This window comes from Mya arenaria, chromosome 5, assembly GCF_026914265.1.
Source record: "Mya arenaria isolate MELC-2E11 chromosome 5, ASM2691426v1".
NCBI lineage: Eukaryota > Metazoa > Mollusca > Bivalvia > Myida > Myidae > Mya > Mya arenaria.
The window spans coordinates 70,455,559-70,595,655 of NC_069126.1; the positions used below are offsets into that span (position 1 = coordinate 70,455,559).

At 33.8% G+C, this 140,097-nt stretch overlaps 1 protein-coding gene across 1 annotated transcript; it reads right to left on the bottom strand.

Moving 5' to 3' along the window:
* Nucleotides 1-17,023: 17,023 nt before the first annotated feature.
* Nucleotides 17,024-106,071, bottom strand: LOC128236189 (hemicentin-1-like). The gene is made up of 17 exons (XM_052951079.1): nt 105,673-106,071; nt 104,118-104,468; nt 82,196-82,525; nt 81,237-81,530; nt 75,095-75,394; nt 68,454-68,747; nt 54,950-55,249; nt 54,450-54,728; nt 52,661-52,951; nt 52,116-52,433; nt 48,994-49,305; nt 48,032-48,145; nt 39,553-39,589; nt 34,960-34,994; nt 21,650-21,820; nt 20,398-20,486; nt 17,024-19,031 (listed from the first exon to the last, which is right to left on the bottom strand). The coding sequence occupies exons 1-17, from the start codon at nt 105,713-105,715 to the stop codon at nt 18,846-18,848; spliced, it is 3,744 nt and encodes a 1,247-aa protein (XP_052807039.1). The 5' UTR covers nt 105,716-106,071; the 3' UTR covers nt 17,024-18,845.
* Nucleotides 106,072-140,097: the final 34,026 nt, after the last annotated feature.

Below are 140,097 nucleotides of genomic sequence, written 5' to 3' on the forward strand. Positions count from 1 at the left end.
GTGATGATTGCGGCAGCGCGCAAAAGGGGGAACAAGCACGTGTTGTACCAAAAACAAACAGGCCTTAGAAAAACTTCGTAATTATCAAAGGCAAAAGTAAGATGAGGACGAAAATAAGAACTCTGATAATTAAGCTAAACAACTCCGCTGAACTTGACTTCAAGCTATTTTGGAAAAAGTTAAAGCTCAAAAAAACGTTCTGATATTTGCATTGGTTTAATTACACATAGGGTTACTGGACTATTTTTCATTTATTTTTTGAGTTTTGTATAGACTACTGTAAGAAGGGGATAAACTACTACTTTTTAAACGTATTTTCATGATTTTTGTGGTAAAATAGTATTAGACTGATAATGTTTTCATCTTATTTTTCGTATTGTGAGATGTTCGTGTTACATCAATAGCTCCTGCATTGGTATAAAGAGAAATAATTAAATGAGCACATACTTGAAATGATAGAAAAGTATACATATATACAGTATAAATGGTGGGTAATTTTGCATAACATATACGCGGGACGTTCTTATTGGGTAACAACTCGCCTTTTGTTATAAATATTAACATGTCTTACAGTTCGTGTCTTAATTACAGTTGAATTAACGCACTCTAATTCTGGTTCTTCACCGAACAAAAACTACATGAAACTTCCACGCCAGACCAGAAAGGTGTTTAAAACATACAAAATTGGCCATATAGTGCCCATGTTAAGTGCACAAACCGTCGGCAAGAAAAATGTTACAAAAACGCAAAATAAATAGCTAAAATAGGTACATGAATGGTACACTTTGACTAAAAACACAGTTTCAAGTCACGCAATTTTCTACTTTCACTTTGTAACAACAATCGTTCCGCTTATACTTTCAATAAAATAATTGTTAAGGCCCCTAAAACATGGGAAAAACACCGATAGAACCTTACACGTCTGGCATCCGGATAGGCGTATTTATATGCGACTAAGGTAAAATAAACTTACTTACCAGGTCAAAATATCCTCCTTAAAACACCAAAGTGCTTTCACAAGCGGCCATTTTGTCCCGTATCTAACATATCACTTAAATTCCCGCAAACATAAATTACGATGGATCCTGTAGCGTAATAATACGGGGAACTCTCTACTTGTCCAACTCAACTCTTAAGTTAATTTTGAACATAAAGACAATGATTCCGAGTCCAAACTTTTATTTACGTTTACAATTTTAACAAAATGTGAGCTACTTAAGGGCAGATTATCATCGTCTGTTCCCTAAAAGTAATCTGAATTTACACTGGAACCATACTGTTTATATACTAGAATATGCTGCAAATGTTGACTACGCCTGTCAGTTTTTATATTCCATTTGTGTATCTTTTAGACAGGTAGCTCGCTTACGCTTCGTTTTCGGGGTGTTTTTACAACTTAAATTGTACATTCCTTATATAAACAGCAATCAACCAAACATGCATTTACAATTACCTGTCAACAACTGTTTTATTGTTGTAAACATAATTTTGATTTCGAAACACGATTTGCACTTGCTGAGCGGTATATTTACTTTTAAAATATTTGTTAATATGACCGTCTTTGCCGTCTGGCAAATAATGCCTAAGTTGTATCAACCATTATATTTTACGATAAAATCTTTGTTCTATTGGTGATCACGATCCTTTTTCTTATTTTAATAATTTCAAATAATGACTTTATGTTCTACCCATTAATATAAGTGTCTATAACTTGTTAAGTGACAAATTCGTCCCTAAATTTCAAAAAGATTTCAATTGTGTTTTTAATACATAAATGCTACGTAGTTTTATTCACAATACCTTATATCTTACAAACTTCCTTTACAACCTATCGTATATTGTGCTTAAATACCACACTTCTATATAATGACTAAATACGCCAGAAATAAAATAAAACAGAATTTCGTATTTATAATAAATGGTTTAACACGCATAGTAAAAGAAAACAAAACAAGATAATATCGTAGTTATTCTTAAAAGTTATGTTTTTATATTTCAGTATAATATTTTCGCGTAGTAATGATATTATACTTTAATATTTTTCCTCTTTCACCCTTTGCAAGATTTTGTAAATCTTTGTCGGTAAGTACGGTCATTGTCCGATAATGCAATTTATTGTCGGTATTCATAACAGGAATAATATATCATGAAGGAATGATGTGATAATTTGAAGTAATGAGGCAGTTATTTGAAGTAATGGGGAGGGTAGAATGTGGTTATTGTATGCATATGTATTGTTGAATACATGTTAGGCGACAAAACAACAGATTAATAACATTCTCTCTCTCTCTTTCTCTCTCACTCACTCTCTCTCTCTGTCTCTCTCTCTCTCTCTGTCTACTAGCTAGTTGATAAACTGCTGGCGCAAGATTGAGAACATTGACAGTCTCGAATGAAGTCCATTGCTATATAAAGTTGGTGATTTGACGTAAAAAAAAATAGTATTCTCGAACAGAAAGAGGGATTGTGGGATATGTTCACAAAAGTATATCCCCAACCAGGATTGTCAAATGTCAACATGACCACGGCTGAACTCGGTAAATAAATATGTACAAAAGGCTGATTTGCCTTTTTAACCCCTCAGGATCGTGCAGACGACTTTCAAGTATAGCGGCATCGTTTTTCGAAGCATTTTAACAGTCGCCGCTGTAAGTTTTTGATGACATTATCGTCTATATTCAATTTTGGATATAGTTTCTCGCTAGCATTTGACACGTCCATTGATTCTTTGATCGTGACAGGCTTAGTTGAGGTCATACCTAAAACATCCGAGTGTGTTTTACGTATCTACCTGTCGATATCCGACGCCTTCGTGACAAGAACGGCCTCCGGGTCTTGACTTCAATATAGCAGATAGATGTTAACAGTGAATCAAAAAATTACAGACTTGCTACCAAAATAAGAGAAGTGGATACAATTAGCAGAATTTGCCATGCTGACAATAGAAAATGTGCAGTTTCGTCGAAAGAAGCTATCATTTGTAATTTTGTAATTAATAATTGTAAAGGATTTTTTTTATTCGCTTCAATGGGTTTGGTATTTTAAGGTGAGTCACGTTATTTAGTATTTTATTTAATGGAGCCCAAAGAGAATGCGATAATATATTGGGCAATTCAGCCATATTTGTAGTATACTATTGAAGCGTGAAATGTTCATTATATACCTTATAATTAATTTGCAATTTGATGAAGCTAAGAGGCGATTTAGCGATTTCTTGTTTATGAGAGTTTTTCGATGATTGACACACAATAATGAATTTTAAGTCACTTTTTGTAGCGATTATCCAAATACCGTCATATAAATATTCAGCGGAAGGTCATCTGTTATTTAATTTGGTTATGATATAGCAATGTGCATTAAAATTTTCTTCTTGCTTAATGAATAATGCAGAATTTAGAGAAACTCATTTGATACAGAGGAGATTGAACTTGACAAAATTTACTTATACCATTTACACACGAGTGCATTTCATAATCAGTTAAGATCGAAAAGTGTGTTCTTTTTTTATTTGATATTAAGCCATTCGCTTTGATTGGATATTTAGCCGTCATTTGATATTTTTTAGTACATTAAACTCTTGACAAACAACTGGTACGTCTAGGTTATATATTCTGTAAACATCGTATTTGCTGTTTAGTTCAGAAGGTGTGATATGAATCGTAACTATGATGTTATTATTGTACATAATCTTAGAACACGATAAGATTTGATTGAATTTCGATAGTTGTGTTTTAGGATCCGATGGGAGTGTACATCGTTGTGAAGTTTACGAAACTATTTCTATGAAAAGTAGTTTTAGATGTTTTGGTGAGATCAGAAACAATTTCTGTTTACTAAGCATATCTAACTTAGATCAAAATTCATCAAGATATAATGATGCATAGGATACTAATTGTTTTAATTCATCAACGATAAGTTCAAATTGTTGTAGTTTATGGTATATCACTGAACTTGCTCTAATTGTTTTTCTATACGACCTTGATAACTATTATATCAGTCGGTGGAAGTACGTAGTGTGCTTTACGAAACGACCGTTCAGCGTTTGGCTTCGGTATCGGCCAAAATAATATATGAATGTTCAATGAAATAGATATGGGTAAAGACCCCTGTACATCCACAGCCACTACAGAAAATGGATATGGTGCCAGGTTGCACATTTTTTTAACATACGCATGTAAGTCTTTAAACAGTCCAGGCCAAAATAACTATTGTTTAATTATTGAACAAATTTTCGACTACCAGGGTGTCCGTTTTTGTCATAGTATTGCGTAATCACTTAATGTCTTAAATGGTTAGGAACAATTATTCTTAGATTTGACTTATCATCGGCATTTGATACATAATAGAGAATTTGATCGATTTCTAAGTATTTATTTTGTTCTTTTTTGCTTGTAAAAAAACCCTAAAACCAGTCGTAAAAGCTGTCATTTGATTATCCTGTTTTGCGAGTTTAAATTGAAAATACCCGGAATTAAGATCAAGTGAACAGAACCATGAACATTTACCAAAATATCGTCTATCCAAGGTATGACGTTGGCGTTGTAGTTTTATTTATTTGACAATGTCTAAAGTCCGCGCAAAATCGTTATGTGTAATCCTTGTTTACCTACTATTACAAAGAGGAAGCTCCATGGACTCTGTGATTTCCCAACTATATTTGCATCAAGCATTGTCAATAATTCCTTTTTTTTTCAGTGGTGTGCGATATGGTCGTAATTTAATTTGTGGGTAATCTCCAGTCGGTGTTGTCATCGTAACGGTATCAGTTTGAGTAAGAACTGAGTCATTTATAGAAAAGGGGCGTCCAATTTTCTGTAATAATGGGGAAATTCATGTCAAAATGATCTGTAGATACTCGTCATTCTGTCAAAATTTCTTTATCACTAATAGGGTTACTTTTAACCGAAGTTTTTTGAACAGTAGCAATTCCATGAACATCCAATTGATCAATTTTGCAAAAGCGCAATGTGCCGCATCTAGGAACATGTTTTTTTTTTAATTCTTAAGCTTTGTAGGTCGCTAACGTGTACGATTCAGTGTAATGATAGCAGAAATAAATCAGACCCATTGTTTAGATCATTTGCCCGGGATATGCAAGATACGTATACAAAATATATTAAGCTTGGCTACTTTGAGCTTGTTTTGGAGTTTGATTGGCTGGCAGCTGCGAGGGCTCCGGGCGAAGGTAAATTTGGTCAGTAATGGAGGTTCGACTGAAAAGCATGAATGAATAGTTGTTTTTTGTTAAATAAATCGGAAAATGTTTTGTAAGTTATATTTTGTAACATTTTTGTTATTTTTATAAATGAAGTTAATCCATAATATAAAGGAAAGGTTTGTTATTGCAATTGTTGATGGTTAGACAACTTCAGAGCATTTTTGTAACTTTAAGGTTTTTTTTAACATCATGAAAATACTTTGTGAACATCTATTTGCTATGTTAATTGCATGATTTTGATTGCTTTTGTGTGTATGATGTATGTGTCTTGATTATTGTGTTTGGGTTATTTCAGATAACCGTTCTTATGTTCCTACGTTCCTTAACGTTCGTTTACGTTCCTATACGTACAATAGCGATGTGTTCCATTACGTTCTGTTATGTTAACTGATTGACTGTTTGATTGTATGGAATAAATGTGAGCGAGTATATTAAAACGAGTTCCGGTTTATTATGTGAAAAGATGATTCCGCGGTTTAGTGACTTGAAACCGCGATATGCAACCTTTTCTTTATCTGATTGTTTTATGTGTGTTAATTACAATAGCTATCGGAAATGTTTGTTAGCTTTAAAACTTAACAACTAAGTTAACAATTACAAGACCTGGTTCAGAATCCAAAAACGATTTTTTTTATATTTTTAAACTCATAGCATTTTTTTCGTGTCAATTTTTGGGTTTGATTTTATTTTGCCATTTAATAAATAACTTGTTTGTGGTTTCAAGACAGTAGATTTTTGTAGTCTCACAATTGATATAATATGTAAATCTTCTTCTAAAAGTACATACTTATAATCTATGTGTATACATTTTGAATCGAAATAGAGTCGGACACCATTTTTTGATAAAAAGAAATCTCACCCAAAATGACTTCTTATTGATATTTGCTACCACATAAAAAATGAACTTTGTGTATTTGACCAATTCGAAATTTTAATTTTACTGAACCATCGAGTCGAAATGAATATCCGTAAACTGATCGTAAATGTGCTAGTTTATTAGAGAGTATAGGCCTATTTTTAATTGATTGAAACGCTCTTCGACTAATTAACCTACTTCTGCACCTCAGTCGACTAATATCTATTTGTTGCTATATTGAATGTTGACATATTTCTTTCCTACATCGACTTCTTTACGATAAGAGACTCCTATTTTCCTGGTTTCGTGAGATCTGATACGGTTTCCTGCCATTTCGACATTCACTTTGAAACTTACCAGTTACAATTCCAACATTCAATTTTTGATTTCCAATCATGATTTGTGCTATTTCAAATCAGATCTTGAAATTCGTTGCCTATAGCATTTATTTCGCGTTTTGTTGACCTACAATCTCTTATGTTATGTCCTGGCTAATAAGCACAGACAAAATTTGGCCTGAGGCGATCAACTTCCATATGTTCATACCTACTAGTTTTAAATTGTTGTTTATGCCTGCTAATGTGAAAATACTGTTCCTGTTTACTAGTGTGATTACCTATGCGGAGATTAAATCTAAGAATTTGCTAAATCATAGCGCTTTGTACTGTGGCTTGAAGGGTATCAGGGTTTTCCCTCATTACTTTCGTCATAAGGTATCATGTGCCAATCCATCAATAAGAATCCTACTCTTTGTCTTTCGATAAACCCCAATCGCAAAATGCCCTGCAAAAACCTCCTCTGTCATTGTTCATAATCGCTCAGCGTATATTTGAACATTTTCATCTGGTCCTTGTTTCAATGCTCTTAATGAACAAAAAGCATGTTGTGGATCTTGTGTCTCCCAGTTCTAATCAGGGTGATTTTTTATGTTTCTCTGTACAAAATCTGCTTACTGAGTCATTACTAGACTGGTATGCCACTCTTTTTAACTTTTCGCTGTATAGGCCCATGAGAGTTCCATATTTTTCTTAGTTTTTATCCAATATAACTGTGTTCTATCTCCATCAAAATATGGTACGCTTTGTGAAATTTCCTGTGTCCCAACTACAGCCTAAACATTTTGTATTTTCCCCCCAAATTTTGAAATTTTTTAGCAATATCTAGATCTGCCATTTTGAATAATTGACCCTAAAGAAACCCAACTGTCACTTACTTTTGTCTCTTTGCAGGTCTTATAAGACAGCGTCAGTACTTCGCGTTTCCAAAGTTATTCCGCATTGGCATTTATTCTGGTCATGGCACCAAAACGACACGCGTTGCGTAACTCTCTAATTGTCCAACTAAACTTTTATGTTAATTTTGAACGTAAATACAATAATTCCAAATCCATACTTTTATTTACGTTTACAATTTCAACATATCTATTTACAAAATTTGATCTACGAGCTACTAAAAGGCAGACTAACTACGTATGCTCCCAAAAAGTATCTGAATTTACACTGGAATCATACTGTTTATATACTAGAATATGTCGCAAATGTTGAATACGCCTGTCGGTTTTTACACTCCTTTCGTGTATCTTTTAGACAAGTAGCTCGTTTAAACTACGTTTTAGGGGTGTTTTTACAACTTAAATAGTGTATTCAGTATACAAACAACAATAAACCATACATGCATTTACAATAACTTGACAACAACTGTTTCATTGTAAACATAATTATGATTTCAAAACACGAATTGCCCTTACTTGTATCATGTTTGTTAATATGACAGTATTTTCCCTCTGGCAAATAATGCTTCAGTTGTATCTACAATAATACATTACAATAAAATCTTTGTTCGATGGGTGACTACTTGTACAATTAATAATCAGTAAATTTTGAAAGTCCTTTCCTTATTTTACTAAAAATGAACTTAATGTTCTCCCCATTAATACAAGTGTCCATAACTTGTTATGTGACAATCCCCTTTAAAGGGGCTGCACTCTGTATGATGAAATAGCGAATAAAAACTGTCGAAAACTGACATTAACTTTTTATCGATGTGTACATTGCATTGAAACTTACTGACTTAAGTACCACATAGTTTACAATTAATTTATTTTTCGTATTTTCCATAAAAAAAGATAACAAGGTATGTCTACCTAGTAGAATTCGTCATGCGTGATTGGCTAGTCGATGTTATCACGTGATAATAATAAATTAGGTATATAGCTTAAATATTCCAACCGTTTAAGGTAAGCCGTCGTAGCACAGTGGATACAACACAGGACTGCAATTTTGGCGGTATCGGTTCGAACCCGGTGTCCGACCCGTTTTTTTTTTATTTTGATATATTTTTTTCAATTATGATATCAAAGAGTAAAACATCTTATTAAATGATTGTCATGAGATTCGTTGCAGAAAATAAACTATTTTGGTGCCAATATGGTGTATAGTCCCTTTAATATGTATGGCATTTCTATGTTTACAATGTTTAACAGCCATCAGAGCCATTCACTGTTCATTATATTCGAAACTGTCCCTTCTTGGAATAATGTTGATGTGGAACCGTATCTTTTTTAAGGTTTCTGCCAAAATTTCCAATTCAGTTGTGTCCATCTGAATATTTTGGGAGCCTTATATTAATGTAAAAATAAGAAGGTTAAAAGGTTTGCACCAAAGAAATCAAAGATTTTAAGTTCATGATAAAGTATGCTGGAAATGTTTGGGTTTCAGCAATGAAATAAATGCCTCGGTATGTTAAACTGAAGACGGACATAAGGGAAGGTTTTACACAATGCGCTAATTTCTTAAAAGCTTGGAATCTTTATGCAATCACTTCAAGGGACTCTAGATGTTGCAAATGTGAATCATTTAACAAGACACAGTTTAAAGCATGAGTGCAGAGTCGTGGTAAGCAGAGACTTACAACTATGCTTGCATAGCGGAAATGCTAAAAATTCAGCAACACGTCAACAAGCTTTGAAAACGCGAGGCAAACTTTACACAAAAGAGCGTAATAACGATTCAACAGTGCAAAGAATAGTATGCGCTCGTTTTATAGACAATAAACGGTCATGGTTTTTTTTTGTAAAGAAATACATGTTTGTTATGAGACTTCTTAAAAATACATACCTGAAAAAGCGAAATTTACTATGTACAACTAAATATGAACGCAATGAGTAAGTGGTTGTGAAAGTCAGGCGCGTTACATCTTAATATATTTTATATCTTATATTACAACATATTGTTTGTACTGTATTCAAGATGTCGGACTTAACTTGAAGTTATTGCTGCGCGATCTGCAGTCGCTGCTGTTCAATATCAGGTCGTTTTTCTTCAGTTTCTAGTCTTGCAGTTTCTATTTGAATTTTTCCCCTTCCTATTTAGATAATATCAGTTTTATTGAAACTCGCAACTGGTTAAGAAGCTGCAAGTTCTCTGGTTACTGTTCCCATAGGTTTAGAAGGACAACCATTTTTCTTTTAACAGTAGGTGCTCTGCAAACTAGGTCCATGCCGCTGGACGACAGATCGAATTTTGTAACTGTCGGAAATACATGTTCCGGCTTAGCCTGTTCGTATGGGAATGAATCACACTCACCATCGCTGCCGGAAAAGTCTTATTCTTCAGCAATAAGAGTGTTATCTATTTCCGCTTTGAATCCGCTTTTGGTATACTTTTCTTAAATAGAACCTACTAGTTCCTTTTTTCGGTCAACCTGCCATTTTGAGTGAGTGCTTACGTTTCACTGCCATTCCTTCAGTTACACTAGGCCAGTAATTCTTTGTTTGACTTCCATCATCCGTCTATGGGTCGGCATTAATACGTTTGGTTATTTCGGACCATGTCCTTTGCTTTTTTTGATTATAAATGTATTTCGACTGTTGTTTATCGTGGCCAGCGGTTTCTGAAAAGATAAGATTTTCATATCAGTTACCATGGCAGCCTGAGTTCTGCATTTAATCCTTTTTATCAAAGGAATCTGGAGGAAAACCTACGAAGGGACATTCCTGTGTTTGTTTGAACTTTTCCCGTTGGTTAAGGAGACTAAGGACCGACGACGAATGACGACAGGCAATCACACTATCACAATAGCACACGCTATTATTAACGATATTGTAGAGATCAGAGATCATTCTCGTTCCTTACGTGTAAAACATTTGAAAGGATACTACTTAGTATGATTTACAACTGTGACCACTTACACTTTACCATTCCCGGCGCCATAGCAGCAATGATCCCAGATAAGACTTAACTGCATAACAACACATTTAAAATTCAGGAAATAGTATATACACATATTGGGGGCGGAAGTAAGCTTACACCGCTAGTATCGAATGGAAAGCTGCGTACAATTTGGTAAGACACGGTGGCCTATTTTACAAACTTGGACAGTTGGGGATCTTTGGAAAACTCTTGCGCATAATTATAATTTCAAAAAAGTGTAGTATGCACAATCGTACGAAATATATTGTTATCTAATATTTAAGGTACATACATACTTATTTTTAATTCCAATAAATCCTTAATTGAAATATATTCTTGCGCTATTTTTATTTCAACAATCATTTCCTAGAATGAAGAAATATACATATCATCTCAATAGTGAGTTCGACATTTCCCTTTAAATTTAATGATTAACAACTAACAGACTCCAATCGGGATGATATAGTTATAACATTAATTTTGGCTTGTTGAATCGTCTTGGATAAAATATTTACCTTAACAATGATGCATTGCTACCTGAATTAGTGTTGTCTTAAATATGAAGGAACCCTGAAGCTTATGTGCTAAACATTTCGTTAGTTTTTAATTACTTTTAATGAAAAACTTATTCCATGTGTTTATCCGATTTTCAAATGCCTTTGTGTTTCATTGAAGTACCTTAATATGGGAGCCAACCATTGGTGATTTTGCATTATGATCCTTACCTTCACCCCCTATATCTATTTCCCATTTTTTTCGGTTATGACTTCCGCGCATTCCACTACGTTTCTATCATTAAATTTATTATGTTGCGCATGCTTCAAGACGCAAACATTAAGAGCTTGTATTTTGTGTTGAAACTCCTTTGTCATTGTAAATTGCTTACTAACAAATATGCTTATTAACAAAACACTGAAGATATTCTAATAAAGTAAATTATTTTTAAGGAAATAGAATAAAGACTGTATCTGCACTTGACGTTGTGTATCCGATCATTGGCTATTATCAACCAATTTAAAACCAATTTACTCTCGCACCGATTCAAGTCCTGGCCGCTTAGACGTACAAACATATTTTATAACGTCAAAAACAATCACATACAAGTTGTATTTTTGGTACATATGTTGTTTTCAATGTTTTTGTTTCTTAAGCGAGAGCAAATCAGATCTAAACCAGAAGCAGACTAGCTTAAGCTCGGTTAGCGAACCCTGCGATTTCTTAACATATTCTTAGAAACACTTTCTTAGAATTTTAGAATCTCTATAATATCTATCCTAATGATCAAGGTTCAAGTCAGCCTTTTAAACTTCCAAGATTGACCGTAAATTGCAATTAACCATTGTTATTTTTTAATTCAAATGACAGTTAAGGTATTAGCCGCGTAATACACACTTTTTTAAAAGCTTTAACCGACAACATAGTTATAATCACGGTACACTATGGGACTTTTATCCAAATTTTGAAGATTTTTTACCGTGAATTAAAAAAGTTATTTATGTTTCATTACACCCACCCCAAAACTCCAAGGGCTACAAAGAGCGACAAGTAAATATTTTGCCTATATTTGATTTTTTTTCGCATTATCAGAGATTATGAAATAAACACAACAGTTTCTAGTAAAATAAATTTCAGTTAACAGAAAACTAAAGTTCAAACGAACACATTATTGATACACATGGAAAAAAATCATTTTGATTGATCTTATGATTCTTCGGAAAAGAGCAGTTTTTCGATGTTTGAAAATATATAGCAGTTTTATAAAATTCATAAAAAATAGTTAACTATAAGGCAAGCTGCTGAAATCATTTTAGATATTATCTATGATGTCTATTGAACAATTTAAAAGACAATTTATGATAGTTTACCGTCCAGTTTTGAAGAAAATATACATAATGTCATGTTACCATACATTTTTATAGCTAATAAAATGCTTAAAAATCAACCTTTTTCTTGTAAAAATTTATAAAGCTTATTTGGACTTATTCATAAAATGTACTCTTTCAAATAAATGAATTTTACTTATGATACTAACTCAGAATACAGAGTTTAAAACAAATGAGTGTACTTTTAAACTAAAATATGTGAAGAAACAAGAACACTAAGTGGGCTCGCCCCTCCAAAAATATCAGAGTGAAAGTTCTCAACTAATGTTGTTTTTAATATTATAACATGTAAACAATCTCTGTGGGTAATTTGATTTCTATCTGTTTTATTTTGTCATTGGTATTCTAACAATTAGTTTTTTTCACAATAATTCTTCACTCTTCAACAGTTGAAGTTTGCTCTGTTCCAATGCTTTGTACTTGTAGTGTGTGCACAGATGATAACTTCTCAATGCTGAGTCAATGCTGATTTGGTTTTCATGCACCTTCAGGTACTTTACCCATCAAGAATGTTTAGTGCTGTAAAGGAAAAAAAATGTACTTTAAAGCCTTTCTAACTAATTAGTATAGATAATTATACTGCCATACATATACAAAATAAAATATAAACAGTTTAATATTTCTCGACATTATACATACATGTATATATATAAAGAAAATTATTAAATTAATCAATAAAATTCATCATCATCATCATCATCATCATCATCATCATCATCATCACCACCACCACCACCACCACCACCACCACCACCACCACCACATGACCACCATCACCACCACCTCTTGACCACCATCACCACCACCACCACCACCACCACCACCACCACCACCACCACTTGATTATTGGATACAGTGTGTTTATAAAAACAAAAACCAAGTCAAATATGTTTATATGAAATACTCACATTATCTCAATCAGATGCGACTGCCTTGTGGATGGACATGGCTGTCAAATCCACTCTCAAGGATCCAACATAGTATTTAATGCAGGCTGGAATTCTTCATAACCCAGTGTTGTTGACTAAGTAATAGTCAGTCATTTTCCAGCCTGAAAGAAATTAGACTTCTGATTATCAACTAGCAGAAACTACCACCATAAAATACAAATGCACAAGTATTATACATTCTGCACTAATATCTGTTTTAGCCAAGAGTAAGGGTTGGTAGGCACAAATGTGTAGTTGTTGTGCATATGGTTGATAATGATTCACAACAGTATGGGGTTTTAACGAGACCTACACCAAGCCAATGAATGTCAATAGTTTCCTAGCAGATGTGGCTTCAACCCCCAAACCATATACAACTTTTTTTCCCAGGTTAATTTTGAAAATATGCCTTTTGTAAACAAATAACGGGCATGTACATGTATTATGGTATGTTAGAAATAGGTCACGTACCAAAACACATCGTTTTTAAACAAAATTTTAAGTCTAATATTTTTCTAAGATAAAACAATCAATTTAAAGATTACATACTCATATCATATCTTAAACATAAGTTATGCACATAAGTACATATAAAAATATGTAACATGTACATAAGTACATGTAAAATATGAACATGCTGTCTAAATATTTAGGTAATAAAAATGATTAAAGAATTCCAAAGATAAATTAAAAAACAAACGTTTTTGAACACATCAACGTACAAAACTGCTCAAGGATACTTACATTCAGAGCCCTTTGATACGAATATCTGAATATCCCAGTTCCATGCCGATTGTTGAGTTCGTTTTTTCGAGAGAAAATCTTCTCTTACGCGTATATTTCACTTATAATCCATGTTTTACTGTAATGACTCAAATTGTTAGATGTATCGTAATCAACTGTCAGCGTGTACTTTTAATGTTTATTTATTTTAAACGTATATTCATGAGAAAAACATCACAATGTTTCCAAATCCTGCGATATAGAAATTCCATTATTGACCTATGAATAGCCGGGAAATACCTTCTGTTTCTAAAAATAGCAACATCCAGTACAGGCCGAATACGCCCGATGTTCGTCGCGATCTGTTACGGCGAGTGGCGATATATGTCGATGTTACCCGATGTTTCCCGAGTTGTATTACATGGCTAATACCTTAATGTCGACATGCATTACGTTCAACATCACTTGAAAGGATTTTACTGGCTATCGCCGTTTAAAGGGTCTGTAAATTGAGCACCATATTAAATACAACCAATGAATGAGTGAACTGCATAGTTTTAATTTCATAATATATTGTTTCCAAATATTTTTTAGAATCAAGAAAAAACTTGAAATTAGTCGTCTTCCTTTACAATTGACATCAGACCTAACCAACCTCATACCAATAACATAATTCACAAGTGTTAGATATACTTAAATCGATATATATGATATTTCTCGCCAATATATTATCGATTCAATCATGGTTCTATAACCTGGTCCCGAAATTGTTAACAGCTGTGTTCTGCGGAAAGTGGCGGATTAAATTTCATTTCCACAACGCTATGTTTGCAATTACTCACACCGTGCCAGTAGAGTTTCAATCCAATGGTAATTGGTTCTCATGCGTTCTTTAAAGAAAGATTCTGACTCACAAGATGCCGGAAATTATCGTCTAATCTCCCAACTAATTCTTGTCACTAAAGTGATGGAAAAAAATCAGCACCAATACATGTTTAACTTATTGTATGGAATTGATTTTCTAACCCCTTTTCTTTCAAGTTTCACACCTGTCCGAAGAAAACCATTGTTAATCAACCCATTTCGAACTATCTTGCTCTTGATGAAGGGAAGGAAGTAAGAGCCGTTTTTGCGATTTTTCAAAAGCTATGATCGTTTTCTCGTGAAAGATGTATTTCCGGCTCTCTTCTGACTTGGCTGAGCGATTTCCTTAGTGACAGAAATCATTGTGAGGTCCTTGGCTCCGATATTGTAACACTATCAGCTTGAATTTCTCAATGTTCACTTTGAGGTGAACTAAAATCGCCAATTCGCATTTTTCAAATAATACCAACGTGTATGTTATCAGTATTCAACTAAGCTTTCCAGAAACAGTTTGTTTGTCTGTGTTTATGCCCGATTTTTATGACGCTAAAGAGTCATTGTTAGATTCAATTACGTTTCTAAAATTCATCCGCTAGATCTTTTACGAGCTCCATTTTCATACCAACAAGTTTGTCAATTATTTTTGTCAAAAGAACAGCGCTCTTCACCATCTACACTTGGGTATCCTACAATATTTTGTCACTTGATTTTCCAACGGCATCCCACACCAATGTTTTTGTTTTTACCATCACAAGTCATACACAGGTGTTTGGTCGTGCAATACCTTAATCTTATGTAAGATTTGCATGTTTCCCGTCACCAACAATGCCACTCAAAAACAGGTCGCTTACATTTCCGGCCAATGCTTTTTTCAATACCGGAATCTGTATGTTTGACTACCTTGTAGTGATTTATCATTGTTGCAAACCGACTGTTATTTTCTGACACAGTCTCGTTAGCTTTTGAATAATCAATCAATCATAACCGTTGCTAAATGAAGCATCATCCAAGCCAGAGTAACCCGCTTGTTCCTGATCATCATTCTCTCCGTCATCATATTGATATTGATCATATTCCTCATTTTGCTTATCAATTTTGTCAAGCTGACTAGCTACCGCACTCAACTTTTTGCCTTGCTTAATAGTAGCATCATGTATGCTTTCTAAAATTGTTCTACACAGACTGAACCGACAGTTCGGAGTTTCCACTCGTTTCTTTACTGCGTGGTTACTCTTATCCTTTTAAAGTTGTTGACTTTCACTAGCTTTGCAAGACACTTTTTTAGCCGTGGCCCTTTAGTACCTTTCGACACTGAAATGTCGAGATATCAGAATTTTGTATCCGAATGTTCGGCCAGTTAAAATATATTTTTACTTTTCAACTACGTTGCAGCTTAGTAAAGTCAGTTTAACTACTGATTACGTTACAATGAAGTCGATACATCTTATGAATTTGCAAACTACGTTTTTCTTGTATAAAAATACGCTCATATGATCGAAGCACTGCAGTTTTCAGTTTCACAACACGTGAAGCGCATCGCACAAACCGGACTTGTTTGATTAGTCCGCAGGCGCAACGAATCTTATTTAATACGGACAGAATAGTTAAAACGAAAATAGAATTCACTTACGGTCAAGTTCCTTTCTTCCATATCGAATGCTTTTTCTGAAGGAGTTCGATAATGCACAGCCGTGCCGTCTTTCAAGTATTTTAAGTAACTTAACAAGAACATCAAATCAGTTGCTGATTTTTACTACGATGGAGACCGTCAGCTTACTGTTTATTATGCGAGTCTGCGCAGGCACTGCAGTGACCTAAATGAACACCTATTCTCAAATGAAATAGTCAAAAGCCCTAATTGCCAGTGTAGGGATATTGAGAACACCTACTATTTCTTTTTCACTTGTCATCTCTATCACATTCAGAGAAGGTATTTTTTCAACAAATTTCCAATATCTGTAAATTCGTCTCTACAACAGCTACTCTTATGTATGAAGAGTACGACAAATGCATATAACAAAGCATTACATTGACATATCCTGCTCTGCAATCGGCAAACCAAACGTTTAATTTATGCATACCCCGATTAGGCCTTTTCGATTTTTCTCTTTGAAATATTGAAAACAAAAACGTTCCGCTAACGCCAACACTGCATTGAGTTTAGGCGTATTTTATACATTTACCATTATGTATAGTTTATGTACAACATTCCGACAAATCCTTGCCGTTGTGTAAAAATTGACTAATATTACACACAATTATCTTAAAAGTCTTTCCGTCTGATTTCAGACAGAAATATTTCTAGGACTTTTCCTATATACATCCTAAGTCTAATAAATATAATTCGCCTTCCTGATAGTTGCTGAATACCGAGTACTACGCTTTATATTTATAAAATTGAACAAAGAGCATTTCTCTCTTAAATCCACATAACACATCAGTGGGATGGGGCCAAATCAATTTCCAAAAGGTTATTGGTTTTGATTTGCTAATGTCGAAAATCATTAATCAAAATTAATCGTGAGAGTCGTTAGAGGAGAGAACAGTTGCTTGCATAGCCCCGTTCGATCATAAACGCAGAAAAAAACTTATCCGAAATTACAGTTATTTATTAAAGGTCGTAGTAATAAACGTTTTCACTTATTCAAACCATATTACCTTTCATAACTAAACTTAAGACTATATTCAAAGTGTACAACAGAGCGTTAATTTAATTTAAACAACAACATAGAAACCAGCAGTAACAATTTTACTGAAGGCCCAAAGTTTAAATTATCCATAAACACATACAACCAGACACCACAAGAGGAAATCACAGACATAATACATACTAAACAAATCGATATCAAATTAGTTTTGAATAAAAGTTTACAAATTATTATAATTATGATTATGACAGTATGATTTTGTTAGCAAAGTATATTTCCGTTATGTTTGTATTTAGAAATTTCAGCACAACAGTAACAGGCAGCGTTATATGTTTTAAAACAGTTTGCCTTAAATAAGTAAATCAACAAAGTAATAAAATAATAATAGGTCATAGAATAAAACGATTCATAACAATTGTAAGAGACACATAATATTTAGTATAACTACTTAGAATGGATATAAAATATAACTAAATAATCAGTGTGAAATGTAATATATTAAGACTCGTACCAAGGTTAGTAGCCGTTTTTAGCTGGGGACACATTCAACGAAAGATGTCACAGGAATGACGAATACCCCCAAAAGGCCGCATGGACTTAGGAATTGTATACAGCTTCTTTGAAAAGGGGTCATAACTACGTCAGACATTAGTGGGTTTTAACTAAGGTCTAACATGACCTGTTTTTAAAACGTTACACCAATGCACCAAACAATATTTAAATCCATTGCAAAGGTTATGTCAAATTGCATCATTTTTTGTCAGTTTAAGTTGAAAAGGGGACGTTACTCTGTAAAACGTAAGATTCGACACCTTGTCAAAGTTGACCATTATTTATGGTACTTATGTGTTCAAAAGATATATATTTTAATGCGTTTGCATATTCTTTAGTTATTGTCAAGACACCGTATTTTGCAAATTCTAAAAAGAAAACGAGCGAAAGCGCCCGTTATAATTGTTAGATGTAACTCACGCGTAAATATGTATTCAACTATTGAATGACTCCAATAAATGTATTGTAACATCTTTTTTACATAAATATCTGATTATTAATACAACAAGATTTTATTCTACTCAATATTATCTCATATAAACATTTAAGCAGAAATATTTGTTTATGGATACATTTAGTGACATATAAATATATGAAAGTTAAGAGTAAAGCGTGTCCCACCCTTGTATTCATACAGACTAATGTATGTGAAGTAAAACTACTTATTACTTTCCATTTTAAATAACAATTAATAATTAAAAGGCATAATTTAAATCTCAGTTCTAGAATTGTTTTCAATTCATTGACAAGTCAACTTCAAACAATTCCGGATAGTAGAATAAGTCCTAGTATGTTAAAAATACTGGCTTTTTATATGGATTGCAATGCATACTGAGAAATTTCTTATTGTTTTGGAGACGAGTTGTATTTATTAAATGCTTTTTATCCGTTTCTTTTAAGAATAAATATTAAAAAATATACAGTCCGTTATAGCAAACAACAAGAGTCTATTTTAACAAGACTGTAGTCCAATCACTTGCGTTCATTTCTTGTTCTTTTCGCCAGATCCCTCGTCGTCACTGTCTGGCAATGGTTCAGCCTTTCGTGATAAATCAACGTCTGCATACACTGTCATGTCATCAAGGCCGTGTATGAAAGGTTTTCGTCCTTTTGGTTGCTTAGGAAAAGCTAAGTCTGCGTAGATGAGTCCATCTTTGTTAACCTGTTTCTAAATATAAAAAAAACATATTTTGAGTACAACTTTCCCTAGGCCTAAATTCATTGACCGCTTCAGTCTGGCGAATTTTTATTCATTGTGAAATTACTATATGAATTTCAAATAATTTGTTTTACAAACGTGTATACATATTTTTTATCAAAAACATAGTTGTACTTAACACATGTCGGTATAATATATATTCTGACTCTTAAACGCAGCCACAAGAAAAAGGATTGTGCATATTGGCCTTGTAACCATAAATTTAACAGTTATGGTGTTTTTATTCAAAATTTCAATTATTAGAAAGAATGTGCTAAAAAGAGACTGCTTCATACTGTTTTATGTGTAGAAAACCTATTACGTTGGAAACAATTGATCCCGATTATAAATTTCATTCCAATCCTTTATAGAAAATTTGACAAAACAAAAAAAACCCAAAGAACTAGGAATAGTGTTACCGAGGTGCTGCATTCGATACTTGATGTCTCCCCCAATATTAGCATGTTTAAGACATGTTGTCTAAATCTTAAAGCATAAGAATTGTGCTATTTACGAATCATTTACGTTTAATTGAGTTTCATTCCGTAGTAACCATGTAAAGTATTGTTTGAATGTTGTATAAAGAAAGTCAACGGAAAATTCAAAGGCAAATAATTTTGCCTGAAAGTGCACATTGACTTTAAAAGTCAGCGCTGTGAGCTACTGCTCATTTTGTCTATCATCTATATTTTTATCATGTGATATGCTACAAAAAAACTTATTTTTTGATGAATTATCAAAGTACAAGGGGAGACACCTTTGCATGTATTGACGTGGACAAAGTGTCTCATAAGCATCATACAAGTGCCGAGTTATGTCTACCTACTTTCCAAACTACAACAAATCCTTCCATTAACAACTTATGAAGGTTAAAGCTTACTTAATATCAGTAAATATAAAATTTTGGAACTTGATAGTAATTTATCCCTGGATAAATTGTACTAAGTGTCTATACATTATGTGTAAGTGACCATGATCTTTATCACAAGTAAAAGGATGGTATACTTGCACAAACTTACTGAAAAGTCGATTACCATTTTAAGTTTCTATTTAAAATGAGTGCTCCAAACGAACCATCAGATAGGTTTCGAAAGGATTGAGAGCTAGCCTTAATATTATACTTGGAACACTGTAGGATTTATATTTCCAATAGAAATTATTGTACAAACGTAACGAAATGTACTGCTCCTCTGGGCCTTATTGGACTTGGCATTACGTTACACTGTATGTTTTGCGACTTAGACTTATTTTAAAAAGATATTCCAAAAGCCTTAGTAAGGACAATATGTAAATTCAAACATTTCTAGGGTAATGACTGCACATAAAGTACATGAACCTTCGTTTCTTGAAGCTCGTGGTTTTCGTATGTTGAACTTTCATAGGCTTTGTTTTCATACGTCGTCTTCTTACGTTTTTTCCCCGCAGCTAAAATAACATGATGCAAAAAAGTATTAATTATCAAACAATGGCAGTATGATCACAGCCTCTATTCGGCAGAACTTACGCAAGTTAAAGAAGGTACATGTTTATATTAGGGATGGCAACGAGTAGTAAAATTAATACTCGAGTACTCGGACGATCGTTCGATCGAGTACTCGGGTACTCGATTACTCGGAAAAATTGAATATGTGTTCGCAAAGACAAGATTGTGTATACATGTATCGTTAATGACGTATATTGTGCGTTGGTCGTATTATTGGTCATTTTCACCTTTAAAGTAAACTTTCATTATGTATTTTAACAAAAAATGATATAAAAAGAAAACAAATGTTGTTTCAGGCTTTTAATTTGTCTTATTCGTTTCATTTTATACAAGTATGCACTGCAGAAATGAACAACAATCAGAATTGCAATGAACAAAAATTAAAAGCATACATAAAAATAGTGAACGAAATTCAATACGAAGTTAAGTTGTTCACTCTATAATTTAATTTTCAAATGATAGTTTTTCGTACTGTGTAATTGTTGTTGACCTCATTAATATTCATAATTCTTGATTTAAAATATCAACCAATCATTTGTGATAATCATTGCAAAAATAGTTAAAATACGCCCGTTAAGAAATCAATAAATTTTCGTAACGGTCGTTACTTGCTCGTTAGCGTCCATTGTTTGATGAAAGGTCTCTAATTGGTATACAATAGAATTGTGTAGGTGAAAGTACCGCTATCAAAACTTCGCTAATTGACATCAGTGCTAATTTGAAATAGGGGTCCTTTGTTGACAGTTTGCAACTATCACAACAACTCTCAACTAATTGATTGAGGTCAATTGTGTACACAGCGGGGATTAGAGGGACCATTAATTGTCCTCTTGGCAACTAACCAGATCTGATATTTTGTCTGTAAATCGTGTATTTGGTGATTTTTATAGATTTTTTAATTTATTTTTCCGAGTACTCGAGTAGTGATTTGGTACTCGAGTACTCGGACGTTCGATCGAGTACTCGAGTACTCGGGTACTCGTTGCCATCCCTAGTTTATATACATCATAACAATATTTCACATCTTCAAACTCTTAGTATATGGTTCTGTACAAACATTGTCATACTTTAGGGTGTTAAAATATCGTAAATTATATCGACATACCTTTCTTCTTGGCAACTTTATTCACTTCTGCGTACAATTCCGCACCTTTTGAACCGGACGCCTTACATTTATTTGGTTGTGCATACAAGGCATCTGCGTCTGAGTTATTGACCTTTCGAGATATGTGTCCAGCAGGCACATACATTGAATTCTCCACAATGTCCGGAAGCTCTGAAAGAATACAGTCGTAACCAAACTCAAATACGAACTGTGCATATCCGTGAATAAATTGAGATTTTCTTATCTGACATGGACATTTCACCTTGGTAAGACAGCGTATGTGCCACAACGTACAACCCGACATTACTTTAGTTTGGATGGTGCGTGATTTAGAAGTTGTTGGTTTTTACGGAGGGCATAGTTAAACACGATACCGTTTAAAGGGGTATTACACAAGTATATTAAAACTTTAGAATTGGGTTGTACATCTGGAATCATTATAATTATGTCGATTTCAATTTTGTGCTCGACACGTCTCCAATATAAAAAGAACTGCAATCACAAGGTCCAGTCTAACTTTCTAGACAAACCTTGAAGTCAAACAGATATATTAGTGGTATGCATTACAATAACTCAACTATTTAATATCAAGGCAATACTTCGTTATTTTAACCGAAGAATGGTCAAAAATTGTTTATAGCTACACTCTATCGTTACGGGGTTTTCAAGTGACCTTGGGCATATGCAATTGTCTTTTTCTTTTTCATTGCTTCATAAGGCATACCTGAAGTGTACCACGGAAGATGCAAAATAGCTTACAAATGTCTAAGCGCAATCGAACACATAATTGCCGAAAATTTAATTTTACATTTGAATCCGATGTTCATGATAGTGTGAGCTGTGATCGGTGACTCTTTAATGTTAAAGTAAGTAAGAGCGGGATATGATCACACCCAAAGTTGTAATAGTTACTTTTGGAGCAAAAAGGGTATTATTGGAAGAGACACAGAAAAATATGACTAAATAAAAAAAATCAAAATAATATATTCGTTGATTTATGTGGCTATAAAATGCATTTCATGTAGGACTGAAAACACAATTTCTTGTAATACCTTGGTTAAGCCTAAACACGGCAGATATACAAAATACGTGCTACAAAACCGGCGAAAACTTGTGCCAGTCCTGTTGGTGGCACGCCAAGACAATACAAACACCTTCATCAAATAAAAGAAACTGTTAGCAGACAGAAAGTTTTACTGACAGGAAATACTGAGAAACGCAGTTGAACAGAAATTAATCTTCAAAAAAGTATGTCAGTGATTCCTATTCAGGTCATCTTTGGCTTGTTTTATAATTAAGTCAATAGTCTTCATCATATTAACAAAAACACATTAAGTCACCACATTTAAGCATAACTTGCGTATACATATATGGTTTGCACCATTTATTGTGCCTTTAATACATTAAAGATGTTAACATTCTTTTAATGGCAACTTAATTTAAATGATATTTCTCTAAAGGTATTAACATTTTTGTCTTCACCTATTTTTCATGGGGACGATTAAACCTTCTGTAACTTGCTGCCATGATCCTATGCATGAATGATTAAATTGTTTAGCATTATTACCTTTAACTTCCCAATGTAACATGAATTACCATGATCACCAGGTGATTAGTTTGTTACCTTCCTTACATGCATGTAGATGATATTTCAAGTACAGAAATAGAGTGCATCAGATTATGTCTTTATTGGTGATATAATATAAAAGCTTGTTTCGTATTAACGTATTTTGGTATTAACATTTTTGTCTTCACCTATTTTTCATGGGGACGATTAAACCTTCTGAAACTTGCTGCCATGATCCTATTCATGAATGATTAAAATGTTTAGCATTATTACCTTTAACTTCCCAATGTAACATGAATTACCATGATCATCAGGTGATTAATTTGTTACCTTCCTTACATGCATGTAGATGATATTTCAAGTACAGAAATAGAGTGCATCAGATTATGTCTTTATTGGTGATATAATATAAAAGCTTGTTTCGATGGTTTATCGCTAAAGAATGTAATGCCTGCCATCCATAATGAAAATGATTACATGCGACAAGACGCGGTTATGGCTATCAGTATGCATGATGGCGAAGATCAGACAGAACATACGGAAAGTGATTATATGCAAACAAACGCGGTTATTGAAACAAATGACCAGAATGGCGAAGATCAGATTGAACATATATAGGAATTCGGCCGAAGCCAAGACACAACATCTCTACACATTATCACCTGGTACATTGATGGATTATTAAATAAGATACTTGATGAGGAATTTATAAAGTTCTTGTCAAGCTTTGATGTAATATGTCTATAAGAAACGTGGGTCGAACATGAGAGCGACATTCCTTTATTTTCAAACGATTTTAGCGTTTTTTTCTGTCCAGCTATTAGAAAGCATGATCATGGTAGAGCAATGGCAGGAATAGTAATATTTTACAAAACGATACATAAAGTAAACGTAACAAGAATACACGGGGATTGTCTTTTCGCAGTATTTTTAAAAATAGACAAGTCCATGACGGATACGAATGACGACATCACATTATGTTTTACATACTTACCACCAGAACAATCACCGTTTTACGCGGGATTGGACTATAAAGGTATTGAATTACTAGAAAATACATTACTTAACTACAATATTATGACAAATACACACTTCTTAGTTTTGGGTGACCTAAATGCAAGAACTGGGCTCCGTAAAGACTATTTGACTTTAGACAACTATGTCGATGAATCCGAACCGTATGCTGACTTTATTGATGATTCACATATCATTCCTAGAACTTCGAACGATAAAAGTACAAACACTTTTGGCCTTAATCTTATAAACTTTTGTAAAAACAATGCCATCAGAATTGCAAACGGGCGTCTACATAACGATAAGGATATCGGCGAGTTTACATTCATTAACCAAAACGGCAGTAGTGTTGTGGACTACTGCCTTTATACGGATGACATTGTTAATATAATCGACGATTTCATTATAGGTGACCGAACGGAATCGCATCACTTTCCATTGCAATTGAAAATACGTATCCGTGACAGAAAAATATATAATGATAGTCAGCCATCACAAGAAAAAAAGTCCACAAAATATGTGTTTGATCCTGATCATCAACTTTTATTTGATACAGAATTGAAAATTGTATTCAATGACGAGTTCACCGTGACCTTTGAATCGCAAGTAAATGATTACGAGTTGGACATAGATATCGTTGTTAACTTATTTACAAACGCACTGAAACAATGTAGTGAAGTTTGTGAACGTACTTTTGTATTTACTAACACTCGAAAGACAAAGTGGTTTGATAAAACATGCAAATCGCTTAAGTATCATAAACAGAAAATGTTACGTAAATTTAGGAGAGATAGGTCAGATATAAATTTGCAAGCTTACGTAATAGCAAGAAAGGATTATAAAGATCATTGTGACAAAAGAAAAAGAGATTTTAATGAATCTGTATTAAACGACTTGATAGATATTTGCAATAACACTAAATCTTTCTGGTTTAAATTTAAGCGTCTATTCAGCACTCGACGAACTGAAAATAATATATCTATTGCAGAGTGGAAAACGCACTTTGAAAATTTATTTAAAGACACTGATACGACGGAAAAGACATTTCCAGAAGTAACAGACATTGAAACTAATGAAATAACAGACACAATCTTAAATGCAAGCATTGGAGATGACGAAATTATTCGAGCCATAAAAGGGCTTAAAACTGGTAAAAGTGGAGGTAATGATGGTTTGGTGCCAGAATGCTTCATACACAGTATACATCATATTCTTCCATTGTTGAGTAATCTCTTTAACAGGATATTTATTACTGGAGTATACCCGAATCAATGGTGCGAAGCTGTTATAATCCCTATATTTAAAAAAGGTGATACAAACTCTACTGATAACTACAGGGGCATTTCGTTGTTAAACGTACTAAGTAAAATATATACTAGTATTTTATGTAAACGTATTACTTTTTATGTAAATATTTACAACCAGATTTCCGAATCTCAGGCCGGATTTAGAGAGGGATATCGCACTACGGACAATGCTTTTATTCTATATGCATTGGCACAACGTCAGTTATCTATGAAGGGCAGAAAGCTTTATGTGGCATTTGTTGATTTTCAAAAAGCTTTCGATATTGTTGATAGAATACGCCTATTTAATATATTGTTAAGAAATGGCATTGCCGGACGACTATATTATGCAATTACTTCAATGTACAAATGTGTGAAAGCCCGAGTTCGCTCTCCAACAGGTGAATATCAGACAGTTTGATTGTCCCCAAGGTTTAAAACAAGGATGCATGGCCTCTCCTATACTCTTTATATTGTTTATAAATGACTTTATAAGCCTTATACAACCACCAACATACAACGGAATACAATTTTTTCCAGACAGAACACTTATAAATTCTTTATTCTTTGCGGACGATCTTGCTATCCTAGCAGATACCCCATGTGGTCTCCAGCGTTTATTAAATGCACTCTGTGACTTTTGTGTCGAATATAAACTATTCGTTAACACCAAAAAGAGTAAAATTATGGTTTTTAAAAATGGGGGCATACTATCAAAAGCCGAAAAATGGTATTATCGCGGTGAATCAATAGAGGTTGTAAATAGTTTTACATATGTCGGCGTCACCTTAACGAGGCAGTTATCTCTACCAAAAATGGCAGGGGAACAAGCAAACAAATCAAAACGAATTCTAATATCTATTTTGTCAAAACTATATGAGTATGGCCAATTATCTAAATCTTCATTTTTTAAGATATATGATAGCAAAGTTGCACCAGTATTGTTATATGGCTCAGAGATTTGGGGTGTAGAACGATTATGTGTGGTAGAACAAGTCCACATTAATGCCTGTAAGCGCTATATGAGTTTACCACTAAAAACTACAAATGTTGCTGTATTAGGCGAGTGTTGTCGTTTTCCTATGTATATTGAATCTGTAAAGCGGGTTATTAATTACTGGATTAGAATTTTGAAGGTAGGAGATGACAGATATATTAAAAAGGCTTATAGTATGCTTATGATGGCAGACCAACATGGTCATAGGAATTGGGTGACATATGTAAAGAATATATTGCTTAGTTGTGGATTTGGATACGTTTGGTATAACCAAGAAGTATTGAATGAATCTCATTTTATTGCTTTGTTGAAACAATCACTTAATGACCAGTATCGCCAGGAATGGCATTCTTCTATTATAGATTCTGAAAAACTTAAATTTTACTCTTGTTTTAAATCAAGTTTGTGCCATGAAATTTACTTAGACTGCGTCAATATACGCAAATATAGAAATGCTCTTGCGTGTTTCCGATGCTCATCACATAACCTTGAGATTGAATATGGTCGATACTCTAATATTCATCGTGATCAAAGGTTTTGTAAATTATGTAAAAATGTTGTTGAAACAGAATACCATTTTTTTGCTCAAATGTCCTTTTTACTCTAATATTAGAAAAACATATTTACCAAGGAAATATTATGAAAATGCCACTTTAACAATTGTATCATCTTGATGCGTACAAAAAATGAAAATTTGTTAAGGGATATTGCTATGTATATATACTTTGCTTTGCAACATAGAAATACTTTACTACAAGCGTTGTAAAAATGTTATAAGTAAAATTAATACTTACTTCAGTAACTTGTGTACTTTTGTTCGGTAATGATATTAATTGTGTAACATCTGTAATTACTTGTGATCTCGGGGGCCTTTGAGATGTGTGCCTGACGTATCGGTGGGTACCACTAGATCAACCACACCTACGTGGGTGACGTCTCGATGACTTAGACGGGATGCAAGTTATTGCATGGGTGTTTTCTGTGCTAGAGTATTGTGCATAGTATTTTATTACAATGTGTACTCTTTAGATCCCTTCTATTTCGTTTCGAAAAGGTATTTAATGCATGCTACACATTCGAATCTGTATTCCGACTTGCACTTCTTTATTTCTTAACTCTTTAGCTTTCGTGTTGTTGTTGTTTTTGTTTTTTTTTGTTTTTTTTTCTTTTGTTCTTTTGTTCCATTCTCTTGTTGGTTTCTTGTGGGATTTTTCTCTCATTTGTTTGTTTTGTAATTGTGTTTGTACAATATTGTACATTGTTCAACCGATGTTACCATTGTTGCTTTTGCACATTTGTAATATACATATTTGTTGTCTTGGGCCGGTGGCCTTTAGCAAATAAATATTGAACTTGAACTTGAACTTAAGCGCCAATTACAAATGTTGATTTAATTCAGTTCAATTTGTTAGGCAAAGCTTTTTCACCTCTGAAAAAAACACTTAATTCGTAGGTCTAAATTTGATAATTATGTTTACATCTATAGCGAAGACAAATAGATAACAGAATACAGCCTCAGTGACACTTAAATAATCAAAGAACAAAATAAAAGTAAGTATATAACTATGATATAGGCTCATAACATGTCTTATAAATTCCCGAGGTTAACACGTGGCTATAGTAAAAGGAAATGTTAGGGAAACACTGAATCACTGACTCAATATATGATTATGAGGTAGATGGGCGGAGCATATCGCTTTGGAAACAGTACCTGAGCAGTTGTCAGTATAGACTGTAAAAATAAGAAGGGAAATACTAAACATTTTCAAATTAAAATATGCTCCTGTTTCTAAAATCAATGTGTTGCAAGTATTTTCGAATAAAAAATATCAATATTATATAGTGAAAAATCGTCGATTGGTACTCGCTAATGTTTTTTGTAAAATGTACTACTTGTGTATGACAAAATAAAGTGTGGAAAATCATTAGCTGTGTAAACTCAAGATAGCAGAAGTTTGAACACTTCAGAAAATGTTGATTTTTGCTCAAATAGAGTTTTAGAAATGTTGATATTTGCTCAGATATCATTTTTGAAGTTAACAATTTTCATATAAACGAAATAGCTTTGTTGTTGCATAATTGGTTGATTGATAATATATCGTGATGTTATCAATTGATGGCTATCATGTCAAAATATATAGTCCTCTTTTTAAGTCGTATTGGTCTAGTGGTTTAACTGTTTATTAGCCTGGGTAATTGTTTTCTGACGGCGTGGGTTCGCACCCACACTAAACCAACATTTTTCAACTATTACTGAATTTCTGCAACTTCGATATCATATAGTCAAATACGGATAAAAAAGGTGTTTATTTGACGCATCAAACCCGAAATAAGTGTTTGTATTGATATGCATAAACGGGGTTTCTATACAAACACGAATGGTCGTGAACATCATTAGTATAAAATAAGTGGTTTTTACAACGGGATAACTATTCAAACCCAAAAGGTCGTTGAAATCATTAGTATATAAGGCAACATAGACTTAAGTTATTCAGAAAGTAACGTGACATACAAATTTCGTAATGACGTTGTGTGCGCTGACTTTAGATTATTCTTAAAGTAACTTCCATATTTTAATTGCGATAAACGCATTTTTTTAGTGTTAAACTTTTAAAAAAAGATTAGAGAAGTCATTATGGTAAACATACAAAAAAATAATTTTAAATGACTTAAACAAAATGGGGCTTTAACCAAAAGGAAATTATTATTGAATTGTCAGTATATACTTCCGCAGAGAACTTCGTTAAATAGCGTTATTATTATACAATTATCAGTATTGACTATGGTTGGACTTGACTTTATCATAAATAATGGCGACATATTTATCAGGTCGTGCTAAAATCAGACAGATAAATTCAGAAATCGATTAGATTAATTATTATTAAAGACAAGAAAATGAGATTGGGTTATCTTCTTCTTGCAACTGTGTTCATTTTTAGGGAATGTACCTAAACATGTTTTTTTAGAAGTAATTGACAACCATATATATATATAGCATATAACCGAATACAACTGTCTGCCCATTTCTTGTCATTTCAAGATACAATTTAAATATCAAAGAGTCAACCGCTTTCATAACCTAATTGGATTCACAGCATGTGTCGCTAAAAATGTGAAGTTTGGCAGCATTACTGATTAATTACAGAGTTTTCATACCTAAACAGTTTATTTCTTCTAATTTTCAAGTTCTGGTCAAGTTTTTGATTCTAATTCAGTCAATGCATTAATCGGTTTAGTTTTAAAAGAAAATACCTTAGGATTCTATGTATTTTGAAGTGAATATATTTCATGAAAGCTATTATTGTCGTTTGACGTTCCTATCCATAGTCCTTGAGTATTTTAGTTTGTTAAGCATATGACTAAACTAATTTTCAAAATGTATCTTTAATTGTTTCTCTCATTTAAAAGAAGAATTTTGGAAATCGAACGTTGCGAGATTAGCAAACATAACGCATCATTCAATTGTATTGAATGTCTGTTAAAGGCCCAGTTTCTTTATTTATATATTTAGTTATATATTAAGAGAAAGTGCGTAAATAACTATAATAGAGTCTCAGATATTGTTTGATAAAACCCCGAGGCTCACACGAGTATTTATTGAAAAGAAATGTTTGGGAAATACCATCGGTATCATTAAATCGACCACACACTCACTATTTGCTTATAAGATAGATACTTTGACGGATAATAGCTTTATATACTGGACAGTTGAATTATTTCGGACTCTTTTCAAGGTTTTAGACTGGAGAAATAACTGGAAAAATATTGAACATTTTCAAAAGAAATTTCGCATGAAGAAAATTAACCTCCTGGCCCCAACTTGAAACTTCTTAAGTCCCTTATTACAGGATTAAGCTAAACCCACTATTTTTGTGTTTCAATATATTGCGTTTTTTATATACTCCTTTAAAAGTTTTAATACTTTAGATAGGAATTATCGTTACTATTATCACAATAAGCCATTTTTCATTATAAAAAATCACTAGTAGTATGTATTTGGCTTATTGAAATAAGCAGCTTAAGACTGTTAAACTTAAAAAGTTTTGAGAAATTGGGGCCAGTTTCTTAAAGGAATGTGATGCAAGCATTTGGGAATGAAAAATTATCAAACATGTCGATTTATTCGTTCAATACAATGGTCATATTACCTCCCTTAGCTTGAAATTGATATAAGTTTGCTTTCAGTTGAAATGTTTTATAAAACTAACACTGTAAGTATACTTATTTTGTTTATACACATATGTAAACTAATTATGGCTTAGTTTAAGTATAGATAGATTTATTTCGGCACTGGGTGCATATATCATGAGCGATCAAAACAACGTGTATCTGTACAGTTACCCCTCCCTCATGTTTTTTAAATGAATGAACTCTAAAAAGAAAATAAACATGCAAATCTGACTGACCCATGCCTACCAGTTCCTAGGAAACTCTAAAAAGCGTCATGGAAACCCTTATTTCCATTGAGGTCCTTAATGTCGGTGGCATGACATTGAAAGGCATTTTTAGACTTAAAAAATGTAATTAAGACCACACATGTATACAATAATATCGCTTTAAATTAGTATCATAGTAAGTGGATTGTTTGTATTTTATCACAATTATAACATAATTTACACTCAAAGCATATAACAGAGTTTAGAAAAATATCACAATTTAAATTATGCACATTTAAAAAAAAATACAAAAATATGATAAGAGTAACATAATAAGATTAAATACCATTATGCGGAAATGGTCTTAAAACAAAACCGCAATTTTTAATCCTCCATCGATTTATTTGTAAAATATTATTTAAAAAATAAACTGCACACAATATTTAAAAATGACCAGATTACAATACTAAATATTCAAGCATGTGACGCTTAAAAGCAACCTTAAAATTTGCTAAATGAACAGTTCGAGTGATACTTGCAAGCAATTTGTTCCAAAGACTACAGAGTAACGGAATAACTTTAATCTTAGACTATTACCTTTAACCTTTGGGGCAACATTGGCACCTTTTTCTCTAAGGCTTGTACTGTAGGAGTGAATTTTATCTTGGGATGTAAAATGTTCTCCTATTTAACCTGGAGCCAAACCATATTTTACCTTTAAACATGGTACACAATAATTTGATCAACTCTCTTATCCACTGGTAACAAGTTAAGAGACTGAAATTGACGTGTCACAATGTGTGATCTACAGTCAAGATTGAGTTCAAACCTAATTATCTTATTTTGTGTAGTTTGCAGTTTCTGTTTTAAGACCTGCGTGAGACCATGATACCATATGAAGCAAGCATAGTATTGGCATTGAATAAGGGACATAACAAAAAGTTTCTTTGTATGTTGAGTCAAATAATCCTGTTTACGAAACAATAATTTTAACCTGGAATTGGCCTTCTTAATAATTGTATGTGCCATTTGATTAAAAGACAAATTCTGATCGAAGGTAGCCCCAAAGTATTTGAGAGAAGAGGTGGATTCTATAACACTACCATTACATGTAACATTGAGGTTAGAGTTAGATTTTAGCTTACACTAGGATCCAAACAAAATTGACTCGGTCTTTCATAAATGCAGTGACAACTTATTATCTACATTACTATCCATTGACTCCCACTATTTAAATCATCAGTTGAAACCTTCTCAATATCATGCATATTATTACCAGATACAAGTAGGCCAGATCAGCATACAGCAAAAGTTTGTTTTTAACCAATGCAGATATATCATTGACATAAATTAAAAAATAAAAGTGGTCCAAGTATGGACCTTTGAGGAACACCACAAATTATAGAGGCAGATGCAGACTGTACACCAGAGAATAAACAAGCTGCTGTCTAAATAAAAGGTAGGATTTAAACCATCTCAGTAAGTCATCACCCAGACCTGATGCTTGCATTTTCATGATGGTATGGTCAACAGTAGCGAATGCCCTCTGAAGATCTATGAAAAGCATGCCTATCAAACTACCATTGTCCATTTCCAATCTTAAAAAATCAGTTTAGTGGATCAAACATGAATTAGTGGAGATCCCACTTCTAAAACCTGACTGGAATTGATAAAAAAAGGTTGTTTTTCTTTAAAGTAAGATTGTACTTGTTCATAGACTACCTTTTCAAAAACGTTTAATAAAATACTTGAAATAGAAACTGGGCGGTAATTACCAACACTGGTTTTATCGGTTTTTATAAAGGGGGATAACTCTAGCAATTTTTAGATCATCAGGCACCTCGCCTTTAAACAAATACAAGTTCACAATATGAGCGAATGGTCATGCAATAAAAGATGATCCATCACTAACAAAGCGTGCCGGAATACCATATAGTTCAGTAGCTTTATTTGCACATTAATTTGTCAAAATATTAAAATCATAGTCTCTGAAACTAAGAAGAATGAATAACTGTTTAGAAACACACCTCTTTCTGAGTAAATCTTTGACACAAAAACTTTTCCATATGTTGGAACAGAAGTGGGTAGTTTTTCAACTAAATTGATGTCGCCACATTGGTTCAGAAATTGTAAAAAGTATTGGCAAAGCAAATATCACCATCAATATTTAAGGTTATATTTGATCCAGGGGGAAAGGCAAACCATGTTTTTTTAAAGATTTTTCAGAGTGATTTTGAATCATTTTTATTTGCTCAAATGTTTCAGTAAAAAATGTTTTCTTGGCTTTGTCAATAAGACTTTAAGACTGTGCATTGTGTATGCAAAATAATATAAAATATAGTGTTTTTAATTAAGAACATCACGTGATATGCGCATTTCGTAGTGACGTTGAGTGAACTCAATATAGAACATACTTTCGGTTTTGGTTCATTTTTATTATGTGATAAATGTATTGTATATCATCCTTGATGTTCATTAATTTCAAAAAGGTTAAAGAAGTCATTTGGATATAAAACAATCGATAGTTTGGATTACTAAATCATACTGGGACTTAAAAGTCTAAAAATAATATACCTCTTTGCATTTAGTTTAAACTTATTTATTTTGCAACGGTTGTGTAAAGTTATTAAAACATTATATTTATCACTCGTTAGCACGAAACTACGCGCGAGTGTGATCTTAAGTTGTGAGGGAAACCGGAGTAACCGGAGAAAGCCCACTTGTCCGGCTAAGTAAGAATACACCAAATGAGCGCTGATCGGGAATCGACCCTAGGTCGCCTAGGAGACAAGCGAGTGTGTTACCACTGTGCTAACGGGACATCTTTGCAGAGATCCATAATGTATTATGTTTGTCTCATACTAACGCAAATGTCTCTATTTGTATGTACATTTGTTCGTTGTTATCAATTATGTGAAAGATTTTAGCGATAATTGTTTAATCTCAGATATAGTTCCCCTATTTAAGAGATAATCAGGATTGCCTTTTTTATCAAGTAAAGAAAAAAACTAGATTTCGGATATGTTCATTTATCTTTCATTAATTGATTCATTGATGGACTCATTTTGGAGATGAAATGCCAAAATCAAGTATAAAACTCGATCGTCAGCCTATTTAAAATGAATGTTGTTAACGTCATTTCGATCAACCCTTATACTACTCATATATGCAAATGATAATGTTCTACTTGCTGTAATTCCCGAAGAAGGGAAATGCAAGTTAATAATAGCATAACGTAGATTATGGTGTCAAGAAAAGAAGTCGAATGTCGCATATGAACGTTGGCAATATGAAAATTGTAATCTCGAAACTGTTGCTTAATTTAATTTCCTAGAGTAAGCATTCAACTCGATGTGATCGTTCAGTAAAAAACACATACCTTTGTTGGTAAGTTCTAAAGGCTATGCAAACGCTTTTAAGTGACTAAACAAACTTCGAATTAACAGACATCTGTGCCTTTTATACTTAAGTACTCATAAGAAGTATGTAGACTTATAAGATCCAAAGCTAAATATATAAAGTCCGATTTTACGCATTGAGATGTTAATATACTTAGGTATTATTATAAAACGGTCAATTCTGTTTCGTGTATGATAAAGATGATTTTCTTCAGTGTAAATAAATTCTGTATTTTACAAAATGCAAGCTCGCCGTTTCGATGGAGCGAGAGTTTGTTTTACAATCGCCTGTTGTTATTGTTAATTCCTGTATATTTATTTATTTATTTTTAAAATTTAGAATTGCTTTCTGTTGTTCATTTTCTATACTTCTGACATAGATGATAATAAAACAATAAAATAAACCAAAGGAGTTTCCTTAACATGATGAATTTCCAATAGACATTTGTGAAGTGTTGGTAACGTTGCACATTGTGATATGCACAATTCTTAAAAGAGTTTTAAGTTATTACAAAAAATAAAATGTTACTTTCATCGATTGGGAGTCTTAGGAAGTATGTTTGGAAATATTCCTAATGCGAAATGGTCCCGTAAATACATGTACCGGACTACTACTCGTACATGACCTTGCACGCTAAATTTGTCAAAACAGATTATCAAATTTAAACATACCATCATCCTCGTCGACCTGAAGTTCGTCTGTATGTCTGAAATTAAATGTACTAGGAATCACATGACTGATGACTAAGCCTGCATGCCGCCAAAACAAAGATGCAGCTTGATGTTTTCAGGATAACATGAACTATAATTTTAGAAACAAATCTTTACGAATCATCAATATCAAAAGGAAATGTTAACATTAATATCAATCAGATACGCATTAAATGATCATTTACACATTTTATTACAAATTTCGTAATAAACTACCAAGTGTGTGTATACCACGTGATAAATTTCGTCATACATGCTACATCGGAAGGCAACACTTTGCTTCGAATGAAGACTTTAAACAAGAATAACTTTTCTATTTCTTCACCATTTTATACGAAACATGGCGAAGCATACGCCGCTCACGTAGTTCCGACCTCGGTCTTTTACCATAGTTTGATTGACAATTAAGTTTCTTAAAACACTTCGACAAACCTTTTCACAATACGGCCGTCTGACAGAGCACTGTCAAAACATTATTTTGGAAACATGTTTATCTAAGTGTTTGATGAAACTAATCACCTAATCAAACTCAGGTACTCAAACGAAGGCGGAGCTCTAAAGTGGCATAGACTGCCCTTGGTTTCATATCATGGTGCAGTAAAAGAAAAGATATATTTGATTTAAGTCTACATTTTAAGCAAAATGTTGCCTTCCGACGTAGTTTATATGACGTTATTTATCACGTGGTATACACACGCTGCTACCGGAACTTACGTTATTTACAGTTTAACAAGAGTGTCGAAATTGTTGTGTGCTGTCTTTATAAAATGTATTCACTAAAGGAATGCAAATAATGGGTTTATACACTATTTGTATATTCTTCATGACTTATAGGATGAGATGTTTTCTAGGAAAATAGCTATATTGATCATTTGGCCTTAATTGCACCTCTACATAAGGCTATGTTCTATCGCGGAAGCAACACTATGAAGACTTAGCGACAAATTCAATTTTTTGTTCACATTCACTCAGGGCAAATAATACGAAATGTCACAATAAAGCTATCGAAGGAGTTTAATTATCGAAGACAAAAAGTTCCAAAAAGTACGCTTAATGCATATTGGTTGCATACAAAACATACCTTATGGTCAATAATAAATAGGAAAATCCCAGCTCAGTTTCGTTTCGGGGAACATACATATATTATATTTAATGTCAGGTATGTTGACTTTTTTGGCATGAATGATCATGCAAACAACTCTAGAGAATGGATCAAAAATACGCGCTGGAGTTGGTCTATAACAATACATGTCTATTAAAGGATACAGTATGTACCGTACAGGGTTACCAGTATCGACATACCATAATACCTATGACTCATGAAATTAAATACTAAAACGTGGACTTATATTAAAGGGACAAAATGACCTTTTGTATCCACGTATTGTTTTTTAAAACATGCATTACAGGAATATTAGATTAATTTAAATGTAGAGGTTGACAGTGATATAAGTACACTGCTATATACATCATTTAGTGAAATGAATCCGAATTTCATAATTGCACGGACTATTATCTCTAAAACCGCAGATCATTCTGTTTTCTAAATCATTCAGGAGAAATGCTATTCCATTATAAGAATTTTATATAAATCGTTTTAAGGTTGACATAAATGAGATATCCAGGGCTAGCCCCTTTTTATGCATCAAACTGGAGAAAACTATAAAATCTAAATGCTTGTCTTGTGTATTGGTAAACAAGCATACATCTCAGTTGTCTGAAATAGTTACTAAATCATGTTTAAGTGGTAAATTTAAGTATTTAAAAAGATGTTCATTAAAGTGGGAGGTAAGAAGCGGAAACAAAAATCATTGCTATTCAAAGTTAACTTTCCATTTACTTTAGAGGGAGTTGGTTATCAAAACAACTTGTTTATAAAACTGCGGATACAAAAATAAGGTTTTCTGCACTGTGTACAAGTTCATAATGTCATTTGGTTTAAGCAATGTTTTTTTTTTTTTAAACATAATAAATATCATGGAGGCAACATTTTTTACCAATGAATCACAGAGTTATGGTTTTAAATTGAGCAACAATGACATATTTACATTAATCTGTTTCAAGTTTTCCTTTTACCCTTAATTTTGTTTGTCAAGGGCGGCAATTTTGGAACAAACAGAATATTATGGTCTCTTAATTGTTTACAAGTCCCTGCAATCACTAACCAATTATTGAACTTCTTTCCAAACTTTAGCTTGAAGTTCAAATATTAAATCGCTTAAAATTATTAAGAACATAAACACATTTTAGTGGACAAATGATAATACAGCTTTTCTAAGGTAAAAGGCATCTACGAAGGCTTCATTTGAATATGTATGTAAATATTTGCAAAAGCTATGACTGCGAAACAACGGATGTTTGCAGTGAACGTATTGAAACTCCAATCTTTATATATTATTCTAAACAAAATCCAATTTCGTTGACGATAATTTATTCTGCTTCCAATAAATGTTCAGAAATGTATTTTAAAATCATTTGGCCGTTTTAATGTAATTTACATCGAAAGCCAGAAAGGGACCCCGACATAATCTTTAATTTCTGCATTTCACATTTGTATGTTGAAGGAAATATAATTACCTCACCATTCAAATTTTAAGTAAGCACTAGTCAGGGGATTTGATTTCATGAATACTTATTTCTTTTTACATTAACGACTAAAGAATATATAAGGGACAATTGCAGGATTGGTATTTTCTTAGTCAACAACATACCGGATATATTATGTCTATATGCACGTAAACAACTTGGTATATTGCGCGGATAAGTCAAACATTCTCCAGTTAAACTCAATACAATACATAACATCTGTTAGAATACAGGCAAGTGGGAAAGGCGGCCGTTTTTTTTTAACTTTGCATTCTAAGTGTATCATATATGGATGAAGCTTATTGCAATTGCATGGACACCCTGTTATTTGCCATAGAATACTGGATTCTCTGAAAGATATTGGTCGGCGGAACGGGGCATCAAGCGTTACATATTTGCTTCATATGTTCGGTTTTGGCTATGTTTGGGTCTTGAAGGATGTTTGAGATGTAAATATATTTGGTTATGCTTTCAAGCATTAATAAATAGTTTAAATCCCTGTAAACCCTGTGATAAATATTTCTCAATTGAGACATTGACGAGCAATAGAATGTTTTGATGTTCACATCATGAAATAGATACATATCTGGGCATACATAAGAATTTACAGAATCTGTTTGCTTTGTTTTAAACACTTTAAACAGCAATTTATTGCAAACTACATGTAGTTTTACAATGCCTTTTTCGAATGCCCCCTATACAAGTAAATTAAAATATGCCTTCTATTTTACGTGTACATTGTTCATCCAAGTCAAATTTTATTTCATTTTTTTTTTCAAAGCAATTAAACACTCCGTGTTAAACCGATCGTATAGTTCATTCCGCAAATATTAAAACCGATACACGAAGCAGTCCAGAAGAAAAGACGGCATGATATTTAGATAAACGCAATTTTAAATACAATCAAATTGTGTTAAGTTGAGCTATAATTGCACACCGTTGCATTAAAATTCGGCAGATTTACAGATAAAGTGCCTATTTGCGTAAATACGCAATTTAAATCATACAAAAAGCAATTGATTTTAAAAATCGATGCGTAACAAAACGCATAAGAAAAGACAGAATGCACAATTACCTTAAAAGGGACGCGCAATGAATTGAAACTGAAAATTCGACACTCATTTCATCAAATTTGGTGATTCAGTCAATTTATTTAACTCGGTAAGAAATAGATAATGTTTTCCGTAATTAGCCGATCATTTCCCGGAAGTAAGCCGGAAATAATTGAACACCTCGGGGTTTTACTAAAGACGTTTTCTGTTGATTAACGTGTAAATACGATAAAGAACTGATGCAGGCGGAACCTCACGTGTTTATTTGCAAGCTTTCCCGCGGATATGGCTATAAAGAGGTTTCAAAAAGGTATTACCAACCAGAATCAGTGATGTTGTGCGATGTTAAAAGGATGGCAGAGTCAATTATTGATCAGATTCTTAGCGGCATTGACTATAGCGAGTCAAAAGCCAAGACGCATTTCCAGCCATACTATTAAATAAAATCGTTGTTAGTCAATTAAAATCAAAACGACGGGGTAATACTTGAAATATTCATTTATAATGTGAGATACCCATTTTTTTCAAAAGTGTGGAGTCATACTCAAATGTATTGGAATTTGTAACTCTGAATCCGATTAAAGTAAATCACCTTAGACACAAATTGTTCATATAAATTCCACATAGGGCTAAACTGATGAATCAGTACGTGACGTTTGATCGAAACCTGATTGAAGAGACTTATGTACAGCTGAGACAAAATGGTAACGGACGTACTGACGGACTAATTTACGGATTAACGGAGAACGAACGGTGCAACGTTCGGAGCATAAACTAGTATGCATTGCCATCGGTATAAATGAATTGGATATACCTTGAATAATTTGATCTTAATTTAGGTAGATTACATATCAGTGATAAACAAAAATGTCGATTGGATATTGGAAGACATACACAAACCAAACTATATACTCACTGTTTGCTTGGCAATATTTCTTCGTCTTTTTTATTTCCTGAAATTTAAAACAAGTTTCGTTCATATGTTTTATATAATTTATTAAGATTTCATCAAATTATAAGCCACTGGTAAGTAAATTTCTTTCTTTTTTACATATGTGTTGAATGATGTAGAATGATATTACATTTCTATTGAACACAAGGGTATTACGAATACATGTACATTATTCTTTAAATATTTACTAAGTACGCTATTTACTAGTAATGGGTAATCGGCTGTATTTTCATGATCGATTAATCGGATAGACATACCGAATAGTGAATCGGATTAATCGATAATTATCGGAACAATTAAAATAACTCATTTCTTGACATTTTGAATTCGTAGGTACGTTGAAAATATGGGTGTTTTTTTACCAGGGTATTCCGTATATAACATTTATTTGGTAATATTATCCGCTTGTACAATTAGTTTAACGGCGTCAACGCTTTTCGTAGTCATTCCCCTTGTTTAGCATGGCAAAAAATATTTGAGCGCAATCAGAAAAAAAATAAACGGGAAGATATTGAACGCAGATTCGGCCCAATAATACATGACACCAATTATTCGATAAGTCTATACTGGAAGAAATCGTCGTTGATCGTTGACTTTAAGCCAGCGGAGATCATTAATCGACCACCGCCAATGACCGAACCACCACAAGTACATACACGGAACTGCTATCTCTGGTTAATTAGTTTTTCTTGATACACAATTATGTTGCTTTTTACAAAAAGATTGGGTATAGAAATACTTTGAATATGCCACACCAATATATTGCAGGGAAACTTATAATGTCTAAACAGACTGACTTTAGATTTCTAAAATGTCAAACAAATGTTATGAACCTCATGAATAAAGCTTTATGAATACCAGCTCACAGATCAAAGACATGTTTTAATTGAATAAACATGGCAATTGATCCTAATTCAATGAGTAAAGTACATTTTGGAAGTCAGTCATCATCTGCTTGTCAATTACTATCATAATCAAACTTGTTCACCAGGCATCAATATAGTGCAAACGAATTGGCGCATATAATACGCTAATCTAAACTAAGATAATTTGCTAGTCGGATGAAAACCGCCAACATCGTAGTAAATAACGTGTCTTTTGATACCTCAGTTGGTAACCCGTATATCTTATAATTCGTGGTAAGTCCAACACATGGTATATTATTTGTACAGGTCAAAATTAGATGTATAAGATATATTTGCATTTTATGAGCTGGTTTATAAATTTGGCCAAATACAGAAGCACTGGAAATTGATTGATACTGCTTGATTCTTATAAAACAACTTTCTTTAGGGTTTCCGAACAAGCTGATGCGTTGATATCGCCGCCTGATTAATCAAAGTAGTTGTCAAGGAAATCTAGTGTTGGTGAAATACTACTACTGTTACATGCAATACGGTTGCAGAGTGATGGACTCTTTTGAACGTTGGATATGAGATATAAGTGTTTTTGTAATTGTTTGAGATAAAATAATTTGGTATATAGTATTGCATTCAATTGGCCTTATATACTTGTTTTTGACACAAAGTTTCATACAAATAAAACATTTCAACCAAAGCAATCATTCGGATTACGTTTCGTGAAGTTTGGATCAAAAATGTTTCAAACATATAGCATCTAGAGTGTTCACAGTGTTTCCTACGATTTGACTTAGTAATCAAATTATTTACTCCATTTGACCTGGTTTCACATTGATCCAATATTGCATCGAGGAAGTATTCTGATTAGTGTCATAACGATTGTGGCGGATATTGGCTCTTATTGTGTCCTAGATATGACCTCGTGACCTATTTCTTGACCTAACATAATGGGGAACATGTGGGCCACAAATTTAATACATTTGTCTGGACATGATTTCACAAAATCACAAATTTTAAACTAGGCAAACACTTTATCAATGAAAACATTCTGATAAAGTTTATTAAATACAAAACCAAATTGTTTGTCTCTAGTGTGTTCCAAAGACATTTCGATCTAGTGAGCTTGTTTAGGCCCGTTTTAACAAGCTATCAGATTACATCACAGCAAACATTTAATCCAAGTTTGAACAAACAGATCATGATTAAGACATCATTTCGGACGGATGAACGGACGGAACGAATGCCGGACGGATGGGAAACACCAAAACAATCCTTTTTTAAAATTACGTATTTTTACATATTTCCATACCTTTGAGGCTTACATGTTTAGGGGATTATTTAACGATGATAAAACTACAAACAGAATTCAGAACCTGTGTACAAATACCATATACTTGTAAACTATAATGTTTTGTGAGTGTATTTCGATATTTGAATTGCACATTTACATGTGAGAATTCCAAATTATCTTCATAAAAACAATAAAACAAGAACTGTCATAGGACAGCACGCTCGACTTTAAGGCGCGTTGTCTTGTATGTAAATGTGATAATGATAGAATATGTGCCCTTCAATACAAAAGTCAAATTATCAGTATACAAAAACACCGCAATGCGACGGAGCCATGATTAAATTAATTGACAGAAGAACATCAGCCTCCTTTATAATATTCGGTTTCAACCGTTGTTTTTTTATTTTAAATCACAGTGGCCTCATGGTGTACCACGTTTGGTCGAATTAGGTGTACCCTAGCTAATGCTATTTAGTATTAAACGTTTTTCTGTTTTTTGTTACAGTGACCCAAACGCTATCTCATTTAGTGTATCCATAAGCCCTGTCTATATACCAAGGTTGGTTACAATATGTCAACCCTTACTAAGGTATTCAGTACTACCTATTTTTTAGAAAGGGTATCATTGACTTTGAAAGGTCTCCTAAACTATTCCAATACACCAAGCTTGGGCGCAATAACAATTGAAAGAAGGCTTAATACTTTATAAGTAAAAACTACAAGTTTCCCCTTAAATTTTAACATGACACATTGCGACCGAAAACTTTTATTTAAGATCCTAAGTTGATAAAGGGCCAAAATGTATTGTACTAAGGATAATATGGAGTTATGTAACCTCCATATATGATGGCCCTGAACAACTGTGTGAAGAACTGAAATATTTTAATAAAGGGTATGTGATATATAAGTGAAAATGCCAACTTGCCCTGGAGCTTTAATCAAAGCCAACTTCAACGGAAAAAAATCAGAATAAAGTAAAGGATAAAATAATAAATGTTAAAGTATTTGCAATAACTCAACGAGCAAATATCACCATTAAATGAATGAATTAAGCTGGAACAATAGTGCTAGATTAAAAAAGATACGATAATGTCATTCACAAGGACGCCCACCTAAGCAAACAAAACAAGAGTATTGTAAAAGCCGAAAATGCACTTTAATGTGCTGGTAGAAGGCAAATTGTTCTAGCATTATCATACAGAAGTTGTAAAAGAATCATAACTAGCAAGAATATATGTTTGATAATAACATAAAAGGTAAATTTCAAACAATGAAATGAAAAAACAGCAATTGAAATTCACGAATATCATGAATATCCGTAGAAGAGAAACGCTGCATGAAAGCGTAAATATTGATCTTTAAACATTTTTAATGTCATTGCCATCTATCTATACACCAAGTTTCATTTGAATCCATTTAAAAGATTTACAGATATGGCTCAAACAAGCACCCTTTATGTAAATATCAGGTTAAGTGGAGAACTAATATATATATATGCAGGATATGATAATGATTCTTACAGCAAATCCTTTATGTCATCTATATATATTTTAATTTTCATTTCAATCCCTTTTAAGCTCTCCAAGAAATAAATCATGTCAAAAGGAAATAACTTAAGAATATGCAGGGGAGGATTATGGTTGCCTTGCACAGCCCTACCATTCTTTACAATCAATATTTATTATTCTTATTTCATTCCATTAAATCCCTATTTTCGAAAAATATCAAGCTATGGGGAGTTTAAGAGGTAGTAATGTCTAATTATATGCAGGGCAGGATTATTGTTCTTCAGCACTATACTTTCACTTCTTGCCATCAATAAAAAATAAGTTTTATTTCATTTATTTTAGTACATTCCAAGACATGGTCCGGATAAGCAAACATTATGGAAAACAATATTAGGTTTATGGGAGATAACTAAATACATATGCGTGGTAGAAATATGATGATTATAATTATTGTCTTCAATTTACATTTCATTCTCTTTATTACTTAATAAGATATGGCTCAGACTAATCTACATTTTATAAAACTATCAGGTTAAGTAGAGTTTCATTTGAGATAACTGAAAAATAAAAGGGTGGGATTACGGTTCTTGGGTACTGCTCTTCCTCGCATTGCCATCTATCAATATTATAATTTTATTTCAATTGATATTGATATTTTCTTAATGGGTATCATTTCCTGGATTAATGATCACAATTTAAAAGAACTTTACAGTAATTTAATGTTCGAAACATATGAGATAAAAGGGAAGTATCTAAAAGATATGCAGGGCAGAAGTATGGTTATGGCACTGCACTTCATCTCATATTCATATATCTATGTTTCAAGTTTCAATTTAATCTCTTGTCTATTTTCCAAGATATCGCCTGACATGCGCCGATAATAAAAAGCATAGTAATTGAGAGTTAGCCTAATAAATATGCTTGATATGATTATGTACTGCCCTTTCTCTCACTGCCACCTACCTATAAAATTTTAAGTTTTAATATAATCTATCAGTAGTTTTGAAGTTATTCTCTGGACATGGGTGTGGGTGACGGACGGACTGAGGGCCGGACGGAAAGACAGGCGGACATACAATATGCTCATACCTTCAGGGAGCATAAAAAGTAAAAACTATGTTTTTATATATTCTAAAGATTAACTCCTTATTGACAAGAAAAGTAAATGGATACTGTTCAATATCACTCAAAATATCAAAACGCAATAAATCGAACATTTTCGAATAGTCTCTAATATTGAGGCAGCATATTCAGAAAAAATCACCTAAATCGAAAACTGTGGTGAAACAATATTTTAATATCGTAAAAAGTAATTGAGGCAAAAGTTATATAATCAATTTTGCATTTAGAGTAGGAAAGTAAGAGTACCACCATGGAAACTCACATGCTGAACTCTGCCAGATATCAATATGTATTTTTTTGTGTCGCGGAGAGTTGAGATCAACATGAATTTTATCACTAAGTTTTTATTGTACAAAAACTAAAAGGCGTGTATCATGTAAAAAAATACCGTAAATAAGTCAATATCACAACAAATGGCCTAACAATTCATAACATTTTGGATTAAAATGAAACATTTAAACATTTACATATAGTTAAAATGTTGAAAAAAAAACATAAAAAAAACATACGAGCAAAGACAGCCAACAATTTGACTTTTACATATAGGATGATCGTTTACCTTTGCTAGTGGACAAACGTTTCTTGGGTGGCGGGCTAAATTTTGAGTTTTAAAAAGAAATTATAATTGTACTTATTGATATATAATACATATACCATCTGAAAGTGTTTTACATATTTATATAAAAACAAAATGGAAATAAAAACAGGATAAAAAAGAATTACAGGAAGGAAATTGACGATGATTATAGTGAAATACATATTTATAAAAGATAAACGAGGAATCTTAATCAATAAGCCAAGTGTTGAGCAAAACAAACTCGGTTTTGTACGAGGGGATAACCAACCATTCCAATTTGCAATTTTTTTTAACCTCTTAAGAATTTGTGTGACAATGAATTAATTTATGGAAGAACATTCACGCAACAATGCCTCAGGCCCAACAAACTCGGGTTATTAAAGCCATGCTGTTGAAAATTGAAAACTTGGTGATAAGACTTAAACACTTGACGGGCTTGACATAAGGGTTGATAGTCTCAAAAGGGAGTTAAAATATTAATAAATAATTTCATAAATGCGTAGCTTCAGCGAAGTCCAAACAAATTGTGATGGAGTTTATTTTTGATAAGTTAAAATTGGCAAAACAGTTGGTTGACAGTATGCGTTTTGAGAGAGTACATTGGATGTGCCAAAAGCAGAGCCAGCCGGACGGTGGGAGAGGAACCGGAAAAGAAAACGAAAAGAATTACCGCAGCATCGTTGACAATTTTTGTTTTTTCGGTGAAAGTGAGCAAGTGCGCAGAATCAGAAGGAATTTGGGATGCACCGACTTCAACGTCACGCAGCAATTTCCACCGGAAGTTGTGACGAAGAGAAGATGACTCTTCAGACGGGTCAAGATATAGAGATAGGCCAGAAGGAGGGCATTGGTGTCGTACGACTCGCTTAATATCGATGGTAAACCTATTAAGGACGCATTGGATGGACTAAGCGAACGCTTGGAACTGTTATGGGCTGAGTGCTGCAAAGCGGGAAGACCCAAACTTTCTTTCTTTCCTTAAAAAATGCTTCAATAGTTTTAACTTATCCTGAACTGGTACATCTAGCAATATTGATATTTCAGGATACCTCTTTTACAATTATTAAATAAAACAAAGGCATAGATTGGCAAAACGAAATAGCGGTGGTATAGTCATTTATATTCGCAAAAGTATGATGGAAGGTATTTCGATTTTAAATATACTCATGATACAATTTTTGTATTAAAATTTAAAAAGCATTTCTTTAATAATGATACTGATATATATTTCGCAGCAGTGAATATGTCGGGTGATTCATCACCTATTTCTAAATTGAAAGACACTCATCTGTTTGTGGGTCTCGAGGACCAATATAGGCATCGTTGTGATGCTGGTGATTTTAATGCCTGAAGCTCATGTTAATCAGATAGCAATTTTTTTTAAGATATTGATGCTGATGATGATGTATGTGACACTCCTCTTACCTTAATACAAATTCCATTGGAGAGAGGCAGTGACTCTCATCGAAATATTTACTTATATAAGCCACTGCGCGGCGGTTTGGGATGGAACTGTGGCGGAGGCAATTATATATACTAACGGAATAAGTGTATGTTGATTTCTTGAAACTTAATGAACATATTTTTTGAATTTTTTATAAGTTGACAATTTTTAATTTCAGGGATTTCAGTGATCTTGCCCTATCATCTGATATTGTATGTAACACAAATGTATTTAAAGAAATATCGTACATAAGCAAAGTTTTTAAAGGAGACATGAAGAATAGGATGCATTTAGAAATGGATTTATTGCCAGACCAGTAGATTTAAATAATCTTGGGTAAAATAGTGATGTATTAAATGACATAAATATCAACTATATGGTGAATAGTTTTACAAATAATGTTTTTTGCAAGCATACCATGTATTACCATTGCTTTTCATAATGTACTATAACTGATTCACATAGTGGTCTAGACATAGTTGAACTGTGTTAATAGAAACACGTAGAGCTTTTGGATCTAAATGTTAAAAAGAGTTCGAAAATTTAAATAATGTGCCATTAGAGGATATTAAAAATAATTTCGAGCAAATGTTTTCTGATATCCACCATGATAAGATAAGAAAGCTGAAAACTTTAACATGAACTACGACTTCAATGAATTTAGTGATATTTTGTTTTGAGAAGAGTAAATCCCCGTGAGACCAGTTACAGAGCTGTTCAAGTAGCATTTTGACCTCCGAAAATCCGATTGCTTGGATTAAGAGTTTTGTCATCCTTACACAAGAAGAGCGATAAATATATTGTTATTTTTTCAAATTCTGTTTGCATGTGTACTTAATCAGCGAATAATAAAATGGTGTGAAGGGAAGAATGTTATTTCTTCTGCACAACAATTGACACATTTACATATCTTCAATTGTGCTGACATTAAACGTTGTTTGTATATCTCAATGCGCTATTGTTATTTGCCGATGATGTGGTCGAATTGAGTGAAATCTATAACTTTTATAAATATAACTAGATAGTTTACATAAGTATTGTAGCTGGGATTTAGAAATAAACATTTCTTAAACAAAAAATGTATTTTTTCGCAAAAGAGTAGATACAAAACGTGATGAGAATTGTGTATACGCAAAATTAACAAGAGTTTATTGTTAACGAGTTTAATTGTTAAGGCGTTACATTTAATTACACTGGTATTAAATCCTATTACCCAAACTTTGTATGTTAAAGGTTTCAAACCCATTCACACTTGTCAAATTTAAAAGATATACGGGTGTGAAATATGGAGATTATAAAATCTACACAGTTGGAGAGGATACATTTAAAGTTTGCAAAACTATACTTGTTTAAGTTAGACAACAAACTTCAAATGTTGTCATATTTGGTAATTTATGTTTTGCGTCTTCCAAATTGGATCTTAAACCCAAAAGATGAATTATTCAACAATGATTATAAAATATTCAAAAGCCACTTAGTTATATCCTATTAAAGGATTTGCATTAAATATCGTCCGAGTTTACTTTATTGTATATTTTTCCTTAAGTAAATACATGGATAACTCGGGCATGACGGGTGAAAAACGTACGCAATAATTCATTAAAAGAGCTGGTCATGTTTTCCTTTTGTTTGATCACTTACCGACATTTCTAAATTTCATTACGCCAAATATAACGCCTCCAATAGCCAGCACTGCACAAATGCTACCACCGATTGATCCTCCGACTACAGCAGCTGACGGTCCCTCTGGATTTACTTGATAAAATAAAAAGGTGTGGCTATAGACAATAGACAAGACCAAGAAATATGCAATCAACAATTAATAACACCGAAACAACAGTAAGTTGAAAATAACAAGACCAAAAACGCCACACTGAAAGAAACCACAAAGATTGCATAAACGTTTAAAAATTCATTATTTACTAAATAACACATTATGTCATTGATGACAATGTCGCAAAGCGTATTGGCGAGTCGGCATATTGCATTTGGCCATTAACATTGCAAACATATAAACATTATGACTAAGAGATGAAGTCATATACAAATACTGTAGATACACAAATACAAATTTTAGAGACAACAGCATATGGCTAATGCATAATAGAATACAACGATGCTGTTTACAAGAGTTTACAATTTGTTTTTCCTCTTTTAATGATATAACTACATAATTCGATAATATATTAAAAGTGTTACAATTAATTAGGTAATGCCACGACCTATTCATTTTTGACGTATATCATTGCAAATGGAGTAGTTAATAGTGGCATTTATCTAGGTATCTCAGACGCTTAGTGGAATATCATGCATATTTAATTCACTACACGCCAAGCATTCGATCACAAAGAGTGTTTTGAATTTGAACGCTAAAATAGAACGACAAAATAGTATAGTATCAAATTCTACCAAATATCTAACCTTTCAATGTTACACAGACCTTGACAAAGATATTAGTGAGATTTGTTAAGGTTAGAAAATATATCAATGTTATTTACGATGAATATGAATAAAAATGATAGAACGGACTTGACACGTGCAGGAATCGTGCATAAACATACATTTTTACTTTTTAAATGGAATATATAGCCTTGATTACTTACTAACAATGCGCACCAATGTAGTAAATGTTGCGTTGACACTCATGGAAATCCCTTCGGCATTAGAAGCAAAAAGTTCCACATAATATTTCTTTCCAGGTCTCAATTGGTTTAATGTATAATTTATATTTTCCGCAAGTTCGTTATCAGAAACATTCACATCTAAAACGGTTACGAATTCGTTTAAGGTTCGAGATGATAAATGAAAGGTTTGACGAAAACCGTTGTTGAATCCATGTTTCCACGTTAATGTTGCTTGTGTTTCACCGATAGACTCCTCAATAACATCAAATGCCGTTGGTGAATCTGGAGGTCCTGAAAATGTTAAAATCAATTATAAATTATAAATATTGATATGAAAACGACACTGTAGTAAATAAGGTCACATAGTGATACTTTTGGAAATATAGTATTAATTTAATGACTTGAAATGTCATTCGAAAGCTGATAGTTCCCCAATGTTTGATGTTATCTTTAAGTGAAAGATTTAATTATTACATTTTGGACTATCAAACATTTAGGTACAATTGAATTCCAATGGTTCTGTTATACACGTCAGGCTCTGATATAATTCGCTTGAAGAAAATTAAAAACTATTTCAAGGGGAGATGACTTTCTCGAAAATCTCCTAAAAATTAAAAATTTCTGCGCTTTGCACAACTGCACAGTTTAATCAATTCATAACGTTTCATTCATTTTCTTTAGGTAGGAACTGACTTATGATTGATCGGCATTTCAGAGAAGCATTGACACATTATGTGTTAACGTTATTTTGAATCACTGCTCTTTGCATACTATCAAATGTGAATTTAAGACACTTCATGATGTTGGGCCTAAATACATTCACTATGTACGGAAATGATGTTTAAAGCGATAAAAGCTTTGCTACGCCACGCCAACTAAAGGAGTATATGCCAAAGGTAGTATAACAGTTATTTGATGATGTCGGTAAAACAGATGTGCGTTCCAGTTGCAAAGTCGGGGCTTTAGTAAGAACAAACAATTAAAGAATATTAAAGTTATGCACAACTGTCCTTGGCATGAGGCCATGTGTTGTTAAAAGAGAGTAAGGGCGATGCCCGTTGTAGTTAAATAGTTATCATGTTAGAATTAAAGTTTTGGTTCAAGTTCAAGTTTGGACAAAACAGATAATACTATGTTGAAAGCAATGCTATCAAATAGCATGTGTGATGTGGGAAAATAATAAAGTGAACTGGTGAAGAAATATTGATGAGACGTTAGCTAAGTATGGACTAAATATATGCTAATGTTGTCAATGTAGATGCTGGTAATTCTATCCCATTATTTAAACTCAGAGTTGTAGATGGTTTAGTTGCAAAATGGCATGAAGGAATGATACATATTACTTTAAAATGTATAAAATGTATAGGTTATTGGTTGCTTAATAATTGGTTTTGCTTTTTCCCTATTTAACGATACATCTTGCGACATTGAGTGGGATCTTTTAATAAAGGATGTATCTTCTAACAGTGCTCTATTGTTTCGGTGTCATTATTACAGAAGCCATATGGAGTTGCTGTTTTTATTTTACATTTATACAGATGTTTATCTTTCGGTATAATTCTTAATACCAATGTATACAGAAAACTGCGAAGAGACGTGTATATTATAGTGATACATGTTTGCCTGTAAGTTGAAATCCATTTATTGTCGTCATCTAAAATTGGAAATGAAGTTCTGACGCCGGTTTTAAAATATCTTTTTGCTATAATGAAAAAAGAAATTTATTTGTCTGTTTTTATTTCAGTATTTTATATGTAATTGAATTTGATGGTGTTTGGTGTTTGGTTAATCATTTCTGAAACAATTTTAGATTTTAATGATGCTGGTATAGAAATAACAAGTGTTATATATTTCAGAACATTTTGTTCATTGATGTCATACAGAAATCTAAGTTCATCAAAATTGAAGCAGGTATTGGTTCTATAATCTTAATTTGTTCAAAAATACCTGTCTGATCCCATTCTGTATACAACAAGGTGCGAACATTTTGCATAAGGAATTTGTTATTTCATATCACCATTTTGTTTTAAGTAAGATTATTATTCTTCTCGTGATTAATCTTTGTCCATAACATCAATACGTCGTTTAAAAAGATTTGTTTTTGAAAAAATGAGTTTAATATTATTGATCTAGATTGGATTTAAAATTAAGATCGTTTCCATATTTTTAGCTTTTCGTGCATTAAGACCTCCATATTCATAGTGTTGACATATAATTTTTAAACTTATCAGGTTTATTGTCCCAAAACAACTCAAAAACCGTTTTTTAATGTCGTCAATGGTTTATGTACATGGATAAGGTAAAGTACTGATAAAAGGGTTTATAAGATTCGGAAGTGTAAAGGTTTAAACTCTATGTGCTGCCACTGTTTTAGGCTGATTCTGATTTCTTGAATTTTGTTTTCAATGTTCTTGTGTATTTTGAATTGTCTATTATTTGTAAAAGTCATGCCTAATGTACTTGTGCTATCAGAAGTCCATATAACGTTGTTAGTGTTGCAGAAGTGTGTATTTGTATTGCTCAATGATCCCACTCTAAGTATTATAGATTTAATTATATAGAGGTTTAGGCCTGTTTTTTAATATGAACGTCATTTCATACAACTTATCAGGCTGAGCAGTTACAATTAATTGACATTTATTGACATTATTACGTTGGCATCATGATTTACGTTGATAAGTGCTTGGTTTCATGTAATGTTGTATTTTGAACATACATACAGGTTTTTTTTGCAGTTTTATCATATGTTTTTTCAAACGTTTGCAGATAAAACGTATAACCTTTCGGCCTCCACTCGTTTAATTATTATTAACTATTGATTGTCTACGGTATTCAGGGATACATTTAAAAAAGATAATAGTATCTTAGTACTCGGTGTTTAATCGAAAGGACCTGCCAAGCGAACACGTCAAAGTGGATTTCTTTCTCTTTTTTAAATACATTAAGGTAAGAACAAATGCTTATTCAACGGGGTAAACTTACATCGGAAACCATTAACGCTACTTTTAACCATTTAATTTATTTCAAAATGTACTGTAAATGTTGCTCAGAGTAAAATGAACCAAACCCATAAAATTGCAGCATCTAAATGAGTAGCTTACCACCAGGTTGAAGATACATCTCCTCGACTAGCTCCTTCCCAATACCATTGTCAACTGAAATACTGTACACGCCGAAATCATTTATATCGATATCCAAAATGGTCAAATTACTCGACAATCCTTTTGTTGTAACATCTGTTTTTCCGGAGAGATTTGCTAAGTAAGAACAATTTTCACTTCTGATACATCTTTTCCAGACAAACTGTGACGGGCTAGGGACTGGATACGCAAACACGGTGTACTGTAGTGTTGCTTTTCCGTGTAGTTTGGCAGTAAAGTTCAATTTGATGTCCAAGTCAGGCGAACGCCTTGGTGTGCCTGAAAATAAATGTGCTGATTCCAGAATTTGTGTTTATGCTTTTATGACCACCAACTATTTTTCAAAGTTTCATATAAGGTATGTTTAGTGAAGAAGTGTTACAATTAACGGCACGGAAATCTTTTTTATCCGATGATCATTTATGTTTTAATTATTGCCTAGGAATTATTGCATTGTGTGGTTGAAGAAAGCAGAATGTTTTCGTCATAAATGTGTGTTTACTTACATGTTACAAACAGTAGTAAATCCTTCTCCGAAGGTGTGTCGTTGTTAAACTTATTACTGCCATCACACGTGTAACGCCCAGCATCCCAGCATGTTAGGTTTGCAATGGTGTATACCATATGTATTGAATTATAGACGGATTTCTTCATTTTATCGTCTTTTCGAATATTGATGGTTGACGGAGGATTGCTATCCACCGTGCAGGTAAGCGTTGCATTGCTGTACTCTGATTTTGTAACGTTAACAGTTCCGGTGTGCTCAGTAAAGTGAAAGTCACTAACGAGAGATTCATCTGGAAAATGAGTTTGAGTATTGCTGGCAATAATAGATGTAAATAACTTAAAAACTTGTACTGTATGTAATAATTTTGAGCCTTAAAATCCTCTTTTGTACGACCTGCACTCATTATGTAAGACATGGTTCACAAAAAGTTCGTACCCTTTGGTTTGCATAGATGTTGTACACCTCATTCGGATAAAAATTTAAACCGTTCGCAATATAAGTACCAAATGGGCTACTACTTCGATAAATTGATAAAGTTAAACATGCATATCATTGTGTATATGTTGCACAATACATTGAGATGATTTCACAACTAACACATGATGAGTAAAACGTATCAAAAGGGTATTAATTTTTTATATACAAAAGACATGGCCATGGTTTCTTGGTACTGCACTGCTCCTCAAATGTTTGTTTATGAACTTTGAAGTTAATACCTCAAAAACATTTGGTGGCTGTGCTTCGGAATGGTATTAAAAAGAAATAAGCAATGACTTTATAAATACAAAATGTCATTTTTTCTCAATAAGACAAAATCGCAATGACTTTTAAAGTTATGTTTGGGACAAACGTATGGTAAAGTCGAGATAACTCAGTTAATATGAAAGGTATGACCATACCCACTTCCCTTTATTGCTATCCATCTCTATTCCAAGCCTCATTTAAATACTTTCAGGGCTTTTCTAGTTATGTTTTGAATAGCAGCTGCCTTATCGGTGCATAATGTAAAAGTAAATGGAGAGTTTATTCAGCAATAAGTGAAGCTAAGGGTATGATCCTTGTGCGATGTCCTCTGTCAATGGTTCGGTTTCTATTGAAATAGCTTGTATTATGCGGACATGTATGTGCCGGAAAAACAAACGACGGAATAATGGAATCAAAGACGGACAAAGCTGCAACTTTATACTCCCCTATTCGGAGTGCATTATTAACATGGTCGATAGTGTGTTAGTCAACTTTTCCCTTGTGGTGATTTGTAAGACATTCATTGTGAAAACGTTTCATACGTACGGGTATACATTTAAATCTAGGACGTTATGTTTTCTGTATATAACACCCAGTAACCATTTCGTCTACCGGGTTTGACACAATTTTTACATAACCGTGTTTTTGTAAACACACAAGGCATGAGGACTGGTAGGACAAATTGGCAATTACTAATACTAATACTAATGCCTGGCAGAAATTGACCTACTGTAGGAAAAGTCATCGCCCATATCACTACATATTATTGGATGTAGACGTACAGTGCGGTCAAATTTAATGCAAATTGTCGATATATTTTTGGCGTTCGAAGGTGTTCAATGTTATCAAGATTTTTGACATGACATTTCAAACACCTTTCTTACACAATGTCATAAAGACGCCCACTTTTACCATGTGGAAAGACAAAGCAATTTAATTGTAAACAAGCAGCTGTTGGCGACGAATGCAATCTCAAAAACATAGCTTTCTGTGTGTATCTCTTTTTTCACTTGATATCCCGATATACGAGAACATATACATACATTGAACATTAAGGCGCATAGTTCCGGTATGACTTCCATTCCGGGTGGGATATCCAGTAGGCATCATCCGATTCATGGCGGTACACGTATACAAACCGGCGTCAGATTTCTGCACAGAGCTGATACTAGCAAACTGACTGTGCCATGTTCTGTTATCACCTGACCTCGTCCAGTAAAGGGATGTTTGAGAAGGTTCTCCAGGGATGAACGAACATGAGTAGTTTAAGACACTGTCCATCAATATGTCATAAGTTTCAGGCAGGTCCACTTTAGGTCCGACTACAGGGGTAAACATATACTTTTACATTTTATCTGCTTTGTACGAAACTAACAATTCGTTATTGTGCATAAACATTTGAACAGTGTTTAACATAGTTTGATTTATTGGGACAGTCAAAACCGAGAAAAAAAATTCGTACCATGTTAAATACAAAATATGTAAATTGATATATTGTCTTATAAGAAATACATAAGTTATGCACTATATACATATAACTCACATTGTATAGCCACCGAGAACGCAGTAGTATTTGTTCCCGTTTCCGCGTTTCCCACAGTGGGATCCATTGTGTTATTGACTGTCAGGGTGTATTGGCCGTTGTCAGATGTGTGCGTCACATTTTTTAGGAATAATTTTTTTTCGTAAACAAGTCCACGTCCCGGAGTTGACCAGGAGTATGTGATCGGTGTCGGAAAAGCTTCACTGGTACAGCTTATAATGCAGTCTGTTCCCTCCAAAATAACAGCGTTAGTCGAAATTGTAGTTGTGTTTATGGTACATAATGGCCTACTTGGAGAATCTATGGGTAGAATAAAAGTAAGATATTATATTAAGGTGTGATTTGATAACATCCCCCTCCCTAAAGAACAAAATCTTGTCAAGACATAAATGCGACTGAAATAACGATAAAGAGTAGAAAACTGTTAAAAGAAAAATGAAGAATGAAGGTACAAGATAATAAATATATTTAACGGGCAAGGATGCAAATATCAAGACGAAAACGAATGAGATGCTTAAAGAAAGGACGCTCGCTAAAATAGGCTATAAAAAGGGTAAAATATATTTTCAAAAGACATTAAAAATTGGGATAATATAAATTTAAACTTAATATTGGTGCTAAAATATGTTCCAAATGTAGACAAGAATGTCTACCAGGCAACTAATTTTAGTAGATGAATATTTCCAAGCCACGCAGCTTTAAACTATTTTACTCGGTAACTATATGTGCCCTGCACAAAAAAAAAACATTATTGGTATTTTAATTACGTGCCTTTACCACACTTAACGCAGATTGTTCATCAAAAGGCAACATTTTGATTAGTTTGTGGGCCGCATAATACGGCTCCTGACCTACGACTTTCCAGATTTCACATTCAATTTACTGTATACTTAAATTATATAACTGATCTATTTTAAAACAAATCATCAGTTACAAATATGATTCCGGGAAAAAACAAAATTACAAATATACAAAAGAACAAATTGATGATAACGAACTAAACAAGGCACTGAAAGAGATATCAGTTGACAAGTTATCTTTATCACAAAAAAATGAAAACGAGACGTCGCATTATAAATAAGAAAAAAGAAAATCGGAAGAAAGCAAAACAAACTCGGCAGTCAGATCAAGCTGAAGAGCCGGAACAAGCTAAAAAGCCGGAACAAGTTGAAGAGCTGAAACAAGTTAATGCACCAAAATGCGTTATTTCATCGCATATAAACTATATACACCCATTACAAACACCGTTTGTTGGTGCTGAGTGATAAGAAATATATATATCACAAATAAATAATTTATCAAAAAACTGAAAGACCTGAACGGATAAAAGAGTTTCATTTTACATTTCAGAGTTATGAATATAAAACTACTAAACATTCTTGCATCTGCTAGTTTTCAAGTTATCCAGAACGTTTTACAAACACAGCTACAGGACTAAAATTTACCTGCTGTATCAAACTTTACTTAAATGTATGAACCATTGACGGGAGTTCGATATTCCTTTACCCAAACAATTGTCCAGCAAAAATGCAATAATCAATTAAATCATCAAGGAATTAAATGTTCGTTAAATGCAAAAACTTAACTGCCCTAAATCCTGCAACACACCTTTAACTCCTTTTCTACATATTCAGAGTTTTCATCTTACTTAAAATCAGACAGAAATAAAATTCCAGCTACAATCTCACAAACACGCAAATCAGATACACACAACAACATTCCAATCAACGTTTAAGTAAAGTAGAATAAACAAGATTGCATAATAAAACCATTTTTCCGTATCGCATACAAGAATAGCCAAAGGATATCAAAATAACTAGTATACCATGTAAATGTCAGGAAGAGGACACTGAAGAACATAATTAGGGTATTATAATATACAAATAAAAAACATTAACTGGTAAGTGAAAAACATGTACGGATTACTCTATACAAAACTCACCGAACCTATTTCTGAGGTAACGACCTTCACATAAAGAGAAGATTGCAAACCCATCAACAAATCCATCTACATTATAGAAATGCCTACAAAAACTAGCAACAAAATATAGCTCAAGAACCACAAAAATCTAATGCCAGTTCTATATGTCATATTTGCTGTTTTTTAAAACTCAAAAACAACAAGAACAAACCGAAAATAATTTTAAATCCAAAACGTTTACGATGAAAGTTGATTTAGCTTTCAAACTGTTAGATATGACAATCACTCGCTTCTCACCAAGGCGACCCGGGTTCGATTCCCGGCCTGGGCGCATGTGAGTTTGGTTGGTTGTCCCCAAGTCGGACAAGTGGGTTTCTCCAGGTACTCCCGTTTCCCAGATAACACAAGACAACACTCTCGCGCAGCATCGTGCCAACGAGAGTGATTTACATAAGTTGCAACAGCTTGTTTCACTATCGTTGTAAAATTAAATAAATTTAAACTAAACAAGATATGATGGATTCAATTATTTATATAGGTAAGGGCGCAGTCGAAATGTTTCCCAACCACTAAAATGTATGAAAATCAATGTTGCCCTCTTCGGATTAGTAAAAAAGTATCGTGCTCACGGCTCTTGGTTTAAGCCAGAGTATAATAATAACATCTAAAGGCAACATACAAAGTTTTCTGATTTATCTTGCTGGTTAAAACTTAAATTGTTTATGTTATCTACTTTTTATATATTTTTTTTATAAAAATTGTTACCAGCCTTTATTTTCAAATAAGAAAAGACCTATATCAAATTAGATTCATGGATTTTTTATCAATTTGATTATTATTTTGTTGAAATTTCACATGCTTTATATTTTTCAAGATTAAATGAAATTTATCTACAAACTATTGATAAGAATAGTGAAAATATTTATATTTGATCATTGTAATACAATTTGTATACATGTCATTTTTGACATGTAAGACGTTTTCTTTTTTAGACACATTACCTGTTTCTTTATTAAGACAGATCAGTGTGTTATTAATAATAATAAATTATTATTGATTTACCATCACTTTGTTTTAGTTCTAAATAAAAAAAGTTTTCGGGAAAATCTGCAGTATTATCTTTCGGCCAACGAGTATGTATTTTACAAATCCTGGTACCTCTTCAACGACAAAAATACTAACATATAGAAAAAACAATCACAACAACTGTCTCAATGCAATTATAAAATTGATGTTCATCTGTCGCAATGTCCGTACTATGTTGTAATGTTACTATCCCGAGATATTTGGTTGACGTGTAAGTATATCAAATCCTTTATCATGTTAACGAGTAACTGTCTTAAAGTCTTTATCATATCGACGTGTATTGAAATTGTCCAAAACTCCTTATCGTGTTGATGTGTGACTGTCCCAGATTTCTTCAGGTTGACGTGTAATAGTCTGAGGGTTTTATCAGGTTATATTTACATTAACACTTCATTCCTTAACGATGGTTGTTGTTTATCAATTTCACATAATTTCCGAAAAAAGTGCATTTCCCATCGAAATCGCGTGCATTTGTTCAATACTTCTGTCCTGTCATTTGGCGCAATAGTATTAATGGACAGGGCATATTTACTACGGAACTATTTTTTCAATGAAATCGTAGTTTGAACGTATTTGAAGCGCCATGAGAGCGCAGAAAATCGCCAATTAGAACTCGGTTCGAACGCGATAGAATATCATGGAGCTCCGTATAGACGCCAAGTTGCAGTGAGAACGCCGTGCCATAGCCATCTTCATGTAAATATCATTTTTCCTGCGATCGCACGGCGGTCTGGGAAATTAAACAACGCCGTGCAATTGCAATGCCAGGATTTTGACAGGGGTTTAAAGTAATTGTTTCCACCTCTGATCCTTTGTAAACCAAACCCTAAACTAGTTCGCATTTCAATAGCGTTTCAATCACACTTTTCGGCAAAAAAAGCTATTGTCTGCACATATTTGTATATTACAACGAAGCTCTCATGTTAACTGTTCTTGATGAGTTTCATTAGAATCAATATTTTGTCCATCATTTAATGGCTGAACTACCAGTATTAAACGTGAACGAGCGTCTTTAAACGACACTCTGTCATCAAGAGTAAAATTGTAGATGCTCTAGAATAATAAAATATATATTCTTATGGATGATGCTATGGTTAAAACTCAAATCCCACTTAGTGGGCTTAAACGATGATTTATGTGTATGTCCATGTTACAATATACCTACAAATAGTAGCCACGAAGAAATTGCACAAACAGTTTTATTTATAATATTGTTAATGACATTATTGATTTGATAATGATTTGGAAAATCTAAATTATATGATCTTCGGCGATTCAAATAGCAGGGTAGGAAAGTTATGATTTTATACAGAAATATGTTTTACAAAACATCAGTTTTATGCCGTAATATATAGAATATTATTATTTAGCTGGAAATACCCAAGACTCAATTATAAACGAAAACGGTAGAATATTAATTAAACTTTTGTAAAATAACGGGCATGACAATAATGAAGGTAGGGTGGGTAATGATAAGGGTATCGGGAAGTTTACATGCATAAAAAATAATGGTTGTAGTGTGGTCGATTACGTGTTATGTAAACCGACATTAATCCCACATATATCGTCTGTTACTATACACGACCCAAACATCATGAGTGACCATTGTGCAATAAATAAATTTTCATTACTAAAAGGGCTAAATACAAACCATCGCGACACTGTTAATGAAACGGAGGTAAAAAGTGCAAACCGATATATAGATTATTTATAAAGATGGGATAATGACAAAATTGAAAATTTCTAATCTGCTCTGAAAAATGAAGCGTTCACATTAAAACTAGATACATTGACAACTAATTTGATTGGAGTTGCTAATACTGAAAGCGTAAAAGAAAACTTAAATACGTTTTACGCAGAGTTTGGTAGCATATAAGACCCTCTTTTTAAGAAAAAGACAGGTTATCGTAGCATGTCGTCTAGTAATAAAACTAATAAATTGTTTGATAACTGAATGCGAGGATAAACGCAAATATTGTTTTCAATAAACTTAATGAATACAAAAACGACGATTCGACAAACAATAGGTCAGCTATGATTGAAACTAGACCCGAATATAAAACACGTCTAAACGCTATCAATTCGACAAAAGCGTCACCGAGAAGCTTGTTCATGCCAGATATAAAAATGCAAAAAATGTTTTGGAACATTTGAAAGATTGTCAAAATCACAAACAGATTTCTTTAAAGCTTACTCTACCTCAATTTGAGCAATATTCCAAATATATCAACGACTCAAACTCTGTCTACTATCAAGAGGATGAAGATACAAAATACTTAAATAACAGATTTCCAAATGGGGAATTGCAAATAATGTTCTCAGAGTTAGATATTAAAATTTCAAACGATGAAATCAAACAAGCAAGTTCTCAATTAAGTAACGGGCGTTCGGGAGGACCCGATCTTATACAAAATGAATTCAATAAATATGGTATTCCCTACTTATCGAATAATTTCAGTGCACTATTTAATAATGTTTTGAAAAAGGCTTACTTCCCTAATCAATGGACGAAAGGCTACATTATACCATTATTTTAGAATGGAGACCAAAACCTTCCAAAAAGTTACAGGGGAAGTACCTTACTAAGCAATTGAGGGAAACTTTTTTACAAGAAAAATTAGTTATCGATTAAATACATGGGCCAAAAATTATTCCATTTATACTTTAGCGCAAGCAGGATTTAGGAAACATATGGGAACAGTTGACAATATATATGTCTTTAATGGTGTCATTGAACATATTCTAAACCAAAATAAGAAACTGAATATCTGCTACGTCGATTTTACTAAGGCCTTTGACCTTTTGGTGAGAGGTAACGTCTTCTACAAACTGATTAGATACGGAATACGTGGAAATATGATGAAAACCATACACTCGCTTTATAGTAATGTTAAATCAATCATAAAGTTAAAAAATGAAGTTAGTGAGGCTTTTGTTTCCTACCTCACAGGCAAGTGGGCTGCTTATCCCCTTTTTCATTTTCCATGTACATTAATGATTTAGAGGAAGAACTTATATTCAAAGGTTTTCAGCGGATTATTTTAAACACATTAAAACACTTGTTACTGCTTTACGCAGACGACATGGTAGTATTTGCAAATCAGAACTGCAAAACGGACTTAATATTCCCAGAAATTACTGTCAAACCTGGAAACTGGTTGTAAATGTCAATCAAACTAAGGTCATGGTATTCCGAAAAGGCGGAAGGTAATAAAATTCCTTTACGGAGATTTTGAAATTGGGATTGATAACAAATTCACAGATTTAGGAATGACATATTCTACCGGCGATTCATTTAATAAAACATTTGAAGCAGTAGGGGGTCAATCCCTTAAAGCTTTATTTTAAATTAAAAAAAATATTTATCTTTATATACTTACATCAAATTTAGCCATATCGTTTCATTGTTCGACAACAACATTACGGAATTTTTGGAAGAACCCCTCTCTATGTTTATCGAATGACGTCTATCATCAGATATTGGTTAAGATTGACAATGTCTTATGACAGAAAATACATAAAACTTTTATACAATTTAGTGATATCAGATAAACAAGACAATATTGGCCAATTAAATTGGGGATATAAAGTCAAACTTTAACTAGAATCAATAGAGTTTAACGACGTTTGGCTAAATCAAGATGTTGGAATCATTAAATACTTTTTACATATCTTTAAACAAATAGCAAGATATATATTTATACAAAAATAGAATAAAGAGTTGAGAGGCTCTTCGAGAGCTTCCTCTTTTGTATTATTCTTAAACTTTAATTTCCAATTATACCTAGACAATATCCAGAAAAAACTTCACAGGAACGCCCTATCAAAGCTTAGGTTATCTTTACATAGACTCAAAAAAGAAATGGGATTATGGCATAAACCACACATAACCCCAAGGAATGAAAGAAAATGTCAACTTTGCACCACTCTGGAGGACGAATTTCTTTTTCTGTTAGAATGTCCTTTATATCATGAATTACAGAAATCATACATTTACCGATATTATTGGCGTCGCCAAAATATTATGAAATTCAATGAACTTCTTTCAACGAATAACAAGAAAACTAGACTCAAATTATCGTGCTATATAGTTAAATGTTTTAAAAAACGACAAAATACTTACTTTAATTTACACTTTTCTCCAAATGTAACATGTAAAGATATATTTGATATGACATAGATATTTTAAAATTCCTCGAATCAGGCAATGTTTCTATAAATCAATATTCAACCGAATTAATATTTTTACCCGTAATTTTTATAGTTGAAAATAATATATTCCGTTGAAAATTGTATTGGATTGCATCTTCTCACATTCAATTGTTAATCGTTTTAAAAATATATATTTGTCTGATATAGAAATTAATGAAAAAATGAATACAAGATAAGTATTATCATTTTGCATACCGGAAATGTTTTATTCTCTATATCATTGCTTGAAATATGTATTGGGGCTGTTAGCTTATAGTGAATAAACTATCTATCTACAGAATCATAATAATCTATTAATTAAACGTTTGCTTCCACCCACAAACATACAGGAAACATACGAGTAACTGAACCTGTGGACGACACTACGATCTGTTTTACTCATCATTTTGGATTTGATTGTTCTGAAGTTTGCCCATGTATCTTTTATAAATAGTGTAACTTTCACTATATCTCACAAATAGTACAATTTTGTTCAATGTATTGATATGAAACAAAGAGAATGTATAAAAAAGATCTTGAAGAAGCTGCGGCTAAAATGGTAAAACAGTTGAAAGATCAAAAAGGGAATGACTTTAGGGTAGAATTTATCAAGGAGGTCGATGAGAAATTCCGCAAATTGTCAGACGAAATCTTGCAGATTAAAAATGAACATTTATGGTCATGCCTAAAATCGACCAATGATAGTCCCGATAAGCTTGAACAGTAAGGTCGTCGGTCCATGCTCAATATCCACGGGATACCACTTGACAACGGCAACCCTCGTGAGAATGGTACATCAAAGATCCAACAGCACACCAAGACAATCAACTTGACTTTGGAGCCTTTAGATATAGGCCCATAGATTGGTATGCCTTAGGCCAACGTTCACTTGTATTAGGAAGACAAATGTACATTTTACAAACTCAAAGGCAGTTGAACGTGTATATAACGCCAGAATGTACATGGGTGATGGCATCTACGTACATGACTCCCTATCGAAAACACAAGAAAATATCGTATGATGCACTGAAACTAAATAGGTTCGGTCATCTTACTCAAACAAGGCTGTCTATTGAAAACGTGATGCGAACGCGTTTTGAACGATTGCGGTTGCTAGTAGCTAAGAAATTCCAAATTAGGAACAGCCTTGGAATCAGTGCGACAGGGGGATGTCCCAGTGTACCACGGCCCCAACTTCCCCTGAGAGGCAGTGACAATTCATCATCTTATGTTCGTCATATTCGTGTACATAAATGTATATATCTGTAAATATTGTCCTAAAGTCCCTGATAACAAAAATCAAATGACATTGCCTGGTGAGCTCCCTTCTATATTATGTTTTGTTCTTCTTACTCTTTGAAGTTAAATGAACACACAAAATCTGTTTTACTTACGCATATATAAATTCTGACATCCTCATAATTCAAAATTACATTGCCATTTTTGATAAAGAAATATGGAAATAATCGAAACATAGATATTTTTAATTTGTGCATTTGCAGTGATATTCTTTAATTTCTGCGTTTCTTACACATTTTCACCGAAGTTATAGTCTATATATCCAATGTTCAACTGCTACTGACGTCACAGTAGTATTTATAAGAATTGTAACATTCTAATATCCTTTTCCTATAATTATGTTTTTGAACAACATACTTCCTTGTTTAACGATGCAATTTAATATAGTTCGTTTTGCGAAATATTTATATCTTCTGCGCATTGTCTTACAACTTATTTTATCTCTGCTAAGCCTTAACATCGATTTGTATTGCCTCGTGATTTCCAATTTTCTTGTTTGATTGTCATCATTGTCGTATACGATAACACTGAAGATCGTACATGTACGATTTTGCTGGTATATATCAAAAGCCTCTTCGCATGACCGAATTTATTAACGTATGTATATAGAAGAGGGGTTCTCTGCACTGACTGCTTTAAATTAATCAGGTCAGACCTGTTGTTATTTATTTACTTGTTATTTTGGTAGCTCTTGACGAAATCTAAAACCCATGTTTACACTTCAATTTCATTGTTCTATTCCTACTCGTATTTTTTATTTAAATATGTTTGTTGCTTTGTCCCATTCAAGCCCTATTACTGTTCGGCAAATATTTGTCGATTTTTATAATGCCTAAAAAGTAAGTTCTGAACAAGCTTTTAACGTTCGGTGTTGAACATTTGAAACAACTCCCAGTTGTTTGCATGATTGCCAGCCTGAACATATTCTGTTTTCGTGTTGCCAGTTTGTATCATTTTGAAATAATCTCGTTAAAAATAGATAAAAATGCGGTTCATTTCTTAGTACTGTCCTGCGAGACCCTATTAAAGGCAGTGCCTGTTTAATAATATAACAAATAGACATGCCTTTTAAAGCAAAGCGTAACTTTACATAGATCATAGGTTGATACCAGGAAGGCACAACCCAGTTGCAATACCACATTGAGATTGAGAGTAATGTGCATATGTTGTTTTTATATATTTTGTTTTATAATAATAAGTGCATTTATACCTGACAAATCAATACCTAGAGATACGATAAAATAAAATCGCAAAATGTTGCATTACTTACATCGCAGAATGTCAATGTTCTATTTAATCGAGCTGCTTATATGTATAAATCTATTCAGTTAAGGGAATGATATATACTACTGAAAGCTAAACGACCAAGTGCTTTGACAACTGACATAACTCCAAAAGTTTGCAAACATTATATAAATTAATAATTCAATGATTGTAAATGGCTATAACCAATGAGCAAGCGCTGTTTCTATTGATGAAAAACTTTGAAGACCAAAAGCAAAGTAAATTGTAAATGCTTGACTGACCAAAAAAAAGTTGCATTGCCCTAGGGAATACCCATCCCAAGTTATTGTGCATACAAAGTGTTCATAGCAATCACTGTTATATATGACCTTGACCGTTGACCCCATAAAAACACTCATTTACTGCCTAAAAGCAACCTACGACTCCCTTGACATGGTCTTTAGACCAAGCCGTCATAAACAGTTGTACAGATAAAATTTGTATATCACTGAAGATGACATTGGCCTTCCGACCCCAAAATCGTCAGAGTTATGTATTAGTCAATGCAACTTTATAGTCCTTGTTCAATGTAATTCGACCGATTGACAGACATACTTTATGTTGTTCTTGTTTTCTGGGTTCCCAAACTTAATTATATCGTGCAACTTTTCTAGTCTGTGGTGTACGATTGCTTTAAAACTTTTGCCAGATATTTAATATTCAGTTGCATATTAATGTGACTAGGTTTGGATTTTGAACAAATACGTATGAACAGTAGTTAGAAACGGCAAATACCATGAAGTCGTATTTAGCATAAAATAATTAAGAAGTATTTCACACCACTGAGGATTATATGACATTATAAGGACCGGCCAGTCAGCCCCCGAAGGTGCACAATACTTGCAGAGCTATTTTCCATTATACATTCTGGTAAATATATTGTTTAATAATTCGAAATGTTTAAAGAATAAAATAAAGGCATCGGGTGCTTGGGCGACTCAGTAAAAAGATACTTTCAATTACGATATATGGGCGTTAACCTTAAAGGTACGAAATGTCCGTGTTTCATGTACGAATACATTGTAATGATAAACTCAAAGTTTCGCGTACGAATTTTTTCTGCTTGTTACCTTTTGAAGCATTAAATTGCAAAAGTACTCATTTGTTCGGGTTTTTTTATTGATTTTGTATTCATTTTTATATCTTAACATATCAATGTGTAGTTAATTTTTGTCCGCTGGATAGAATTATTTTATAGTTACTTTTGACCTTTTACAAACATGGCATTATTGAGGTTAAATAACATGTACCCATTAAGTTCTGATTGGTTGAATATAGTATCACACTGAGCTTTTGACCGACCATATTTGCCGCTTTGTAGAAATGTGTTTTAACCCTGAGGGTTATCATCAGAAAAAGAAATGACGTGGGGCAATTGGGCGACTCAGCAAAAATCAGTTTTATTAAGATATGTGTTGCGTTCTATAGGATACAACAAAACTACACGTAAGTGAGCTATATTCGGCTCGATTGAATTCAAAGATACAGAACAACGAAAATTCATGAACATCTGAATCAAAACACAGATATAGTCAAGGAAATATCGAACACAAATGTTCAAATCAATCGAAGATACATATAAAGCTTATGGAGCAATAAACCCTTAATTAAGTAAGCATAACATATTGCATTTAAATTGTGTGGTAGAAATATTGTACAAATGTACAAAAATGCCACGCTTTAAAGTTTCAAAATAGTTGACAGTTGTCACGCCGTCGTGATGAGTTTACGTTGGCGTGCACTGGCTTTCATGTACTGATGTATTCTTTACAAACATATTTTTGTCATTTTTGAGCAATTGTCTTACATATTGCCCGCTATTGCAGAATATATATTTCAGTCAATAATCATATCATAAAATTCAGTTGTCTTTTAATTATTGTCTACAATATTATAGTACATGATAAAACCTAATAAACATGCATGCAATAAATCAGTTAACCATCTTTAAAAAAAAATCGAATTTCAATGAAATGGTATCTTTATTCGTTCTTTTTTTAATAGACATAGCTGCATATGTGTTAGTAAAATAACTGTTTGAAGAAAGTGAAATCGTTCTAATTATGTATTTGATTATTCCAAATCGTTCAATTATGTTTTCAGAAGAATAAAGAAGTCATCTGAAATAGTTTCCATCGCTTACCAAATACCTTTCTATTTCACTTTAGATATGTGTATTTCAACTTCTGTGCTTGGTATCTAGGAGACAGCGCTTTAGTAGTTCATTTTGTTTTTATAACCCGGCACTATCAATATGTATCAAATGCTATACCTTCTATCCGGTTATATATAGCCATTACATATTTTTCATTATTACACATGTATAATGTAGCATAACTCTGTTTCACTTGTTCAGAACATATATCCCTCCGCATGTTTGTTAACAAATAATTTTGAAACATAATGACTTAATTGGTAATTCCCTAGCAAATCATGCGTTTATTTCTCATTTTGTACTTATGGTTAAGACTTATTTGAATAAAGTAGTACATTTTGCATTTAAAACTGAAGAAAAAAACGTCGTATTTCGTCTTAATTTTATGGGATTTTTTAAAAGACGGTCGGTAATAAATGCATTTCAACAGGAGATGATGTCATTAAATAGTGCACATTAGGACGTCATTTTACTGGATATGATGTCAAATTTAAAAGAAAGCAGATGCCGTTAAACAAATAGTGTCTTATGTGTTATTTTTACTGGATATCATCTAAGTATGCACTCTACTTATAATAAACATAATGAAAACAATCGGATGTAGTTTTAAATAATTTCAGGAACTACTTTTTTGCAATGCATGTAGAACGGGGAAAGACTGCTTTGTGGTAGTATGCTCATCACAAGAACAAGGTCGTTTTTGCTGTTCTTACTCGTCATCATATAATACACAACTTCAACTCGTTCAGAAAATATGTTAGTATTGTGCCGTGGTCTTTTTTACAAGTTAATCGTTATTTTGCACAAATGGCAAACTTAGCTGAAAGGTCCAACTAAGTTATGTTAACGATTTTATTTTGTTGTTTTCTTTCATTAACAAATACTTGATGCAAAATCCCAATATATGCGGTCCAAAATATGAGCATCATATATATTGTATAACAGCAATAACGCTAACTGTTGCTGGACTGTGATTAAACTACCTTCACGCTCCATAATTGTCCATAAAATACATTTTAAAAATAAGCTCGTTTGTGCGGATCCGTCATGCATTATATTTTAACCAGTAGAAAATCAGAACAAACTGACAATTGAGCTACAACTTATAACTCAGGATTTCGAATATAAAAATTTCAAAACTGTTTTATTTAAAAAAACATATAACAGGGTGCTAAAATAGATACAAATAAACAAGAACAACAGACCCCTCCTTTGTTTGGCTGTTATCAACATCTTAATTTGTTTTGCTAGTGTTAAAATCTAACAAACACAGTTGCATATAAAGAGCAGATATAAAACAACTAATATATTAATAATTTGTAAGTAAAATACCCTGAAATTATGAAACTGGTATCAATTAAAAATAATAATAATTTAACAAAAATACGACATAACACACAGCATAACATAATACAATATCTAGCATATTTCCTGAACTAGTTTAATTAAATTGTGTAATATATGACGACTCATGACAGATCCTTTATATACATTATACAAAACAAATATTGTGTATTTAAATTTCGCCTATAATCATTTAAAATTAATATATTTGAAATTTAACTTACACAAAATTTGGAGGCTAGCAGTTGATTGTCGTGTCTTTTCAACCGTTGTACCCCCAGTAGGTGATAGGTTGTTTTTTGCTGTACACGTTACATCTCCGGTGTGTGTTGTCTGCACTCGGGCCAGTGTGAGCGTGGGGCCACTATGTCGGCCTCCACCAGGGTATGTCCAGGTGTAAGTGGGATTCGGGTTGCCCGTGCTGCTGCATGTGATCGTCACCGAACGTTTGGATATTACACGAATAGGAAAGTTTACCACGGAATCCTGGTAGTATAATTTAGGGATGGAAGTTTCATCTGAAAATAAAGTGGAATTCAGTTATTCAGGAATTAAATTATATAATATTGATGAACGTCAACATGTGACCCATCCAGGGGGTGATTACACCGGAGAAAATGTATAACATTCACGAAGAGGATTTTTTCATTTGTGATTATAGTTAATGTACACACCGATGACGACGATGGACATTTCGGAGATAATAGATAATCCTTTCCGTGTCTGGAAATATATTATTTTTATTTTTATTCATATTTCGTTTACTATTTCCATCTCATTGCTTTAGGCCTAAATACACACTATCGATTTAAATTTTCATATGGATGATGCATCTATTACATTCTGTTGGAATAGTAATATTATTCCGAGTTCCACATTTCTTTTTAAATCTTGCCCGAACTTGATCAATATGAATATAGTAGCTGAGAGTGTGGCTTTAATGTATTTTAAGGTAAGAGAGATCATATTAAGGTTCATATTTCAATGTAATTGCATTGTGCGTTGAAAGCGGTGAAGGTGTGAATACTCATTAGCCCATTTATAAGGACTGTTTGCTTCAGATGTTTTCAAATAGAATATTCTTAAATGTGATTTAACAAATTTTAAACGTTAAAATTTACATTGGAATAAACTTTAAAAAAAATGACAAACAAGAGCAAATGTATTTTATTCTTTCCACCAGGTATTTGTGTGTGAGCTTGACTTTCAGTCAAAAAATATGATACAAAAAGGGAGTGGGGGGAGGGTATTACGTTTATCTGGTGGATTGTACAGTTTCCGTGATCGATCAAAGGTTACCTTGATACTAATTATCTCTCGTCGTTAATATCGCACACATCGAAGTTTTTTTTTCTAGTTCATCATGCGTCATGTTTATCCCGATTATTTAAATGGCATATATTAGTCTAAATATTGTAGATTGAAGTACGATTAACAAGCCGATGAAAGCGCTTTGATATAACAGTATGGCGGTTAGTGGCGGCAAAAACCCATCACTTGTGTCCAGGTAAATGCTGTTTATGAAAGTACGCAAGATGCTCGAGGGTATATATCATAATATGACAGATTTCCAAACGTACGTATATTAAACGTAGTCCGATACTGTCAACTATACTCGTCATAAATATGCAAATTATAAAATTATAACTAGATTACAACACAATTGTTTCAAAATACCCTATACATGTAAAGCTTTGATATGTGTAAGAATGTTTGAATTGCATAAAGATTTGTTTAGCAAGAAATAAAATTAACGAATTGCAATTTTGATTTATTATAAGAATCAAAGATAACATCTCAAACGTGTCAACTGACCAAAGCAAATCTGTGGTGTCTTTGTATCGGCCGACATTCAGAGAAGAAGTGCGGCTGCTGAAGTATATTTCTCTCGTTCCGCCGATGACACATTCAGATTTTAATGAGTGGTTTTGTAGATATTAGTGAATCAAATAAAGTTCCATTCTTATGATTAAAGATTAGTTTCTATTAGTTCAGACCAAGATAGCGATAAGTTTATTGAATGTTAATGATGTGTTCAGTAAGAATGGTAAGTGATTCATTGAGTTCTTAGCACAAACATATAAATTACCATTAGGAAACAAAGTTCATTCACATGATATAACATATAACATTTTCTCCCACCTCAGATAAGTAGATCCAATAATTTAACATTGCTAGAAATTTTTATCTTGCCCACGGGCGAAGATAAAATGCCCGTATGGCACTACTTTTTAATGGTCACCACATTGTAATTACCTCCCTTGTTGAAGACTGTCGTCTATAGCATCATCGAAATCTTGTCTTATGGCAATATTTAGAACACTTATTAAGTAATTCTCGCTTTAAATGTCACCATATAACAGTTTTCACGCACCTTTCATGAAATAATGTTTCACTCTTCTTAGAACTATTTAAAGACCGATCTGACTATTAACATAATCTGAATCACTGCGCGCATATCCATGACAACCACGATTTTCCGCATATACATATGCAATTATTTTCACTAAGCACAAGAGAGTTCCAGCAAAATATACATTTTAACTTAATTTTGTTTAACTGAGGTGGGAGAAAAAGCATCTACCATAGCTGCTCGTGTAAGATAGGTTCATCCCAACCCTCGCGCACGGTGTTTTGCGGAAACTCGGTAAACCTCGTTTCCGCTAAACACCATACGCTTGGGTCGGAATGAACCTATCTTGCACTCTCGGCCATGGAAGATACTTATAATCTCACCAAGATGACGAAAAGCACTAATCGTTAAATTTAGATGGGTTCCTTTTTGCACAGTTTCCTTTATATTCCTTTTAGTTGAATTAGAATGTAGAGCATGCACGTTTTCGTTTTGTCAATGAGTGCAGTGGTCACTTGGTCATTTGTGAAAATATGACGCATAAATAATTCGATGTGTTGTCGCGCATATCTCTAAACGTGTGAGAGCCATGGTCATGAAACAGGAATATTAACCAGCTGTAGAATGTGTGCACTTATGGTATTATGTGTGACTACTTCCAGAACGAGTAGAGCAATGGTCTCTGATTTACCTAAAATTGCGGATAAAGCATGAATCCTCGAGTCACACCTATCTCGATAAATATTTCGTGATGCATATTCACTATGGCGAAAAAGTGACATTCAACGACAATGACTGCATATGGCTTCTACACACGGCTAAAGAAAATCAAATCTTCTGATTTCAAAACCTCAATAAGATACACCACATTTGTTTTAAATGGCATAAACTACCAAAATTGATAGGTTATAGTCAATGAAATAGCAAACCTTATTTGCACAATTAGGTTCAATATTTCCAACTTTCATTTTTATCAGTTTACAAACGTTTTTTATGTTCCTTTTAATATTCGAGGAATGAATTTTAAAAAACATGAATCTGTGCTTAAATGGCCCTAGCCATTTCGCTGGATTAATTTACAATTCTTAGCAGGATAAGCAAAATAAAATCACTGCATTTGACCTTCATCAGATGTAAACTTTCCGGTTTCCAGTTGCACCCGTTACCGAAACACAGAGGTCAAACTATTTACGCTTTTATTTTATCAATAGTTCCGTTAAAATCCCTTAAAGATTTGATTCTGTAAGATTTTACCTATCCGTCACCATGATTATTTACGTGAAAAATGATGTCAGTGGTAAACGAGCTCGTCATCGTGGGGCAATTATGCCATGATCGCCTTCACCTGCCGTGATAATCTCACAGGTGGAAACGATTATTATTTGAGCGAGAACGAGTTTTTTTATAGTAAAATGTTACTATGTATAGTAATATGTGTATTTTACTTTTGTAAGCATCCAAATAATCTCATACACAGAACAAATATCTCCAGTTACGTTTGATAAAATCAAGTTATTAAACATATGTATTTATTTAAAAAATAATAATATTCGAACATCGTTTAAGGGCTCAAAATTATTAAAATATTTATATTATATTGTATAAATATACTATTTATCCGTTTCCAATGTTAACGATGACTTCAAAAAAATGGTTCATAAAATGTCAATAATTTGTATTTTATATGACTTCAAAAAAATGGTTCATAAAATGTCAATAATTTGTATTTTATATTAAAATAAATAAACAATTATTGATATAGCATTCCCTTTTACCAATCCCACTTATCAATAACTTTAGTTTATTTGATGTCGTGCAACCGTCATTTCTCATTTATATGGATCTTTGAAATTGAATGTGGAGTGGAAGCAACCCTTTTAAATACGTTTTGGATACTTTATCTTTAATGACACAAGTGCGTTAGAAATTATCAAATACTCGAATAGACAAAATACGTATATGCATATTGTACATCATAATGATATGCATTTTGAAGACTAGGAACCAGGGACCAGGATTACCAACAGTTTCAAGTCAAAGTCTAGACTCAAATTCTGAAAAAAAACACTAAATAACAAAGAATTATCATTATTTCATATGATTTACACACAACTGATGTGAATAATTGTACAATTTCAAATAGTTTTAATTCGATCTTTATTGAACGATTTTGTTTTAAAATGAACAAAAACGAGCATTGTCAAATTTCTTCTTTACTTTTAGTAAACAAGTTCATTCATTTCCTTTTGAATGACCATGACTATTTTATTCTGTTTATTCTGTTTATATCATATATAATAATAACAGCACTAATTCAATAAAACGTTAGAAAATTTCATTTATGACGTCAAGTCAAAACTTTAAACACTAGTTATATTTATCAAAAGTATATGATGACGTCTTTTTATTTTATTTATTTATTTTTATTTAAGAAAAACCTAGCTTTACGCCAGGCGAAGTTCACGAACGGAAATAGTTTTTCTAGATCGGGAATGAAATTAATTACGACTGAAATCAACAAATTTTCTGTTTCTTTTATGCTCTTTGAAAGAGTGTTTTCTATGCTGTTTAACGTGCAACGCCCCTCACGCAAATCTATAGCTGATGATGTAGCTGTCAATTATTTCCGTTTCGAGGATAAAAAAAACTTCTCCCGATAGTTTATTATTAACACTTTTTCAGTGCAAATATTTAATAAATATTAATTAATGAACTTTTATTAACGATCTTTGTTCAAAAAGTAACGAAGCACTTTTGAATTAAACAGGGCATTTTTACCCGACCAAACTTCTACGCCGCCATTCATTGGATGAAAATTTGAAAGGTCGAACGTGTTAGCAAATCCATCGCGGATAATCATTCGAAAAAAAACAACATTTTTTTTTAAGTTTGAGAGTTTGTTCAATGATACATGGGTTTTCAGTTTCCCTCGCTGTCAGTGACCAGTCTGATTGGCTTGAAGACATGTCGTTTTCCAGGTAAAGCGCTTTGTTGTTGACAAATCATGAAGCCTTGGTGGGGTAAACAATGCATCAGTTAATCTGTGAATTGTTGTGTGAAATTGTTTATTTCCAAATATATCCTATTATATATATTTAAACTTAGGCAACATATTCTGAGTCAGAAGTGACGTATGTAGTTTTATCAAGGAGAAGTTACTACAATGGATTTTAAAAGTAGTTCTTAGATTTGAGATTTTCACTTCTTAATTTGCAGTGAAAATATATTTTCATTGTTATTTTTACTGTTGTTATTTCACTGATAAAACTCCATATTTTATCGAAAAGTATGAAAAACAACTGTAACGCTATTCATTTAAAAATATTTTTTCTTGCATACCGGTCTTGTGTTTCCGGCCTTAAAACCAGTAGATGACAAACCTGTTTTACACACCCTATGAAAGATGAGTTACCCGCAGCAACGCGCCAGTTCTTATTGCTTTCATTGTATAGTTTATGATAACTATATTAAGCCATATCAATTAAGCGCAATCAAATATTTATGTATGCAAGACTTTTGAATAAAATTGAAAATAAATAATCGTGAAAACGCGATTTTTATAGGAACTATTTGACATCAATAATGGAACCACATAGGTGGAATGTAAAAAAATGAGTAGTCTACGTCAATTTATCCACAAATTGATAGTTTTAGATATGCAAGAAAAAATATAAATCTTTTTTTTCCGGTTCGGATCAAGAATCCGACCCTCGGGCATACTGCATGGCCGGTAACTCGGCAAGCCTCGTAACCTTACGCGCGTGCCCTCGGGTTGGATTACTAGAAATTACTAGAACAATCCGACCCTTGGGCACGCTGCGTAGCCGGTAACTTGGCAAGCCTTGCTACCTGGCAACTCAGGTGCCCTCGGGTCGGAGTTTTCTATCCGGAACGGAAACACATGACATATATTTTCTAGCACACCTTGAATTACATTTTTTGTGAAAAAATACAAAGAAAAGCGCATTTTTGTACATTTCACCAAAAAGCGCGAGCGATGATGTTTACTGACGTCATGACGTGCATAAATATATACTCACTGTATACGTCAATAAGTTCCTTCAGTATCACGTCTTTTAAGGGTAATTTTGATTTGTTTTGAAGGTACATAAATTGTCTCAAGACTGGGGCAGTTGCAATTAGCTCCCCCACACCCATTTATTCTTCTGTTCCTCTCTAAATTACGAAAGTCGTGGTTTAACATGTACTGTTTTTGGAGCTTGGATCAAAGTAATACCACAAATTGTCTTATATGCTCATAACAAGACAAAGTCTTGACCAAATATCAATCAACGCCACCGCTCACTCATAAAAGCACTGTCGCCATGATGCACGTCTTGAGCTTACCTGTATTGACACAGATACCTTTGCACGCTATTAAAAATCTAACACACTTAACTAATGTTATCTGTTATTTACCTGAAACTCATTTGATAAAATGTTGCGGTAAAGTTAGATGCAAACTTATAGCACAAAATTATATAAATTATTTATATGAATGCATGCACTCACATTGTATATTCACCGAAAACGATGTGTTGCTTGTTCCCGTTTCAGTATTTCCTCTTGTGGGATCCATTGTGTTTGTGGCTGTCAGGGTGTACTGGCCTTGGTCGGCGGTGTGCTGGACATTGATCAGGGTCAAATTGGCTCCGGAAACTTGTTCACGGCCCGGAGTTGACCAGGTGTACGTATTCGAGGGCGGATTGGCTGAACTAATGCAGCTGAAAGTGTTGTCTGTGCCCTCCACTAGTATGGCAGTGGTCAAGATAGAAGTTCCACTGATGGTGCATGATGGTGCACTTGAAGGATCTACGGATGAAATAGAAGTAAGATGGCATGTACAGGTAGACTAATTGTGTTTTACAAAATCACTAATAATGGTTCTGTTTATACTATGTTTAAATGGGTAGAAAGATTGTTTCATATAATTCCCAGAACCAATATCAGCGAGCCACAGCCACAGTATGTTACTATAAAAAGTAACGTATTTGTACGAGTTGTTGCGATAATTTGCAAGACGTAAAGGCATGTTAGGCTTCTTGGAGGATCTGCGGTTTAAATATAAGTAAAATTTCTAACATTGTTTAACCGATAAGGCGGTCTGTGCCCTAAACTAGTTAACGTAATATCTATAATTTTGAGACTTTGGAAACAATGCTGTAACAAATCTTCATCAAAAATAGCTGTAACATTCTAAATTTTATTAATATAAAAAATTACATTATGAAAACATTTCATACTTAATATTCAAAGAAAAGGTTTTTTAAGTGACATTGGTGTTTGCACATTTGTGTAAGTCATTAATAATCTAGGATTTTTCAACTGTCCTGTTCATTAAATTTACGAATGTCTATTTTACAGCTGACTTGTAAAATAAGTGTCAATAGTAAAAGGTATCATACACTCAGCATATACATGTTTTCATTAATGTGTGGGACAATGCATGACGATTGCGGATTTTTCAAATGTTTCCTTCATTGACTTTACGTAGAGGTCCTTACGAATGCACTAAAACACACGCAAAAAGTTACAGTTCTTTTTCTGTCATACGAAAAATGAAACTTTTTGGCATTCATTTGGAGTGTAAAACAAACATTCCTCTCGTTTGAAATATTCTTATTTGTAATCATTTTTTACTATTTTTAGAATATAATGCTCTGATGTGTGATAAATTGTATTTCATTTACTGTTTGTTACAAATCATTTTAATTATTATCATAATTTATTTTTGTTTCATTTAAATGTTGATAACTAAATCTTTAATTATGAATAGTGCACTCGAAAACGAAAATTTATCGCTCAAATCCAGAGTCTATGAATTAGAAACCAAGCCCCTTAATGCTGATTCAAGGCAGGATCGCCTTGAACAATATAGCCGACAAAACTGCCTACGACTGTCTGGCTTGGCTGAACTCCTCAAAAAGCGGCATCGTTCAGCGATGTTGTTACTGGCACTGTCGCTGATAACAGTGGAGCTGGAAATATGCGCACCAAACCTCGCGATCATCAAGTTTGTAAGATACAGGGCCCGCAACAACTTGTACACACGCAGTGTAGTGCAAAATGTTAAACGGGCCTACTTTGGTCTATCGATCAGGTCATCTGTTACACGTTATTATGACATTTCTTGCTTTACTGACTTGTAATGATTCGTAATATCAGTAAGAGAGCATTTCTAATCTAGTTTTTTTGTCATGCTATATATATTATATGCATACAACACATATACTTCACCATGTCTTGCCATATTCAATTTCTTTTTTAATTACAGAGTGCATCTTTATCTGTTTAAATGCTATTATTCAGTAATTATGTAAACACTTTTCTGCCTTACTTCTACATGTAAGTAAGTTAATTTGACTTACTAACTAGCATGTATGTTATAGTTACTGTGTTTATCTGTTAGAATGACATGCATTACATTTTGGGGTCTCAGTTACATACTTATACTCTGTAAACACATTTTTTTGCCTTTCGGTAATAAGTTTATAAGTACAGTCGTTATTCAGAGTAACTTAAGTTTACATTTTGATTGTTTAACTTAAAAATGAACTCATTGGACTATCTGCACTTTACTTGTCAAATTATAGTTTTAATACAATACTAAAACCTTGTCTATAGTTACCACGTACAGATGGTAGTGTTTAACTTCCTTTTGTATCAACATACTTCAGATTCTAGTGGAAATGCAATATCTTACATACCTATTTGTAGAATTATGTCCACCAATTACTATCATTCTTCATTATATTTCATGGCATACTCTATGTGCTTGATGGATTTCATTATAAGCTTATGATCAATTAGTCTCTATTTATCTATGTTTCTATCTCTTTCACAGGCGACATTTCCTTATTGGGCTCCTCCCTCACTTAGGATTATAATTGTGATACACGAAACATATTTAATCCACATATAAAGAGCCTCGCCCATAATACTCAATGTTATATGCTTTATACAATTACCTTCAATCCCATCTTCACTGATTGATTCAAGTTATAAGTGTCCTTGTGTAAGGTACAATTATCCACCTAGCATAACCCAACTTCAAACCTGGTATTTGACGTTTTACATGCTAAGCGTTTTTACATCCCTTATCATGTCATACATCACATATATGCTGCTATTAGCTGCAAGTTATATACATCCAAATCCTGGTCCAAACTCAAGACTCACGTCAACATCATCCACCGTATCGTATCTTCTTCTCTGAACTTGTATGGCTACATATCTTTTGTCCACTATAAAGTACAAAGCCTATACCCAAAGGTCGATCTTCTTTAAGCAGAACTAAAAGATTTTCTGAAACGTGGCTCAAAAAAGATCTTCCGTCGTCGGAAATTCTACTGGAATCCTACAAGGAACCGGAACGGAAAGAAAGAGAAGACAATCATGTTGGTGTTGCTTTATATGTAAGAAACAAGATTTTCCACAAAAGACCCGACCTGGACATCATTGGGGTTCACAGTATATAGGTCGGGGGTGTTTTATAGGCCCCCAAATACAACAGCAGCCCAAAACTCATCCATGCTAGACTCAATTTACCTGGCAGTTGACACTGAAATAGAATACATTATTGTAACAGACGATTGTAATGTAACTGCTCGCACTCTATTGTCTGCGGCAAAATCTGAAGTATTTGCGAACAGTTCTCTATGTCCCGGTTACAGCTCTTTAATTGTTTCACCCCTCGAAGTCTCCGCTATACTTAAGTGTTTACCGCTAGGCAAAGGTTGTGGTCCAGATGGCATTAACAATCGAAATCTACGGGAACTTTCAAATGAAATATCTGAACCAATATCTTCATTATTAAATCTATCCATATCAAAGGGTATGTTTTGTTGGATCTGGAAATAGGCTCTGGTAACACCTAACTTCAAATCAGGTGACCCATTCCTAGTTAACACTATCGTCCTAATTCACTCATTAGTACCGTCAGCAAAGTGTTTGAAAGAGTTATTTTCAAACATACTTATAACTACATTCATGATAATATTAGTTATCTTCAATCAGTTTTTACCCGAGGCGATTCGACAATTAACCAACTCACTTTTTATTACTACGTTTTCTGAAGAAGTCGATCAGGGGAAAGAAATAAAGGCAATATTCTGTGACATACGCAAGGCGTTTGACCGCATATGGCATGCTGGACTTATTCATAAACTAAAATCGATCGCTGTATCCGGAAATCTGATAACTTGGTTCGAGTCTAACCTTTCCGTTCGTAGTCAAAGCGTTGTTTTCTCAGGTGTACAATCGCAGTGTAATCTTATTAGTGCCGGTGTTCTGCAAAATTCTATTCCCGGCCCTTGTTATTCTTAATATATATTAATGGTATTGTCTCTGATATCAATGCACAGATTCGGCTTTTTGCTGATGATACAAGCCTTTTCATAATTGTTGACTATCCAGCTGAGGCAGCAACAATACTCAATAATGACTTGAATAAAATAACTACCTGGGCATCCTATTGGGTTGTGAAGTTTAACCCTTAGAACAAAAACATTAACCATATCAAGAAAAACACGTCAAATTCAGCATCCGCCAATACATATGCAAGACGAACAGGTTAATCAAGTAAATCATCATAAACATTAGGGAATTTTTATTTCAAGCGACCTTCGTTGGAGTGCCCAAACTGAGTTCATTAAAACCAAATGTTGGAAGATAATTAATTTTATGCATAAATTGAAATATGTGCTGGATCGTAGATCGCTTGAAACTCTATATATCACTTACATTCGACCTATTTTGGAATATGGAGATATCCTCTTTGACAATTGTACACAACAAGAAAAACAAGGGCTGAGAAAATCCAATAAGAATCCGCAAAAATCACTACTGGTGCAACCAAACTTGTATCTATAGCTAAATTAATGAAGGAAATAGGACGGGAAACACGACATCGACGTAACAAGCACAAACTAATTATGTTCTGCAAAATGAAAAATCATCTCGCTCCAGCGTATCACTGTGATCTAGTCCCTTAAACCGTCGGCAGCTCTAATAACTATTGGTTGCGCAACACAGATCCTTATTAGCATATTCCAGCCCGCACATCCTACCATAATTATTCTGTAATCCGAAGCTTTAATGCGGTCAGTTTTCGAAGTGCAGACACTATTTGATCATTCACAAATATGTTAACAGCAACATTCCCGAACGTACCTTATTACTTTTATCACGGCGATATATCACTTCAAGTATTGCACATGCGACTTCGTACTAACTGCAGTGCTTTAGCTGCGGATCTCTTTTCGAAAAACATCGTTGAAAATCCAAACTGTATCAACTATGGCGTTGTAGAAAACTGTCACCACTATTTCCATATTTGTACACGTTTTTCCATTAAACGGATGCAGCTACTGGCTGGCATTTCGAATTTCTGCTCCCCATCTTTAAACACAATGTTGTTTGGAAACTAACCACTAAGTTCCGAATCCAATAAGTCTTTATTCAATTCGGTTCACACACTTATAAGGAAAACAAAAAGGTTTTAGTCGCCCAGTCCTCCTACTTTCATGCTCTCGCTTGTTCTCCAACCTTTTACGCTATTATCATACACTATACTTCATGCAGTTATCCATTCTTTTACGTAACGGTGAAAATATTTCCTCTAAAACATTATATTCTATGATTTAACTTGTTTTAGTTTAACATCACCACCTATAAAAACTGTGTTAAACTGCATTATCCGAAAGCCATGATATGCTCACACTTCGCAATTCATTAACTGTTGGAAAGGGCTCTCATTAGTTGTTTATCTTCTTCCAGCCCAATCCTTATATTGATTATTTTGTATACCATTGTATATGTTTATTCTATGAAATAAAATATGTTTAAACCAATTATGAATATGTTTTAGTTTATAGGATATAGGATATTTGGTGATACATTTTTTTTGTTATAGGTTGGCAAAACCGGACGGGCGTTCGCGTGTCGTTTTGCGTTAAGTTTTTCCGTATCCAAATATAACAGTTTTTATTCCATCTTAATTAAACTTAGTCAGTATGTGTTTCAGCATGCTATTTATGACCAGCGTGAATATGGGTAATCTCGGGTCAAAAACTAGGTCACTAAGTCAAATATTTAGACATAGTTTTGTGTAAAATTTCCTAATGCCTTTCATAAAGCTAACAGTGTTATCCATATTGCAAAAACTCAGTAAGAATAGTTTTCAGCATGATATTTAGGACAAGTAGAAATACATAAATATCAGTATGAATACGGCTCATCAGCATTTACTCTTTCCTCTATAAACAAACATTCTGCTGCATAATCGCATTTGTCAAAACAAAAAACCGGGTTTTATGCGTTGACCTCGTTAGCATTAATAAGAAATACATTATATATAACACACCATGATATAGCAGTTGTACATAATTGAGTAACATCCCCTATGGCCTTAATTTTAATGAATATGTATTCGAAGTTAACGTTTCCTTTCAAAAAGTATGCCTTTGCTTTAAAGGTGAAATAGATCATGCCATTTTTCCGGAATGATATAACTGCTTGAAAAGCAGTTTAATGCAAACATATTTTTAATTATAAAAACACGGTTTATACAGAGTTATGTCTTAATTGAGTATATAAGATTGCGCATGTTATCTATCGAATAAAACACTGTTTTTTTTAACTTAGTGTCACTTACATAGAACTTGAAGAGTGATGGTTGTTTTTTTTGTCTTAACAACCGCTGTCCCTCCAGTAGGTAACAACGTGTTCCTTGCTGTACACGTTACACCTCCAGCGTGTGTGGTCTGCACACTGGCCAGTGTGAGCGTGGATCCATTTTGTGGGCCTACACCAGGGTACGTCCACGTGTAACTGGGGCTCGGGTTGCCCGTGCCGTTGCAGTTTAGCGTCGTGGAACGCCCGGATATTACCCGTACATGGGATGTAACTTCGAAACCCTTGTAGTATACTTTCGGAGTGGACGGTTCATCTGTAAATATAGCTTAAATATTACAAAACAAATATACATCCTGGGTGTTGGGATGATGCCAAGTTCTAGGGTGACTATGCTAAAATACATTTTGTTATTATTATATGCTTATTATTTTCCTTTTTTATATTTAAAATATCTTTATTATAGTTTTTACGTATTGATAAAATTGTTGTCTATGGGATTGATTTATACGTGGGAGGTTTAGACGGCATCCAAATTCTTATCTCATTTTATCTGGAGTTACCATATATTCACCAGAAATTAGTATTCAATAAAAATCCAACAATGCAGACACATATCCTTACTGAATAAATAGAACCTACAGCCAGATACTGCCGTTTTAATACACGCTCTTGTATGTCGGCTAATGTAGGCAAGAATAAAACGAAGATGACATAACGTCAAAAATTATATAAACTTCTTTTCCATCTAAGACATCACAAGACGGTTACAGCCACATGTCCGGAAGATCTGTAAGACAAGTCCTTTGTGTGTCGACTATAATTAGCAAGTATACTAAACAGGTCACTACAAGTAAAATATATAAAGAACACCTTAGCCTTAGAAAACACTATGTCGATCCCTGCCGTTCTTGGCCTGGCAATGCACGATCTGTTTTATGTTATATAACAAAAGTTATAACAAATACAATACAAACTTACACTGAACATCTAATACAACACTAGAGGAGTACAGCCAATCCCCGCCGTTGTTTGCCTTGCAGTACACGCCCACTTCCTGATCGTTTTTCTGCACAGTCAAATTCAGTGTACCGCTAGTCCTAACGAAAGTGCCACTTGCGATTGAGTCTGTCTTCATCCCGGAAGTTATCTTAGTGTCATCGGCCCTATCCTCTGTGCCGTTATTCTTGTACCACTCTATAGTGGCCTTGGGGTTTCCGTCCGATGTTATACAACGAAACTGCCTGTTTGTGTTTTGTATGACGTACACGGGGCTGAATGCCGGTTCCATAGACACCGCAGTAATACCGACTGTAAACAAAGAAATTATTCTTTACTATTGGGACCATCTAATTGACAAGCGTACAACAAACTATTCAATCACACATTTCAGATTATAAGTTTCCATGGCCGAGAGTGAAAGAAAGGTTCATCCCAACCCAAGCGTAGGGTTTATATCGGAAACGAAATTAACCGAGTTTCCTTAGAGCACCATGTGCGAGGATTGGGATGAACCTATCTTACACGAGCGGCTATGGTAGATGTTTTTTCTCCTACCTCAGTAAATCAGAATAAAGTTAAAATGTATTTTTTCGATGGAACTCTTTTTCGCGTAGTGAAAATAATTTGTGTATCGTTATATGATCATTCGTGGTTGTCATGGATATGCGCGCAGTGATTCGGATTATGTTAATAGGCAAATCGTTCTTTAAATAGCTCTGAGGAGAATGCAGCATTATTTATTAGATGCAGCGTAAAAACTTTTTTATGGTGCCATTCGAAGCGTGAAATTACTAATTTTAATTTTAAACAAGGGAGGTCATTGTGTGATGACAATAACAAAGGAGTTCCATACAGGTAATTGTTTTATATTTGCCCGTTGGCAAGATTATAAGTAACTTCCATGGCCGAGAGTGTAAGATAGGTTCATCCCGACCCGAGCGTAGGGTGATTTGCAGAAACGAAATAACAAAATAAAGTAAAAGTGTATTTTTTGCTGGAACTCTTTTTTGCGTAGTGAAAATAAATGCGTTTGGATATGTGATCATTCGTGGTTGTTATGGATATGCGCGCAGTAATTCAGATTATGTTAATATTCAAATCAGTCTTAAAATATTGCTAAGAAGAGTGCAGCATTAATTCTCAAATGTGCGTGAAAACTTTTTTGATACTGTCATTTGAAGATAGAAATAATTAATAAGCATTCCAAATATTGTCACAATACAAGGTTTCCATAATGCTTCAGACAACAGTCTTCAACAAGAGAGGTAATTGTGTGATGACAATAGATAAAGGAGTTATATACGGGTACTTGTTTTCTCCTTGCCCGTGGGCAAGATAAGAATTTCTAGCATGGTTAAATCTTTGGATCTACTTATGCACCAGTCAATTGTAACCACGGCCCCCCAAGGTCCGGGGGTATACCGGGGATAGCCGGGGAAATGGGCCGTGTTTTTACCTTTCCGGTGGCCCCACAGTGCCGGGTAAATTCGGTGGATTTGTCTTCCCGCCAGATATAGGGGGAATGGGCCTTACCAGGGTCCCTGGGGTGCGGAGGCATTTGGCGAGGATTTTACCAACAGCTCTTCCCCGCAGGGCGGGGATATTGCCCGGGCTTGGCTGGACCGAAAGTCAAAGCCCCCGCTATTCCCCGGATCTAGGGGCCGTGGTTACAATTGACTGGTGCATTATTTGAGGTGTGAGAAAGTGATTCTTATCCATGTTTCTATAAAACTTAAATAGATAATGCCTAAACGTAGCAATAAAGATGTTAATTAATAAAAATAAGTGTTGAGACACTCTCGTTAAGGGTATATTTAAATTCAATCTGCCACATCAATGTTAAACTTAATATTCGGTCGAAGGTGTGAAGCATTCGATACAATATACTGCAAAAAAGGAGCCATTCGATTAAAAGCACAACATCGCCATGAGCTACTCGATATGATATACTACCTGAAATGAGCCACTCGATATATTATTTTGCCCGAAAGAATCACACGATATAATAACATGATCCAGTCGATCAAATGCATAACATTGGAATGAGTCACTCGATATTCTAAACTATCTAAAATGAGCCACTTGATATTTTATACTACCTGGAATGAGCCAATCGATAGTATATACTACCTGGAATGAGCCACTTGATATAATATACTACAAGGAATGAGCCACTTGATATAATATACTACCTGGAATGAGGCACTTGATATTTTATACTACCTGGAATGAGCCAATCGATGTTATAAACGACCTGCAATGAGCCACTAGATATTATATACTACCTGCAATGAGCCACTTGATTTTATATACTACATGGAATGAGCCACTTCATATTATATACTACAAGGAAAGAGCCACTCGATATTATATACTACAAGGAATGAGCCACTCGATATTATATACTACAAGGAATGAGTCACTCGATATTATATACTACAAGGAATGAGCCACTCGATATTATATACTACAAGGAATGAGCCACTCGATATTATATACTACAAGGAATGAACCACTCGATATTATATACTACAAGGAATGAGCCACTCGATAGTATGTACTACAAGGAATGAGCCGCTCGATATTATATACTACAAGGAATGAGCCACTCGATATTATATACTACAAGGAATGAGCCACTCGATATTATATACTACAAGGAATGAGCCACTCGATAGTATGTACTACAAGGAATGAGCCGCTCGATATTATATACTACAAGGAATGAGACACTCGATATTATATACTACAAGGAATGAGTCACTCGATATTATATACTACAAGGAATGAGCCACTCGATATTATATACTACAAGGAATGAGCCACTCGATATTTTATACTACATGGAATGAGCCCCTCGATATTATATACTACAAGGAATGAGCCACTCGATATTATATACTACAAGGAATGAGCCACTCGGTATTATATACAACATGGAATGAGCCACTCGATATTATATACTACAAGGGATGAGCCACTCGATATTATATACTGCCAGGAATGAGCCACTCGATATAATATACTACAAGGAATGAGCCTCTCGATATTATATACTACCTGGAATGAGCCACTCGATATTATATACTGCAAGGAATGAGCCCCTCGATATTATATACTACAAGGAATGAGCCACTCGATATTATATACTACCTGGAATGAGCCACTCGATATTATATACTACAAGGAATGAGCCACTCGATATTATATACTACCTGGAATGAGCCACTCGATATTATATACTACAAGGAATGAGCCCCTCGATATTATATACTAAAAGTAATGAGCCACTCGATAATATATACTACCTGGAATGAGCCACTCGATATTATATACTACAAGGAATGAGCCACTCGATATTATATACTACATGGAATGAGTCACTCGATATTATATACTACAAGAAATGAGCCACTTGATATTATATACTACAAGGAATGAGCCACTCGATATTATATACTACATGGAATGAACCCCTCGATATTATATACTACAAGGAATGAGCCACTCGATATTATATACTACAAGGAATGAGCCACTCGATATTATATACTACATGGAATGAGCCACTCGATATTATATACTACAAGGAATGAGCCACTCGATATTATATACTACAAGGAATGAGTTCCTCGATATTATGTACTACAAGGAATGAGCCACTTGATATAATATACTACAAGGAATGAGCCACTCGATATTATATACTACAAGGAATGAGACACTCGATATTATATACGACAAGGAATGAGCCACTCGATATTATATACTACATGAAATGAGCCACTCGATATTATATACTACAAGGAATGAGCCACTCGATATTTTATACTACATGGAATGAGCCCCTCGATATTATATACTACAAGGAATGAGCCACTCGATATTATATACTACAAGGAATGAGCCACTCGATATTATATACAACATGGAATGAGCCACTCGATATTATATACTACAAGGGATGAGCCACTCGATATTATATACTGCCAGGAATGAGCCACTCGATATTATATACTACAAGGAATGAGCCTCTCGATATTATATAATACCTGGAATGAGCCACTCGATATTATATACTGCAAGGAATGAGCCACTCGATATTATATACTACAAGGAATGAGCCACTCGATATTATATACTACCTGGAATGAGCCACTCGATATTATATACTACAAGGAATGAGCCACTCGATATTATATACTACCTGGAATGAGCCACTCGATATTATATACTACAAGGAATGAGCCCCTCGATATTATATACTAAAAGTAATGAGCCACTCGATAATATATACTACCTGGAATGAGCCACTCGATATTATATACTACAAGGAATGAGCCACTCGATATTATATACTACATGGAATGAGTCACTCGATATATTATACTACAAGAAATGAGCCACTTGATATTATATACTACAAGGAATGAGCCACTCGATATTATATACTACATGGAATGAGCCACTCGATATTATATACTACAAGGAATGAGCCACTCGATATTATATACTACAAGGAATGAGCCACTCGATATTATATACTACATGGAATGAGCCACTCGATATTATATACTACAAGGAATGAGCCACTCGATATTATATACTACAAGGAATGAGTTCCTCGATATTATGTACTACAAGGAATGAGCCACTTGATATAATATTCTACAAGGAATGAGCCACTCGATATTATATACTACAAGGAATGAGCCACTCGATATTATATACGACAAGGAATGAGCCACTCGATATTATATACTACATGAAATGAGCCACTTGATATTATATACTGCAAGGAATGAGTCACTTGATTTTATATACTACATGGAATGAGCCACTCGATATTATATACTGCAAGGAATGAGCCACTCGATATTATATACTACATGGAATGCGCCACTTGATATTATATACTACAAGGAATGAGCCACTCGATATTATATACTACATGGAATGCGCCACTTGATATTATATTCTTCAAGGAATGAGCCACTTGCTAAAATATTCTACATGGAATGAGCCACTAGATATAATAAACTACCTGCAATGAGTAACTTGATATAATATACTACCTGGAATGAGCCACTTGATATAATATACCACAAGGAATGAGCCACTCGATATTATATACCACAAGGAATGAGCCACTCGATATTATATACTACATGGAATGCGCCACTTGATATTATATTCTTCAAGGAATGAGCCACTTGCTAAAATATTCTACATGGAATGAGACACTAGATATAATAAACTACCTGCAATGAGCCACTTGATATAATATACTTCAAGGAATGAGCCATTCGATCTTATATACTTCAAGGAATGAGCCACTTGCTAAAATATTCTACATGGATTGAGCCACTAGATATAATAAACTACCTGCAATGAGTAACTTGATATAATATACTACCTGGAATGAGCCACTTGATATAATATACTACAAGGAATGAGCCATTCGATATTATATATTTCAAGGAATGAGCCACTTGCTAAAATATTCTACATGGATTGAGCCACTAGATATAATAAACTACCTGCAATGAGTAACTTGATATAATATACTACCTGGAATTAGCCACTTGATATAATATACCACAAGGAATGAGCCACTCGATATTATATACTACAAGGAATGAGCCACTCGATATTATATACTACCTACAATGAGCCACTAGATACAATAAACTACCTGCAATGAGTCACTTGATATAATATACTACCTGGAATGAGCCACTTGATAGACTATACTACAAGGAATGCGACACTTGATATAAAATACTGCAAGGAATGAGTCACTTGATTTTATATACTACATGGAATGCGCCATTTGATATTATATACTGCAAGGAATGAGTCTTTTGAGTTTATATACTACATGGAATGAGCCACTCGATATTATATACTTCCCGAAATGAGGCAATTGATATTATATACTACCTGGAACGAGCCACTCGATAGAATATACTACAAGGAATGAGCCACTCGATATTATATACTACAAGGAATGAGCCACTCGATATTATATACTACAAGGAATGAGCCACTCGATATTAGATACTACAAGGAATGAGCCACTCGATATTGAATACTACAAGGAATGAGTCACTCGATATTATATACTACAAGGAATGAGCCACTCGATATTATATACTACAAGGAATGAGCCACTCGATATTATATACTACAAGGAATGAGCCACTCGATATTATATACTACAAGGAATGAGCCACTCGATATTATATACTTCCCGAAATGAGCCACTTGATATTATATACTACAAGGAATGAACCACTCAATATTATATACTACAAGGAATGAGCCACTCGATATTATATACTGCAAGGAATGAGCCACTCGATATTATATACTACAAGGAATGAGCCACTCGATATTATATACTACAAGGAATGAGCCACTCGATATTATATACTACAAGGAATGAGCCACTCGATATTATATTCGACAAGGGATGAGCCACTCGATATTACATACTACAAGGAATGAGCCACTCGATATTATATACTACAAGGAATGAGCCACTCGATATTATACACTACAAGGAATGAGCCACTCGATATTATATACTACAAGGAATGAGCCACTCGATATTATATACTACCTGGAATGAGTCACTCGATGTTATATACTACAAAGAATGAGCCACTTGATATTATATACTACAAGGAATGAGCCACTCGATATTATATACTACAAGGAATGAGCCACTTGATATTATATACTACAAGGAATGAGCCACTCGATATTATGTACTACAAGGAATGAGCCACTCGATATTATATATTACAAGAAATGAGCCACTCGATATTATATACTACAAGGAATGAGCCACTCGATATTATATACTACCTGGAATGAGTCACTCGATATTATATACTACAAGGAATGAGCCACTCGATATTATATACTACAATGAATGAGAAACTCGATATTATATACTACAAGGAATGAGCCACTCGATATTATATACTACAAGGAATGAGCCTTGATAATATATGCTACAAGGAATGAGCCACTTGATATTATATTCTACAAGGAATGAGCCACTCGATATTATATACTACAAGGAATGAACCACTCAATATTATATAATACAAGGAATAAGCCACTCGATATTATATACTACAAGGAATGAGCCACTCGATATTATATACTACAAGGAATGAGCCACTCGATATTATATACTACAAGGAATGAGCCACTCGATATTATATACTACAAGGAATGAGCCACTCGATATTATATACTACAAGGAATGAGCCACTCGATATTATATACTTCCCGAAATGAGCCACTTGATATTATATACTACAAGGAATGAGCCACTCGATATTATATACTTCAAGGAATGTGCCACTTGCTAAAATATTCTACATGGAATGAGCCACTAGATATAATAAACTACCTGCAATGAGTAACTTGATATAATATACTACAAGGAATGAGCCACTTGATATAATATACTACAAGGAATGAGCCTCTCGATATTATATACTACCTGCAATGAGCCACTATATATAATAAACTGCCTGCAATGTGCCACTCGATATTATATACTACCTGGAATGAGCCACTCGATATTATTTACTACCTGGAATGAGCCCCTCGATATTATGTACTACCTGAAATGAGCCACTCGATATTATGTACTACAAGGAATGAGCCACTCGATATTATTTACTACCTGGAATGAGCCACTCGATATTATTTACTACCTGGAATGAGCCCCTCGATATTATGTACTACATGGAATGAGCCACTCGATATTATTTACTACCTGGAATGAGCCCCTCGATTGTATGTACTACCTGGAATGAGCCCCTCGATATTATGTACTACCTGGAATGAGCCACTCGATATTATTTACTACCTGGAATGAGCCACTCGATATTATTTACTACCTGGAATGAGCCACTCGATATTATATACTACCTGCAATGAGCCACTCGATATTATATACTACAAGGAATGAGCCACTCGATATTATATACTACAAGGAATGAGCCACTCGATATTATATACTACAAGGAATGAGCCACTTGATATAATATACTACAACGAATGAGCCACTCGATATTATATACTACAATGAATGAGCCACTCGATATTATATACTACGAGGAATGAGCCACTTGATATTATATACTACAAGGAATGAGCCACTCGATATTATATACTACAAGGAATGAGCCACACGATATTATATACTACAAGGAATGAGCCACTCGATATTATATACTTCCCGAAATGAGCCACTTGATATTATATACTACAAGGAATGAGCCACTCGATATTATATACTTCAAGGAATGTACCACTTGCTAAAATATTCTACATGGAATGAGCCACTAGATATAATAAACTAGCTGCAATGAGTAACTTGATATAATATACTACCTGTAATGACCCATTTGATATAATATACTACAAGGAATGAGCCATTCGATATTATATACGTCAAGGAATTAGCCACTTGCTAAAATATTCTACATGGAATGAGCCACTAGATATAATAAACTACCTGCAATGAGTAACTTGATATAATATACTACCTGTAATGAGCCACTTGATATAATATACTACAAGGAATGAGCCACTCGATATTATATACTACAAGGAATGAGCCACTCGATATTATAAACTACCTGCAATGAGCCACTAGATATAATAAACTGCTTGCAATGGGTCAGTTGATATAATATACTACCTGGAATGAGCCACTTGATAGAATATACTACAAGGAATGAGCCACTTGATATTATATACTGCAAGGAATGAGTCACTTGATTTTATATACTACATGGAATGCGCCACTTGATATTATATACTGCAAGGAATGAATCACTTGAGTTTATATACTACATGGAATGAGCCACTCGATATTATATACTTCCCGAAATGAGGCACTTGATATTATATACTACATGAAACGAGCCACTCAATAGAATATACTACAAGGAATGAGCCACTCGATATTATATACTACAAGGAATGAGCCACTCGATATTATATACTACAAGGAATGAGCCACTCGATATTAAATACTACAAGGAATGAGCCACTCGATATTAAATACTACAACGAATGAGCCACTCGATATTATATACTACAAGGAATGAGCCACTCGATATTATATACTACAAGGAATGAGCCACTCGATATTATATACTACAAGGAATGAGCCACTCGATATTATATACTACAAGGAATGAGCCACTCTATATTATATACTACAAGGAATGAGTCACTCGATATTATATACTAAAAGGAATGAGCCACTCGATATTATATACTACAAGGAATGAGCCACTCGATATTATATACTACATGGAATGAGCCACTTGATATTATATACTACAAGGAATGAGCCACTCGATATTATATACTACAAGGAATGAGCCACTCGATATTATATACTACAAGGAATGAGCCACTCGATATAATATATTTCCCGAAATGAGCCACTTGATATTATATACTACAAGGAATGAGCCACTTGATATTATATACTACAAGGAATGAGCCACTCGATATTATGTACTACAGGGAATGAGCCACTCGATATTATATACTACAAGGAATGAGACACTCGATATTATATACTACAAGGAATGAGCCACTCGATATTATATACTACAAGGAATGAGCGACTCGATATTATCTACTACAAGGAATGAGCCACTCGATATTATATACTACAAGGAATGATCCACTCGATATTATATACTACAAGGAATGAGACACTCGATATTATATACTACAAGGAATGAGCCTCGATATTATATACTTCCCGAAATGAGCCACTTGATATTATATACTACAAGGAATGAACCGCTCGATATTTATATACTTCCCGAAATGAGCCACTTGATTTTATATACTACAAGGAATGAGCCACTTGATATTATATACTACATGTAATGAGCCACTTGATATTATATACTACATGGAATGAGCCAATTGATATTATATACTACAAGGAATGAGCCACTCAATATTATATACTACATGGAATGAGCCACTTGATATTATGTACTACAAGGAATGAGCCACTCGATATTATATACTACAAGGAATGAGCCACTCGATATTATATACTACATGGAATGAGCCAATTGATATTATATACTACAAGGAATGAGCCACTCAATATTATATACTACATGGAATGAGCCACTTGATATTATGTACTACAAGGAATGAGCCACTCGATATTATATACTACAAGGAATGAGCCACTCGATATTATATACTACCAGGAATGAGGCGCCCGATATTATATACTTCCCGAAATGAACCACTTGCTAAAATATTCTACATGGAATGAGCCACTAGATATAATAAACTACCTGCAATGAGTAACTTGATATAATATACTACCTGGAATGAGCCACTTGATATAATATACTACAAGGAATGAGCCACTCGATATTATATACTACAAGGAATGAGCCACTCGATATTATATACTACTTGCAATGAGCCACTAGATATAATAAACTGCCTGCAATGAGTCACTTGATATAATATACTACCTGGAATGAGCCACTTGATAGAATATACTACAAGGAATGCGCCACTTGATATTATATACTACAAGGAATGAGCCACTCGATATTATGTACTACAGGGAATGAGCCACTCGATATTATATACTACCAGGAATGAGCCACTCGATATTATATACTACAAGGAATGAACCACTCGATATTATATACTACAAGGAATGAGCCGCTCGATATTATATACTTCCCGAAATGAGCCACTTGATATTATATACTACAAGGAATGAACCGCTCGATATTTATATAATTCCCGAAATGAGCCACTTGATATTATATACTACAAGGAATGAGCCACTTGATATTATATACTACATGTAATGAGCCACTTGATATTATATACTACATGGAATGAGCCACTTGATATTATATACTACAAGGAATGAGCCACTTGATATTATATACTATATGGAATGAGCCAATTGATATTATATACTACAAGGAATGAGCCACTCAATATTATATAATACATGGAATGAGCCACTCGATATTATATACTACAAGGAATGAGCCACTCGATATTATATACTACCAGGAATAAGCCGCCCGATATTATATACTTCCCGAAATGAACCACTTGCTAAAATATTCTACATGGAATGAGCCACTAGATATAATAAACTACCTGCAATGAGTAACTTGATATAATATACTACCTGGCATGAGCCACTTGACATAATATACTACAAGGAATGAGCCACTCGATATTATATACTACAAGGAATGAGCCACTCGATATTATATACTACTTGCAATGAGCCACTAGATATAATAAACTGCCTGCAATGAGTCACTTGATATAATATACTACCTGGAATGAGCCACTTGATAGAATATACTACAAGGAATGCGCCACTCAATATTATATACTGCAAGGAATGAGTCACTTAATTTTATATACTACATGGAATGCGCCACTTGATATTATATACTGCAAGGAATGAGTCACTTGAGTTTATATACTACATGGAATGAGCCACTCGATATTATATACTTCCCGAAATGAGGCACTTGATATTATATACTACATGGAACGAGCCACTCGATAAAATATACTACAAGGAATGAGCCACTCGATATTATATACTACAAGGAATGAGCCACTCGATATTATATACTACAAGGAATGAGCCACTCGATATTATATACTACAAGGAATGAGCCACTCGATATTAAATACTACAAGGAATGAGCCACTCGATATTATATACTACAAGGAATGAGCCACTCGATACTATATATTAGAAGGAATGAGCCACTCGATATTATATACTACAAGGAATGAGCCACTCGATATTATATACTATATGGAATGAGCCACTTGATATTATATACTACAAGGAATGAGCCACTCGATATTAAATACTACAAGGAACGAGCCACTCGATATTATATGCTTCCCGGAATGAGCCACTCGATATTATATACTTCCCGAAATGAGCCACTTGATATTATATACTACAAAGAATGAGCCACTCGATATTATATACTTCCCGAAATGAGCCACTCGATATTATATACTACAAATAATGAGCCACTCGATATTATATACTACAAGGAATGAGCCACTCGATATTTATATACTACATGGAATGAGCCACTTGATATTATATACTACAAGGAATGAGCCACTCGATATTATATACTACAAGGAATGAGCCACACGATATTATATACTACAAGGAATGAGCCACTCGATATTATATACTTCCCGAAATGAGCCACTCGATATTATATACTACAAGGAATGAGCCACTTGAAATTATATACTACAAGGAATGAGCCACTCGATATTATGTACTACAAGGAATGAGCCACTCGATATTATATACTACAAGGAATGAGCTACTCGATATTATATACTACAAGGAATGAGCCTCTCGATATTATATACTACATGGAATGAGCGACTCGATATTATATACTACAAGGAATGAGCCACTCGATATTATATACTACAAGGAATGAGCCTCTCGATATTATATACTACCTGGAATGAGCCACTCGATATTATATACTGCAAGGAATGAGCCACTCGATATTATATACTACAAGGAATGAGCCACTCGATATTATATACTACCTGGAATGAGCCACTCGATATTATATACTACAAGGAATGAGCCACTCGATATTATATACTACCTGGAATGAGCCACTCGATATTATATACTGCAAGGAATGAGCCCCTCGATATTATATACTACAAGGAATGAGCCTCTCGATATTATATACTACCTGGAATGAGCCACTCGATATTATATACTGCAAGGAATGAGCCACTCGATATTATATACTACAAGGAATGAGCCACTCGATATTATATACTACCTGGAATGAGCCACTCGATATTATATACTACAAGGAATGAGCCACTCGATATTATATACTACCTGGAATGAGCCACTCGATATTATATACTGCAAGGAATGAGCCCCTCGATATTATATACTACAAGGAATGAGCCACTCGATAATATATACTACAAGGAATGAGCCCCTCGATATTATATACTTCCCAAAATGATCCACTTGCTAAAATATTCTACATGGAATGAGCCACTAGATATAATAAACTACCTGCATTGAGTAACTTGATATAATATACTGCAAGGAATGAGCCACTTGATATTATATACTACATGGAATGAGCCCCTCGATATTATATACTACAAGGAATGAGCCACTCGATATTATATACTACAAGGAATGAGCCACTCGATATTATATACTACATGGAATGAGCCACTCGATATTATATACTACAAGGAATGAGCCACTCGATATTATATACTACAAGGAATGAGCCACTCGATATTATGTACTACAAGGAATGAGCCACTTGATATAATATACTACAAGGAATGAGCCACTCGATATTATATACTACAAGGAATGAGCCACTCGATATTATATACTACATGGAATGCGCCACTTGATATTATATACTTCAAGGAATGAGCCACTTGCTAAAATATTCTACGTGGAATGAGCCACTAGATATAATAAACTACCTGCAATGAGTAACTTGATATAATATACTACCCGGAATGAGCCACTTGATATTATATACTACAAGGAATGAGCAATTCGATATTATATACATCAAGGAATGAGCCACTTGCTAAAATATTCTACATGGATTGAGCCACTCGATATAATAAACTACCTGCAATTAGTAACTTTATATAATATACTACCTGGAATGAGCCACTTGATATAATATACTACAAGGAATAAGCCACTCGATATTATATACTACAAGGAATGAGACACTCGATATTATGTACTACAAGGAATGAGCCACTTGATATTATGTACTACAAGGAATGAGCCACTTGATATTATATACTATAGGGAATGAGCCACTCGATATTATATACTACCAGGAATGAGCCGCTCGATATTATATACTTCCCGAAATGATCCACTTGCTAAAATATTCTAAAAGGAATGAGCCACTCGATATAATAAACTAGCTGCAATGAGTAACTTGATATAATATACTACCTGGAATGAGCCACTTGATATAATATACAACAAGGAATGAGCCATTCGATATTATATACTTCAAGGAATGAGCCACTTGCTAAAATATTCTACATGGAATGAACCATTAGATATAACAAACTACCTGCAATGAGTAACTTGATATAATATACTACCTGGAATGAGCCACTTGATATAATATACTACAAGGAATGAGCCACTCGATATTATATACTACAAGGAATGAGCCACTCGATATTATATACTACCTGCAATGAGCCACTTGATATAATAAACTGCCTGCAATGAGTCACTTGATATAATATACTACCAGGAATGAACAACTTGATAGAATATACTACAAGGAATGCGCCACTTGATATTATATACTGCAAGGAATGAGTCACTTGATTTTATATACTACATGGAATGCGCCACTTGATATTATATACTGCAAGGAATGAGTCACTTGAGTTTATATACTACATGGAATGAGCCACTCGATATTATATACTTCCCAAAATGAGGCACTTGATATTATATGCTTCCCAAAATGATCCACTCGATATTATATACTTCCCGAAATGAGCCACTTGATATTATATACTGCAAGGAATGAGCCACTTGATATTATATACTACATGGAATGAGCCACTCGATATTATGTACTACAAGGAATGAGCCACTGGATATTATATACTTCAAGGAATGAGCCACTCGATAATATATACTACAAAGAATGAGCCACTCGATATTATATACTACATGGAATGAGCCACTCGATATTATATACTACAAGGAATGAGCCACTCGATATTATATACTACAAGGAATGAGCCACTCGATATTATATACTACAAGGAATGAGCCACTCGATATTATATACTACAAGGAATGAGCCACTCGATATTATATACTACATGGAATGAGCCACTCGATATTATATACTACAAGAAATGAGCCACTTGATATTATATACTGCAAGGAATGAGCCACTTGATATTATATACTACAAGGAATGAGCCACTCGATATTATGTACTACAAGGAATGAGCCACTAGATATTATATACTTCAAGGAATGAGCCACTCGATATTATATACTGCAAGGAATGAGCCACTCGATATTATATACTACATGGAATGAGCGACTCGATATTATATACTACAAGGAATGAGCCACTCGATATTATATACTACAAGGGATGAGCCACTCGATATTATATACTACAAGGAATGAGCCGCTCGATATTATATACTTCCCGAAATGAGCCACTTGCTATTATATACTACAAGGAATGAGCCACTCGATATTATATACTACATGGAATGAGCCACTCGATATTATATACTACAAGGAATGAGCCACTTGATATTATATACTACAAGGAATGAGCCACTTGATATTATATAATACATGGAATGAGCCACTTGATATTATATACTACATGGAATGAGCCACTTGATATTATATACTACAAGGAATGAGATACTTGATATTATATACTACATGGAATGAGCCACTTGATATTATATACTACATGGAATGAGCCACTTGATATTATATACTACATGGAATGAGCCACTTGATATTATATACTACAAGGAATGAGCCACTCGATATTATATAATACATGGAATGAGCCACTCGATATTATAAACTACAAGGAATGAGCCACTTGATATTATGTACTACAAGGAATGAGCCACTCGATATTATATACTACAAGGAATGAGCCACTCGATATTATATACTACAAGGAATGAGCCACTTACTATTATGTACTACAAGGAATGAGCCACTCGATATTATATACTACAAGGAATGAGCCACTTGATATTATATAATACATGGAATGAGCCACTCGATATTATATAATACAAGGAATGAGCCACTCGATATTATATACTACAAGGAATGAGCCACTCGATATTATATACTACAAGGAATGAGCCACTTAATATTATGTACTACAAGGAATGAGCCACTCGATATTATATGCTTCAAGGAATGAGCCACTCGATATTATATACTACCAGGAATGAGCCGCTCGATATTATATACTTCCCGAAATGAGCCACTTGATATTATATACTACAAGGAATGAGCTACTCAATATTATATACTACAAGGAACGAGCCACTCGATATTATATACTACCAGGAATGAGCCGCTCGATATTATATACTTCCCGAAATGATCCACTCGATATTATATACTACAAGGAATGAGCCACTTGATATTATATACTACAAGGAATGAGCCACTCGATATTATATACTACAAGGAATGAGCCGCTCGATATTATATACAACCAGGAATGAGCCACTTGATATTATATACTACATGGAATGAGCCACTTGATATTATATACTACATGGAATGAGCCACTTAATATTATATACTACATGGAATGAGCCACTTGATATTATATACTACAAGGAATGAGCCACTTGATATTATATAATACATGGAATGAGCCACTCGATATTATATACTACCAGGAATGAGCCACTTGATATTATGTACTACAAGGAATGAGCCACTCGATATTATATACTACAAGGAATAAGCCGCTCGATATTATATACTACCAGGAATGAGCCACTCGATATTATGTAATACAAGGAATGAGCCACTCGATATTATATACTACAAGGAATGAGCCGCTCGATATTATATACTACCAGGAATGAGTCACTCGATATAATATACTACAAGGAATGAGCCACTCGATATTATATACTACAAGGAATGAGCCACTTGATATTATATACTACATGTAATGAGCCACTTGATATTATATACTACAAGGAATGAGCCACTCGATATTATATACTACAAGGAATGAGCCCCTCGATATTATATACTACCTGGAATAAGCCACTCGATATTATATACTACCAGGAATGAGCCACTCGATATTATATACTACAAGGAATGAGTCACTCGATATTATATACTACAAGGAATGAGCCACTTGATATTATGTACTACAAGGAATGAGCCACTCGATATTATACACTACAAGGAATGAGCCACTTGATATTATGTTCTACAAGGAATGAGCCACTCGATATTATATACTACCAGGAATGAGCCGCTCGATATTATATACTTCCCGAAATGAGCCACTTGATATTATATACTACAAGGAATGAGCTACTCAATATTATATACTACAAGGAACGAGCCACTTGATATTATATACTACCAGGAATGAGCCGCTCGATATTATATACTTCCCGAAATGAGCCACTTGATATTATATACTACAAGGAATGAGCCATTCGATATTATACACTACAAGGAATGAGCCACTCGATATTATATACTACAAGGAATGAACCTCTCGATAGTATTTACTACCTGATATGAGCCACTCGATGTTATAAAGTACCTGCAATGAGCCACTAGATATGATATACTACCTGCAATGAGTCACTTGATATTATATACTACCTGGAATGAGCCACTCGATATTATATACTACATGGAATGAGCCACTCGATATTATATACTACAAGGAATGAGCCACTCGATATTATATACTACAAGGAATGAGACACTCGATATTATATACTACAAGGAATGAGCCACTCGATATTACATACTACAAGGATTGAGCCCCTCGATATTATATACTACAAGGAATGAGCCGCTCGATATTATATACTACAAGGAATGAGCCGCTCGATATTATATACTACAAGGAATGAGCCACTCGATATTATATACTTCCCGAAATGAGCCACTTGATATAATATACTACAAGGAATTAGCCACTTGATATTAAATACTACAAGGAATGAGCAACTCGATATTATATACTACAAGGAATGAGCCACTCGATATTATATACTACAAGGAATGAGCCCCTCGATATTATATAATTCACGAAATGAGCCACTTGATATAATATACTACAAGGAATGAGCCACTCGATATTATATACTACAAGGAATGAGCCACTTGATATTATGTACTACAAGGAATGAGCCACTCGATATTATATACTACAAGGAATGAGCCGCTCGATATTATATACAACCAGGAATGAGCCACTTGATATTATATACTACATGGAATGAGCCACTTGATATTATATACTACATGGAATGAGGCACTTAATATTATATACTACATATAATGAGCCACTGGATATTATATACTACAAGGAATGAGCCACTCGATATTATATACTACCAGGAATGAGCCAATAGATATTATGTAATACAAGGAATGAGCCACTCGATATATACTACAAGGAATGAGCCGCTCGATATTATATACTACCAGGAATGAGTCACTCGATATTATATACTACAAGGAATGAGCCACTTGATATTATATACTACATGGAATGAGCCACTTGATATTATATACTACAAGGAATGAGCCACTCGATATTATATACTACAAGGAATGAGCCACTCTATATTATATACTTCCCGAAATGAGCCACTTGATATTATATACTACAAGGAATGAGCCCCTCGATATTATATACTACAAGGAATGAGCCACTCGATATTATATACTACAAGGAATGAGTCACTCGATATTATATACTACAAGGAATGAGCTACTTGATATTATGTACTACGAGGAATGAGCCACTCGATATTATATACTACAAGGAATGAGCCACTTGATATTATGTTATACAAGGAATGAGCCACTCGATATTATATACTACAAGGAATGAGGCGCTCGATATTATATACTACCAGGAATGAGCCACTAGATATTATATACTACCAGGAATGATTCACTTGATATTATGTACTACAAGGAATGAGCCACTCGATATTATATACTACAAGGAATGAGCCACTCGATATTATATACTACCAGGAATGAGCCAATAGATATTATGTAATACAAGGAATGAGCCACTCGATATATACTACAAGGAATGAGCCGCTCGATATTATATACTACCAGGAATGAGTCACTCGATATTATATACTACAAGGAATGAGCCACTTGATATTATATACTACATGGAATGAGCCACTTGATATTATATACTACAAGGAATGAGCCACTCGATATTATATACTACAAGGAATGAGCCACTCTATATTATATACTTCCCGAAATGAGCCACTTGATATTATATACTACAAGGAATGAGCCCCTCGATATTATATACTACAAGGAATGAGCCACTCGATATTATATACTACAAGGAATGAGTCACTCGATATTATATACTACAAGGAATGAGCTACTTGATATTATGTACTACGAGGAATGAGCCACTCGATATTATATACTACAAGGAATGAGCCACTTGATATTATGTTATACAAGGAATGAGCCACTCGATATTATATACTACAAGGAATGAGGCGCTCGATATTATATACTACCAGGAATGAGCCACTAGATATTATATACTACCAGGAATGATTCACTTGATATTATGTACTACAAGGAATGAGCCACTCGATATTATATACTACAAGGAATGAGCCACTCGATATTATATACTACAAGGAATGAGCCACTTGATATTATATACTACAAGGAAAGAGCCACTCGATATTATATACTACAAGGAATGAGCCACTCGATATTATATACTACAAGGAATGAGCCGCTCGATATTATATACTACAAGGAATGAACCACTCGATATTATATACTACAAGGAATGAGCCACTCGATATTATATACTACATGGAATGAGCCACTCGATATTATGTACTACAAGGAATGAACCACTCGATATTATATACTACAAGGAATGAGCCACTCGATATTATGTACTACAAGGAATGAGCTACTCGATATTATATACTACAAGGAATGAGCCACTCGATATTATGTACTACAAGGAATGAGCCACTCGATATTATATACTACAAGGAATGAGCCACTCGATATTATGTACTACAAGGAATGAGTCACTTGATATTATATACTACAAGGAATGAGCCACTCGATATTATATACTACAAGGAATGAGCCACTCGATATTATATACTACAAGGAATGAGCCACTCGATATTATATACTACATGGAATGAGCCACTCGATATTATGTACTACAAGGAATGAGCCACTTGATATTATATACTACAAGGAATGAACCACTCGATATTATATACTACAAGGAATGAGCCACTCGATATTATGTACTACAAGGAATGAGCTACTCGATATTATATACTACAAGGAATGAGCCACTCGATATTATGTACTACAAGGAATGAGCCACTCGATATTATATACTACAAGGAATGAGCCACTCGATATTATGTACTACAAGGAATGAGTCACTTGATATTATATACTACAAGGAATGAGCCACTCGATATTATATACTACAAGGAATGAGCCACTCGATATTATAGACTACAAGGAATGAGCCTCTCGATATTATATACTACAAGGAATGAGCCACTTGATATTATATACTACAAGGAATGAGCCACTTGATATTATATACTACAAGGAATGAGCTACTCGATATTATATACTACAAGGAACGAGCCACTCGATATTATATACTACCAGGAATGAGCCGCTCGATATTATATACTTCCCGAAATGAGCCACTTGATATTATATACTACAAGGAATGAGCCACTCGATATTATATACTACAAGGAATGAGCCACTCGATATTATATACTACAAGGAATGAGCCACTTGATATTATATACTACAAGGAATGAGCCACTCGATATTATATACTACAAGGAATGAGCCATTCGATATTATATACTACAAGGAATGAGCCACTCGATATTATATGCTACAAGGAATGAACCTCTCGATAGTATTTACTACCTGATATGAGCCACTTGATAATAAATACTACCTGGAATGAGCCACTCATTATTATAAGCTACCTGGAATAAGCCACTCGATAATATATACTACCTTGAATGAGCTACTCGATATTATAAACTACCTGCAATTGGCCAATCGATATAATAAACTACCTGGAATGAATCACCCTATAGTACTTACTACCTGAAATGAGCCGCTCGATATTAAATACTACTTGAATTGAGCCACTCATTGTTATAGACTACATGGAACGAGCCAATCTATGTATAGTACTACCTGGAATAAGCCACTTGAAATTAAATAATACCTGGAATGAGTTTCTTTATATTATACACTAACTGGAATAAGGAACTTGACATAATATACTACTTGAAATTAACCACTTATACTACCTGGAATTGGCCAATCGATATTTTATACTACCTGGAATGAGACACTTGTTATTATATACTACATGAAATCCTAAACTGAGCCACTCCGGATTGTTATACACAAGGAATGAGCCACTTGATAATGTAGACTACCTGCAAAGAGCCACTCGATATTATATTCTTCCTCGAATGAACCACTTAATATAAAATACTATCCAGAATCACTTGATATTATATACTACCTGGACTGAGGCACTTGATATTATATACTACCTGAATTGATCCACTTTTTATTTCATACTGCCTGGAGTGAGTCATTTTATAGTATACACTACCTAGAATAAGCCACTTGATAATATATTATACCGAAAAAAGCCAATAGATATTATATACTATCCTGGAATGAGCCACTTGATATTATATACGACAAGTAATGAACCACTTGATATTATATACTTCAAGGAATGAGTCAATTGATATTATATACTACCTTGAATGATCCACATGATATAATATACTAGCTGGAATGATCCAAAAATAATAGATTCTTAGATTAAATTAAATGTCTATAAAGGTAGTTTTTAAATTTCATAAACAATGATATTGCACTTTTCGCATGAAACATTCTTGTAACAACAAAAGTACATACTTGTTACGATGATTGTTTGATCTCCACTGAAATCGATCTTATTTCCTCCTGGGGGAATACAAAACCAAACGTCCCCGTTCATATCTCTGGTGACGTTCCGGATGACACAGGCGTACTCCCTTTTACTGACACAGGAGCAGCTAAGGTAAGAAGGCGGTGTGGGGTCCGTGCCACATCCTGATGGGCCGTACCCTACTGCGGTTATAATATTGGGAGATTTATCCGTATATCTTCTAAAAAAGCTTCCATAGTGAACATCGTTAGTCGAAGAGCACGTCAGTTGCAAGGATAAGTTCTCTTGGATTGTAAAACCTCCAGATGTCCCGTTCCCTGATAACGTTGTGCTGAGAACTGTAATATCAAAGTAAATCACATGCTTGTTTGCTCATCAATATGCAAATGATCATTACAGATAATTTCGTTAAAAAGTGTCCCGTTGTTGCAAGGTGCATAAGTTCATATTGCAATCGAATAATATTCAAGGTGTATTCATTTACTTATCGTACACATCGTGCTTTTGAGATACTGCCTTTATTAGAATAATAAAAGATAAATCTGCAACAATGTGTCAAAATGTTGTAATTTTCATCATGGGCACAATTCACATTTTCTTCCTTTTTTGGCCGGAAGTACGCTTAAGAAAAATCTAAATTTAAATTGTTGTGTAAATCTGGAACTGTGGATCGAAGATGAGATAACCTTTTAACCATGAGTCCCTGGGATTATTTAATCTTTTCGCTGAAATGTCATGTTGTGTTTAATTGCAGGAACTTTCATTTTCACTGCTTCTAAACATTTTCGTTCACGTATTGCTGTAAAAAAGAAACGTTGTGTTTAGAGGGCCAGGTGTTCCTTTACTAAATTTTCCTCACTAAAATGACGCGATTTTCGAACTGACTCCAATCAGAGTTACTTAATTCGAACTTTTTAGTATAATAGAAATAAAACAAATGTTGAGTTTCGTTGTAGGATAAGGACATAAGTTATTTTCAAATTATACAATATAGTTTTGGAAGTTATAGTGTTGTAATTGGTGTTCATAACTCTTAATCTGATTCTTCTTTTGCCTTAGTTAAGTGTCCAGAGCAGACTATAATACTAAATGAAAAATAGTAAAATTTGAAACATAGATACATATTCAGATAGATAGCTGTTAGAAGACGTTCCTCTCCCTAAAATGATAAGATAACTTAAGTCATCTTCCCGAGTTTACCTTTGCACTGTGAACGTTCCTTAATAATTAAAAGACTACCTCAACGTATATTTACAGTTCAGAACAACAATTTGTTTAAATATATTTATCAGTTTACTTAAACATTTCTGAATGGTATTGATGATTTAAGTCGGTCGCCTTACGCTTTGACACTAACAATTAAGGTATATATGTAAGTCAGATAAGCAAAGGTTTGAACCTTCATTTATTCATGTCAGAAAAATATGTTTATAATAATTGAAATCCATATCTTGCTTGCATGACAAATGCATTAAACACCTTAATGCCTCAGCTATACATAATTAATCTAAAACGCCTGTCAATAAATGATTAAAATGGTACCTTGACCGCAAAGAAGAACTCCAAATAATGTGAACAACTCCATATTACAACCACATTCCTGATTACGCACACAAACTAAATAAGTAAACTAAAACAATTTGTATTCCTTTAAGGAAGTCACTACTGAATTCAAGTTTAAAGGTTCGGTACACTGCTATAATCACGACTTCTTTATATTTATTTATCTGTCAGGCCACGCTTAAACGATATTCCGTTTACAGGTCTTCGCTAGAGCTCTTAGAGAATAAATTTGACAGTTAAAATGTTGTCAAACAAACCACTATCTTTACTTAATGCTATCTATAGTTAAAACAAAATTTTAAAAAACACAATCACACAACAGCAACATCACATGGTTCATCTTCATGAGTTTTCTTCATGTTTAATGTGCTTGAGATAGAAATAATTGTATACATTTAATTCATTGGCTAAAAAACACACTTTACATGATATACATTTTACTGATAATGTTGAATACATTATTAGGGATGATTTTACTGACTGTGGACATATACGCATTTAGGCCACTACTTTTATATAAATTGGTTTACAAAACCGGCGAGTCTAATTTTCCGAAAAGTACAAAAAAAATAAAAAATGAAATTCACTTTTTTTTTCCAAATTATTTTCCCGACCGTATTGATTTTGGTGCGAAACGAAAGAAAAACGAACGGTAAGAGTACGAATGCAGTAGATCTTGACTGGTTTGTTGTTCCGTAGCCGTATTCGCCAATTTATAGTGATAGCATGTGAGCCAGTCAACTGTTATGGCAGCGCCGTTGGCAATGGCGGAATTGACGATAGCAGTCATTCTTTGTATGAAATAATTAATTAAAATATGCAGGAGCTGTTAAAATAACAATAGCAATAAACATTGGCAAATTTAACAGCCGACACAAACAATAACTGTCACGTGATTGTTGTTTTTCCCCGCCAATTAAGGTCATGAAAATATTGTTGTTTATAGATAAAAAATAAAAGTGTCAGCGTCTGCCATCGAATTAGTAGACACAAATGTCTGTAAATTATGTGTGAGAAAAACATTCTATAACATTTTATGGTTAAATATCAAATAACAGTGCACTAAGTGTGAATGGTGAAATCGAAAGTAAAATTTCTAAGTTGACACCGGTGACCTAGTTTCACAAGTTCGGTCGGTGGTGTTTATGGATTTTAAATCACAAAATGGTTTGGAAATACTTGTCATTGAGTCAATGTAAAGCTTGTGTTTATTTAAGATTATATATTTATTCATGTTTGGTTTAATAGTAGAGTAAAAACAATGAAAGAGTTGAACACATGTGTCAATGCCAGGAGTTGTGTGCAAAACATTTAGATAAAACAACACGGAAAACTATTTTGAATAAGTCCATTTTAATTTGTAATGAACTTGATATTTCACTATAAATGAGATTTGTTGTTGTGACCAAGGAATACTCTTTAAAATGAAAAATAAACAAGCATGAAGTATAGATGCCATGTGAACGCATGTATACACAAAATGGCGGAGTTGGGAGAAGATGAAAATGTCCTATACATAATTATGGATTTCTCTGTTACTATCATTGCTACATAAATTAAGTCACATGCAAGATTTATTATTTTGCTATTTGATTTTTATGTACTGATGTGATAATTTGCTGCAAGATTTGAATTTGAAATGGATTTGGTGAACATCCCTTGGTAAATATCCCGGTCTGAAAATATCCGGACTTAGCATGGATCGGGTTACACACAACTAGGACCCCTCATGGTAAAGGTTATATATACTCAAATCTAGGTCTAGTTTCGTTTTTAGTTTTTCAGGAATTGTTTTCGCATTATTAAAGCTCAAATGTCTTTATAAAATGTTACCTCCTTATTTACAAAATTGGTAATTATTTCACTTAATTGACATTTTCCAATATTAAAATAACTTAAACAATGTTTAGAAAATGGTATGTATTGTTTTAATACAGTGCGATTTTTGTGTATTTTAATGCGTAAAATTAGCCTCCTCTTTTTTTCAATTTAATATTGGTAAGTTTTAAGTGTTCTGCATTCACTTTTGCTTTAGCATACCCTTAAAGCTAAACAAATGTCTTGCTGAGTGATATTCAATGTATCTTTGATTAAAAGTGTAGTTTATACATGTAAACATGTTTTATAGTCAATATCATTGATGTTTTATATGCACAGTATGTAAGATTTAAACTGTGTGTTTAATAAGAACTTTGAAACTTTGAGTGTATTAAAACATGCATTAATAGCAGTTTAAGAATTTAAAATGACAACTAAATGATATAAATTTTCACTGTTTTTATGTTGTTTTCTGATTTTCACCCTTTAAGAGTATGTTTTGTGACTTTTTTCCTCTTTTTTTTTCTTTTTTTTTTCGACCACCCAGTTGACATTTTTTCCAAAAATTCTTGTAAACCAAAAAATAAAAAAGGAGTGGCCTTACGGGGAATCAAAGAGTAAAGGCTGTTTTATACTGGTAAATATCTGACCTTTGATATAACTTGTAAGACCAATGTTGTGACTATTTTGGTAGAATAATATTAACAATATTATTAAAATGCTTGGAGAGACATTAACACCAGTAAATTTATATTCGCCCTATACAAAGAACGTAAAATAGAAAGGGATATAGGCTTCGCCACTCGTAAAAATATCTTTTTCTATGACATTCTTGAAATAAAATACGATTTTACACCGAAATCAAAAAAAAAATCTGTTTCTTTTATGCTTGTTTTTTTTTCTTGTTTTCGTTTTTGCAGCATTTTCTTGTTCAGTGACGTGTTTAGTTTTTATCATTGGGAAGTAAATAAATTGAATTCTAATAGTAGTTCTTTAAGTTTATATTTTTACTCCTTATTTTACAGTAATTATATCAAATTTGGACTGTTATTTCACTAATAAAAGTCCATATTTCATCGAGAGACATGAAAGAAATGTCTTTTATTCCAGCAGATAATTTGAAATTCCTGAGATGAACGTATTTGGTACGGTAACATGATTATACGCCTTACGAAAAATCATCATTTGTGCTATTTGGAAGTCACTGAATGCAAATATATGCCAGTTTACTTGGCGACGTAAATACAAAGTTGAGCAAAGATAAATATAGCGTTTTGATATTGACCATGACTTTGGCCTAAACATATTTATTCACCTCATGAAAGCAAGCTTCTTTAATGCCCAGTTCCGTTCCATGTTAGCTTGGTCTGGATTGCCAGTAATTGATCAGTTATATAGCTAATATGGTAAGTGACTAGCTTTTGGTATACTACTAGCTTAGGCCAAGTAATTACAACGTGGTCAGATAAGGTTTAAGTCAAAGTTTTGTGTATTTAATTGATTGACCTTATATCCTGAACTGAGGGATCATTATTAATGTCAAAAAGGAAGACGTGATGTTACAGATATTGGCCTTAAAACACTACAAGTTACACCGTTTAGATGCAGCATTGAAGTTCTGGACTCGTGTGAAGAGAATTTTGTTGTTGTTTTTTCCGACGAAGGATGCTCGTTGACATTCAGAAGAGTGTTGTGTTGTAGCACAGGACAGGTCAGAAAAGTAAAAAAGACGGGTTCGGTGATGTCTCGGACACTGGATAAGGTAGTGACTCGAAGTTTTGGTTGCCCCACAGATACGAAGTGGTGATTCTGTGAGATTTAGGAATTGTTGTTCAAGTTGGAAGTGTTGCATCTTAATCAAAGGTGTGTATGATGTATCTGACTCCCTCTGCTGCCGATGCTAAAGAGATGTGTTTGCCTAGGAATATCTGTTTTAAAGATGTAGTTTAAAAGCCAGGAGCAGTTCGTCTCCCTGCTGAAAGGAAGTATGTTCAATCTCAAATTGTAAAAAGGATGAACCCTAGGATTGGGTACTAGTATGAACTATTGAAACATCGTTAAAAGCCTCTCCGATGCTTGGTTCTTATGAGCTGAAATGAGATCGCAGAAGTATGATGGGGTAGGTCTATTTTTCATCTGTAAAATGTTAAAATGGTTACTGTCTATGTTGGCCCCCTCCTTCAGTCAAAGAAATCCAGTTGAGTTCTTTGAGAAGTCGTTGTCGTCAATTTAACAACATTTTGTGGTCCCTGTGACTGTTCTGGCAGTCTCTTATTGAACTGATTTGATGTCATATCTGAGGTCATTAGAGTATTTATCCCATGTCTAATCACTGTATTTAAAAGGCGGCCTGTTAAATGCGTTCGAGATCAATGAAATATCGAAGATCTTAGGATTTCGATATTCTTTTAGGCTTTTGTTTCTTAAGAATAAACCTATTGATGTCCATTAAAGGGTAAGACCATGTTGCTTTGACTTGACTCACTTGTTCTTAATCCATAACGATTGATGGGCTTGCCTGTTACGTTTGCGTGAGAGAAGGATACCAGACAAGGCTTAGATCATTGTAGAATGGCCAACGCGTTTACAATGGAACCAGCTTCGACAGGGTCGTCCACTGGTAAACATAAAACTGGTGCAACCAGCAAAAAAGATGAACAATGGCTTGGAAAACAGTGACAATATCACTAATGTAAAATATAAAAAAGATGGCCATGAATGGAGCCCTGTGGTACGCCGGCGTAAATGGGTTTTCAGCTTGAAAAAAGAATTTAAAATAACAATTAGTGGCATTTGGTCCAACAATAATGAGAAAAACTAGTTAAAACAGAACATTGAATACCAAAAGAAAAGAGTTGTAGTAAAAGGTCGATGCCTTACTCTGTCAAAGGCTGGGTATAAATCACAAAAGACAGAAAGAATTTCATTCCCACTATCCAGTGCTGTATAGATTTCGACCTGATGATATATGCGTTGATTCACCATTGAATACAATTTAATAAAGCCAGTCTGAAATTCGGTAAGAATGTTGTTTGAAACCAAAAACTTTAAGGTTTATTTGTGACCACAGCGTTTGATGAGATTTCCTACGTAGCCATGGAAAAATATGACAGATGTTGGAAGGATTCGATCAAACTGACATTTTAAAGACTGTTGCAACAACAAGTTTCCAAGAGAAGGGAAACATTGCACGTTTTAGTAGTATGGTGTAAGAGTGAGAAAGATGTTAGATCTATTACATCGGTTCCTTTTTTAAGTAACATCTTAGTAACTAGATCTGGATTACATGCATTGAAAGGTTCAATAATTTGTATTGTGTCCTTTACGTCCTGCGCCTCTATAGAACATGATGGATTGAATGATTTTGGCTGTTGGTCATTCTTGAAGATGGTGGTTCGTGCTATCGAGGTTGAATTGCGTGCAAAGGAATTAGTTCAGAAAATATGATTTGTCTTCGACTAGACTGGCTTCAATGCCGTTTTCAGTCAGTGTATGAATATTTGATGATTTCTGTAAGTTTTTCAGTTTTTTGTGAATTTGAACAACTTTTAGTCGTTATATAGTCGTATTGCCTTAACTGATATTTTTTTAAGTAAATGATGGTGTTTCCTTCCGGGTTATTCTAAATTATGACCATGATTCTTCGTAATTTGTAGCTAAAGCCTTCTGACGACTTTGTTGCATTTCCTTATCTTTTTACGAATTCCGTTTGTCATCCAGTGGACATCTATCACAGTCGGTCGCCTTGAGATGAATTCGGAATCTTGTAAAAATCATCTTTATCGAAAAGCAAGATGTTCTTTTTGTAACATGAATGCGATGGTTTTCGGATATTCAAGTACGGTCACAATGGGGAATTGAAAATAAATAAGATACGGGATGAATTGATCAGCCATTAAACTAGAAAGAAGATGGTGAAGATGTTTCACAAACAAAAAGTCAATAAAAAGATAGGTTGCACTGTATAATGTGTAGGAGAGTTGATGAGCTGCTCAGCCTTATAGGAAGCAATGATCCTGATCTTCTTGTTCGTCATTAATGCAGCAATGTTTGTGTTGAAATCGCCAGTCTCAAGTATATTGACATAGTGTACACTGAAATCTCCGTCAGGATATTGTTTCATGTTAAGCTTTTGGATCTTGTATGATTCCAGATGTTGGAATAGTTCACCAATAAGACCATAAGTCAAGTAACATGAAGTTGAACACACTTCGAGTCCACCCAAATGAAGCTTAGTTCGTTCTATGACGAAGATACCTTCACGAATAAATATGACAACAAGCAACAAAACGGAACGCAAGCTGGGTTAGGAATTTGCAAATCCCTATTCGAAATTATCTGATTAAGCCATGTATGTTTCTGTGAAGACAATATGTAAAAGGTTAAGCTTCGATTGCTTAAATGTCAATCAATTTTTTGTTTGAGAATTTATATATTACGATGCATGATGCTAAGCACACTGTGTGTAAGCTTTGAATACGAATTCGACTATCGGTCTTATCATAATCAAATAAATCGCTGGATAGGGTTAATGGGTCACCGGACTTACAAATGATAAGAAAAGAAACAGAGATATAATGGATAAGAAGCAGTTTGGAGGTATAGTAGGTTTATAGTAATACACGGCTAATGTTTGGCGTCGCATTGAAGTAACTATCACACAGGTATATATATTGACCGTTTAAGAAAATGATGTGATTTCGTTGATGCCGCCGAATGCGAAACGAGAAGACGCGTTAGGTACGGACAGAAAACCAAAGACAATTGCCAATATTATACGTGACAACATTATGAAAATGGAAAACGAAGTATGGAGTAAATGTTATAAAATGAGCATATCAAAGCTGGGTTTCGGAGAGATAATTTCTTTACAAGTATACCCAAAGTATTAGCATCAAACATTTCATTTGCAATATTACAAACAAGAGAGTATGTTGCTATTTCGTTTAAGATTAAAAAACCATAACACGTGACGAATGTTTTCAAAATTCAAAATAAAGTAAAATCATTATTATTTTATAATCTAAAGCGTAATTCAATTTGGCTGCTTTGAGCAAAATAACTGACCAACAAGTGACAAAAAGTAAAACATCCTTCAGCCCACCTGATATATTCCTCAACCATGCCAGATAAACTTTCTCCATCCACGGTACTTACCTATTACCTATAACCTGGATTGATATATCCGTGTATACTTCCTTTTCATCGTAGAACTGTACCTTTGTAAGTATTACTCAACAGTCTAGTTTTCGTGGTAAGTGCAATCTGAATCGTTGTGCTAAATAGTGCTACCTCCGGTAATCAACCGGTAATTACTACATTAGTAATATTTAGAACTCTGTATTTGTACAAAATAGATAAGCACGCTTCAAGCCAAGCATTCACTGAACTGTGTCCAAATTCCGCATTTATACAGCGCCTTCGGTTTTTATCACATATGTGTATTACTCTTGTCTGCTCTGTTGTGTCAAAATGATGGTTTCTGTTAAAAAATGTTTTAAATGCATTTAAATACAATACCAATATAAAATCATAATTTTGTTCGATTATAAATCGAATATAGGGTAGATTTTGTACTATATTCTTACTGTATGTATAGTATACCACATAAACAATACATAGTGCATGTAGTAACTATCATACAAAAAGTGTTCTCCGTTAACTTTGAACATCAAAAATTGTTTAAAGGGGTTTATTATAAACGGGAATATTTATATCAAAATACACATCGAAGGAACTTCAGAGTAAACAAATAAAATAGTGCTTACTTATACGAACTCTTAATCCGAATCACTTGAGAACTTGTCGGAAGAGCGATTTAAGTATGGACAAACTTGTGGTGTAGCATAATCTACAAAGAAGGGAACAGTATATTATTATTAATGAGAAATGCTCTAAACATGAAATCGTCCGGACAACCTACTCGTTATTATTTTGTACGGACATTGTACTCGCTTTGAAAATTGTCCAGAACTTTTTTAAACACGGAACTATCACTTGGAAATTACAACGAAGTATACATTTGCAAATGTAATCAATATTTTGTAGACATTTGTTTCATAGACCTGCTTTTTGCGCTAAAACACACGAAATTCAGACTTATACGGACAATGTACGCACCGAAATAAAATCTATATCGAGTTTCAGGCTTAAACTATGCAAACCTCCAAATAACAAAAAGCACGCGAAGAAACTGTGTTACAATGCGGGTACTTTGCGCCTATTCTAAAGTTCCTACCTTAATATTCACCATCCGTAAATGCCGAAATTATACGTTGAAGCGGGCGAATTATTCGCCATCTTGTTCGGCCGATGTACTATAGCGATCACGTAATACTCCCCTGTGACCTAGCATGAAATAGATATAATTGCACTGGCTGTGGAATAAAAAGTAACACGTTAATAAACAACTAAGCAGTAAATTTTTCATATTTTATGTGGGGTTTGCTACATTGTACTCCAAATAGCAAAATACAAACCTTGCATTCCGATATTATATGTGATGTAAAGAAAGCTGTCCTTGAATATAGTAAAAGTGGATCCAGGCGGGGGATGCACCCGGTGTGCTCTCCCCCTCAAATCGTCCAAGTATACTTTTTATCTCAATATATGATAAAATTAATAAAATATGCCCAAGATGCACCATTTCGGACAAGAAATCGGTAAAAAAAACCTCTCTGCCTACCTTCAAAACCAAAGACTCGATGGGAGGGGCGCAAGTCAAGTTTCGCCTCCTCTAATGTCATATCCTGTACCGCCCATGTATAATAAATTGCTGTTGGACTTTCCCGTCGGTGGAAATGTTCAGATGAGCGATTACATGGTCGGCGGTCAATACACGTGCCACTTCATGTTCTCCTTGCGAGGGGGCGTTGACTTTTATTATGTCTTCTGTCTTTCCATCGCATCTTTTAATCGCATTTATATATGTAATATTATGTATGCATACATAGTATTTTATATCACGATAATCATATGAAAAATCGTTAAATGATATGTTAAATGAAGGGGCATCCTGGTTTTGAGTTGTCACTTTTATGTTCATTTTTTATACTTATCTAATAAAATACATTTATGATTATTGTAAATAAGCGGAAATCAATACCTGTGTATGCTTGTCTTTGACGTTTTTCGTTATCAGTTGACTCTTTTAAAACCTAAAGATCGACAATGACATAACGGTAAAACCTCTGGGTATTCGACCTCTAGCCATCTAAACCATTCATCACTCGGCTCGGATTCGGAAAGTTAAGTTTGCAGAATAAAAACCGAGCTTTAAGTGTATGTACCGTTTAAAATTCGACTTTGATAGTTAATTAATTTTGATGCGTGAGGGATATACTTAACCATTGCTTCAATATTTATGCATGCATATGTACTTGTTGGCATTTTGGGTGCCTCATTTCTACATAAAAAATGCTCAACCAGGTATGAGTTTATTGTATAAGTTATAGCTCTTAGTTTGTAAAATGTGGTTCTTTAGCAAATTTGTTTTAAATACGAAATAAAAGGTGTTGCTTCCAAGGTATGCATGATCAAAATATCCATAAATTATGTATGAGTCCCTTTTGCTGAGTGGTTATGCTATTTATTTGTCCATGACGTAAAAAGCGTAGGTTCACCCCTGATTAAAACAAGACTTTATTTTCATACTTTCATTGTATTTTGTTCTGCAATTTCAGTATCAAAGAGTTAACTAATTATTTCAGACACATAACCTGGAAAATGATTATTTGGTGCCAATGAGGTACGAGTCCATTTAAGAATGACAAAGTGTTTTTACAATCAGCTAGATAACAAGTTCATTTTTTTCCACATATACAAGATGATTTACAAGTAATCATCATATGTGTGTTTTTGCTTCACTGCTATCTTGTAGGATGACTGGCTTATATACTACTACCGGGTATGTAGTAAAGTGACAACATGGCATTAATTACCAATAGCGTTTATTTTGTAATGCAAAATTCACCAGCCTTACATTTTTGTACAGTTCGATATTTTTTTCTAAAACATATACTAGTATTACTGTTTGAGGAAGGCATTTCATTGGCACATGATTCATGTTAACATTCTAAAATGCCTTCCAGCATTTTTAATGGTGTTTAGCTTGGACCAGCTCAAAACCAAATAATAGGGGTTGGAAAGTCTTTGGTTTAGGAGTTGAAAAGTCTTTGAAATAAGGGTTGAAAACTGAAAAGTGTTCTTTTTCAGAAGGGTTGAAAAGCCTCTTGGGGTTGAAAGGTCCTGCTCCTCTGCAGAACAGTGTGTATGAAATAAACTATTATCTTAGGTAAAACATTTCATATGGATTTCCATCAATTAATTACATCTTCATTAAAAATCAAGAAAATGGTACATTTTTGTGTAAAGGTACTGACAACCAAAATAACATTTTCAAGCGTAAAAGTGAGTATAGCTTTGGTCCCAAAATGAATAAGTTCTTAGTCGTTTGTAACCACAACTTAATCGATTAAAAATGGCGTCTGAGGAGATGAAACTAGTGTAAAGATATTTAAAAATTGGAATTTGTGTCACTGGTTGAGTAAGAATACTTCAGGTAATTTTTGATATGATTTATTGCATTCAAATTCATTAAAAGATGCTTAAATCTTATCGCTAAGATATCAGCACAGAAGTATTAGCTTGGAATTGGATGGATACAATGTCAGGACACAGGTAAACAATAAAACAAAACTTCAAATATATTCCTAAATAAATAAATAGGTATTCTTTTAAGAGATTTAGGAAAGTTGAAATATTTTCCCATTAAAATTTATTGCCAGAACCTCCAATTGGATTAAGCCCATTGCCAATGTTACCAATTGGAAGATTCCAATGGGACAATGTTCCAATTGGAGTTTTCCAATTTCCTGACTTTTCCCATATTGAATTGTGGGAAATATCCAATTGGAAAAAATGGTCGACGGGATTTTTTTTTACAAAAAATGATAAAAAGTACTATAAACACACTTTTTCTAGATAACATTTTAACCATTAATGATAATGATTGTTATTAATCACTAATTCCTTTTTTGAAAATGTGGGAGAATTTTCCAACAAAAAATGTTGGGCTGATTTTCCAATTGGAAAAACCATTTTTCCAATGGGAAGGCCATTTTCCAATGGGAATCCCATTGGAAAAGTTGACTTTAAATGCCAAAAAAAACATATTTCTAAATTAAATTTCAGGAAACAAAAAATATCTCTTATTAGTATTACCTAAAACATTTTAAAAATACAAAAATAAAAAACATTGGGTGAAAAACAAAGAAAATAAGTTTGCAAAAATTCCGGATTTGCAAACTTAATCCGGATTCTGTTATACGATAAGACGATAAATAATTTCCATTTTGTAAATATTTATTTTCAGGCTATCATTCGTATAACTACGTAGATGTATCACTATACATGACAATTTAATATATTATCCACTGTTATTTTGTATATATCTCCTTATAGATTTGCTTAAGTACTGACGTAAACAAATATTTAAATGGTTATTGTATCAAAATAAGCACACATATTTTTGCCTGAGCTTTTCGCTATGAAATGGACATAACCGCTGGCCTTGTCCCTGGTTAGGGGGAAGCGTTGACCGGTGCATTAAAGTGCGAAATTAACCAAAACCGCTTCATTCCGGCTCCGTTAGCCGTTTTCTGGCCCTTTCCATGTGACTGACCCCGGGTCCTTTACACGGGCTTGAATGGTAGACCGAGGAGCGCCAAACTCCTGTACTGTCTTCAAAATGCTCTTTACACCTCGGTGCATATGGCCTATACCTTAAGTTAAATAGAACAACGCATATAATAAGATTTATTTTGTATAAAGGTGTATAAAGGTATTCACTGGAAACAACCATGTTACTGTAATCAATCACAACATAAGATTATTAAATGAAAAAGAAACTATAACATTATAGATTAAATTACTTAAGATCATCGATATAAAATTACCTTGTGGAAAAGGTTTTATCAACTAGAACTTGGTGATTTCAAAACCAATTTGAAAGAACCACGCCGATGAAAGTTTCTCTGTTTGTTCTGTGGTCCGTTCAACGTCGTCCATGAATTCTTGTAGACCACTCGTCCCTGTACCAACGTCACGATCGACAAACATGAACGCTTAAGCTGGTGGATCCAGGTGCCAATGTGAATGCTACTCTAAAATATAGTATAACACGCGAATGCAGCCTTTCTAATAATTTTTAGGCGGTAAAAGAGCTTGCCAAAAAGTTTGGCGGGTTGGATTTTGTAATGTCCGAAAAAACAATATTCATAACAAATCAGAGTAAAGATTTGTCGCTAATGAACAATGTGGTATACACCAACCCTTTGTTCGCTATATACCAGAATGAACTAGATTTTATTTGGCCAATGAGGAGCTTTGCAAAGACCTCATCGTTATATTAATGCGCCAATATTGAACTATTCATCAATAAAAAGGGAGTTTGGATTAAAAGTGAAAGTAGAAATTTATTAACTTACAAATTTAATATAAATCCGATAGTATATTATATTAGTATATTATTGTGCAAAAGCTTCTATCATTCATACTGTCATAATGTCATAAATAATTCTCATTTAAAAAACACACCTCTAATATTTGTATTCATAACTTTTCCTTTTTTCATAATTGTCCAGATTATTTTCATCAATCATGTCATCAACGTGTTTTTGACGTTTTACATGGTAGTTAAAGGCTAATTTACATAATTTCACTATGGAGAGCCTCTAACAAACAGGGAAGTAATTACAGCGCTGGAGATGTCTTTAAAAATGCGTCTAAATTCATTCAATGGTAACATAAAATTTTGAGATCAGTCACAATATTGTTTGGAAGCATTTGTCGGGTAAAATGAAAATAATATTTTCAACAGGTTTTTAAAGAAATAAGTGTTGCTGTAATCCGTCGAATAATAATTGTTCATAACCAACACTTGACTGTCGGTAAATGCAGTGCTACAATCAGATTTGCAAAAATATACAATTGCGCATGCACAGTCGCATTCATTTGAGGATCCCCCACGGCAAACTTTTCAACAGTTTTTAATAAAAAGCATAAACTTACGCTTTTTTTAATATGATGCTTGTATACGGTTTGATACGACCGCCGGCTACTGCTTTCCGCCGGCTACTGCACTCCAACCAGTACTCAACAGGATAAAATTCATGAAATTGAAAGGAATATGTGACGGTATCATTTCACTCAATGGTTAGTTACATGCATGAAGATATAACCAATTCTAAAGTTTCCTTCATTTTGAACCGGACAAGTAATACTAATTAATTTTGAGAATCTATGTACCGAATCATGCCAAATTTTGAGTGTCTTCAAACTGTTTACCATCCCCTTGAGCCCAACGTAATTACTAAAAAGCCCCTGAATAGAGTACAAACCAGTGGGGTTTCAGTCGTATAGTAAAACATTGCAATGAACTTGTGTATGCGTTCTTTAGACTAAAGGAGAACATTGCTCCTACATGTTAAAGTCTTCTTCTTGTTCAACATTTCGGAAAATTGATGGAGCCGCCTGAAAAGTCTAAACTGTAATCTATGGGGGTATTTTGTTTACTGTTAAAATCTGTTTCTATGGCTGACATGACCACACAATGCAAATGTCCCGCCAAAGCGCCTCGGCCTCTGAATTGGCCGCGATAGTGTTCATTAAATTTAATTTGGTATATGCGTTCTACATCCGCGTTCTTGGTGTCCTTTTTGTTTTGTGTCGGAGAGGGTCGGGCATGTGAGACGGTCCCTGCAAGGGTAGACCCTCAAGTCCTACTTGTGGAGAACAGGGATTGCAATCGCCGTATGTAATAGTGATATTCATTAATTTCCCATCTGATTAGAAGGCCAAGTTCGATTTTTCTTTTTCCTGTTTTTAATTAGAAAAAGGTACAATAACTGGAACAGTCTTATTCTATAACTAACTTTTGCAGGCAGTTTTTAAAATTGTTTATTGAAGTGTCACCCCTCTAAGTTGGGCTTATGAGACACCTACACTCGTGAACAACTTTACCCCAAAGCCTAACACAAATAACAGGCATATGGCAGAAAGGCAATCGGTACCCCTCGATTAAATTAGCTTCTGAGTGGGCAACCGGCAATGTCAGAACAGGCCCCGTGTGAATCTCGAATCTTCGACCTTCCACCGTCCGCTCTGTAGGCGGACGCCTCAACAATTCGGCCAATGAGACGGTATAGTGTATTTAATATTTGTCAATAAATGATACTGTTGAATTGCTATGTACATCTCTATGTATATACTAGATATTTTCCTGACAAAAACAAATAGTTTCCATACTAATCATTAATTGCTTGATTTAAAATTCTGCTTTAATCCAAAGACACTAAAAGTAAACTAACATATTGTAAGCCGGGCGGTTCAATTCTGTAAACGTTTTAGATTGAAACTCGAGATTTGTCAGGATTCTATTCATTTATTCACGTTTGCAAGTCATGGATAACACATTACATTGGTCAGCAATGAAACCAGTAGTCAGCTTATGTAGCCCGCATATGAACTACTTATATTTGTATTCTATAATAGTTGTTTATGTATGCTTGTAGAATTTGTGTAGGTATATATGTAGTTAATTAAGGTAATAAAAGTAGAAGCAATGTTAGAAATTACCAGCATAGCTCTTTTTCATGGTTGGTTTAGTTTGAGAACGTTGCTCTCAAAGCTGCACTCTCACAGATTTACCATTTTCACTTTTTTAATTTTTTTTGTCTTGGAAAGAGAAATATTTTGTGTAAATATCTATAAACCGATGATATGAGATTGCTGACAAAAAATCAGATCGTAGATTTTCATATTTCCGTTCGAAAATTAATGTTTTATGCTTAAACCGTTACTAACGGTTTAAGAAAAATGCATTAATTATCAATTTTTGAACTTAAGTATAATTTTTGTAAGGAGTCTTATATAACTGGTTCCCATGGATTTTCGCAAAAATTAGCTCGAAAAAAGAAAAAAAAAACGTTGTCAAAACGTTTAATTTGTGAGAGTATAGCTTTAAGACTGACTACTGACGACTGACTCCATTGCAAAAATGCATCGCCTTATATAGTGGTTGCTGGTGCTGGCGTTGCTGGCAACCAATCAGAACTGGATATTTTCAACAGCAACGCGGAGTTATGCAGCTCATATTTTGTTTGAAACATAACTAATATAATATTCACTTAAAACGTTATATATGGTCTTGAATTAGAGAAACGAACATATATTTAACAAAACAATGCAGCATTAACTTCTTTAAAGTAAAGCAGTGATGCTTATAAGATAAGTGAGCCCAGCATTACACCAGCATTCCGCAAGAACAAAAGTGAAAAAGTGCTCCCCAGCATTGCAGATCTGAGGTGACACCTGAAATAACAAACGACATATTAATGTGATTTTAACACAATACAATAAATTATACATAAATACAATATAACATCACATTTAAATGTTAGAAATGACTATATTCACTTGCATAATCTACTTCGCCGTTACCTACAAAATGCGAGTGGCGGACACGTTTGACAAGTAAACAGTGTTCGACTCAATGCTGGCACTCAAAACTACGAGTTAATATGGAAGAGTTCTGGAGAAAGCATTTGCTTGACGTTTCATACAATTAGCAAGGGTTATATCAACGTGTTGCAGCAGGAGAACTCCATCTACTTACTTCATACAGCTATATTGATTTACGATTTGGAGATAATTGTCTTAAGCAAGCGTACTGCATTCGTAGTAGGTGTGGTAAAATTAGATTCCCTCAGTCGCATATCTTTTCCACTTGCGCGTCATTTTAAACACTCCACTACGGCACTTATTTTTTACAAATGTGTTACTTTATATTTTCTTATATTTAGACATTCCTGACAGCATCTTTACGGTTTTAAAATATATTTTAATACTAATTACCCATGTTATTATAATGTATTATTAAATATAAATACTGATCAAACTGCTTTCAGTTTCATAACGGCCGTTGTTTTATTTGTTGTTTATCAAAGTTACTCATATCTACAATACGAATAATCCTGTCACTCGCATACAAATCGGTATAATAACGAGGTGCTGTGTAAATTTAAGTTTATAAGGTCTGTAGACCACGTTGTGTTTATCTACAGTCAGTTGATCACGTGACCGCCAAAAAGGACGTCTATTCTAATCTGTCAGAGGAAAGGCATAAAAATGCTTTTAAATCTTATCAATAGTCCGCCAACACCCGACCTCAACAATCACTGGCACACAAAATTCCATCATTCTGCATGGTAATGTGCACTTACCCAATCCGCAAATGGTGAAATTGTATAACATTCAACGATAGTTAATTCCATTTCTGTGGTGAATGACAAAACCGCACTTACAGCAGAAATAAATTCTCTCTTTGCCGGCGTAGTTCTGAACATCCAACATATTTATCTTTAACATAAACATAAATGAAATCCGTTGAACATGTGGCGAATGTTTGTAAACACTCGTGGTCTTGAACTGTGTTGTCTGCGACTTGCGGAAAATTGTAACATGATAGATTAGTGTTTGGTGACTGATCCACGTTTATACCTTCGGCTCACCCGATAAATTCCTCCGCCTTGCCAGATAAACTTCCTCCATCCATGGCAATAACCTAGTATTCTCGATACATTGGACCATAATGGCCTTAAGCCGACTAAATACGATGTTGTGCACCTGTTCCAACGTAAGCATAACATCATGCATCTATATGTAGATATCTGTTCTATACACCGGAGCTATTTCGACATCAACCTGCCACCGCATGCTTTTTCATTCGATCGGCTGTGTTCATGTTAACAGAGATGTTTAATGCAAACAAACATTCTAGAACTTTCCAGACAGCGCACCAACAATGAGCCAGTCTTGGTCCCTTTTCGTTCACACCAATGGGCCATCATATAGAGCCATTACCGGCCCTGGACCGGAATATTCCCTGGCATAGTTTAGACCCATTGTGCTGGCACCCCACTGATCCAATGCTCCAATTCATTGCACTGGGTATAATCAAGTATCTGAGCCTTATTTGATGGTATTGTTTATTGTGTTTCGTCAACCAGCTCTATGCCAGCTCATTTGCAATCATATCTTGTCGTGCCCTATGTTTCTACACCAAAACCTATGGGGGGTTTTATAAATAGAATGAACTAGACTTAAAAATATGAACACTTTGTTTGTAAAAAAACTTATACCTTGGTGTTACAACGTTATATTGCGTGTATGTCTCAACGTTGTGGCAAGGTTGCATGAAGGTTGTGCATTTGTTCTCAAAGTAACGTTGTTTCAACAGTTATATCGTTGTGAATACGTTATGGCATAACGTTAAGACAACGTTAGCAGTAACTTTGACACAACGTTGTTACAACGGTTGTGTTTGCTGGAGCACTTCAACGTGACCGCCGGACTTACCAGTACCGATGACGAATTTAACAAGCTGCAATATTAACCTAATATCGTTCTACATTTTACAGAGTGTATCCGGCTCGAACACCGTGTCAAATCGTTACAAGGTAAACGAAGATATAAGTGTAATGTAGGTAAGTGGTGGAAAAACGCCGGTTTGTGGCGGTAAATAAGACCAGAGAAAATTTATTAAAATAGTCGAGAAATACTCATGGCAAAGACAACATACAACAAGCGTTTTCCGGCAGAACCTGATATGTCCATCACATCACACAGCGTTACAGTATTGTTGTATTGCTGATAAAACCTCCATAGAAATCGTTTATGTTTATTAGAGTAAATACGAGTAGTATCAGAATTAGAGATTTCTTTCGCGGAGAAGCTGTCTTGCCTTATTATTTGTTGTTTTTTTTACTCACCGACCGACTTGGGCAAAGCAATGTACCCATTAGTCGTGATAAACAAATATATGATTGAAAGACATTTAATAAAAATAAGTATCTAGTCATAGCGGTATAATCAACATATGCATTTTTTTATTAAAACATATTTAATTCAACATTTACAAACAAACTACACACAAGTTGTCTATAATATTGAAATGAATTGGAACGAAAGCATAGCTTATAGAGTTCTTCTCCGTCGGAGTGAAATTACTCATTTACCAGAAAAATGCGTACGATTGACGAGTAGACGATATATATGTTTTATGCGAGGACGAATGTTACTAATGCTAAAAAACAGAACTAAAGATTGTGTGTTTTGATATAGGTTCAATAGTTCAAACACGATATCTATTAGATACAAAATAAGCACAAGTTATTGTATAAAGGATATATAAATAGGGTGTGGAAAGATAATTATAAAGAATAGAAGTTGGGTGCATACCATATTGGGGAAACATAGCCAGTCAGCTAGTGATCACAAACGTTTCGAGTCTTGTATGAATTTATGAACAGTATCAAATATTTTGGAGTTGTTTAGGGTTGGATTGCCATAAAAAATGAAACCAATGTTAATTTCTGTGATAGTTGACATGTTGCGAAAGAAAGTTTGTCGAGAGTCGGTATATAAAGGAAAATGCATATAATAGTAAGTACTACTTTCAACTTCACCACACTCGCATAGAGGAGAGTTTATACTATTTTTACAATAAGGTGATAGTTAAGAACACTGCAACTAGTACGCGATCAAGTGTGAAGTACTTGCATACGGCGGCTACCGTAATAAAAGTAAAGCGGACAGACTGGCAATCGACTACGAAGAGAATACTTAAAGAATGCAATGGAATGACAATCCCGTACATTCTGTGGAAGTTCATTCAAGGCACGTATAGTTGAAGGTTAGAAAGAGGAAAAGTAAGAATTTGTGCGTGACATAACCGTTCATATGTTAGATGCATTCCGTAGTGGATAATTTTGTGAACTGACATTTAATGGTGCAAGGGATGGCAGATATTTGGGGGCAAGGCCGTTTTTCATTATGTAAAGGGACATAATTTGTGATTAAGGCGCCTTTCTGACAGAGTAGGCCAACAAAGCTCCGCTTGGAGACCATTAATCGAAATTAACTTTGTTGCCCCACAGACTATTCTACTAGCCTTATTTTGGATCTTTTGCAGTTCGTTTTTTCGTAGTCCGTATAATTATCCCAGATAATAGCAGAATATTCAAGAATCGGACGGATCTACGAAAAGTGTATAGTTTCCAGACAATTTCGGTCCAGACGAAACTTGAGATTTCGCATGATGCATATTCTATTAAGGGCTTTAAGATGTATATGCGAATTGATATCTGAGATTTGTTGACCACACATAGAAAAATCTGGATAAATACGCGGTAGAACAAAATTGACTAAGATTATCCAGTTTAAAGTGACTAGCAATTCATCAGCCCATGTACTGATGCTATCAATGGTTCTCTGGATTTTTCAGTGGCCCTGAAGGGCTCGTCAACGAGAATATAAAGACTAATTTCGTCTGAAAATTGCCTTACATTACTTCCAATGTTGACAACAATGTCATTTATAAATATCAAAAATAAAAGGGGACCTAAAATAGAACTTTGGGATACACCAGCCTCAAGAAGGAACCAACCAGACATTTACCTAGTGAGAACTACACGTTGCCTACGTTTGCTAAGATAGTCACTAAACTACGAAAGTAAGTTGCCATTGACACCAGTTTTATACCAGGTATACAATCAAGCCTTTGTGCCAAACTTTATCAAATGCCTTACTGATATCAAAGAATACTGCTCTAACCTCAAGACCATCATCAAATGCCTTACAAAATGTGTTGTAAAGCTAAGCAAGCTGATTAAGATTAGAATCGCCTGGCCGAAAGCCTGAATGGAAGGGGTAAAAAATTAATGTCACGAAGGTGGTTAAAGAAGTGTTTATATATTGCCCTTTCGAACACCTGTTCCATTGTATAAAGTAGGGAGATAGGACGATAGTTAACAGGAAGTATGGAATCAACCTTTTTGAAAACTGCACACACATTAGCATCTTTCCACGATTTTGGAAATCTACCGATTTAGAAGGGAACACAACTGGCGAGCTAGAGAGTCAGAACATTCTTTTAGGATGCGATTGCTTATGCCATCAGGCCCTGAAGCTTTGTTAACAGGCAGTGACGATATAATGCCGGTGATCTCACTTGGTAGCAGTGTGATATTGTCAATTTTGCGGTTACTGTAATAATTGATAGATGGCGGAACAATATGGCCGCTATCATCTAATAAAAATTGATTTATAAAGTCGGTATTGAGAATTTCAGCTTTACTAGCGTCATCTAGGCAGAGTTCACCGTCAGTGGGTTCTTGCATTGCATTTTTACTTGAGGATTTACAAACGACTTTAGACTTCAGGTGTGAAAACACCCAGAGCATTGTTTCTGAGATATTAGAATAATAGGTTTCTTTTGCGTCACGAATGGCCAAGTTTGGAAATGGAAGGTTTTTTTCATTCCAAAGCTTACGAAATTTACCCCATAGTTAGGTTCAGTTTGTATTTTCTGCCTTTTTGTAGTAACGTTCACGTTTGCGATGAAGATGTTTCACATGTAATGTCATCTTGTCGAATAACGACTGTTTTAGTCGGGATACATCTTTTTGCATAAGTCAAAATGACAATGGTAATATAGTCAGTTTATATATTGATATTCAAATCAGAAAGAGAGTCCCAATCAGTTCCTTCGAGCAGACCATGCAACTCATCGTAGTTACCCCTATTGTAATACCATAATTCTCTCGAAAAAGAGGTAGACTTACATTTTGCAAATTTAAGAATGCCAAATATTGGACAATGGTAGCGAATATTTGATGGAAGAAAAGGATCTCCAACACCCGATGTTATTGAGCTATTAGAGTTGGCAATGAAAATCAGATCTAGTGTGGATGAGGTACTTTCAGTGAAGTGAGTTGGCTCTGTTATCCCCTGCGATAGACCATATAATGAACATAAAGTTCGAACACGTCTAGAGTAACATATATTGCTGGTGTTGTAGTTAAAGTCACCAGTGAAGATGATATCACTAATTCCTGTATCAAAGGCAAGTCCCACAGAAGCCTCTGTAGGATCTTAAAATGGTAATATAGTCAGTTTATATATTGATATTCAAATCAGAAAGAGGGTCCCAATCTGTTCCCTCGAGCAGACCATGCAACTCATCGTAGTTACCCCTATCGTAATACCATACTTCTCTCGAAAAAGAGGTAGACTTACATTTTGCAAATTTAAGAATGCCAAATATTGGACAATGGTAGCGAATATTTGATGGAAGAAAAGGATCTCCAACACCCGATGTTATTGAGCTATTAGAGTTGGCAATGAAAATCAGATCTAGTGTGGATGAGGTACTTTCAGTGAAGTGAGTTGGCTCTGTTATCCCCTGAGATAGACTATATAATGAACATAAAGTTCGAACACGTCTAGAGTAACATATATTGCTGGTGTTGTAGTTAAAGTCAACAGTCAAGATGATATCACTAATTCCTGTATCAAAGACAAGTCCCACAGAATCCTCCATAGGATCTCAAAATGCGGCAGAGGAGTTAGGGGGTCTGTAAAATGTACTAAATAATATTTTTTTACGGTTTTTACTGTAAACTCGACCCATACGCATTTGAGACATTGGAGCTCTAAATCAGGACGACGCGAGAAAGTGAATAGAATCTTTGATGAAAACACAAACACCACTATGACTGTTTTCTTGTCAATCGCGTCTCTCAACCTTGTGATAACCATTGAAGGATATATCTTCGCAAGAAATTGAATCATTAAGCCATGTTTCAGTAAATTCTATGATATCAAACCCACTCAGTTCAGAGAAAAGTATATCTAATTTGCTTTGAAGACTTTGCACATTGTTAGTAGATGAATGACACATGATGTTGTGATGTTTGGATAACTCTGAGCTTGACAGATGTAAACTGAATCAGGGTCAGGATTTTGGTGAACATCACAAGATAATAAGATAAGCTCAGCAATTATTAATTATTTTGGGTTGATCTTTTGACACCTTAAATGTTTTTGCAATACTGTGTATAAACACGCTCAATATTAGTGGCCGTGTGAAAGCCCCAGACCTCACAGCCATTATTTAAAATAGGTAATACTAGCTTATCAAATAACTCTTATCTGTGTTTTATACTTATATTTGTAAAATTGTATAAATATTTGTTATTTTTAAAAATTGCCTTCCTTGACTGACCCGCAAGTGTTACTTGGGTCTGATTAGATGAGCCACCGGCTGTAAAAACAATACCAAAATAGTTGACGGCATTAACAAAGTCTACCCTTTCACCGTTCTATTCAAAATCAAGGTTCCTTGGTAATAATCCTGATTTTCTAAAAACCATAACCTTTGTTTTTCCTACATTTACTTTCATTTTCCATGTATTGCAATTCTGTAGTATAATATCAAAACTTTTCTGCAAGCCATCTGATGTTTGAGAAAATAGAACAATATCATATGCATATAATAGCAAATATATTTTAAACATATACATTTCAATCCCTTCATAGCCATTTCGTAAAAGCATTTCTTCTAAGTCATTTAGATATAATATGAATAGCAAAGGAGATAAACACTCACCATGCCGCACCCCTAACATACAAGAAAAATCATTGCTAAGAGTATTGCTTACTTTAACCCTTGATTTGACCCAACCATACATGCTTCTTATAACATTTAAAACATCACCTCTAACACCAAGTATTATAAATTTCTGCCAAAGGTTTGATCTAACCACTTAATCAAAAGCTTTGCTACAGTCTATAAAACCGCAATATAACTTTTTATTATTGTTAATCATATGGGAAATGAGTCCATGAAGTACAAACGCATTGTCAATACATTACACAAGCATTCGATGCACATATTTAACATTGATATAGGCATAGCCTACTATAATTATCTAATGTTGTCCGTGGAACTGCACAGTTGAATACACAACTCGATTAAGCGAAAATGTAATGCAATAAGCTATCGTTATATAAATATCAAATAGCAGTTATATATTTTTTGTTAACTTCTAAGACTTATTATACAAGCAATAGATAAAAATAATTAACTTTGATATAGGCATTAACGCATCATTATTATCAAATGTATGCAGTGTGTACAAACACACTAATAAACGAATAATCATGCAATAAGCTATCGTAATAAATAGTAAGTTCTACTGGTGAAAACTTTTAATTTCAAAAAGTGGTAACTTTTCCACAAACAATAAATGTACATAATTACCATTAAAAAGGCTTAACCTCTGCTTAATTGATCATAGGCAAACCGACTTATCTATTATCAGAACAATTATGTTTCAGACCAATAATACAGGTACAAGAAAGAAAAAAAAACAATAAGCCAGTTGAATGTCAAAACAAATGAACAATAATCGTAGCTATACGTAAAACAAGAGTTATTTCTTAATTCAAATTAAAAAAGAAAAGAAAAATATTTTAAGAAACCCTATGATCTAGGTAGCGGTAGTCAAACAATCACAAAATGTAATAGCCTGTGATTATCCATTTAATATATAACAATCAATGGGGGATCGAGTACGATTTTAAATACAGTAAATTGTGAATAAACACAGGTATGGTATTTATAAACAACATGGATAAATAGCTTTAATTCCTAGGTAATGGATTGAGAGGTGTAAAATACCAATATCATTGTAGGTGAGAGTAATCTACACTGATCAACAAAGAGAGGGTACCACGAAAGTTGACTTGACATTGTTATTATGCATATATGCGTATGACATCTGAGATGTCGGCAATGTTCGTGGTACTGTTACCGACTGGAAGTTGTCAAGTTCGCGTGTCTTTGTAACCCTATGCAGGCGCATGTTTAGTATCTCTGATCAGGACGGCTCCATCAGAGGTCCAGACACTGTTAACATGGCCTTTTCGCATTAATGATTGGGCAAGGTAGAAAATGTCACCCCGCGCCTTGTAAAGGTATTTTTTACAAACTCATTCTTGGATTTAATGCTTGGCCTGTATTCATACTGAGTACAGTTTGTGTATCGCACGGAACGACGTAAATGTTACAATTTACATGTGGTCTTCAGAATTCTGGACTACATTGATGCGGTTTTTAGTTGAGCATTTTCAGCCTTCAGCGAGTCAATCCGTCTGACAATCTCAAATGTATTCCCTCGATGACTTTAGGGATAAGTGCATCGTCAGCATTGTTTAAAGAGCCTTGAGTTTATACAGCGAATAGTGACTTCAGTTGTAGCGATTTCGCCGTAACATCATATTTCGATATCTGTACACTTTGTTACACTTAGGTCACGCTTATTGCCCACTGGGGCTATAGGCGTTGAAGAGGTTGCAGCTGATTTATCCATTTCTGAGTCAAAAATTCAAAATACAATACCTCGCTAGAAATATTCATCATCCTCATGTGTAAATTTTCTAACACAATCTTTTAGAACTGTACATCGCAAACACTGAACAATCTCCATTTCCGTGACTCATATTTACTTAAAACACATCATAATTGAAGATTTTCACTAACCATTAAAAATAACACGTCCTTCATCGCCGATACGTTTCCGTTTTTTCAATGCATTTTTAATTATGTTAAATAAAAGCTATTATGATAATTCATACATAACATATATATGACATAACATATCAAAATGGTGGCCGGTGATAAAATGATGACTTGGCAGGAAATGTTAGGAACTGCTCTACCGCACTCAGCAGTTGGATCCCCGAACTCAAACAGGAACACCACCCATTTAATAAGGGAGACAAGCTGGAAAATTGTAAAATAATGTGCACCCCTGTGATATACAAATGAGTTGTGTCCTATGATGTAACACAATGTTCAAAACATGGACATCTGAACTCCCTTGCATAATGGAGAAATCCGAGATGGTGTTCAAAATGGTGGGAATTTCAAGAAACCCTCTGTCCTATTTAAAATATGTTGCTGTCTAAAAGTTTAAATATATATATATATATATATAAATATATATGTATATATACGGAGAAAACGTTTCAATGAGGCATAAAGAATTATTTTTACTAAAGTGAAATATCAATGTCAAGATTATTTAAATTCAAGGTCAAAATGACGAATTGTGGCCTTACTTATAACTATATGTACTGCTTTAATATTGTATGTCTCACAGTCTGCTTAAAATAAAGTAGTATTTTATATTAAGCTTATGGACTTTGCAAACAAAATGCTGTTTTAAAACCACATTTGTGTATGCCAATTTTTTTGCTTTCCTTAAACTACCAATCATTGTTTATTTGTTTACCCGTATGAGTTTATAGTCTCATACATACCGTTAAATCTGTAAAAGCATGTTGTTTTGAAGGTATTGCAGTGACTACTTAGTGTTTTGTGTATACACATGCATGTTTGAATGACTGAATTCGCATTTGAATTATTTACATAGTCTTACTTTTATTTTGTTTCTTATTGATGTTTTACATATAATGTTTTACATCCAAAAACATATGGTATTTTTGTAAACATGTCAAGCTGAATTATATTTACATAAAAAACACACGTAGTACACACACACAAACAAAGTAAAGAAGATGAGTTAATATTTTTGCATTTTATAATATGTTTTGACTGTCATTTTTTTGGCAATTCATGTTCCTTTTTAAATAAGTCATACAAGACATCAAGTACTCTCCATTTCTGTATGTGAGTGTCATATTTGTTATTGTGAAATGCTAATAATATGTCTGATATTAAGACACCTAGGAGGCTATTTTTGAGTGAAAGCCAGCGATATTCACATATACTAAATCAACAAAAAAGATTTTAACAGATATATTTATTGATAAATAATTGACCTCATCCATAGCTATTTATGATTGAATCAATTTAAAGATATAGCTTCAGAAGAACCGTTGTTATATTCTTTAATTATAGTGTAACTAAAAATATACCACACATTTTGATTTGGTTTATTCGAAGAATATACAGGCTTTAAACCTAAAATTCTAAATAGTACGTTGACCTTTTTTTTTTCTTGGTAATTTTCCCAGTGCTTTTATACCACGTGATAAATTACGTCATAAATATTTTTAGCATTATAGCATATAATTGTGACGTTATTATTTCATGGTATACACATTATATTTCCTATTTTGTTTTAGTTTCGTGATGAAGGGGCCAATGTCAAACACTTGTCCCAATGGTATCAAAATAAAAATCAAGGATGAAAGGCTTAATAATCATATTTTTAATCTACTTTTATTTGTTATAGTGTGTAAGGTAATATAATTATAAAAAAAACTTACTTTGTTATAGCTGATAACCAGTATATTTATCACATGTTAAGGAATGTTATGTTATTGTTTATACTAAGTTTAATTACTTAAGATTGCTAAGGATGTCCAATTACGTCATATATACGTTCACTGTTGCTGTTAAGCACAAATATTACATGTAAGGAACCTTAATATTTTAGAATAGCTCATAATCGAAATTAGAAATTTTATTATGATAAGCATTATTCTATGAAACGGTGCTATATCGCTGAAGTTTACTAAAGATGTTCAAGAACGTTAAATATACACGTTAAATGTGTCTATTCTGTAATAATCTTACTGTAATGTTATGCACCAAAAATGTTCGACTACGATTTCATTTATAAATAGAAGTACTTGCACATGTAAAATACTATTAAGCAATTAAGATTAAAACATCCCGCTCCTTGAATGCCATTATCCGCATTATACATATAATACGCCTTTTCTCGCACATCAGTTTAATATTGTTCCAAGAAATTATATAACGATCTAATGATCTTACAACTGATATTCCTAGACTGCACAAATTGTTATGCGTTGTGATTTTATAGTGCCGTGATTTTGAATTTTACTATTTTCGTATTAAGAAGACAAACATAGCAACACTTAAAATTTGAGGCTTTAGGCAATTATCAAAAACGAAAAGCTATGTTTGAGTGGCTACAATTTATCAAATATGTTAGCTGCATGCTTCAAGAGGTACACTGAAAAAAAGAACTCGTTCAAAAATTGGACTTAAAAGGTGGGGGGCGATTGCGTTTTTAGCGGGAATTAATCAAATAGTGAAGGTGTTTCAATTTTGTTCAACCAGAAAATTAAGAACACAAAACAAGAAACAGAACTGGTTAAAGGCAGAGTTTTAATAGTTGATTTAATAGAACTTGCATTGATAAACATATATGGCCCAAACAAAAACAGAATATGTTATTTTCTTACAACTGGAAAAATGTATACTAAATAACAATGGTAAATCATACATGATGGAGGCGTATTAAATACAGTTCATAATGAAAAACCTAGATAAGAACAACGGCAACACTGAAAACATATGAAAACTAGAGGAAAGATCAGTGAAAAAAAGGGAAAAAACTCTTCAAATTTAACTGGCGCATGGAGATAACAACATCCTGATAATGTACAATTAACATGGCACTCGTACACACAACCTCATATCAATTGTATTGTGACTTCACTTCTTATTAATATCAGAACACTTAGTAAATATGTTATAAGAAATTTCTTTAAAACTAAGACACAAAACTGACCATTCTCTCGTATTATTGAAATTAAATACTTCTAAGAGTAACAGAGGACCCGGGTACTATAAATTAAATAATTCCATCTTAACATATGAAATTTACAAGCAGTTAAAAGTAGTCTAAAAATGCATTGATGAAATTGTAAAAATTGAAAATGATTGCAATGTAAATATTTTATGGGGACTGAAGAATCATTTAGAAATTAAACAACTAGATACAAGACACATTTAAAAATATTAAAAAAAAAAATTTCTTTAAAACTGAGATGCAAAACCGACCATTCTCTTGTATTAATGAAATTAAATACTTCTAAGAGTAACAGAGGACCCGGGTACTTTAATTTAAATAATTCCATCTTAACATACGAAATTTTCAAGCAGTTAAAAGTAGTATAAAAATGCATTGATGAAATTGTAAAAATTGAAAATGGTTGCAATGTAAATATTTTATGGGGACTGAAGAATCATTTAGAAATGAAACAACTAGATACAAGACACATTTAAAATGATTTAAAAAAAACACACTGAAAAAACAAAATGCCATACAAGCATTAGAAAAAAACCCTCAAAACTTACGACAAAGACGAAATATTTAAAGTCACTGAAATAATCATAATCAAGAAACAAAAATTAGATGAAATAGCACAGTTGCAAATTAACGGTACCATACTTAGAGCTAAATCCAATCAATTTAAAAACAATGAAAATAACACAAAATATTATTCAAACCTTGAGAAAAAAACGCGCTTAAGACAAAAAACATCAACACACTTCAAGCAAGAAATGAAAAAGGAACCGGAATACATAATATTTTAAACAAAGAAGTTATATAATACAAGAAGTTGAAGAGTGGGTTCTCTTAAAAAACTCCAATATATACATATTTAAAAAAAAAAACAACAAACATATGGACATCTTGTAGTGCAACTAGTTTAGGAACGACCTTTACAAATGGCACGCACACATATATATAAACACAATTTCAGAAAACAGTTAAATAATTTAAAGTGTATTGAATCAATGGCAAGATGGAAAATTAACATTGATAGGAAAAGTAACAGTCATTAAAACATTTGCATAAAGTTCTTACGTTTTGGTTAAAGATTAAAACCACTTACGATGTAAATTAATTGCTTAAAGGCATTAGTAAATCAACGATGTGGAATAATAGATTGACAACTCAAAACGGTTGCAATTTATTTAATAAGAATTGATAAAAAAAAGTATGAAATATTTTGAAAAAAAAATATACGAATTCAGAGTAAAGAATTGTCACAGTGTCGATAAAATAAAACGATAATATTACATACATAGTAATGACTTCTTGAAATATCTAACACTTGTTAAATGTAACCCATCTGAGAAAAGAACGAAGATTAGATTTGAAAAAAATAATTAAACTATGCCAGATAAAATAACAGATAAAAGAAATACTAGTAGCTCGAAACAGGTAAATCAGTTCCTATTTAGTATAGCCATAAAACAAACATATCAATCCAACATCAGTAACGAAATGCATCATACTTTCCCAAACTTAGAAACCAACATTTAGTTGAACAACATATATACCCAGGTTAACAGAAGTACAATTGACACATCCCACCGCAGCTTTCAGCTGAAATTATTGCTAAGAATAATACCTACAAATGTATGCATAGTTATATAAGTGTAAAATATCAACTTTTATTCGATTGTTTTAGTATGAATATTGAGGCAATAAAAATATGTATATGATCTACCGAAACAAGTCCAGTAGTCGAAAATTTAAACATAAAGGCTGCTCAATGGCACAGGGTCGACGCCAAGGACAAAATACAATTACAAACCAGAAACATGGAACAACAACATAAAACTCCACAAAAAACACACTACATATATAATTTAAAAAACTAGGAGTGTTTCGCCTATTTTGGGATTGTAAGAAACTACAACCTCTATGGTATGCCTGAATTAATTTGATAAAAACTCACTCTGTGAATGTCATTGTTACAAAAAAGTAGCATTCTTATATGCAGCTTTCTAACTATTTTAATAAAATTCTAATTTTCTCAGTGAAAACCGATATGTTATACCATCAATTAATACTTATTTACAATATCTTAAAAACAAAACATTCAAGCACCAATTCCGCTACGAAAATATACATACAATATTTGTGTGCGTATATGCGTGCGTGCGTGTGTACGTGTGCGTACGCGCGTTAGTGTGCGCTTATGTCATTCATAGATTTATTTCAAGTGTGTGTGGGTTTTTTCTCTGAGTAATTTGTTTCTATGTTAGTGAACTTTTGTTAAACACGGAACTATCACTCGGAAATTACAACGAAGTATACATTTGCAAATTGAATCAATATTTTGTAGACATTTGTTTCATAGACCTGCTTTTTTGCGCTAAAACACACGGAATTCAGACTTATACGGACAATGTACGCACAAAATAAAATCAGTATCGAGTTTTAGGCTTATACTAAGCAAACCTCCGAAAACAACACGTGAATAAACTGTGTTACAATGCGGGTACTCTGCGCCTATTTTAAAGATCCTACCTTAATATTCACTATCCGTAAAAGTCGAAATTATACGTTGGAGCGGGCGAATCAATCGCCATCTTGTTCGGCCGATGTACTATAGCGATCATGTGATACTCCCCTGTGGTGAAATATATCGTGCATTTATTGTTTTCAGTGGGCCTTAAATACTTCCCATAATTTGTTTGGATGTGCACGTTTATTGACATATGTTTTGTGTATGTTTATACATTATTTGTTGATACTTTTTCAATCATCAGAGATTTATTTTGTTCATTTTATCACCCTGTTCGACTTTTAAAATACCCATTGTAAAGATTGCAATTGATTGGTCGGTTGCATTTCAAAAACGTTTTACGCAGTTTAACAAATTACTTGATATAAAATAATCCAGACGACAAAGACTATGAGGCTTTCTGTTTTTGAATGCCATGTGCATTGCAATTCGAAAGGATGGAGTACTCGCTACACATCAACAAGGTCACAAGAATCAAAACTGTTATGTATTCTTTCTCTACAATTGTTATGCATGTCTAATTTGCCATTCGTCTATCCGGGGTATAGATTAGAACAGTATTAAAATCGCATCCAACAATAAATTGTGTTTCAATTTTTTCTATAGCTATTCATTTTGGTTTAGTTTCATATCTAAGAGCAAAATTCTGTCTTATATAATAATAATAATAATAATAATAATAATAATATTTACCAGGTTTACTATCTTTATTAGTTTTGGGATTAGATAGAATTGAGACTACTGTACTGTTCGTTCTCCAGTAAAAACGATTGTGTTGTTAATATTTTTGACTAGTGTATTTCTTGTAGCCTTATTATTTCATGAATTTTAATCCATTCGAAAACTTGTTTCTGTTTTTCTGTATTGCCTAAACCTTTCACGGCCATTGGTATGTGTGTTTCAATTTCATATACTTGAATATTGAAACTAAGACATGGTACCCTAACGATGATTTAAAAGTCATTTATAAAATAACATATTAGCATGCATGACTAGGTTTACCATACCGGCAAAGTATACACGTGCTATTGAAAAAATATGTATTACACTGTGTATGATCATGGTAAGTAGTTCTATGGTTTGTATGCATACAAAACAAATAAACAAGAGGACCACGATGGCTCTTAATAGCTCACTTTAGTGAAGTTTTAAACCTTTGCTTTTATGACAATGAATGAGTGTGTTTTGCTAATGGCAATGGAACTATGGACTAAACTATGATTGAGTATTGTCTTAGTGGCTGTGTTAGTCTAACCAGTTAAAATGGCTTAAACAAAAGTTGTAGATGGTGACCATACGGACATTCAATTATATTTGAGTCATCCAAGCACAACATTGATAAATGTACACACGGTCCGAATTATGTTACTATCGCTAAAAGTATGTAAGTAGGTCGAGAAATATAATATAAGTCTATACGAACCTTGTGACCCTCCTGGACGGGACCAGATTTGATCCCTGTAAACATAATTTAAACACACATACAAGTTATCAAAAGTTTATGCCTAGCGGTTTCATAGATGTCCCTATATAATGCCTCAGCCAAACATACACGAATTTAACTGCCGGACCATTCCCGATTATAATTTATCAAAAGGCTTATCAAGATCCTGTTTCGTGGATGGTAATTCCAAAAAAGTGAAAACATTTATAATTACATTTCATACAACAATCAGAGAGTGTTCAGGAAGCGTCCCGATTCAGCCGCTTCAAACTAAATTTGTCCCCATTATCCCTTTCTCAATCCGATTCTGATTTGATTTATATCTTTTGCATGGTGAAAAACGACCGAATCTGTCCGAGAGAGACCCGATGCTTCCATATGCGATCCGATAGTAACCAGGCAGTGAACCGGCGCTGACAGAAGACATCCGCAAATTCTATACTTAATATGGACTCAATCGTCAAGAAACGGCACTGAAATATTTTTCTAGGTCATACCCATTCCACAGGTCACCGTCTAGACATTGCTTAAACAACACAGGACAGTGTTACGATTTGGGTTCGAAAAGCAAAAATTGTCTTGACATGGTTACGATTGTAATCCGACTAGACAAAAATTGGCTACAGACAATACTAAAGTAGTAAGGACAATCCAGATCATATAGTAAGGATAGCAATCCGACTTTTCAACTTTTCGTGTCGTAGCGCTGTCTGAACAGGAGCCATAATCGACAATGTGTGACTGCCGTAAAATTTACGTCTTAAGGACACTTGGGACCCCCCTGTGGCTTGGCCAACTTTGACGCCAGGGTCAATATTTGAACGAACTTCGTAGAGTGCCATCCTATGATCTTATATACAAAATATAAAGAGTCTGTGCCTAGCTGTCCCGGTTTAGGAGATTTTTAAAGATTTCCGTAAACATCTTTATGTAAAACTTGTGACCCACTGGGCGTGGTTTTTATACCCGGTGGAGCTTCTTTTGTTTTTTCTTTAATAAGTCTTCTTTCAATTAATAATAAATTAAATTATAAACTTCTATATGTTGTTGTAAGCTTTTCCTTTACTTTGCATTCTGTTATATTTTAATTATAAATATAATTTAAGTATGAATTGCATTTCATAAAGTGATTAGTAAGCGTTTAAGAATAATTGAAAATGATTTTAAGTTGTCATTTTCTTTCACTAATTGAATCTTTATTTTATTCATAGAATCCAGATTTTGCAGTGAAATACTGTTAACTAATTGTAAATGTGTATATGCTTTCACAAAAGGTAATTTTGCCTTGTGAAAGTCCTTTTTACCAAACCAGGTTTCAAGCCATGCTTTATCTTTTCCTTATTCCCACAATGGCCTAAATACCAAATCTAGGTTCAATATGTAACGTATTTGTTAAATCACAAGTTATAGTCAATGTTAATCTTAAACTCTATGTAAAAATTGTTAATCTTAATTAATTTATGAAATTTATTAAATGGTACTCGGTATCTAAAACATTCAGCGTGTAGTATATATTATTCTTAACTAACAAACACATTATGAATTAAAAATGCATACATAAATGGTATTAATTTATTGGAGTATAAACGCCATTGTCATAGTAGTTTGAGGACCTATGTTAAAAGGGGTGAACAAGCAGATTTTTCTGATGATAATGATTAAAGAATGAATTGCGGACTTGATGTCATTATCGGGGATATGAACGAAATTGGGCTGGTCAATGATGACGTCACGTCCGGCGTACATAAACAACTCTAAAACAGCGTCTTCTGAAAAGTGTTTTCAATTATTTTTAACGTTAAATGTTGCTAAAAATCGACGGAAAAAGTTTCATTAGTCAAAGTAATGTATTACCTACGATTTAATATCAAAATTACCGCGAAAACTCCTTAAACATGGATATAAATGTGAATTCAAATGTTCCGGAAGCCAGTGTCGGACAAGTTGGGAGGTATTAGATTAAAATTTAATACAGGAACGTATGAAGTGTTAAAATCTGCGGCAGACATATTCTTCATCTCGGACAAATAATGTGATCGCAGCTCAAAAACGATAGTGCATGGCAAACACCAGCGAAAGGTAGAAACGAGATACAAGGTGCATAGTGGTAAGCTGTCTTACACTTTAAATATGCACCACACAACGTCCACGTGCTTAGTCAATGGAAAAAGACTGATTCTCTTTTAGACGACGATTTCCCCACAGATTGCGTCCTTAATAGAAAAGGGGTTGTTATCCGAAATATGAATATCAATAAAAGACTTTAACGTTTCCCTTAAAGGGCTTTTGGAAACCACAGAAAACAAACAATCAATCGACTGTTACTGCCATTCAATGTGATGACGAGGTGCAATTCATGTTGGCGAACTTTGAAGACACCGTGAACAACTCGCATACTTCACAGGATTCAGAATATGGTAAGAACATTCTAGATCAAAGTACATGTACAGACACCATGGTACTTTTGAAAAACATCAAGGAATCAGTTAGTAGGCTAGAGAACGCGCTCGGCTGTCACATATCACAGACAGAAATTAGTTTTGCACAGCTCCGTGACGAATTGTGTAGCATAAAAAGGCAAAACAAAACTAACAATGAGCATACAGACAGACACCTCTATGATGTGAATTCAAGCAATATCCCACTCAAATCAACTTGTGAAAAAATTACGAATTACATGTTAAGAAATTACAGGCCATATGTGATGCTATTTAACAATTAAATGAAAACACCAAATCTCGGCAGAAAACAGAATTATGGTTAGACAAAAACAAGACTTCTTCATCTAAAATATCAACTGAGAACTGTGAAAAAAAGCCATAACGTCGGTTATTGTAAGTGAACAAAACGCCTCCGATCGTCAAGAACAACCATTAACTTCAAGCGAACAAGGATCAAAAATATTAATAATTGGTTACTCCATTACCAAAGGTATTTGTGAAAAGGGACTTAACAAAAATGTTGAAATATGCACATTAAAAGGCGCCTCGATGGAAAATATATCTAAAAAGGTGAAGGAAATGAATATGAACTCATACAATTCAGTCATCGTTTATGTTGGCGGTAATGACGTCAGCCGCGGAAGACCATTAAGAAGATTGGAGGAAAAAATGCCGTCACTCATTTAGATG

Excerpts from the sequence above, each read along its gene's own strand:
- LOC128236189 (XM_052951079.1), bottom strand. The coding sequence starts at position 105,715 with ATGGAGTTGTTCACATTATTTGGAGTTCTTCTTTGCGGTCAAG. Across the intron at positions 81,531-82,195 it reads TGTTGTATTAGATGTTCAGT|ATGAACCGTCCACTCCGAAA; the intron begins GTAAGTTTGTAT and ends CTATATTTACAG. Across the intron at positions 68,748-75,094 it reads GTTTTCGGTGAATATACAAT|ATGAAACTTCCATCCCTAAA; the intron begins GTGAGTGCATGC and ends CTTTATTTTCAG.